General features: G+C 38.2%; 2 protein-coding genes across 2 annotated transcripts; one reads left to right on the plus strand and one right to left on the minus strand.

Annotated features, from left to right (window-relative positions):
• Positions 1 to 23,122: 23,122 nt before the first annotated feature.
• On the minus strand, positions 23,123 to 110,796 carry MDFIC (MyoD family inhibitor domain containing). Its single transcript, XM_040472185.1, has 5 exons — positions 110,620 to 110,796; positions 110,152 to 110,337; positions 91,666 to 91,788; positions 57,104 to 57,382; positions 23,123 to 25,846 (listed from the first exon to the last, which is right to left on the minus strand). Exons 2-5 carry the CDS (start codon positions 110,234 to 110,236, stop codon positions 25,599 to 25,601), a joined length of 735 nt encoding a protein of 244 aa, XP_040328119.1. The 5' UTR covers positions 110,237 to 110,337; positions 110,620 to 110,796; the 3' UTR covers positions 23,123 to 25,598.
• On the plus strand, positions 110,235 to 112,558 carry LOC121028004 (uncharacterized). The gene is made up of 3 exons (XM_040471578.1): positions 110,235 to 110,305; positions 110,649 to 111,094; positions 111,409 to 112,558. The coding sequence occupies exons 1-3, from the start codon at positions 110,235 to 110,237 to the stop codon at positions 111,615 to 111,617; spliced, it is 726 nt and encodes a 241-aa protein (XP_040327512.1). The 3' UTR covers positions 111,618 to 112,558.
• Positions 112,559 to 144,179: the final 31,621 nt, after the last annotated feature.

Raw genomic sequence — 144,179 nt, forward strand, 5'->3', positions numbered from 1 at the left:
CGGGCTCTGGGCTGATGGCTCAGAGCCTGGAGCCTGCTTCCGATTCTGTGTCTCCCTCTCTCTCTGCCCCTCCCCCGTTCATGCTCTGTCTCTCTCTGTCCCAAAAATAAATAAATGTTTGAAAAAAAAAAAAAAAGCAAGAGCGAAATGGAAGAACAATGGGAAATAAAAAGGAGAGACTGAGGTTAGATTTTCAGCATTAAGAGAAGATCTAATGGATAAGACTTTCTCCTGGCTTATATCTATAGAAAGCTACAATAAAAATTGGAATCTCTGCTGCCTAGTAATAATGGAAATACGGAAGCACGAATCAGTGGGTAAGTAACAAGAAAAAGCTATTGTAATTGTTAGAAATATACACCTAACAGTATTCTGTTGGCTATGGAGTGTAACCTAAAACTTCTGGAGACACATCTCACAAGGTGATCCTACAGCTGTAATCACTAGAAGTAGAAATGCTTTTCGGGTTTTGGAGAAGGCCAGAGAAATTCAGAATTGAGGGTATTGTTAGTAAACTTACCCTTTAATTTCTCAGAGTGCCAGCTTAGACCTGTCAGTGAACACTGCCAAAGCATTTACATTAAGTTCTCCAAATGCACAGGTTTTTAAACACTCGTTTCTCATGGAAAAGAGAAGGAGAAGTTGGTTAGGCTTGGTTGAATTCAGTTAGCTGTCCTTTTTCTAGGAGAAATAAAAGGAATGGAAACTGTACACAAACCAACATTTCTGAGCCACCACACAGAAATTCTGGCAGATTGCAGGGGCTGAGGAGCAAAGAGGTGACGATCTGACTCCATTGCAGGGAAGACCTAAAATAGGAGGTTTTGCTTTTTTTTTTGCCTTTTTAACTTTTAAATTTTAAACTGTTAAAAATTATGGAAACGTTGTGATGCTAACGTCAATAAGAAGTTAAAATTTAAAAATGAATTCAAAATGCCCTTTGTCATGTATCATCTTGTACCGAAATAAAAGTGGCTGGAATGAAAACACAATCAGCTGAACTCACATTCTTGTACAATTCAAAGTATTGGGCCAATCCTTCAGATCCTGTGCAGATAGTAGCTGTTCTGCGTCTGTGTTCATAAGGAGGGACTGGGCGAGCCAAGAAAACTTTAAATCAATATTTATTACCCAAAAATATTTAAACCAATGTCTCATTTTTTTTATCAAATATATTTTTCAAATTAGAACTGCTAATAATCAAAGACATTTGTAAATTCACTATCAACTAAATCTCTATTGTGGACAGTTATATATTTAATTCTTGAAAAAGTGCTTCATGCTTGAAGGAAACATCAAAACCTCTACACTGATTCTCATAAGGAGACCAGGTACTAACGCATTCATGCAATCTTAACTGTTTCATTCAAATTTTAAAGATTCAGGATGATTTTTGGTTTTTGCATAATAAAGAATGTCAATATAAATGAATTATTGGTTTAAAATGATTTTAAAATATCTGGCCTTAGGGGTTCCTGGGTGACTGTTAAACATCTGATTCTTGGTTTCAGCTCAGGTCATGATCTCAGGGTTCATGGTTCAAGCCCCACTGACAGCAAGGAGACTGCTTGGGATTCTCTCTCTCTCTCTCTCTCTCTCTCTCTCTCTCTTTTTCTCTCCTCTCTTTTTCTCTCTTTTTCTCTCTTTTTCTCTCTTTTTCTTTTTCTCTCTTTTTCTTTCTCTTTCTCTCTCTCCCTTTCTCATACTCTCTCTCTCTCTCTCTCAAATAAATATATAAACTCTAAAAGAAAAAAAAAGTAAAATATCGGGCCTTTAAACATCGTTAGCACTTTTTCCTCCCTGGTGTAAAAAGTGGAGATTTGGGAAATACCAATTATTAAAAAAGAGAGCTATTAAAAGGTTCCTAATATCACTAATTAGGGACAACCACTGTTAAGCATTAGTATATTTTCCTGAGGGAGGCAAGAAAGAAGTGAGAAACAGAATATTTTATATTATATTATATTTTATTAATTTAATAATATTATATAATACATAATATAATATTGCCTGCAAAAAAAAGAAAAAGGAAAAGCAAAATACTCTTATATAAAAGATAGCAATACTTGGCTTATAAGTATTGCTTGTAACAATTTTCCCAATTAGCCATTTTGCCTAATAGGTTTTTGTGTTTCTGAGTAGTAGTCATTCAATTTTTTGTGAATTCACATCAGTTGCCCTTTTACTGATTTCTTCCATTGCTTTTAAATTAAAAATCACTAAAGATTTATATAAAAGATATCTAATCTGAACTGTTTTTTTTGTTGGTGGTGGTGGTTTGTAATTTTCAAGATAATGCCTGCCAGGGACCCAAGTCTGAATAACTACTTTGTCTATTAGTAACTCCTTCATGTGGAAAAAAAGAAAGAAAGAAAAAATGTACCAGGAAACTAAGTGGCTTGTTCAGCTCACAACTCAATCATACACATGTTTTTCCTCAAAACTATCATTTGCTACATGCAGAAGTTTGTCCAATTTTGTCAAATAGTTTGTTTTAAAAGCTTGTGCCTAAGGGTTGAGATTCAATATTAATAATTATTGCTGCTTCATGAAAGATATCCTCAAGTGAAAGGGGCACCTTCTTTTAAATTTACGTGGGGATGCATTCCGGAAAAGTGGACTGCAAGCAGCATCTTTCATTAAGAGCATCAGCCTCCCAACTGTCGGCTTGAATCTACTCTATTCTCAAAATAGTAATCAAATGACCCTTTAAAAATGTCAAATTGTTCTTCCAAAGCACAGAATATAGGATGGAAAAAAGGGTAACTTTAAGTGGGGAAATGTGGCAAACTCTACCTTCACCAAATGATGGTTAATATCATGTGGATATCCTAAGCCCTCTGCTATGACATGACCTCTCGCCCAAAACCCAAAACTTCAATCTAACCTTGAGCTACACATCAGACACACCCAGAGTGAGGGACATGGTACAGGATAACTTGGCCACTACTCCTTAAAATTGCCAAGGTGTGTAAGACAAGGAAAGCTGGAGAAACAGTCATAGACCAGAGGAGACTGTGAAGCCATGACAATGTAAAGTAGCTCAAATCGTGGGCTAGGTCATGGAACAGATGAAGGGCATTGATGGAGAAACTGATGAAATCCAAATAAGTCTGGAAGGTGCTTAATAGTAATGCACCAATGCTGGTTATTTACTTTTGACAAAGATGTCATGGAAGGTGTTTACAATGGGGAAATTGAGCGACACACATATGGGAACTCTTATTGCTGTCTCTGCAATTTCTCAGTAAATCCAAGACTATTCCAAAATTAAAAAAAAAAAAAATTGAGACAGATCATTTTACTCCTTTTCTCAAAATTCTCCATTTGCTACTCATCTCACTCAAAGTTAAAGTGTTTTAACAGTCCTTGTGTAATCTGGCCACCCATAAACTTTTTAATATCTTTCCCTAAGTAGTCTTTCCACACCTCACTTTGTTCCAGTCATGCAGGACTCTGTGCTATTCCTCTAACACATTAAGCATGCATCTGCCTCAGGGCCTTTGCACCTGCTTTCTCTTCTGCCAGATAGCAGCATGATTTATTCCTAGACTGCCTTCAGATCGCTGAACACATTTCACCCTTGTAAAGAGGTCTTCTTTGAATGTTTTCTATAAAATAATCATCATCTGTCCCACTCTGGCACTCCTTATTCCATTTACTCTGCTTTATTTTTCTCCATCTGATATAACATCACCAGTTGACATATTTACTTGTCCATTTGTTTATTATTTCTTCTCCTGGAACACAATCTTTTTGAAAGTAGGGACTTAATTTTGTTAACCGCTTTCCTTTAGCATTTAGAACAGAACCTTGTGTATGGTCAGGTCTCAATCCTTCTTGAATAAGTCAACAATAAGGTTTTCATGGGTTCACTTCAAAACCAGAAATGTAAGTAAGAAATACTGTTTTGCTATAAAGCTGACAGCCATTATTTCTTGGGAAAGCCAGTAATTTATTCTGACATTATCCCCTTGATTAATTTTGTGTGTTAAAATATTTCAATGATATCAACTACCAGATTTTAAAAAGTGTCTTTGCTTAGCAAAACAAAATAATCAAAATCTTATGTTCTCAAAACCAGTTAGGGAAATTTTGCTGGTGTAAGAAATCTCAAAGTTTGATTTTCAAGTTCTATATACTACAAGGTTCTAGAGAAATTATGCTAGATATCAGTGTAGAAGTTCATTTCAAGAGACAGATTCATTCATGTAAATATTACTGATGTGAAATAGCAACACAGGTTCTATATTCTTAGAAATCCCTAGATATTCTTAGAAATCCCCAGATATTCTTAGAATATCACCAGAATCAGGTGAGGAAAAAAAAATTCTCAATAAATCTTCTCAAAGATCACTATTTATTATCTATCTGTAGAACAACAACAACAACAAAAACCAGGCTAGGAATAGATTCTAGGTCTGTTTGCAAAGATAAAGTTTCAGTCAAAGGAGGTATTTTTTAAGTTTATCTAATTTTTACCCATATGAATATGTAGGTCTGCTGTTTTTATATATATTCCTTAGTTTAATTCACACTGGCACTAGATAAGTGACAATCTAAGTAAAAAGTACACAATATTAGAGGAAAAGCCCTTCAAGGTCTGATTGCATTGTCCTTCACTAATTGTGTCTAACAATTTATTCAAAATTTGAAACGTTTTTCTTTTTTGAAAAAAGGCTTTCCACCGTTTATAAATAATAATAGAAAATTAAAGGCTGTGTTACCGTATTTGAGTTACCATATTTCTTAAAAGACAAATTATTTTCTGTATCCATTTTTCAGAATTCTGAGTGATGAAAAGCTCTCACTGGATTCTGAGCTTTATTGAAATACTTTCTTTATTGTTTATATTTGGGAACCACAGATGGTTATGATTGAACTGAAGAAAAAGACTGTGTTCAATTTTAATATTTATAGAACTCCTCTATTTCAAAAACTAAGCATACTGGTTTCCCATCCCACCTGCCTCTACTGTCCCGCCTCCCAAAAAGTTGGGTCTAGAGTCTGGGCTAATTGGAACTTGATAGACCTGATGGTAATATTTTACATATGGCAAGAAAATACGTTTATAAGGTCATCAAATTATTAGGGCATGGAAGAAAGTTCTGAGGTTGGAAATGATTTCCATAGTTGCTCTTCTAATAGAAGAATTCCACTGATTTAAACCCAGCTCAAAACTAATCTTAAACATTAGGTGTCAATTTATAACCTTGTGAAAGAATTACATCATAGGCATTGCCACAATTTTGTGTAAATTAGCCATTTTCTTTTCTAACTAGGAGTTCGTCCCTTTTGACCACCCTCACCTGTTTTGCCTACCCCCAGCCCTTTGCCTCAGGCCACCACAATCTGCTCTCTGTATCTTTGAGTTCTGGTTTGCTTTTTGGGTTTTGAGATTTTGTGTTTTTCAATTTCACATGTAAGTGAGATCATACGGTATTTGTCTTTCTCTGTGGCTTATTTCACTTAGCATAATGCCCTCAAGGTCCATCTGTGTTGTTACAAATGGCAGAATTTCCTTCTTTTTTATGGCTAATTAATATTGCTGTGTATGTGTGTGTCCCACATTTTTTTATCCATTCTTTTACCAGTGAATACTTCGGTTGTCTCCATGTCTTAGCTAATGTAAATAATGCTGAAATGAACATGGATGTGTAGATCTCTTTTTGAGTCGGTGTTCCCATTTCTTTCAGGTAGATAAATACTCAGAAGTGGAATTGCAGGATCATATGGGGGTCTTATTATTAATTTTCTGAGGAACCTCCATACTGGTTTTCATAGTGGCTGCACCAATTTACATTCCCACTAACAGTGCACAAGCGCTCCGTTTTCTCCACATTCTTGCTAATACTTGTTATTTTTTGTCTTTTCATGCTAGCCATTTTGACTGGTGTGGGCTGATATCTCATTGTGGTTCTGACTTTCATTTCTCTGATAAATAGTGACATTGTGCATCTTTTTATGGACCTGTGGCCATCTGTAGGTCTTCTTTGGAAAAATGTGTATTCAAATTCTCTGCCCATTTTTTAATCAGATTGCTTGTTTTTATGCTATTTGAGTTGTATAAATGAGCTTATGTCATATTTGCCGCCAGTGGAGGTCGCAATTTAAGTTCATCTTTTGAGGTCGTCCTTTGAAACACATAGCAGTGTGGAAAACAAAATATATATATATATTTTTTTTTAGAAAAAGAAGCAATATATATCTAAATTGTGTGTGTGTGTGTGTGTGTGTGTGTGTGTGTGTGTGTGTGTGTTTACATATATTAACCCAAAACAAGCTTAATGCCTCTATGGAGTATATTTCTGCAGCAGGTGCACAAAGTGGTAAGTGTGTGAAGCTACAAGTGTGAGCTCTCTGGGCTTTAGACCCCGATTAGGTCAAGGTAGCAAGAAGTTCATTTACTGTGATGTAATGAATATTACATCAGCTTCAGTTCTTAACACAAAGTTCTCAGATATTCTTTTCTGACTCCTTGCCCCATGTTTCCACTGCCCTCAAAGGAGGATAAAAATAGTTGTTTTGGATCCCTGAGGACAGTGGCCAAGGACCGCATATACCTTGAGGGACAGGATGGAGGAGACTCAGATTTGAAGCCTGGCCTGAACCCAACCCAGATACTGGCTCAATGAATCGATTTGAAATGTCCCTAGTCCAGAGCCACTAGTCATCAACCTAAGACCTGATTCTGACAAGATGGCTCTATGAGGCCAGATGGAACAACTCAAGAATTCCTAGACAGTAGAAAGGGAAACCTGGAATTGAGAGAGGAAAAACAAATAACAATGCATTCAAGAGGAAGATGCAGAATAAGCATTCAAAACATATAAGAAAAACTACCATTATGGGAAATAACCAACAAAATCCTACTTCAGAAAATGAATTCACATAAAATAAAATAAAAAATAAAATGAAATGAAATGAAATGAAATAAAATGAAATAAAATAAAAAATAAATGAACAGTTTTTCACTGACTTTAAAAGTTCGGTTCATTCAGGGGCACCTGGGTGGCTCAGTCGGTTGAGTGTCTGACTCTTTATATTGGTTCAGGTCATGATCCCAGGGTTGTAGGATTGAGCCCTGCATCAGACTTTGCCCTGAGCATGGAGCCTGTTTGAGTTTTTTCTCTCTCTTTCTCTACCCCCTCCCCCCCCCCCCTCCCCTCCTCATGCTCTCTCACAAAAAAAAAAAAAAAAAAAAAAAGGAAAAGAAATAAAAGTTCATTTCATTCAGTAATTGACCCTGGGAAAATAATTGAGAAAGCAGAACTTTGTTCTAAATTAACTGTTAATGACCATTAATAGGAGAATGGTTAAATAATGTTAATACTATGAAATCGTATACACTTGTTTGTTGGGAGACAATCCTCCATGGCACCTCTTACATTTCTGCATGTCTTACAAGAATGTTTGTATACTGAATAGCCTTGGAAGATAGAGATATTATCTCCCTCTGGAGTATAGGCTATGTTTGTTTACTCTCCAGTATAATCAATACAGTGTCTTCCTCTAGCATCAACATAAATAAAGCTGTTCTTCTGATTGCCAATTAATGAAGATTTGGCATTCTCTAAGTTTGGGTCACTCAACCACATATACAGACATTGCCTATCCTTCTTTGTGTTACCTATGGGAATTGGAGCTTAGGGGATTGGTATAAATGCTAATACTCCTGATATTGCTATTGCTGTTGGTAGAAAAGTTCTTTATCTCTGACCCAAGAGTCTCATGTCATCTGCCAGCATCCATGAAACTGTGGCAAGCTAGCTTTCAACCCGCAAACAGTAAAATCTGACCCTTCACAGCTGTTAAAATTGTTAAAAAATTGAAGTATAGGGAAAGATAGCCAAGACATACTGTTAGGGGGGGAAATCAATAATGTATTATATACACATATATGGCACACACATATTTGAATCCAACATACACCAATAAATATTTAAAGAAAGTTCTGGAAGGATATATACCAAATGATAAAAAAAAATGATAACTTCTCTATTGGAAGAGAAGACTGCTTGGGTACTTGAGTTAGAAGTGGGTGGCACAATGAATATGGTACTGAGGAGAAGTGTTCAGGCAGTTGCCTCGTGATCCATTCAGTCTCTCTGGGGGTGGGGAGCACCCCTGGGGAAAAAGTAAGGAAAAGTGAACTATTCTTATCTCCTCATCAATTGGACTCTCTCTCTCTTCTCTTTCTCTCTCTCTCTCTCTCTCTCTCTCTCTCTCTCTCTCTCTCTCAGAGAGAGACACTAATAATATTTGGTAGGAGAAAGAGAACTTTCCATAGAATTCTTACAGTAGGAAGCCGCTGACTAAAGGTTTACTGTAGTAAATAAACTCAGAATCTATGGTTTATAAGGCATGACTCCTTAGAGAATGTCTCATAAATTATAGAACTCCTTTGGGTATAAAATGCAGATGTTTCATAACTTTAATGTTCTTGACTTGTCAGGTAACCCTGCAAAACCTTATTTGGAGATTCCATATATTATTCTGAGCCAGGAAAAGCATGTCTAATGTGGGAGGAAGGACCTGGAAAGCTGTGTGGAATTTCCAGGCCTCTCTATTTGGTCTATGTTTCTTGATTGAGGATATCCTTAATGATTTGTAAAGCTCACTACTGGGTGAGATACCTGATTTGTACGAGTCTGCTCTGACAATCCAGTACTTTACTCCTCAAGGTACCTTCTCTACCCAACAATTGTATTTTGATTATTCTTGAAATTCATCAAAAACTCCATGAACTCTTTTCAACCTCCTTTTCTATACTTGCCTAATGAAAACTATTATTTACTTCTTTTTGTCTTTTTTTTCCCCTCAGGTTCTATTATACAGTTTCTTCCTGGCATTTTCCCACTTTTCTGACAACTCGTTTAATGAGAATTTACTTAATTCTAGATACTTGGCACATGTTTTCCATTTCATACTTAAAATACCCCTGAGATCTAAGTGTTACTATCGCTGTCTTACAGAGGAGCATCATGAGGCTCAAAGAATGCAGTAATCTGCTCAAATTCAAATACAGCCTTGATCAAACTCAGGGTTTTCTGATTCTAAAGCCTGGGCATGAACACTTCTCTTCCCATCTTCTCCTCTCTGACTCTCAAATGTTGTTTTTCTGGTTTCTTTTCTTGCACTTGCATTCTTGCTCCAACTTTGTGGTTCTTAAATTTTTGTGGATCAAGAATCACTTTGAGAATGTGGTAAATCTCTGGACTTCTCAGAAAAGTGCATACGGAAATAAATACAAACATATTTCCTGATTTCTGTGGGTTTACCCTATAGTCTGACCGTGTCAAGAGATGCCAGTCTACATGTTTACTCTAGTGATCTCCTCAGGTTAAGTAGCTTCAACTAGTACCTATTTGTGGTTACCATTATTTTTTTTTAATTGTATTTAAATCCAAGTTAGCCAATATATAGTTTAAGAATGGTTTAAGGAGTAGAATTTAGTGATTCATCACTTAATAATATAACACCCAGTGCTTATCCCAATGAATGCCCTCCTTAATGCCCATCATCCATTTAGCCCCTCCCCCCACCCAACACCCCTCCAGCAGTGCTGTTTGTTCTCTGTGTTTAAGAGTCTCTTATGGTTTGTCTCCTTCTCTGTTTTTATCTTATTTGTCCTTTCCTTCCCCTATGTTCATCTTTTTTGTTTCTTAAATCCCACATAGGAGTGAGAATGTATATTTATCTTTCCCTGACTGACTTATTTTGCTTAGCATAATACACTCTAGTTCCATCCACATTGTTACAAATGGTAAGATTTCATTCCTTTAAAAATTTTTTTTAAATGTTTATTTTTGAGAGAGACAGAGAGCATGTGAGCAAGGGAGGGACAGAGAGAGATAAGGAGACACAAAATCTGAAGCAGGCTCCAGGCTCTGAGCTGCCAGTATAGAGCCCAACGCGGGGCTTGAACTCATGAACTGTGAGATCATGACTTGAGCTGAAGTTGGACACTTAATCGACTGAGCCTCCCAGATACCCCAAGATTTCATTCTTTTTGATCACTGAGTAAAATTCCTGTGTGTGTGTGCGCACGCGTGTGTGCGCGTGCGTGTGAGTAACTCTGTTTTCAGATGTGAATTGGGCAGATGATTCCTTGTGGACTTCTAACCACATGCTAACCAAATCTGGCATCAGGTTGCCCCTTACTCATTTTCTGCACCAGGCTTTCTAGTTCACACCTCATGGAAGCTAGACTGGCCAGAGAAAGTACAACCTGGAAGTATGAGGTGTGGATACTCAGGGACAATGGAGACCAATGGAGTAGGAACTTATAGATTAATGTCACTGCCTCTTGTCCTTTAGGTACACATTTCTGAAAAGTATTCTGTGCCCTTCTCAGCTGGTACTGGCAGAAATGAGCCCCATTGCCCAAATGACAACCTCAGTAATACCTTTAAATTGACTTTTCCTCTTCACTTGCTTCCCTGTCTCTGATCCCTCAATCCTGCTCTTGGAATCACCTCCCAGATAAACTAAATATACCTTCTTGCTTCAGACTCTGCCCTCGAGGCAATCCTATACAAACTAAAAAACTCTGAAATTTACTTTTCTTCTCTGGACCTCTTCTTGGAGGTCCAAGAAAGACCTAAGCCGCAGCCTTGGTAGCCTTAGGTAGGGCCACTCGTGGACCTCACTATAACAACCACCTCATATCTGGTTTCACTTTCTCCCTTGAGTCTTCCTCCTTTCCAGTGTCTTCCATTTTTTTGCATGAATGATCTGTCTAAACACAAATCTGAAACTATCTTCCTGCTTTAAGTTGTAGCACATAGAAAAAAATTTTTGAATTACGTGGCATGGCATAAAAGCTCATCTTGACCACAACTTCTATTCTGTCCTATCTTTCTATTCTGTCCGTCCTGCTGAAGTGGTTTCTTAGCCACACTGAACATTCTCTGGTGTTAGGACATGCCATGCTCTTCACGCTCCATGTATTTGTGGATGCCGCACCTTGTGCTTGACTGTCCGTCCTCCTCTCCTTGTCTGCTTGGGAAACTCGAAATCATCCTTCAAGAACTGGCTCAAAATAATACTTCATCATAATTCTTGTTCCTGCCAAGCCTTAGTCTTGTGCAATCCCATCAAACTTTCACGTTTCTCTCTGACTTCTGACCATGCACTTTCATAATTTGTTCACGTCTTTATTTCCCTTAGTCTGCTATGTGCTCCAGAAATGCGGGAGCCAACTCTGATTTATCTTGTCTTCCTAGTGCTTAGAAAAAGTGGCCACTTCACATGGGCCAAACTTGACTGAATGGTACTGAGAACGTCAAGAGAGAATTCTATGTTGAAGAAAAGCACAGGGAAAAGGGGATGGTGGACTTAGGAAGGGGTGTTTATCAACAGGCAACTGGGGGAAAGAAGGTGAAGAGTGATGACTGAAAGTGGAGTTGGAATGTTACAGGAAAGCCAGTATCATGAGAAGAAAAAAATGTGTGCAGGTAGAATGCAAAGAGGACAAAGACACAAATGACACAGACCGATGTTCAGGTTCAGGGGTGTTAACTCTAGTTTAAAAAATAGTTACATCCCACAGGTTTTTAGTGCTCAGTTTCCTAAGTGCTGTTATTTCTATAAACTGCTATACTCTCAGGATTAATTTAACATTACGAATTATTCCTTAAAAATGAATATGTACATATACACGCACCACAATGTACAAGATAATGTTAAGTGATTTAAGTGATAATTTCTATTTTGAAACTATTCTACAAATTGGAATTTGCCTTTTGAGAATCTTGATGCTCCAGGCTTCTATCTCAGAAAGAATGTGGAGCATCAGTTTCTGAATATTTCCTATTTTTACCTGATCTAAAAGCCAGAGAGGGAGCCCCGGGAGCAGTGGTATCTGGCTGCCAAACACTTAGAAACTCTCAAAAATAAAAAGCTTGACATGCTTCACCATGCAAGTAACTTCAGAGGAAATAGATTTGATTTATAGTGTTAATTCTCCTTACTAGACCGTAGCAGGCAAGTAGAAAAGATGAGAAAGCTTATTTTTTTTTAATTTTAATATAGAGGATATATTGGAGAGATACCAGACCTGTAATCATGTCCAAAGTTTCTGAATTCATATGAAAAAAGGATTTCCCACAGTTTCAATAAAAGGAATGTTTCCTTATGAGTGCAATGTTGTTTTTCACTTTTCTGTAGTGATAGGATATTCTGTTGTGCCACAATTTGATAGTCTATGAATGCTTTTTTTTTTTTTATATACTGCCAATAGTGTCTTGATTTTTTTTTTTTTTAGTAGGGTACACTTGTATATATCTGTTCTCTAGTATGTTTTTGTTTTTCTGGGTTATTTCACCATGGGTTTCTCCTCTCTTCCAGTATCTATATCATAGTTCGATTTTCCTACAGAAATATCCGTAAACCTTCTTCAAATCAGTAGTTGTGGACATTCTTCCAGGATATATAAGTGGTTACATCAAACAAGGATACGCACACACTAAAAAGTTCATTGTTTTCTGGGATCTTTTTATGCTTAGATCTTATCTTTTTAAATTTGGCTTACCTGAATGCGATAGAAATTTGTATTTCTAGCTGAACTGAAAGCAATTAGAAGGTACAAAAAACTGGAAAATGATATAAATACAACTTCTAGACTAAGTAAATACCATAGATGTATTGCAACTATAAACTTAGAGATTGTAAGATTTTTATTCTCCCTTGATGAAGTTCAATATAAGTTATTAATACTACTTCTGTCCGATTTTACATATATACACACATGCACACACACACACTAGTTTCTTCCAATAGCTTATAGGAGTTCCTAGACCATAAACTATCCCTGCGAATTGATTCCACACTCCCTCAAATATGACTTTTCATAAGCCAAGTCCTTTAAAAATACAACATTTCATATATTTCTCAGACTACATGTCAAATCAGTATCATGCAAACATAATACTTTTACTACTTTCTTAGAGCATGGTGGTGAGAGGAAAAAATTTAATATATCTGTGCTACATCTACATTAATGCAATGGTGCAATATTGAAACTGCTTTTATCTGCCACATTTCTCAAATGAAAGCGGCAGCTAAATTTTATGGTAGTTAAACTGTGAACCTTGCACACAATCTTGCCTATACGGATGTGGCCCACGGTATTATTAAGGCAGTAGTCTTTATTGTGCATCTTAGACTTTCAAAGTTGCTATGGATATAAGAAGTCTATCATGTGGCCATGTCTACACCGTAAAATTTTCCCAAAGCGCGCAGCAAATTCTTGGTAGAGTTCATAAGCCTTTCAAGAAATTAGAGTAAAATTTCACCTGGCATTTGTGAAGCAGGCTGTAGAGGAGAGTGTGGTCTACCTTGGCTCCCAAAGACACTAGATGTGAACTTACCAATAGTTCTTGTATAGCTTTAGAATAATGACCAATTGTTGGCATCTCCTGCTGTCTTCCTATCCCGTACTTTACACACAAGGGAAGTGCAGACTCCACTATTCAAATGAACGATGGCTAATATTAGGTATTTGGAGGCAAATGTGGTTTCTATTAGAGTTTAGTCCAATCGTTCACAGAAGTTTGCCATTAAGAAGGAAAAGGGCTACAGATAAACAACTTGCCATGTGAGTGTGCTTAAATGGCTTAGAGAGGGATTCTGTTTTAAATATCCTTATATTTTTTTCTAAAATAAGTATGCTGGAATCCTTGCTGTGATGCTGATAAACTCCTTGTATCACTCACAGTCAACAATACCTTTTCTTGAGCTGTTCCGACTGAGTGAGTGGCATTTACTATTGGCAAATCCCCCATGGAGTAACCTGAGCTCACACGTGCCTAGCCACAGCACCAGTAATGACAGGATTCTGAGGGGATTTGAAACCCTACCTCGATAAATTTATTGCTGTTTTTCAACATATATTCAAAGCAATACTTTGGCATTGTAATGTGATTCTTGACAGGGCTAAGGTAAATTCATCTTGCTAAACTGAAATGTTCCTGGCAGATGTCTACCCTAGAACAATCAAATTGTGTGTACTGTAATCTATGACAACCACAGGGCTACTTTAGTTGTGAAACTTACAAGTGGAATACTTTATTAATGCAAACTTGGGGTGTCATTATGCAACGTATTATCCCTCCATATTTTTTTTCATGTAGAAAACCTTTTTGAAGACAGTCTGCCAACTTCCAAATAATGGAAATAATTGAGCGCATATAGAAAAAGTAGAACTTTCTCATCACAAAGATGTGCATCTATAGGTATTGTGATGCTTTGATAGGATCATACGTGTTGAAAGTCATACTTTGTGAAATTTAAGAAAGCATAAAAGTAAAGTGTTTTCCCTTATTACATATTAACTTTTCTCTCTATGGAAATAGTCATTTGTCCCGGGCACATGCTCTTCTTCAAAGAAGAAATGATTATGATGTCACTATTATGTATTGAGATACTTTAAAAATAGGTAAGTTTCGGGATAGACTCTGCCTAATTATATGTACCCCATATATACTTCATTATAATTTATCATATTTTAGATCAGAGAACCTTAAAGTTTTGTTTCAAGGAAAATGTAATTCAAAAGAAAGACTTTTTTGACTCTCATAATACACGAGAAGCCTCAGCACATGACATTTTTTATTCTATGACATGATCTCTGAAAACAGGAACACCCAAGGAATTGTGATATACAATATTTTAAGAATCTGGCAACTGTAAGTTTTTGTATTTTGGTGTGGATTCCCACTGCCTTGTCCTCCGTACTGTCAACAATTATTAAATATTTTAATGAACAGATAAAATCCCTCAGTTCGTATTTTATGGTCTAGTTGCCAGATGCAAATCAAACTACTTCCCGGGAAGCTGCATTGTGATTCCCTTCAAGTACCAGCCTCCATCACTGGGGACAAAAAGAGCCCAAGGGACTCCCTTTTGCCCTGGTGCCTCCCCTCCTCTCATATTATTCTTAGGAAGCACCTATATTTTAAAGACCCCTTGAAATTTAATTAGTATTTGCAATGTGAATTTAAATATTTACCTTTAAACGTAATTATTTTTTAAGAAAACAGTCTAATTCTATGATCCTTTTGCAAATTTTGTGTGTGCGAGTAAAGAATAAAATAGTAAAAGCAGGTTTGGGTCATTTTTTTTCTTTCTGAACTAAGGAAACATAATATGTGATGCACAGAACTTAAGACAAATTAGGCAATCTCTAGGGGCCAGTAAACACCCTCCCAGACTAACACAAAACTTGGAACGTGTCCAGTTGAAAATTTGAATCAGGTTGTGCAAAAAGACAAAGGCTGGCAACACTATAACTTTGGAAGATTTACTCCCTAATTTTCAAACTGCTGGAGGCGCACCAAAGAGATTTGGGTCATACATTACCTAAGACTTATGATGGGAAGTAGACTTACTCATTAAGCCAATTAAAGAATGACTCATTTAGCCAACAGTTAGTAATCAGTAACTGGTTAGCAATCTGTTTAGCTAAAAATGATCAAACAATAGTGTATATAGTCCAGTGGAAATTGTCCTCTCTTTCAGTTATTATGCTTATAATTGTCATTCAGCGTGTTGTAGCAACACACATCTGATTCTGTGCAGTTATTCATGCCACATATGTGTGTGTGTATACATATATATATGTATACCTACACATATACATACATACTCATTAATTCACATGTTAATTTAACAAATATACACAGGAACACGTCCTACGTGCCAGGAACTCTGGAGATCCTTTGTCCATGTCTCCTTACTCCTGTTTTCCTTGTACTTCCTCCCCCACAACCCCTGGCTACACACATTAACATCCATCTCCAGCATCTTAGGGAACTGGAAGATTTTACTCTGGTATTTTTCTCACTAGTTCACCACCAGAACACCACCATATATACCACCATTCCCACCATGTAAACCCTAAGTGGAATTCTGAAGAAGTTTCCGAATATTGGTGACACTGTTTATAAGCATTTTCAGATCCATTATCTGACTGAATGAAAACGTGGTATCGGTGGCCTGAAACATTAATGGGCTTTAAAACTTCTGTGAACTTGACTTTTATCTAATATTCATGCAGTTGGTTTTGTTTGTAGGCACCAGGCGCATTTAATACTTCAATTCACCTAGGATAGTCTTTCAGTTCTCTTCCAGAAATGCATTTAATTCAGTCCCTCCTCCCACCCCCTTGTGTTCCTACAGTCGGTGCCTTAGTTCACACCCTCACCATCTTTGGTGTAAATGAACGCACACTCTTTTAGCCTGCCTCAGTTCATCTTCAGCCCCTCTAGTCTGTCACTCATACAGCTGCCCCAATAAAATTACATCAAAATATAAATTTGATCTCATCATCTCCTTGATTAAAATCCTTAGCAAGCTTCCCATTGTCTACAGGTCAGAGCCTACATGTTGAACTTCGGAAACCTAAGGTTGATGTTGGACCTACTTTTGGTTAAAAGTATTTGACTCCCAAGGCATACAGATGCCCACTTAAGTTATTGTATTACCTTTGTTTACATTCATATGGAGTCTCTAAATAGGACATTTCTGGAAAGACTAATTTCCAGGCTAAGATTTCTATTGTGGGTCTGCTTACATTGATAATGATGTTGCATCATTCCAGGTTGTGTGGAACAAAGTTAAACCTTGTCATCTCTAGGAATCCTAAAGCTGTATAAACTCAGTTGTAAACTTTGGATAACTCCTGGTAATGATACTCTCTTTCCTTCCCTCTTCCACAGCCAGCTTGTTATAGTGTCAAATGTTAGCATCAAGGTGTGTAATCATTGAACCTGAAATTGCTAAGTTAATTTCTGGAGTGTCTAGTGTATTTCTTGCAATATTAGATTTGACTAACTGTCCATGCTAAAGAGAAAAACATCTAAGAAACCACCAGAGTTAACATTATTTTGATAAATCTTAGAAGCACATGATAACTTGATTGGATTCAGACAACATGTGCATTTGCACACACAAGCTCATTCTTCCTCACTATCTCATTGGAGTACTGACAGGAAACAGCTCACTCAAAGAGCTTAAATGAAGAGCATTTAATAAAACGGACCGTTTACAGAGAAAGAATCAGTTGTAAGGTAGCCAACAAGGGCGTTTGGAGTGCCAGAAACTAGCAACAGTGGGAGATGTTACATCTCTATGTCTGAAGGGGCAAAAGCAAGAGAGCTGTAGCTCTAGACAAGGGTGACGACACAGCAGCACTTTATGGTGGGGAATGGAGTTGTTAAAGGTCATTTCATTACCTGGCAGGAAGGGGGCCAGGAAGTAGGGTGGGAATTAACACCTTGACCTCTCTCCCCACACCTTCTGATTTCTCATGACTGCCATCAGCTAAAATCAACTGGAAACCAGAAAGCAAGGGAGCCTGAACAAAGCAGGCAGAGACCGAGAATAGACCTAGAGGGACAAATGGAGAATTGACCAGAAACAATTTATAATGAACACATAACTCTTGATTCCTTATCCATCTGGGGGCGGGGGGAGGGGGACAAAGAGGGATAGTGTTAAGTAGGCATACGATAGTGAAATATTGTGGATTGATTGATTTGGGGTCAGCGCATGTAATGGGATTTAAGTAGTATAGTGGCTACGATTTTCAGTCTTCCTGGGAGCTGGTGCCAGGATACCCACTCAAGGTGGGAGAGATGAGAGACAGGAAATAAGGCTGGCGAGAATTCAGATCCCCATGTCCTCATGCCAGCTTCAAGCAGAGCATTTGTGATTGAATCTATTGTATTACATTATATGTAAGATTTCTTTTTTTTTTTTTTAATTTTTTAAATGTTTATTCATTTTTGAGAGACCAAGAGAGACAGAGCATGAACTGGAAAGGGGCAAAGAGAGAGGGAGACACAGAATCCAAAGCAGACTCTGTCAGCACAGAGCCCAATGCAGGGCTTGAACCCACGAACCGGGGAATCATGACATGAGCTGAATGATTAGCTGAGTGGCTTAGTCGGCCACTCAACCGACTAAGCCACCCAGGCGCCCCTATATGTAAGATTTCTTAAGAAACATAGGGTTGTAACAGCAAGATCTGGGAAGAGAAATCAGGTTTCTGAGGTCTAAGGGAAGTGAGTTACTTTGGGAAGTGAACTTAAGCCATCTGTCCCCATTGTTTCATCTGTAAAATGGAGGGAAAAATGCACATCCTAGATGAATTGTAGGGTTGTAAAGATCAAATGGGAAAGTGGAAATGGTTTTCTTCTGAGAAGTTAAACAAGCTCTACAAATGTCAGCCTCTATCGCTTTTGGGTATGATCTCATAAAGCCGGTCCCTGAGTATGCGCTTGTAATCATCATCCTCTCTTTTTGACTATCTTTCCCCTACACATGGAGCACTTCACTCAACTCCAACTTAAACATCACATACAAAGAAAAGATAAGCAGTAAGAAAATCCAAATGTGTTGGCAATACCGCTGCATGTTAACAAGAGAGAACTAGATTCACGTTGAACTCCGTTTTCGTGGTGCATAACTCTCCTTTCCATAGGTCCTATTAACTTCAAAGGGAGCTCCGTGCATGTAAATGATTATATTTATTGGATGCGCCAACTCCTTCTTATCCTCCGGGCACAATTAGAAATATCATAGAAAAATGAATGTCAGAGACTTGGATCCATATTTGATATTCTATAGGAAACTTCCCATAGTTACAGATGTTAAAAATCCTGCCCAATGGTCCAGTTAGGAATGTGTAGTATTTCTTCTTCTTTCATCCTTGGAATTATTTTTTTTCTCTCATTTTAGAATATTCTTTTTTGCATTAAAGGAAATATAATTCTCTGTAGGTCTAGATAAGCCAGTGATAAAATCTTGGCTTGTACAACTTGGTACCGTGATAAAAATTTGGACCGCATAGCCCCTCTCTTTCAAGGAACTGTTAGTGCTTCCCTGAGATTGTATCATTAATACTTACAGCAATCCTGTTCCTACTTCAAGTTCGTTCTGGGAACTGCCGGGGGAGTCAGTGTCTAGGAACTGAATTCCTGGATGCCCAGTTTCATATTACATCCACTAAGCCACACTGTAATTTCAGTGTTCGTTGTGAACTCAGGCCATTATTAATATTCTTGTTAGGTAACTATAAACTCAGGTTTTCTCCAGTTGAAATCACCACAGTCAAGGAGAACAGATGGTGGGTGTATGAAGAGCTGCACTTCTCACACCAATTTGTTGTTCGTTCTCCTTAAATTCAGTTGTCTGATGGCTCTTGGTGGAAGTTTCTGTGAAACTAGATCTGACAAACAACTTAGGTCCTCACCCAGACTTATCAGTGAACATAAAGGCCTTCCTAGTGTTACACACCTGGCTCCTCAGCCATATAAGTGATTATACATTACATATTATATATCCAATATATGCATTATACATCCAAGAGGGCAGGTTAAGTTTTTAACTGCCCATTTCTTTAAAGTGACAAAAAAAAATGGAAGGATCCCCTCAAATCAAATATTCAGACATGCATGAGAGAGAAAATGTATATTATGAAAAGATAAAAAGCTTTTCTGGAAGTGTACCCACATGTGATGGGTGGTATGAAAGATACAAAGACTTTCGTGATGTTTTGATAAGCAATTTGATTTACCAAAGAGTCATTCTAAGTAGTCTTACAGACAAAGCCATATCCACAAAGTAATTTGGATCTACTTTGAATTATTCGTAAGAAATAAGTAAGCAAAGACCATCTATTTTTAGTAAATATTGATAGAGCAAAACAATCCAAAGTATATATAACAATCACATTTCTAGTGAAAATGTGTGTAAGTAGGTTTATTTTGAAAGGAAAAGTCCTACTCCCAGTGTCATAACCAATTAAATTCTCCAGGTAATGACCCCATTTGCATAGCGAGCGGAACCCACAAGTGGGAATTTTAATGGGCACACCACCTGAGTACAGTAATTGAGAGTGACACAACTTGAACTAGTTTTGTGCTTACCCCACTGAAAATTCTACTCAGATTATTTTTAATGTCAAGCTACAAGTCAAATTTCAAGATGATGGATTTGTTCTTTTTTAAGCACTGAGTTTGAGTAAAAGAAATGCTTTAATTCTGTTATGCATTGCATATCTTTGCTTTAACTAATCTGTAGTTCTGATTCTTACCATTGCTTCATTTTCTTCAGTGATTGGAATTTAATTTTATTCATTAATTTGTGAATAATTAGATAAAAAAAAAATAATGTCCTCAGCAGCAAATTGCCTTTGGATTGCAATTTAATGTATTTTTACCAGAATATGTATTCTCGTTAAGTTGGCATAATAGTTTACTAAAATGTAATTGTGTAAATATGCCCAATTATTCTTTCTGATGATCTAAGAAAATCTAATAGAATATGTATTCGTGAGTTATTTCCCTCCTCCTCCGCCTCAACACCAATAAAACGCCCTTCCTGCAGAGCTGATCACAGATGCCTTGTCATCTGAAGGTGTTACTTTTAAAAGATACTCTCCTTATCTCTCAGGCACTATTCATGTCCTTGAAAGAACTGTGCATTCTGATTGAGGGATCATATGACGTCCACATTAAATTATATAATAAAGGTGATCTCAAGACTCTAAGAGTCAGACACACATGATGAACTGTGCTTTCTAGGTTTTGAGATGACATTTTAACACTTCTTTTGTTTCACTCGAAGATTGCTCGAGATCCTAACTATTTGTAGGTGTTTGACACCGCTCCGCCACATCTGTAATTGGCAGAGCATCCAGCAGACAGGCTCTGTACATCTTTACACTGCAACCTACCAAGTTAAGAAATGTATTGGTTCAATATAAAACAGCAGGCTGTTTTTAGACATAGTTACTAGTGCACAAGCTTTAATATGGCTTGGCTTCATCCTATAATGAGATCTTTTGGTTCCCTGCTCAACAGGCTTTTATTCCTTTGCAAAAGGCTATGAACTATGTCAAGTGGATCAGCTGCTTTTGTACACCCTCTTTCTTGGCTTTGGAACGTAATTCTTTTGCTTCTACCCCTTTATGCATCAGACAGAACTTAAGAACCTTTTCAATTTTTCAAGCTAAACTTAGAATTGGTTTGAATTTGCTTTTTACTATTTTCCTAATAATTACATTCTCAACCCAACCTCGCACAAAGACCTGCCTGGAAGTGAGCACTTAATTGCAAAGCTCTACTTTGTCTTTAACATGTGTTATCTATACCCCATGTTGGTAATGTGTCAAAGGATGGTTATCTAACGTGATTTCTTCACGGTCACCTCACAAGTAAATGCAGGGCTCTGTTTTAGCAAGCACTGAGGCAACAGATGGAGGGCATAAATAACAGACAAACGGTGGAACTGGAACTAGTAGCCACAGTTCAGTGGGAAGGCAGGAAACTACTCATGAGGACATTTGGCAGCTTGGGAGCTATGGGTGTAGTCCCCGTGGAAACCGTCACGCTATTGTCCCAGTTTGATGAAGCACGGGGTGGTGCAGGCTTCTGCTTGCCTAGAGATCCTGTGTTCTACAGGGTGGGGCTCGGCTGTGGCTGTGCTCAGACTCCTTTGCGATCCAGACTGCCTATTGATTTCATTAAAATTTGATCATTTATATGGTGTTTTCATTCACAGTCCTTTAAGGTCAAGGGAGCAGGCATCGTTGGAAATTTTGAGATGTGAAAAAACATGGTGGATTTAGTCACCACCGACGGTTTTTGTAAAAACACCCTCCACTTTAGGGCTGCATCATAATGCTATCACCTTTCTATAAGCTCTTCTACAGAATCTCTAAATGAGCAAGGAAATACAGTTTTCTCCTGGGAGGTGCCAAACTTCTTACCTAGGTTGAAACTACGTGAGGGTTCTGACCCCATTGGGTATCTAGAGAAAGTAGGGGCGCCCGGTGGCTCAGTCGGTTAAGCGTCCGACTTTGGCTCAGATCATGATCTCACGGTTCATGAGTTCGAGTCCTGAATCGGGCTTTGTGCTGACAGCCCCGAGCCTGGAGCCTGCTTCGGATTCGGTGTCTCCCTCTTCCTCGGCCCCACACTTGCTCACGCCCTGTCTCTGTCTCTCAAAAATCATCAAACATTGAAAAAATTAAAAATAGGCACTTGTAAATGTATTGGTTATAGTGGGAAATGGAGATGAAGGGTTAAAGGGACACCCTTGTAAAAATTCTTGATTAAAAGATATAAATAGTAAGTGTGGAATAAACTCTACTAATATATTAACTACTGTTTAAAATAAAAATGGTGTGCTTCACTACATTAGTGTAAAGGGAAAATAAAAATGGATATTATAGTATTTGATAAAATTTCATCCTGCCTGTCAGATTAGATGTAATAAACCTACAGGCCAACAAATCACAAGTAATTGGAAAGGGCATAAAGGTCTTGAATAATTTGCAAAATAATCTCATTAATAAATAAACTTATTCTTTAGGTGGTTGGGTAAATCTAAGCATTTAAACTGAAAGGCAAGAAGGCAAGCCACAGACTCAGGACTCCAGTCTTATTTATGTTAGGCAGTGACTTTGACATTTATAACATTAGAATCTAGGGCACTGATAGAGTTTGTATGGATAAAGAATGGAAAGTTATTACATAAGGTTGCCTTGGTTACTCCTTGAACTGTTCAGAAAAATACTGACTACTTTAGGTGAGAAAAACGGATGTAGTTAATAGACGAAGAATATAAAAATTAAATATTCCTAAATACCTTCTGCTAAATAAATGATTTGGGGGGGGGTTTAAATACTATAAAGCCTTTCCTACTACTTAAAAATTATACCACTAAAAACCCTAGATGAAAATACTTCTGCTGATTTAACTTTTGGGTAAAATTCATTAAATCTAATATCCAATTTCATAGATTTTGTGTGTGTGTGTAATATCAGTATATACATTAAAAATAAAATGACCTTTTTTCCACTTATTTACTTTGGAATTATTTCCCAACGTATAAAAACCATTTACCTAAGACTATGTTTTAAAATACCGTATTCACTATGATTTGTGGTATAAACTGATCTCAATCTTTCATAGTTCATTTATGAGCGTGAGTCATGTGATTTACATAAGGAAATATGAAAGCTTCAGAAAGGGAAGTAACAAAGAAAAGTCTCAAGTTTTAAACTATAGTTGAATTAATTCAAATATCAGTATAACAATTAGATAGGAAATATGCTAAAGCCCAATAGAGAATTTTTTTTTTATTTCAAAATAATGTATTCAGGATAATACAGGTCCAGTTTAAAAATATTTCAGGTTAAGTTTCCACATTTGAAAAGAGACCAAATCTATAACTGTACACTGTAGCACTTAGTCATGATGGCCATGTAATTCAACAAAACATTTTACATACAGAAATTCTAACATATATTGAAAACTATTTTCACATTTTCCTACTTTTGTTTTTTTTCATTTTTAAAAATCATACAAGACACTTTATGGCATGACTGGAGTAGACAATAGAGGAAATGTCCTGTGAACATAAATAGGAAAATAAAATTCTGCTATCAATTAATGTTCTCTGTTAAGGAAAAATATTACTTTAAAAGTGCTAATATTTTCATTGCAAATAGGGGCAGAATATTCTTAAATATTAGATAAACCACTTGGTTGAAAAATTTTGCATGATAAAAAGTGACATTTTAACAATTCTAGGTCATTAGAAGGCTTTACATATCAATACACAGATGATATTCTTATATCCTAATATATATGCATAAGTTAACATTGGGTATATGTAAATATTCAGATTCTGGTTACTATGAAATAGTACAAAGATGTTCTTATATTTAATGTAACAAATGAAAGACACTCTTGAGACAAGAGAAAGACAGCTCTTTCCTAGAATTCTATTTAAACCCGACAATTTAAAGGTTGTGTGTGTGTGTATACACGCACATAGCACTGAAAAGGGGATTCAAGAGTTTGCCGACTTTTTAAGTCCTTTCAGTAATGATAGAAGTAGAACTAGGTTTTATCTCAAAGGAAAAACTGTAGGTGACATTCCTATGCTTGAGGTTTAAAACCTTTCTGAAAAGGGTAGGTTTGTTAAAGGCTTCCTAAAAAAATGCATTTGTTTTTATCATGAGTTTGAATTTCAACTAGAAGAACTGAAAATAACTATTAACCCAAAAGCGCGCTTTCAGAATTTCTATGAGGAATTACATTAACTCAAACCAAACTACAATTTTGGGGAGATCAGATTTAGTAGGAAAGCACATAGTATGGAAATGTACTCCCCCTTTCATCTGGGCTACATGAAATTTCTATGTCTTACTATGTACTTAGTCTCATAATTGACTTATTTCTTTATTCTTGCAGCATCTTCATAACCTGTCCTGTTGGTTTAACTTAACACAAAATTGCAATAGTGAAATTTGGTCACAGTAGTGGACGTCAAGTTTCCCACTGCTTTGGAAGGAATGGTTTACATTTAAGATGAGCTGTGTTTATAAAATATAACATTGGTTATGAAGCAAAACAAACAACCTTCCTTCCCTATAAAGAGACTTAAAGCTCTTAAAAAATTAAAAAAAGAAAACAAACATTTTGAATAAATCAAAATCAGAATACTGGGATTTTAGTATTAAAAAAATCACCTAATTTAAATGCAATTTGTCAAAAGCATTCCACGTTCTTCATAAAATAGAGCTATTTTAATAAATCATTATGTTGTTACCAAAAACTTTATCACACTTAAATTATGTGTAAAAAGTTATTGTGTAATTTTAGTTAAATTTGATAGTCTTAAAAAGCTGTATTCCTGCAACTAAAGAAAATACATACTTAAGGCATTTTTCTTTCAACTGCTTCAGGACAGACACAGTTCAGGCTCCCCACCTAAAACTTGGTCCTAAATCTAATTCATTCAAGCCATAGATGGATCACTCATCCTAAAAGGCCTCTTCAAATACCATCTTTTCCTTGAGGCCTTGTGCATATTCCAGTAGACAAGAGCTGTTCTCTGTGTATTCCTAGGGCCTTTTCAGTCTTTCTCTTGCATAATCCTCACTTCAGCATGCCTTGAGGAATGGTTCATACTGTACAGGTCTCTTTGCTCTGTTAAACTGTACACTCCTCTAGATGAGAGTTGAATGGCATCCGTCTCTGCATCTGAGCAGGCGATTATACACAGGAGGAGCTCAATGTCTGTTGAACAAGTGGAGAAAGTGAGAACAGAGCACAGAGATTAGCACGGGGCGCCCAACTACGGTGTGGGTTTGTTTCCCAAAGTTCACTTGAAAGGAAAGAAACGCTTACTTTGAACCATGGAGAGATAAACATCAAAAATAAACTGTCTGGTTTAAATGCCCACAGAGAAATAATACATTTGGAGCAAGAGGCTCCTAGGAATTGTTAAAAGAAATAGAAATGTGTATAAAAGGAGGAGACGTTTAGCTTTTTTTTTTTTTTTTTTTTTTTGGTCAAAATGTCCCTCAGTCATTGTAACCTATGAAGTTTACAAGTAGTTAAAATTTCACATATTAAACCATGTAGATTTGGTTAGAGAAGGCTTTCAGAGATTACTTAATGAGTTAACAGTGCAAATACTGGCTTGCTTCATGAGAATCTTACCATGGGCTTTTCTGCCCCCTTAAAAGAAAAATCTTAAAACTCTCCAGTTTTAACACAACAGAAGATAAATATCTATGAAGGAAAACAAATTCCACAGCATTCCATACAGATTTCCAAACAGTCTGATGATTCACAACAGGCATCCATGATGCCACAATCCATGTCACAAGGGCAGTTACAGTCATCTCCCATTTCATCTCCACAGCAACAGCAGCAGGCTTCTGAGGTGCAGATGCCACACGAAGCTTGGCCCAGGACAATATTGCAGAGGGTCAGGAATTCACAGAACAAGCAGGCCAGGATACAGTGGACACAGCAATCTTCATTTTCAGTTGGGAAGGGACCACATATGAGAGAGAGAATGAACACAATTACATAAGTCAGCAATGGACGAAATTAATAAGAATTGATCAAAATAAGGAATCCGGAACGCAGTGACAGGCACTCCTAGAAGTCTTTCCGGGGGCTGGAAGCTCACAAAGAAACTTAAGTTAAATTTTCGAGGAGGAATCTTGAGACGTAGGTATTGCATTCAGGGAAAAAAAAAACAAAACAAAAAAACCAACCCAGATCATTGTTGTGTATACTGCTGCGTGCTCCTAGGTTAGGTTTCATGTCACTTTCATACATTGTGCCATGGTCCTGGTCCTAGGTTCCGCTTCTCTGTGTCTCTTACCCATCGTCCCTATATGCTACTGCTCTCTATAACAGAGGCTCAAACAATTCTGTGACAGTAAAGTCCTTTAGAAATAGAAATTTGACTGCTCCACCCACCTGCTCCAAAATTGGAAGGAAAAAAAAAAATTCAATAGGATACATTCAGTATATTATTGAGTACATCATGATGTATAAGGTACTTGAAATGTTCTAAAGAGCTAACGAGCTAGATTATCGTGATATTAAGAAACCAGTATTGAACTGGCACTAAGCCAGTTCTATTCAGTATGCCTTCAAACAAATACTCCTATTTAACCACTCGTAACATTTCTGCCCTTAACTTTCTATTCTGCTGGGGAAAGCTTGTATTTCAAAGCTGAAAGCGGAACCTACAAAACTCGACATTGAAGAACCTTTAACTGAGTATTATGAAAACCCTAAGAATATTACTGATCATTAGATTATTTATGTATTAATCATAAACTACACCATACATCAAACTATCTGTAATGGATCTATCAATTTTAAAGGGGGGAAAGAATGGTCATCCCACCTAGACTCAGAAGTAGAGGGTTATATCTTTGAAGCCTCCTTTAGTAGTCCCTTTCTAATAACTGTATTTTCCTCTCCTGAGATATGATCAATGTCTTGAGTTTTGACTCAATCTTTCCTTTACTTACCATTGTACTTTTTGCAACAGTGAATGTGTAAACATCCCTACATAGCCGATCAGAAGGGAAATGATACCTTATGAATTCCTGGGAGTAGCATTTTTTGCTCAACACTTTCAGATTTCCCCTCACTGATTCATGTCACTATAGTTCACTTATTTTCCAGCTGTTGAGTATCCCAATTGATTTAATATGCCATAATTTATTTATCTGTACTATTTATGAATATCTTTGTCATTTCCAGTGTTTCTGCTACTCCAAACATCACTGTTGGGAATGGTTTTGTGCAAATGTCTGAGAACATACATGATATATAACTAGCAGAACTGCTGGCTCATGGGATATGCAAACGGGTTGTCCAAAGCGATTGCTCCAGAGTTTACTCGCACAAACCAAGTTTGAGAATGCTCACTGTCTGCATCCTCACCAATCTTGGGAACTGTCATACTTTCATATATACCCATTAGGTGAGTGCGAAATGGCATCTCATGGTGGTTTTACTTTGTATTTACTTACTTACTAGTAAGTTGGGACATCTTTTCATGTTTGGCCATTCATGCGGTCTCTTCTTTGAAACACGTGTTCAGGATGTTCATGTTTTCCCCTCATTTTTCTATTAAGTTGTGCTTTTACTGATTTGTAGAAGTTCTCCATAGGTTCAAGATACCAATCCTTTCTCAAAAATGACTGTGGCTTTTCTTATGGCTTTTCTTAGGTTATGTGGTTTTTCTTAAGTTAAAGTAAAATAAGAGACAGATGAGTGAATTTTCAGACCTTGAGAGTTAAATAAAGAGAAATCCAAATCAAATCTTGTTGTTAGCTAGAGATATGGGATTGATTATATGGCTAAGGAGGCATTAACAAGATCTGGTAACAGAATGAAATAAAAAGTTTTAATGGGTGATTCAAAAGAAGGGGAGGCCAGCCCTGCCGATAGGGAGGGAGAAAAAGAGAGGGAGAGGGAGAAGAAGCCAACAATCAGGAGGGAGAGACTGAATGTGATGAGTAAGAAATCAACAGCCTTCAGAATAATTCCAGACTAAACAGCTCATTGCTACTCACAGGATGTCTCTATTCGTTGGCAAATGAAAATCCCTTCCTGATTTTAGATGATGACAGTTGTCATACAGAAATAAGAAGCCCTAAGCCCAGAATAGGATCTGTCCAATTCCTATTTTAGCCAACAAGATTCACAGATCAATTTAAGTCTGTTAAACCCCCTTTGTATTTTTAGTAAACAAAATGAAAAAAACGAAAGTCCTTAGCTGTAAATAGATCAAATACTCCTTTCTAACCTATCTTCTACAACAAAATGTGATTTCTGTAACTAATAGGTATGAGTGGTTGTCTTTCATAGAATGGGAAGCCTAGCATAAATAAAGGAAAATTATTTATTTTCATATTAAGAAATATGGTATCTTAGAGAAAATTTTTTGATTATTTTTTAAAAAACTATTTTAGATACTTTGTACTGATCTCTATTGAAGGCTTTTTCCAAATATTACTTCACTTAATTTTAATAATACTCTCAAGAGGCAGCCCTGGTATTATCCATGTTTTACCAATATAGACGTAGAGAAAATTGAGAACATTTGCCCAGAGTCATACAGGCTGTAAGGAACAGAGTCGGGGTGAGAACCACATGGTTTGCAGGGAAAGGCCCTGCTCTAATCCAGCATGCTGTGTTGACCGCAGGGGTGGACCGCTTGGTTCATCTTCCTTGGGGGAAGATCAGTTATAAACCCCCACCTTCCTGATTTGTCTTGATCTGTTTTTAGCCTTGATTCATGTCCCTTTCCTTTCTAAAGATGATTCTGAATTTCACCTTGAATGAAGAGTTGATAGTAGAGGTTAACCTTCAACAACTAAGAGCAAAGTTTATGAGCTGGAGAACTGATACACTGCCAGTACCACTGTGGAGACAGACATCAGAAGGTGGGCAGCCAAGAGAACAGGTCTCAAAAGACACAAATCTGTACATGTAAAACGTAAACATTAAAGTCCACAGTTACAGGAACAAAAGCAGGGAACAGATTATGTAGGGATTCTGGTACAACATGGTAATGACACGGGTTTTAAAAGAATCAATTCTTTAGGTAAATACTAAAACTAAAAAAATAAAAATAAAACTAAAAAAAGACATCCTCTTAGAACATAGGTCCTACATAATTCACTGGAAAACCATTTTGAGCTACTCTGAAAAACCAATCTATTAAAGGGCACCTTGAAAAAAGCCACAAACCAAACTGCACCTTAGAGATTAAAGTGATGTTAAATACGGTGCATTTACAGGGGCGTGTACCACAAACACAGTCCTTACCTGTACTTGACAAGAACTTCTGAGGTATGAAAACAACAAGAGAAACAAAAGGATCCCTAGATCCGATCAAATCAATTTCATAATCTGATTTTTATTCCTTGCCCAAAACATTTCTTTTCGTTGGGTTCTAGAAAGAGCAGTTTGTGACTGGGGCAATGAAAAGGTTAAACTGAGACAAAATAGCTGATAGAGTTTCTTCCCTTGTCACCCCCACCACCCCCAGGGGACTCAAGAATCATAAGAGGCATTACAATGTTGGTTTTATCTGAAGCAAAGAGAAGATTCTAAGAATTAGCAAACTAAGAAGACTTCAATAGAGACACTTTGAAAAAGAAGAGTTGTCTGCATCGATGATAGTTCACAGTCAGAAATAATTTCTCCCCCCTGTTCTTGAGGCTTTTCATTTTTATGGTTTTATTCAGTCATACTTGCAGTTTTTGCCAAAAGCATTTAACCTCTGAGAAGCCAACTAGGTTCTGGGAAGGATGCCTGTCCCAAACTGGGCCAAGCGAGAATTGCACAATTCAATGCGCTAGTGAGAGGGGAACTCAGCACAAGACTGACAGCTACTGTAAATTGAGGAACACAAAGGCACATACCAGCAGCCAAGTATCTTGCAGGAAAGCATAAAAGGAAAAGTTTAGTGCAACATTTGATTTAAGAAAACCAAAACTGTTATGAATGACTGCAGACACAAACCCAAACAAAATATCTGAATCCTATAAAAGGTCATCAGTGTTAAACCCCTGCAGCTGGTCTAGCTGGAAAACATCTGGCTGCCCCAGGCCTTGAAGGCAACAACAGAAACCTACTTCAACAGCATCCTAGGTGACTATGGAAATGGCCGTGACTGGCCCAAGGGGCTTTGGTCTGTTTAAAACGACACCGAAGACTCATTTTGCTAAGAACATGTTAATTTAATAATGAAATGATCCCAGATTGATTTCCCTAATCATAGGTGGCCCCAAATGCTCAGAAAATCGGGGGGAGAGCCATCAGAAAACTCTCTGCACAGTACATTCAGCTCTGTTATAAATGAGTCTATTACATTTCTTGAGTTTTCTTTTTTTAAGATGTGGTATGACAGATGCTCTGAATTTCTTGGAACAAAGACCCCAAACAGCAGAGTACTGGGAAGCGCAGAGCAGTGAATTCTGAGAACAACCCACAAACCAGATTTGTATGTGGTTTATCTCGACTAATCTCGAATAACGTTTCCTATGTCTTCAATGCTTGAAACGACTTTCTTACTTAACCAAGTCCCCAACAAGTAAACTATATACTGAGAAACAGAAGTTTGTTAACATTGTTAACAGGCTAACAGTATGCCAAAAAGCAACTGCAGATTAGAACATGAGCAGTCAATTATGCATAATTAGTCATTTGATAACTGCACGGAGACCAAACCTGACTTCACACCCAAAGCTACAGAGAACCCCCAGGTGTTCCCATGTCTTGACCTGCTAAGGCTCACAACTAAGGGGGCATCCAAAGGGGCTCCCCGTACAGAGGATGCCTGATTGGTTGGTGGCATTCTTCTTCCCAGACACTGCTTGACTGCAACTGTTGTTTCTCAAGGCAAAACCAGAAACCAGGCTAGAAGTGGGGGTTAGTAATCCTGAATTGCAGCCAGGATGGCTAAGTTAGTATCTGGCCTATGTGAAAAGCTAGCTGTGAGGGAGGAGACACAGACATCTCCAGGGAGTTGTGCTCCTCAAGTGTTCATAGGGGCAGGAGATATTTACTAATACAGCACGGTAGCTCAGCTCCAAGTAGCTCTGAGTCTCCCAGCCAGAGGACGCACAGCGTTCTGGCCTACAGCCCTAGAATGACCCGCTGCCTGCATAAATTGGCCTGAAGCATACCTCCTACACAGAACTCTCTGGCGCACTGCTGTCCCCGTGAGGCCATGCATCTTAGCCAGAACACAGTCAACATTTTCCTAGTGGGGAAGAAAGGGAGTTAGGTCAGGAGGTAAAGGAAAGAGAAGAGCGATATTTTCCACTGCAGTACAAAGAAGACCACACTTAGGAAAACCGAACAATTCTCTTTACTATTATCTTTCCTTTCGGCAAACTCAAAAGAACTTTGGAAAAAAAAAAAAAAGAGCACCGTTCTCCCACACCCCAGAAAGGGACTCCTTGATAATTTTCCTAGCACATGTCCAAATTCTGGATTCCATCCTGTGCCTATGAGAGGTGCATTTGCATTTTACATTACAGTAGGTGGAAGGTACAGATTTTTTTGCTTCTCTTATCCGTTTATTCTGCTGCATGCTCCATGGTTGATTCATTGAACATTCCAAACTCTCTAAGAGATTTGATCCAGTAATCGTCAGTCATTACTTAACTGTCGGACTGAGTCAAGTAGTCCTTTCTAAAGAGTCGCATCTTACAAAGTCTAGGAACATAACATATACACCTGAACACCTTCCCCTCCACCTCAGGAGCTGTACACAGAAATCTGAAGAGGACTAAAAGCTCAGTTAGTAGACATGTTTATGTAAAGCATTTTACATGTTTAAAACATTTTCTGTTGTTGTCTACATGCCATTACATGTAGTTAAAATACGGGAAGAGAAGAGGGTAAAGAAAAGCTAAAAAATATAGGTGGTGCACATAACATTAACTTACCGAATCCCTACAACACTAAGATCACAAATTTGATAGCTGGTAATAACAATACTGTCCTCAGAGGGTTACAGTGAAGATGACTGATTAAGCATCTGAATCTTGGTTACCACTCAGGTCATGATCTCACAGTTTGTGAGGTTGAGCCCCACATCAGGCTCAGCCCTAGCAGTGCAAAGCCTGCTTGGGATTTTCTTTCTTCCCTTTGCTGCTCCTCCCTTCCTTCCTCCCTCCCTCCCTCCCTCCCCCCCCTCTCAAAATAAACTTAAAAAGTACTCAATAAGGGATTTATCATGTAATTCTTATTAAATGTTGTTACTGTGATAGCTATGAAGATAATAGAAAAATATTTATTTTAGGGAGGCCACACCTCTCTACCTACCAATAGACTTCATTCACTCTGATTACTACACCAAAATTGGGCCATTCCATTTTAAACTAAGGAGGTTGTATAAAAGGCTCAGTTCATAGTTGAAACACTTGAAAACAGAGACCCAAAATGGCAACTTTAAGAGACAGAATCTACAGGAGTGAAGCAGAAATCTGCCCAGAAAAAAATTAGTAAATCTTGTGTTTGACTACAGCAGAAGACTTAAAATAATCATCTTTTTCCATATTTAAATGATCCATTTATTTTCTCAGGAAGTTAGAAGGCATAAACACAGTAAGACTACGCTTTATCTGAACCTAGTCAATGCTGACTTTATTCAGCCAGCCAGTTGGAGTGTCTCTAATCCAAAAAGTTCGATAGAGAAGTTGAATATAGCTCTTAGAGAACCAAATCCACTTTAGACCTTAAAAGCATTTTCCTAGAAAGAATATGTCTGACAGTGTCTCCTAAAATTGGTCACAATGGCATCTATGCCTAGGAAAAAAATACACTTTTTCATTAAAACTAGAGGATTTACGTTCTTATGACTGTGTAAAAATGATCTAAGGAATGTCTCCACAAACCTTAATGTTTTTCCCATTTTTCACAACTGTGACTATTTCACAATTACCATTTCAGTTTCCCCTCTGATCTGTGCATGCCTAAATACTGCACAAGGTACTGTTATGAAAAGAAATCTGTTTAAGTCAAATAGTACCTAATAGGGTGATCCTGCAAAAGGTGCTGGTGGTGATGATAAGAACAGTAAAATAACACCTTACTGTATCACATGCTTTTTATGTATTTATATTTATTGAGGTATAATTGACAGACTAAATTCTCCTGAAACCAATATTGCACTGTATGTTAACTAGAATTTAAATAAACATTTGAAATGAAAAAAAACATATAACCTATTAGTTTCAGGTGTACAACATAATGACTCAATGTATCTGCACTGTGAAATGATCACCACGATGTCTAGTTAATATCTGCCACTCATTTTTTTCCTTAGAGCTTTTTCATATCTACTCTCTAAGCAACTGTTAGATATGCAATATATTAACTATAGTCAGCATGGTGTACATTACATCCCCATGGCTGATTTATTTTATAAGTGAAGTTTGTGACTTTTGGACTCCTTCATTCATTTTACCATGTCCACCCCCTGCCTCAGGCCACCACCAATCTGTTCTTTACAAACTCATGGTTTTGGTTTTAGATGCCACATATGACTGAGATCATATGGTATTTGTCTTTTTCTGACTTACACACTTAGCATAATGCCCTCAAGGTCCATCCATATTGTTGGAAAGGTAAGATTTCTTTCCTTCTTTTATGGCCGAATAACGTTCAGTTGTGTGTGTGTGGGTGTGTGTGTGTGTGTGTGTGTGCACGCGCGCACGCACACACAAATATATCCTATATATATCCATCACATCTTCTTTACCCACTCATCCATTGAGAAACATTGTTTCTATATCTTGACTATCATAAATAATGCTGCAGTGAACATGGGGGTGGATATATCTTTCTGAATTAGTCTTTTCATTTCTTTTGGATAAATACCCAGAACTAGAATTAGTAGCTCATATGGTGGTTCTGTTTCTAATCGCTGAGCAACCTCCATACTCTTTTCAATTGTGGCTAAACAAATTTACATTCCCACCAATAGTGCACTTTTTCCCATAACCTCAACAATACTTGGTATTTCTTGTTGCTGATAGCCAATCTGACAAGGTCAAGGTGGTATTTCATTATGGTTTTAATTTATATTTCCCTGACGATGAGTGATGTTGAGCACCTTTTCATGTACCTGTTGGCCACTTGTATATCATCTTTGGAAAAATATCTATTGAGATCTTCTGCCCATTGTTAATCAGATTGTTGGGGTTTTTTTGCTTTTGTATTGTAAGAATTCTGTCTATATTTTGGATATTAACTCCTCATTATATAGGCTTTGGAAATATTTTCTCCCATTCGATAGGTTATGATTTTGTTTTGTTGGATTCCTTTGCGGGGCAGAAGCCTTTTAGTTTGATGTAGTCCCACTTGTTTATTTTAGGCTTGTTTTTGGTGTCAAGTCTAAAATCTTAGCACAAAAATAGAAGTCAAGGAGTAGCTTCCTGAGTATGTGTTCTTCTAGGAATTTTATGGTTTCAGATCTTACAGTCTTTCATCTATTTGGAGTTAACGCTTGTGTATGGTACACAATAGTGATCCAGTTTCATTCTTTTGCATACGGCTGTCTAGTTTTTCCAGTACCATTTACTGAAGAGACTTCTACTCATTGCATATTCTTGGCTTGCTGTCAAAAATTAACTGACCATATATACATGGGTTTATTTCTGGGCTCTCTGTTCCACTGATCCATGTGTCTGTTTTTATGCCAATACCATCATGTTCTGATTACCATAGTTTTGTAGTATAGACTGAAATCAGAGAGTGTGATGCCTTCAGCTTTGTTGTTCTTTCTCAAGATTGCTTTGGCTATTCGGAGTCTTTTGTAGTTCCAAACAAACATTAGGATTATTTCTACTATTAATGTCCTTGCCATTTTGATAGGGATTTCATTGAAACTGTAGATTGTTTTGGGTAGTAAGGACATTTTAACAATATTCTTCCAATCCATGAGCACAGAATATTTTCATACAGATTTAAGTTGTCTTAGGTTTCTTTCACCATGTCTGGTAGGTTTTCAGTGTATAAGTCTTTTACCTCCTTGGTTAAATTTATTCCTGTGTATTTTATTCTCTGATGCATTTTTAAATAACATTTTCTTAATTTCTCTTTCTGATAGTTTGTTATTAATGTATAGAAATGCCACAGATTTTTCATACTGATTTTGGATCCTGCAACTTTACTCAATTTGCTGATTAGGCCTAAGTTTTTTGAAGGAGACTTTACTGTTTTCCACACATATCTGTGTCATCTGCAAATAGCAATAGTTTTACTTCTTACTTTCCAATTTGTATGTCTCCTGTTTCTTTTTCCTGCTTAATTGCTCTGGTTGGAATTTACCATGTTGAATAAAAGTTGTGAGTGGGCATCCTTGTTTTATTGTTGATCTTAGAGGAAAAACTTTCAAGTTTTTCACCATTGAGTATGATGTTAGCTGTGGACTGGTCATATATGGCTTTTACTGTGTTGAGATGCATACCCTCTGTACACAATTGTTGAGATTTTTTATCATAAATTTATTTTGAATTTTGTCAGAGGTTTTATGTACCTATAGATGACATTTTATTAAAATGGTATATACTTTATTATCCTTCATTTTATTAACATGGTATACACATTGATTTGCAGAAACTGAACTGTCCTTGCATCTCCGGAGTAAATCCTATCTGATCATAATCTCTGATCTTTCAACTGTACTGTTGAATTTTGTTTGTTAGTATTTTGTTAAAGATTTTCCCATGTATGTTTACCAGCGATACTGGCTTGTAATATTTTTTCTTTTTTTGTGGCATCCTTGTGTTGTTTTATATCAGGGTAATGCTAGTCATATAAAAAATGAGTTTGGAAGTATTCCCTCCTCTTCTATTATTTTGGGAGAGTTTGAGAAGGATTGGTGTTACTTCTTTAAATATTTGGTAGAAATCACCAGTGAACCCATCTGGTCCCGACTTTTGTTTGTTGGGAGATCTTTGATTACTGATTCAATCTCCTTAGTAGTAATCAGTCTATTCAGATTTTCTATTTTATTGTGATAAAATAAATAGGTTTATTAGTTACAGTAATAATAAAAACCTGGTAAATTTATGTTTCTGAGAATTTATCCATTTCTTCTAGATGTTCAAATTTGTTGGTGTGTAATTGTTCATAGTAGTCTCTTACAATCTTTTGTATTTCTATGATATCAGTTGTAGTGTCTCCTGTTTCATCTATTAAAGAGGATTTTTTGAGGGTTTTTTTGGTGAATTTAAAGGTTCATCAGTTTTGCATATCTTTTCAAAGAACTAGCTCTTGCTTTCATTGGTCATTTCTATTGTTTTTTGTAACCTCTATTTCATTTACTTCCACTTGATCTTTGTTATTTCTTTCTTCTATCAACTTTGTTCTTCATTTGTTTTTCTAATGCTTTGAGGTGTAAAGTTACACTGTTTGAATTTTTATTTCTTGAGGTAGACATTTATCATTATGAACTTCCCTTGTAAAACTATTTTTGCTGCATCCATTAGTATTGCTGTGTTGTACTTCTATTTTCATTGTCTTGGGGTATTTTTTAATTTCTCCTTTGACCCACTGGCTGTACGGCAGAATGTTATTTAATTTCCATATATTTGCGAATTTTCCATTTTTCTTGTAAATGATTTCTAATTTCATACCACTGTGGTTTGAAAAGCTGCTTAATATGATTTCAATCTTCTTGAACTCATTTAGAATTATTCTGGGGCCTAATAGGCTCTATCATGAAGAATATTCTATGGGTACTTGTAAAGAATGTATACTCTTGTTACTTTTGTGTGTAATGCTCTGTGTATATCTGCTGAGTCTGTCTGGTCTAATGAGCTGCTTAAGGACAATGTTTCCTTATTGATTTTGTGTCTGGATGATCTATCTATTGATGAAAGAGGTATTAAAAGCCTGTACTATTATTGTTATTTCTCCACTTGGGTCTATAAATATTTGTTTTATATATTAGGTGTTCCTGTGTGGGTGCTTAAATATTTACATATGCTATATTCTTTTGTTGGACTACCTTTTTTATCATCATATGATTATCTTATCTCTTTTTACAGTCCTTGTTTTAAAGTCTGTTTTATCTGATATATATAGTTACTCCATCTTTCTTTTGGATTCAATTTGCATGGAAGATCTTTATCCATCTCTTCACTTTTAAGTCTATGTAACTTTACATCTGAAGTGAGTCTTTTGTAGTCAGCATACCGATGAGTCTTGTGTTTTCATACCACCATTCTTTTAATTGAAGAATTTAGTCCATTTATATTTAAAATAATTATTGATAGGTATGTACTTACTGCCATGTTTTTACAATTTATTTATTTACTTAGCCACCTAGCTGCCCCTGCCATTTGTTAATTGTTTTTTTGTTTTTGTTTTTGTTTTGTTTTTGTTTTTTTTTTTAGTCTGTTTTGTAGTTCTGTTTCTTTCTCTGACTTGGTCTTTTCCTTTGTAACTTGATGATTTTCTGTGGTGGTTATGCTTAGATTATTCTTAGATATTCTTCATGTTTTTCATATTTTGTGTGTCTACTACAGGTTTTTGCTTTGTGGTTATTGAGAGGCTTACATATAATGACATATCCAACAGCCTATTTTAAGTTTATAACTTAAGCATTAATGCATTCTAAAGCTCTACATTTTTTACTTTCCCCCTCTTTTTTGATGTCACATTTTACATCTTTTTATCTTAACTACTTATTGTGGTTATAGTGAGTTTTACTACTTTTGTCTTTTAACCCTCATACTAGCTTTACAAGTGATCTGCCATGTTTACATTAGATTATTTTGAACTTTACATTTACGTTTACCACTGAGATTTATACTTTCATATTTTCCTGTTAGTAATTAGTGCCCTTTTTCTTCAGCTTAAAGAAGTTCCTTTAACATTTACTGTAAACCAGGCTTAGCTTTTATCTGTCTAGAAAATTCTTTCCTGAAATCCAGAATGACAACTTTGCTGGAGAGTGTTCTTGGTTACAAGTTTTTTTCTTTCAGCACTTGAAATAAATGATGCCACTCCTTTCTCTCTGGCAAAGTTTCTGCTGAAAAAATCTGAGGATAGTCTATAGGGGTTCCCTTATACATATACTTTTCTTTTGCTGCTTTTAAGATTACCTCCTTCTTCTTAACTTTCGACATATTAATTATGATGTGTCTTGGTGTGAGTCTCCTTGAGTTCATCTTATTTGGCAATCTCTCAGCTTCCGTATCGGGGTACCTGTTTTCTTCAAGATGTTAGGGAAATTCTCAGCCACTACTTCTTGAAATAATTTTTCTGCCCCTTTCTTCTCTGTGATCCCTTTAATGTCACTGTTGGCCCACTCAGTGTTGTCACATAACTCTCTTAAGCTATCTTAACTTTTCCATTCCTTTTTTCTATGCACTGATGAGGTGAGCTCTGCTGCCCTGTTTTGAAACTCCCTGATCTTTTCTTCTGCTTCATAGTTTGCTGTTGAATTCTTCCAGTATATTTTTCAGTTTGGTTTTGTATTCTTGAGCTGTGTGACTTCCATCTGGTAATGTCTTATATCTCTGTGTTCTGTGTTTACTCATTCATCTCCCAAGTTTGGTGAACATCTTTGAAACCATTATTTTGAACTCTTTGGCAGGTAAACCACTTATCTCCATTTAATTAAGAACTTTTTCTTAGGGTTTATCTTCTTTCTTTTTAAACATATTCTTCTCTTTATTCACTTTTATTGACTCTCTGTGTTGGCTTCTGTGCATTAGATAAAACAGCCACCTTCTGATTAGATAAATCAGCACCTAGATTAAGGCTATTTGGAAAATGACCCCCCTCCCCTGCAGCAGTGGCTTGTAAAGTATGCAAACATATATAATCTTGTGGCACTAAAACTATAAATCCCACTGGTTTCCAAGGCCGGGCGATCTAGAGGTGTCCACTGGTGGCAGTCACAAAAATCAGGGTACTAGCTGGGTATACAAGTTTCTTTTGGGGGGATACTGGTTATCTGGAGCAAGGCAAAGGGAGAGATTAAAGACGGCACTCACAGGCCGTTTGTCTGGAAGTGCATACAAGTAGGCCCCTACATATGTGCCCAACCTGAAGCCTGCCCAAAGCCAAAGGTCATGTTAAGCAAATAGGACTCTCTTGCAGAGACTGGGGGTATGTCTCAGTCTGCTATCTGTGCAGTGCCTCTGGAGTGGCAGCTGGCCAAGAGCAGTCTCTCCTGTGTTAGTCTGTGGGACCCAGGAACGCAGGCCCTGCTATCCACCACAGCTAGGCGATCGAACGGTGTCCCTGGGCACCAGATGTGTATAAGCTCATCTTCTCCCAGAGATACTGGCATTCTGCAGGACAAAGCTAGTGTTCACCTTCCAAGGTGAACCCAGATTACAGTGAGTTAGTCAGAACAACCTCCCTGAGATAGAGCCTGCCAGCTTCAGATCTGAGTATCCTGGCGATTTCCTAGATGTGTGTTAAGTTAGGTGCTTGCCCCTCACACTGACACTTTATTTTAAAGAGTATCTGCTTGACCTAAGGTCTGGGCACCCCTCAATCCGCTGCCTCTCTACTGGGCCCAGGGCATGTGGGTCCGCAAACACAAGCCCATTACTAGCCATTTCCCGGTTCGACACAGTCTTTTGGGTCTTCGGGATATAAGCTGCACTGGTTTACAAAGCTAGATGTTTGGGGGTTTTTCTATCAGATACAGTCTTAAAAGTCAGGGTGCTGAATGTGGGGTTCAAACTCTTTGCTCTTCAGGGAGAGGCTCTAGGTTTTGAGTTCCATCCTGTCATTGTGCCGGTGTGAGCTTTAATCTCAGCCTCTCCTGCTTGCTTTAGATGTGGTTGTTGTTTTTTTTTTTTTCTTTCTCCGCCATATGTGAAGGATTCACTTAGCTAGTTTTCAGATTCTTTTCAGAAGAAATTATTCCATATGTAGCTGTAGATTTGGGGTGTTTGTGGGAGGAGGTGAGTTCAGGATCCTACTGTGTCATCTTGAACAAGAACTCCCTATTATCAGATGCTACTAGACTCTTCCAGGGCCCCCAGAATTGGCTAGGTCACTTGTGTCATGAGGTCTTTAAGACAGTGTGGGAATAAACAAACACAAGGAGAGGAAGCTGACCGTATTCGAAGGGCTGGGATCTGGAACAATAATTCTCCAGGCACTTGCACCTGTACCATGGAAAAAGGCTGAGAGGCCCTGGTGGTGACTGTTCCTGTAAGCTCCTATAAAGGCAGGGACCGCATCTCCAGCAGGGGGGACAGGCCTCACACAGGCAAGAGCAGCCTTGCCTTGAGAAGGCCCAGGCTGTGCACCCCAGTCCTGGTACAAGAGCCAGGCCCCAACCAAAGAGGCACAGCAGTCTGACAGACACTCCAGGCAAGATGAAGAGGAACAAGCCGAGCGAAATGAGACACCAAAGCATATTTCAAAGGAGTGCACAGGAGGTAAATCCTGTTATTTATGGAATTAATTTGTGAATCAGTGATGGCATTGTTACTCTTTCCATATCCCTCCCTCTCCGCCCATGTTCTCTATTAATACCATTTTTTTGTTTGTTTGTTTTTTTAAGCCTCCGATGAACAGGACAGCATGACGCTGAAATTATAAGGTATAAATACCTCCACCTTAATTTAGTGTACAAACAATTCCACAGCCAAGAAAATCTATGAACATGTCGTTTGCAAGTACTCTAAAACTGACAAACCTGGTCTTCTCATATAAGAAAAATTTTGGAGCCTTGTTATATTACTTTAAACTGTAGAAAAGAAGGTAAAAAAAATAAAAACACTTTTACTTAGCTGTGCACTTCATCAGGGCCACCCCCCAGTGGCGGTTTCCCTGAGTCACAGCTCATTACCTACTGTGGCAATTCCAGCCAGCAAATGCCAGAATTAGTGAAACAGATGCCCCAAGTGTCCGTGGTGCTTGTCTCTCTGTTTGGTTTTGGTGAGGCTTCTAGCAACAGGGAAATGACATTTCGGGGGGCACAAAAACGTTACAATTTATGATCACTCTGCCATCTTCGTGAGTGGCACAGACAGCCAAGTATTATATCCCATTTATCAGGATCTGGAAAACCTATTTCCTAGTCTTGACTCTGTCACTAAGTGGCTAAGTGACCTTGAGCAAACGATTTCAGTGTCTAACTTCTTACAGTAAAGAACAAAATAATCTCGAAGTTCTTTCCAGGCACTACGTTTCTATGAAAGCATAGCTCAGGGTCTTTTCTTGGCTTTGAACAGAGCAATTACTTGGCTTAACACGATATTCGAAGTACAGTGGCAAGTTCACAGATGCTCCTGGGTCTCAACCAACTTAGCATCAACACGTATTCAACAGGTGGTCAGATGACATGTGTTAGGTGAAGAGAAAGCCAAGGTGGTTCCAGGTAGTGAGGAGGAAATGTAAAGGCACACAGGCAAGAATATGATAGTTTTAGAGATCCAAGTGGCTCAGTGTTGTTGGGGCAGGGAAAACCAAGGAGAAAGCCTTCAATTTTCCATTTCAGAAAAGAGGAGGCAAGAGCAGCATAAGTGATAATATATACGTACCTGACCCCCCCTGACGCTGTATTATTGAGGAATATAATGGAAGTGGTCAGATCAGCACGAGTTGCTAAGACACTGGATGAGGCAATGATGGGAACAGAATAGTCAAGTATGACTCCCTGGATTCTGGAGCCATTCACTAAGCAAGAAACATAGACAAATAGTTTAGTTAAAGATACTCTGAAAGCATCATAGGATAATTCTGAAGAAACTCAGATGGAGTTGTCCAAGAGGTGGTTGGAGACACTGGCCTAAGAGCTTAAGGGTCAGGTCTGGGCTAGGGAGCCAGAGTCGCTGAAATGCTTACGGCAAATACAGTTATTAAGCTGCCCAGGGAGAATGTCCTGAGCAAAAGGAGAAGAGACGGAAGGGGACAAACAGCATTTGAGAAAAGGACTGAGGAAGAGGGGGTGGGCAGGGCAAACTGGGGACTTAACAAGGGCAAAGAAACTCCAAGAAAGGGAGGTGCCGTGGAAGCAAGAGAGTAAAATATTTCAAGGAGATTGTGTCAAATAGTATGCTTAGCCAGAGAAATTTCAGTGATGTGATAGGGATGAAAGTGAATAGCAGTGGGAGGAGGGGTAATTGAAAAATGAGGAAGTAGAGACCGCAAATGCAGATACCTTTCAAGAAATCTGTACAGGGAAAGCATCTTCTCCCCATGGAGAGGGAGAGAAAGTTTCAGAGAGCTTCATGTAATGAGAGTGGCAACAAAATATAATAGCCATTGTGGAAAATGGAGAGGGCAGGTCTGCTTATCTGCGTAGTTCATTGCAATGTCCTCGTCCCCTAAAGGGTGCCTGCCCCAGAGCAAGCTTGATAATGATTTGTTGAATGAGTCAGGGACGCACAGAAGGTTTGCTGAGGGATTCTGAAAATCCAGTTGAAATCTGAGACCATACATCGGTCGTGATGGTGATTTTTATGGAGGTCAAGGTTTCCTCAGTAGTGCTCAGCGTCTTGGTACAGACAGAAGTTGAAAAAGAAAAGGGGTCTAGGTTTTGGTTCTGAACGGCAGGCGTGCCTGAAGGACAGGGTCTCGAGTCGGGAGATTCATCGAGGGATCCAAATATCAATAAGGAAGACAACATCCGGGAGGCCAGGTACATATAATAAGGGTCAAGTGGAGTTCAAGAGCCAGCATATCCACAGTTATTTCTGACTAAAAGTGTACTTTTTAAAAAAGAATAATACTCAAAGGCACTAGATTAGAAGAAAACATGGGACAGCTCTATAGAATCCAGTACACAGGCCTGGGCACCTGGCAGATCCTTAAATACCTGTTGACATCATGAAATTCATTTGTATGGCCTCAGGAGAAGATTACTTTTGGCTTTACTTCATCTTCTCCTGTCACTCTACAGAACACATTTTCCAGGAGATATCTACCACAGATGTTGAAAAGTTCTTTCTAAAATAACTACTCTTCTGTCGTTCCAAGATGCAATTTCTGCATCCCTCACTGAGCACAATTATTAGAAAAAAAAAAATAAACTTCAGCTTCTAGTGTCAACTTTAAATTATGTTATGTTATGGGGATATTATTCCCCAAGAGGTCCAGTTCTTCCAGTCTGATTTCCCAAGAGAATTCAGAGTGGAAATTTAGGCAGGTTTAATATGTCTGTGGAAAACTAGTATATTCATCCATTTTGCTCTTTTCTTTCAATTATCTTCACATTTCCCCCCAAATCCTGGATGTCTCAATCTTTGAGGAGACCACTATTATTTATGTGTATGAATATTTCCCTTTCAACATAAGGAATACAATTAATTTCCCTGAGTAAACTGTTTTATAATTATTCACTTTTCTTCTTCTAATTGCCTCCTCTACCTACCACCTTCCATTTTGCCTTCAGCCAGGCAGACGCAAAGTAAGTACCAACTACCAAGGTCCAGTGCCGGGAAGAGGGCCGTGACGCCACGCTATGTTACAGGTCAATTCAAATCCCTTTGCAAGATTTGCCCGAGAGCCTGGAAACAAAGTTTTCACCAGGTTGTTGACTTTTGATACATTTCCTCTGTTTTGTCTTGTATTTATTTATGGACAGTTAAATTAAGATTACCCAAACTGTGGCATGCAAAACCACAGAAATAATTTTCTCCATTCCTCTATATCCTGATATTGCTGAGTATGACGTGGGTAAAAAATAAGTTTTTTTACAAAAGTATGCATGAAGATGTAAACGTGAGAACAACAGTTTCTTGGGAATTTATTATTTAATACTGTTTTTTGACGTGGAAATTTGGGTATGTCTTTTATGCTTATTTCAATTTCATACGAGCAAGAAAAAGCTGTTAAAAAATCTGTGTTCTCTGTATTATGAAAATTGCACACAGATATGTAAGGTTGCAAAGGAAATTATACTACAAAGAATGCTTAGGATGCAGCAAAGCAGGATAGAGCAGGTATTCTTGTTTTTTTGTGTGTCTGCCACTGACATAAAATAATAGTTTCAAATGTGTCAAATAAAAACGATTTCAAAGGAAACCAATTATGTTGAAATAGTTACAATATTAAAAGTTGAGGTAGAATAAAAGTAAGTATGTGCTTTTTCTAACACATCAATGACAAGATCCACTGACCTTGTAACTGCTATAATTTTAAAGTAGTGATTAGCATAAACAATTATTTCACGATTTCTGCAGCAATGGTAATAGGATATGAAAATAACAGTGATTGGGGTGCCTGGTGGCTCAGTCAGTTGAGTGTCTGACTCTTGATTTCAACTCAGGTCACAATCTCACAGTCGATCATGAGATTGAGCCCCGAATCAGGCCAAGCCAAGAGGGGAGCCTGCTTAAGATTCTCTCTCTCTGCCCCTCCCCTGCTCACATGCATGCTCTCTCTAAAATAAAATTAATAATAAAGGAAAATATCAGTGACAAAAGTTACAAGTACTACTAATGCTACTAAAGTTTATTGTTTCCATTTGTAACTGAGAGAAATGCTAAATTTCAAGTACAGAAACTAATGAAATTGATTTTTTTTTTCCCTCTCAAAGTCATGGACCCCTCCCGAAGCTAAGACCCCTGAACTGGTGGATCGTAAGTGAATCTTTCAAAGAGCTTCACTTAAGTATATTTATTCATTTAAGTATATTCAACCTAAGCCTTCTTTTAAGAAAATATTTTACCTTGTGAGAAATTTTCAGAAATAAGGCAAATTTGTACCTTGAGTTCCCCTCTATCTGAGAGTTATACAAATTAATTTGAAAAAGTCCTCAAAAACTACACTAATTTAACACTATGTATTAGTATTAAAATTAGTGAAGAGTTCTAAGATGAACTGTACACATTTCTATGTTACTTCATTTTTTTAAATTACATTCTCAAATGACCCTAACTCCAAACAGTGAGCAACTATGTATTCTGAAAGAAATCAACTCAAATACCATGAGAATCTAATTCAATCTAGAAGAAGATAACCATTGTTCAAAATTCTCATACCCATACTCACAAACACAAAAGCTAAAAATAAAACCATTGGACACTAATATTAAAACATTGAAAATGTCATGAATCACTGTCATTTGGGTTCCTGTAAATTGCAATAAGTTCAATTAAATCATGCAAAATGTCTGAGTCAGGAGGGAGAGAAAGTAAGAAAAAGAGAAAAACGAAGGGATGGAGTGATGGAGGGGCAGTGGGCGAGAAAGACAGATGGACTACACAAAGTATACTTTGGAGTTACAAACCAAAGGAGCCCAAACTCAGCTTGAAGGCCTAATCCAAACAGTTCCAAATGGGTTTCCCCCCAGTATTGCAATTCTCTATTCTTAAATATTTTAGTGTCTATTTAACCAGTAAAACAATAGATCTTTCGAGCATACAGAGATGACAGTGGGGCACACAAAGGAAGGAATGGAAAGAACATAGAAAAACATAGGGCAAAAAACAAAAACAAAAGCAAAAACAAAAACAAATGAACAAAAAAAAAAAAAAAACACACCAGGAAATTTATTAAGGTGCCAAGACAAAAAATACAGAATATAGCATTATCAAAAATGGTTTTAGTTGAAGTCAAAGTAGCATGAACATAACCCAGTTAGGCTTAAAACTTTGAATTTCTTCTTTCTTCCAGATTGTCAGTGGGCAGACCATCTGGCATTTGGACACAAGTTAAGGTATGGATTACACATCAGTATTTTCCTCAAGTCATTAGCTCATTTAAAGATTTTTATCCTTCAAACCTCAGAAATTGAACTAATTTTTTTTTAACAAGGTAAATACTGTAGCTATGGCGGTAAATTTTAGGTTAAAGTGAGACACAAAACAAAGAATTTTGATTTACTGTGACCAGCAGAGAGCAAGTTTTACTGTGAGTGGTCATCTCAAATATTTGAAGATAAAAATTATATTCAATGAATAATACTTTGATACTATTTTCCCTGTGTATACTTCATAAACTACAAGAGACTCATGAGTCATCAGCCAGTTTTTGTCAGAAGATTCAAAACATCCTGCACATTCTGTATCTTTTCCCAAAAACTTCCTCCTTTGAGAATTGTAGTTATTACGCAGTGTCTAGTGCTATTATTGTAACTATGAAATAATTTTTTGAAATCCTTCTAAAACGAATGGAAACTTTTATCATAATTAACAGCATGCCAAATGATAAAGTATTTTCTTAAATGGATGGTTTCCAAAACCGTAAACCTATGCCAAATCCTACTGGTTATTTGAAAGATATCCAGCTAAAGAAATAGAAAGTGTCTCCTACTATAAGCACTACTATAGTGGACCCTATAAAGATCATCTGAAACCATGGCTGCTTTTAATGGTCTAAAACCTGAGAAGGATAAGATATAGATAGAGCACTTTGTAATGGATCTCCTCCCCTCTCTCCTACATCATCACCAATAACAATCAACCAATATATCTCATTTTTTTAAATTTTTAAAATATTTTTTTGTTTATTTACTTTTAAGAGAGAAAGAATGTGAGTGGTGGTTCAGGCGGGGGGACAGATTGAGGGAGACACAGAATCCAAAGCGGGCTTCAGGCTCTGAGCTATCAGCACAGAGCCCAATGCGGGGCTCAAACTCATGAACCATGAGATCATGACCTGAGCCAAAGTCAGACACTTAACCAACTGAGCCACCTAATTGCCCCCCATATATCCTATTTCTAAAAACATCCCCCTTCAGCAAAATTCCTTGAATACAGTATCCTAGACTTCCAATCTTCAATTCCTCTCTTTTCATTCTCTCCAGATCCCACTTTAATCATTCTCTTATCCCCCTAACGACACCAAAAGTATGAGGTCACCAATGACCTTCACAGGACAATGTCAACGGTCACCTCCCATGCACCTGTTTGGACTTCTCAGTTTCATTTGACCCATGATCATTCATTGGTTCATACTGAAACACTTTCTTCATTTGGTTTCCAAGCTGTCTCTCTTTAGTGGTTCCTTCTCCCCCATCACTGGCTACTCATCCTCCTCCTCCTCTTTCTTTTAAAGTTCCTCTTCATTTTCTGACCTCTGTATATTGGACTAGTCCAGTGACTCAGTTTTGGAATACCTAAATTTATCTTCATCCCGAGCAATAGTTCCTAACTCTACATGCATATTAAAATCTGCATGTACTGTAAAATCAGTATCAGAGGATACTGATACCTTAGCCACCAGCCTCCCTCCAATTCCAAATGAATTAGAATCTCTGGGGGTAAAGTCCAGGGAGTGGTAATTTACTTCCTACTTGGTTTGCCCAGAAGCTCTTCCTCCAGGTCCCCAGGTTGAGAACCCCAGTCCTCGGAGATCCCATTCGTCGAACATTCTGTATCTTGATGGTCATAAAATGTATCTTAGGCTGCAGACCATTCCACTGAATTCCAGACACCTCTATTCAAACAACTATTTCATATCACCAGTTAAATAAAGAGTATCTCAAATCCATGACCAAAATCCTTACCTTCCTTTACCAACAAAACCTTGTTCTTCCCATAGCCTTCTCATTTCTATTAATGGCAACTTGTTACTTTAGATTGCTTAGGCAAAAAACAAACTAACAAAAAACACCTCAGGAGTCATCCTTAAGTTCTATCTTCTCTGAAATCTCACTGTTCAGTAAATCTTACTCCGTCTTCCAAATACCTCTTTATGCAAAAACATCTCACCACTTCTACTGCCGCCCGGATCCAACACAGCTATCTCCCACCTGAATTACTGCAAAAGGCACACAGTAGGCCTCTTTGGTCCTTCTGTACCTGCAGTGGATTATCAGCACAGAGGCAGGTGATGCTTAAAAATGCTAAGTTAGACCATGCCATTCATTTGTTCAAAATCTTTGAAGGTTCTTCAGGCTCCCCATCATCTGCACCACCTTCACTGTTAAGTGTCTTAATTTACTTGCAGGAACAACACAAGAACTGACAGGATTTTCTTACCATCTTTCTTAAAAGCTTGAGGAAAAGGATCACAATTTTTGTCACATTCTCAAAGAAGCCCGTGAGCCAAAAATGATCAGAATTACTTTGTAAGAGACTATCATAATATTTCAATTTATTACAGGTTAGGTTTTAACCTTTGCAAGCTTTTACTTACAATAGTAATTCAGTCAAAGGTAGGCCACGTGAGGAGTGCCTGGGTGGCTCAGTCAGTTGAATGTCTGACTCTTGATTTCAGGTCAAGATCTCAGAGTTTGTGAATTTCAGCCCTGTGTCCGGCTCTATGCTGATAGCACTTTTGAGCCTGCCTGGGATTCTGTCTCTCTCAAAATAAATAAATACACTTAAAAAAAAGAAAAAGAGTAAGCCACATTACAAGATAAATTTACTTTATGTATATTTTAAAATTCACCTGTCTTCTATTTTCCTGGATGATGCAGTGGTTTCTTTACTCATCTTTCCTACACTTTTCTTCTTCTTCTAATGTTTATTTACCTTTGAGACAGAGATAGAGTGCAAGTGGAGGAGGAGTAGAGAGAGAGGGAGACACAGAATCCAAAGTAGGATCCAGGCTCTGAGCTGTCAGCACAGAGCCTGACACAGGGCTCGAACTCACCAGTAATGAGTTCATGAGCTGAAGTTGGCTGCCGAACTGAGCCACCCAGGCGCCCCTCTTCTAATTCTTTACCTGTTTTTGTGTTCATGTATTTCCTTTCTTATACTATACATATATAGAGGCTAGGATTTAAATTCAATTAAGGGTCTTGCCAAACTAAAGTATAAGAAGCTGTCAACTTACATCCACTTGTGAACTTGTGATCCAAAAGACAACAGTCAGAAGTTTGGAACTCAGAATCACAAATGCCCGCCCTGTGAAAGCCTCCCATTCAAATGGCAGTTAGTGCTGCTGGAATGAGGTCGGAGTGAGGGCTTGAGATAGGCTTTTTAATCACTTTAAGTTACATTTCCTCATACCCAGTCATTCCACAGAGGTTATTCAGAAGTCTTCTAAGATTAATCAACCACACCACAAACAGAGTGGAGTCATCTAGGTTAACAATTCAGTAAATGCTTTTCTGGTTGCTCAATTCTCTTGCCTTGTTAATGGATATCCAACCACATAAAGAGCTAAACTCTAAAGAACCCATGTATGCTGGCTTGTCAAGAAGTTAATGTTACTACCTTTTTATGTATTCAAACTTTTCCTCTCTCCTTGATCCTTTCCATCGAAAAGTAAACACATTCAAAGCTTTCCCATCTTAAAATGAAAAACAAACAAACTCGCTGGACCCACACTTCCACCCTGGACTTGAGCCTTTCTAGAACTACTGTTGCCCATGTGTTTCCTCAGTGTTCCATAGCCTACATCATTCTGGTTTCTCCATGCAAATGGTTCTAAATTACGTCACCAAATGATGTCCACAATGAAACCCATAAAATATTTCAGTGTTCATCCTGCTGAACCTGTCACTGATCTGGCACAGTCCCCTTCCTACATTCTTTCCCTGGCCTCCATGACACTATCCTTTCCAATTGTTTTTCTCAGCAAGATAATCCTCTTCTTTGCCTCTGAGGTCTCCCGAGGGCTATCTTATCAGTATCATGGCCTCACTCTGACTCTAGTTAACATCACCTGTGGAGAAAAATCTGAACTTTTCCATGCGATTGTCTCCCAAGTGCGCAAGCTGAACCCACATTCCCCTCCCACCAAGCTGGCTGGCCTCCAGTGATCTCTGAGTCAGTCAGTTTTCCGCCATCTGACTGTTTCTCATAAATCTCTTCTTAAGAAAACTCAACCAGATTTAGTTTCAAATATTCCCTCCATGAGAATATCAATTAGCATACTTGGGTTTAACTCCTCCCAAGTTCCAACTATATATTCCCAAATGCTCTTGAATTGTGTATCATCATTTGGCATCGAACAGTTCTAAAACTCAACTCATGGTCATCCTCAAACTACACTGAGCTATTCATGATTTCCTCATTTCTTTTCCCTTTTCCAACTAATTGAACTAGAAAATTAAGGACAGTCCTGATTCAGATGCAGGTCTGACGGCTGTTCAGTTCTACTCAGTTTTAACCCAGCCCTTAATCCTGAAACCCTAAAGAAAACCTCTGCTTCTCAGTTATCACATTCAGTCCAACTCACAGGGTAGAAAACAAAGTTTGCTCTAGAGAAGCCTGGCTACTGTATCCCCTAGTGCTGTTTCACATACAAAAAAAAACACCACCTAAAATTCTCATCATCAAAGAAAAAATTAAAACCATGGTGTATGAATAGGGTCACAAGATCTGTCCAATCCTTTCCATTTAGCCTATTATTCTGAAGCTGGGTTTCTAAATGGTCTGTTCACCCTGCCACCCCACACCCCAGAGCTTCCTGGCCAATCTATCTCTATCTTCATTGTTTTATTTCCTCCCCACCCATCTCCTGAGTGAATGCTAAACTAATTTAGATCATTAGAACAGTGGCCTAAGCAACTTGTCTACAAAACCAAAAAGCCAAAGGTGAAGGAAGTAAAATCCATACATAGCTGATGGCTTCTCTTCTTTAACCTGGCCTGCAAAACTGTAAGCTATTTCAAATGAAGCTATCTGAGGCATCTCTGTTCCAAATGTTAAATTATACGTATTTCAGAACCTTATAAAATCTTTTCTTTGATCATTAAAGGGATGGGTAAGAGAATAATTTACTATAGAACATCAATTATATAGTTCACCTCTTTGCCTAAAATCTACAGTGTATTCAAGTATCTAGAAACATCATTTATTAAAAAAAAAAAAAGAAAAACTCACATTTTATAAGCACTTTGGATAGATAATTGTTTCAATTTTTTTAAAAAAAGCTGATTAAATATCTCAAATAAATAAAATATCTCAACTTTGATCATGTCTTCTTTCCTCACGTACCCATCTACTGTATGACTCTTGTTCCATTTAGTTTGTTGGTTGAGCAGTGAAATTTACTAAAAGCCTGTTTTCCAATGGACTGGCAAATACTGCCTCAGAAAGCAGAGTTTTAAACCTTTCTCCCACACAACCATTTTGACATGGAATGGAAGGCACTGTGCCTGAGAAAACAGAACACAACAAAACATCATCCAAGCAAACTAAGTATTTTGAGGAAAGCAGAAACCTATCTTGCCAAAGTCAGAGGAGGTGTGTTTCTGGAAGCTCAAATTATAACACTATAGTCCTCTCATAAAATCCTATTATCCTTCCACTAAAATACTTGTTATTTCTACAATTACAGGCAAACCTGACGTTTTATGGGGGAAAATGAATGTAAGATTTTATAGTATTATGTAACTAAGAATGAACAATTCAATTTGAATTTTACTTTTATTCCCCCTTGTTTTTAGGATTTGGCAACATGTTGTTGACTGAAAATCACAAGGAATAATGAAGAAACAATGGGGGCAAGAGGCAGAAGTTCTGAGTTCCAGTCCTACCCCAGTAGAATTTTTGTCTCTGACCTCTGATATTTGCACTCTTATCTTTCCACACTCTCTCCCTTGAGGATTTCAGCCTTTCTGAGGTTTCAACCACAATGTCTATGGAATGTTAAAGAACAAGTACCTGTGTTCTCAGGTTTATACTCCTTACTTGCTTCAACACTTATTACAAGCCAGACTCCAGACTGTGCTGGAAATAAAAAGAATGAGACAGGGTCTTGGCCTTCAGTGAAATTACATTTTAGTGCAGGCAGGAAGACAAACTTCAGTATCACTGGGTATGTGGAAGGTGCTATGGGGACACAAAAGAGGGGCAACTAGCTCAAAACTGGGCATCAGGAGATGATGCCTAAGTTGAGTTCTGAAAAAAAATGTACACAGGTGAAAAAGGCAAGGAAAATCACAAGAGCATTCCACGTTGAGGGGAGACCAGAAGGAAGGGCATTTACTTGTACCCCTTAACCACATGTACAGGGACCTCTAACCAATGGCGTAAAGGCATGCTTTGAAACACGTGGACTTGTGCCAAGGTTTGCAGATGGTGAGGAGGGTAGGGGAAGTGATGAGGTCAAGGAAAGCTATTTTTACCATTTCACCAGCAATTCTCAAGAAAGGCGGGGCAGGACATATCTGATCACCTCCTGAGCTTTTCACACTTTCATGCTCAATAGTGCCACATCCACTTTGAAGGCTGTGTGCCCCACCTGCTGCTACTCACGCTAAGGTGCCCTGTCCCTCTGGTATACCGTGAAAAACTGCTACACTACAAATACAAGGGGAAATACACGGAAAAGGGGGAGGAAGAAGAATCTAAAATGATAGGTCAGAGAGGAAGGAAACCAAGAAAATAGTTTGAAGAAAAGGAAGCAGAGAGAACCAGTAAAATTGGAAGACTGGGCTCAAGTCCATCCATAGTTCTAAAAGCTTCCTAGAGGTTGGTAGCATCCCAGCTCAACAAGTCCAGAGTAACTCATCATGTCAGGTATGACAATAGTTTATTTCTAACATACTAAAAGTTGTGAAGGCACTATGCGTGCAGGTGCTTAATAGACAGCAATATTGAACAGGTAAGAAGGCATCTGGTTTGAATAACTGCAACCATGGAATTTCCGCATTATGGAGAGAAAATTTTTTTCAAAGAAATGTATACTGGATATAAAATGGTGTCCTTCAAAGAGACTGCTTTAAAGCTTCAGAGGAACAGGACATCCCAGGGGTCCTGTGGACTTTCCCTTTGTCACATTTCCACTCTCATGGCTAATTTAGCTTCTATCACAGTAAACTGTTTATGATTATCTGAACAAACCACATTAATTCCTAACAGCCTTGAATGTCTCTCTCATCTATCTATTGAGCGTCCACCCAGGCATTGCCTTCTTCAGGAAGTTAACATTCTCAACACTTGTGAGCTCCTTAATGATGACAATGACAACAGTGATACTTATCAGGTGCTTCATCTGGGCCAGACTGCCGTTCTAACTCAAATGAATTTGGCATCAACTCAACTCCTCTTTATGACAATTCTATGAGGTAGGTACTAATAACAGCCCCATTTTACACTTAAGACACTGAGGTACAAAGCCTACCCCAGGACACATCACAGGTCAGTGGTAAAGCCAATAGTTGAACCTAAGCCGACTAGTTTCAGAGTCTGTGGTCTAATCCCTAGGCCACACAGCCTGTGTGTGTGATTAAAAATGGGACACATCCTAGGTACTGCTGTATACACAAGGCTCTTGGCTGTCTTGTTCAATTTAAGTTCAATGAGCTTTGGGGTTGGAGAAGTATATAAGATGGCATATTAACCCGAAAGGTATAAAGTCTATTCTAAAAACACCTTTGCTGAAACTTAATTTTCACACAAATATATAGCTGTAACTGGCATACCTCAAACGTGTTAGATTTACCATTCTTAGGATAAGAAAAGTGTCTTAGAGTCTAATGAAAACCCTTGGCAATTTGAATATTATATGATGCCGAATTATCCTATAATTATTTGAGAGGTCAAGAATCTTAAACATTTAGTCTTAAAACTCTCCACATGGGTGATGCAATCAGAAAATTTAAGGATGTATGGAAATATTTTTACACAAAACAAGTAGAAATCTACTTCTTTAATAAACTTTAAATAAAAGGTACAATATTTTCCAACACGGGTATTTTTTTTCCTCTATTGCAAAAAAGGAAATTTTTAAAATAACATTTTTTAATGAATATGAGCACCTATTTTATTTTCCAGTGCTGGTTTCAAGGAAGAGTAGGATAAAAGTGTGTGGAATGAAACACTGTATCACTTATTAACTGGTGGGAAACTCTAATTTATAATGGTGCCCAGCACTAAAGCTTCATAAAGAAAAAAATTTGAGTCACCTCCGTCCAACCTCTTTGGCACTTTAGTCTGGCAGGAAAGGGAAACAAGCCTAGGGCAAAAGTGTGAGAATTGTTTTTATAGTTTTAGTAGGAAAAGCTTCAAGAAGGCAAATGTGTACTAAGATCCTTGCCTCATCCACAGATAACACCATCAACATCAGATGCGATGCGGGAATGACCAGTAACGACCTTTCTCATAAAGACTTTCAGTAAGGCAAAGCATCAGTGGTTAGGGGCATAGATTGTGGAGCCAGAAGGTCTGGGGTTTCATCTTATTTCTACCACCTGTCAATTGACTTCAGTGGGTTCACCTGACCCATCTGTGCCTCAGTTGGCTCATTTATAGTAAGACAATTACATAGAGCTGATTAACTTAAAGTGCTGTTGGGAGGGTACAATGAAATCATGCCAGCCTAGTTTAAAAGAGAATGAACAATACACATTACTACTTAAGCTCAGTCCATAGATAACCTACAGTTGCATCTTACAAGATGTTGCCAACACACTGACTCAATTACGGGGCTGGGTAAGTCCTAAGCTCTGCGTGAGCAAGGGGGCCAACATCTTTAATGTTTAATTTTGAGGCAGAGATGGCAGAGAGAGAGGGAGACACAGAATCTGAAACAGGCTCCAGGCTCTGAGCTGTTAGCACAGAGCCCGACGCGGGGCTCAAACTCACAAACCGTGAGATCACGACCTTAGCTGAAGCTAGACCGTCAACCAACTGAACCACCCCGGCACCCCAAGGGGGCCCACACCTTACGGGTTTTTCAAAATTTGGTCTGCAAAGAGGCCCTTACTTTTTTTAATGAAGCGAAATAAAATAGTTTCACATTTAATTCCATCTTCTGAACCAGAAAAAAACGCCCCTGTCAATATTATTTATGTGTAACACAAAAATAACCACAGGCACCGTTTGTCTAGAAATCACACTGTCAAACTGTGGTTAGCTGTCTTTGAGCTGAATTGAGTGAATATTATTTTGCTATTCATTTGCTCCTGTTACTGTAGGAGAAACAGGCATAGACAATAAGGGCTTAAGAAAATGTAACAAAAAGAGAGAAAACAATTAAATCTCTCACTTTTAAAAACATAATTTGTATCCGCTTTTATCAGTGTCCTAAATCAAGCCTGTTCAAGACCTACTGTTGTGACATACCTCCTGAAATCCAGATGCTCTCCCTGTTCATCAGAACCATTCCTGCCATTGCCCGGGCCTACTCAGCAAGTATTAAATTTCTGCTCAACCAGGAATCACATTCTGCAGAGCAAGAAACCTGCGCTGAAGTGAAGCAGTTTTGCTGTGGGGATGGCATCACAGAATCCTGAACTCAACCTAACTTGGAAGATTCCTACTCCAAACCACTTCATAGAAAAAGCAGCCCCCTGAGAAATGCAAGTCGCCCAGCTAGCTGGTGGCCGGCACTTTGTCATTTCATTTGCCATCTACCGGGTCTGTACTTTTTGTTTCCCTACAACTAAATTGCCAGAGAATAAACTGAACTTCAAAACTGAAAATCAGGAGTCAACTTTAAACAGCATCAAAAAGCATGAGGATGCCCAAGCTGGAGAACACAAGAAACGGGGACATGTTCATCTAGATTTGAGCAATCACAACAACATACGATCAGCTAAATCCTATACCCTCACAGCAACGTTCTGGATAGAATGACGTACAATATATTTAGACATCTTCATTTGTGTTTCACATTCCTCATTCCCCAATCCAACCTGGAAAAGATGTGGTGATAAAGAGGAGGATGACAAGGGACTTCCCTTATCCTTATCTCCCTCATACACTCACAGGCCTGGGAGAGAAAGGGGGAGAACACAACTCTATTTCATTTCAACACTATCGATTTTCCTCTTCCTTCCTATGTTACTTAGGAAGCTGCATTCTTCCATTAGAAATAACTTCAGACACAGAATTAAAAATAAACAAGGACAATCTAAAAGTTCCATAAGCTATTTCAGGTTGGATTGATTGATACAATTCAGGTAGGACTGATAGACCAGTCTTTACAATAAGTAAATATCAAATGGAAAAGAAGAGGTTAAGGCTGTAATAAGTAAATTCAAATGTATAAAACAAGTAGATTTCAATTATTTCACCCAATCACGGGGAAGCAAAGATACTCTAAAGAAAATTGCATTGCCTTCCCAACTCCTTGGAGAGCCAGTTTAGTTAACAGCCTACCTCTGCTTCCGAGATGACCATACAGCTTGCATGTCAAACTCATTTTAAAGTGTCAATCATGTCCCTTTCAATCTAATTAGTTTGGAAAGTAGTGTCACTGACCTGGAACTATGCAGACCACTTATTATCATATCATTTGATCAACCTAACACTTTACCTCAGTTGAGTCTGGGACACCTGTAGCCAAAATGTAATATCCTTTCTCCCGCTCCTTACTGGTAACTCTCAATACAATTTCCTATTTACAACTCAATTTATCTCTATGAATAAGCATGGCCAACTTCACAGAGGCATCCACAGAATTTGCCTTATTTAAAATTTCATGGTAATTAAAATTGAAAGGTAAGGGGAATTAGAAAAAGAGAATCACATATAGATCTGAACCAGAGGAGGAAATATATACCTGTATCTGTATGTAAAATGCAGATGTGAGGTTTTTGATCCCCAAGAACTGCTAAAAGGAGAGGAAAGAGGAAGAATAGAACAACATGGATAGGCTGGGTGAAATCTGGGACCTTACACATGGTAGGGAGGCTATTCTTCTCTAACAAAATATAACACAGCAAGCCATTTTTATGAAAGGAGTCTGTGGGCTGTAAACCCAACATCGGATGGGTTTGTGTTCTAATAAAAGCTTTCTCACGTTCATAGTATTTAACCTGACTTGAACCTGGCCAAGGACAGGATGAAGCACATTGAAGACCTAATCAGTAATTCCCCAGAGGTCAAAGAACACCCATGTACCGCGGGAGGAGAGGCCACAACCAGACCAAAGTGAATGGGCAATGAGGTGGGCCTGGAGGGGTGACAACACCGGGGGCTGGAAGATGCTCCTCAGTGAAGCAACAGATCACCGGGCCCATCCCTGGTGAGAGGATGGAAATTACCTAGTCCTTTCCTCATTTTACTTGGGCGTATTTAAGAACTGATTTGCAAGACAAAAATACAAGCAAGTCATTTCTGAACCACAGGACATCATAATGAATCAGGGACAGAGAGAACACATGCACACACCACCAGAATGCTGCATTCATATGTCCAGATGTGGTATTAAAAAAAATAGGTATAGGAGTTCTATTTAAAGTCCTGACTGTTCACTCTAGAAGACAATAATCTAAAGCAGGATGTCAGTTGCTAACACTTCCTTTCCAAGCCTATGTTTCCCTAGGCAGATGTTGCGTTTTACCAAAACTCCCGTTTGAAAGATAAGCAAGATTCTTCATTCATGTTTGCTTGATCAAGTAGTTATTGGTGAATATGATTTTACATCTGGTCAAATAAAATAAGCATGTATCTCAAATGTACCTTCAGGTGAAGAGCCTGTCTTTTGGGAAAAGACAGCATTAACTTTACTCTTCTTACTGATATCACTGTTGACGGACAAGCTGGACTGAATTTTTCTATGCATTTTGTTAGAAACAGGTGCTGAAAGTCTTCGATTATCCGCAGATACGTTTTTGGCCCCGTGGTGGTGAATTCCATTTCCGTTGCTGAGACTAGTGGGGCCGTTCTTTATCTTGCCGCCTTCCTCCTCACTTGGCTCCTGTAGGGACGCTTGAAGCTGAGGCAGGCGCTGAGGTTGGCCTAAAGAACAGGTAAAGTTTTTCCAGTTAAAAAAAATATTTGAAAACCATCAAAATATATTCAGTAACAGACTTTTTCTTTTCCCCCTGGGTTTCGCCCGTGGTACTAAAAAGTGGAAGGTGGAGAAAAAGGAAATATTAATTAACATGGACACAGAGAAAACAATTAGTACAAAAGGCAAAGTGGGAACAGGGTCATCAGAAGTGACGTGACACAAGGAATAGGAAAATAGCAGGAAAGACTTTTGTTTTTTTAAGAAAATTTAAGTCGGAAATCTGAAAAAGTTATTCCACACCCAATCAACAGCAAATGTTTTTCTTCTATATACTAGGCCCCACTTTAGGGTGCTAGAAACAGCAATATTATCTCAATATCTCTGATTATGGGTTAAAGTAATTGTCTTTTGAGAGAAAAGGGAAAGAACAATGAATTCAAGTGTCAAAGCTGGACAATAGAGAAGGAAATATAGTTGTTTTTCTTTTCAATTTCACTTCATTTTTTTAAAGGTTATTTATTTAAGTAATCTCTACACCCAATGTGGCACTTGAACTCAGGACCCGAGATCAAGAATCACATGCTTTTCCGACTGAGCCAGCCAGGCACCCCTTCAATTTTATTTTAAATCCTGGAGAAGAAAACCTTTTCTATATGTATTCTTCAATTTGATATAAAAATAAACCATTTATGAAAAGTTAGGAATAGAAGACAGTTTCCTTAATCTGATAAAACACATCTGCCAGAGTTAAATGTCAGCACTATAGAAACACTCCCATTTAGGTCAAGACCAAGAAAAGGCAGCCCAGCTTCACCCCTCTTATTCGACATTACACTAGAGGTCCTGGCGAAAACAATAAATATGAAAAAGTAGTAACAGGTCTGAAAAAAAATGTTTTTGAGACCTATACCTAATTTGAATGTTCTAGGGGAAATTTAGGAGACTATAAATCTTGAAACACAAAGAATTTAACAAGGTATATACAAGATCAACCCTATTAAAATAAAAAAAGGTTCCTCTAGGCCAACAGAAACCAAATAGCAAATATACAAGAAAAAATGAACTCTTCACAATATCATAAACAAAACGCAAACAAACAAACAAAAAACAAAGCCAAGAAAAACACTGTTAAGAATTAAGCTAGGACAAAATGGGCAAGATTTTCTGGCAAAAATTATAAAACAATACTGAAGGACATTAAAAAATATACTACTAACTGTAGAGCATATAAATGTTAATTCTCCCCAATTTATTTATTTAGTGTAATTCCCATAAAACAACAGGCTTGTTGAGGGAACTTGACAAGCTGATTCAAGAATTTATGAGGAAGAGTAATCAACCATCACTAAAGAAATTTTCAGAAAGAAAATGAGGGTTGCAGCATTTGACTTACTACATATATAGTCTTATCACAAAACCAACAGGAGCTAAAGCAGTGAGCTGATGGTTCAGACACAGACACATAAACCAGGGGATAAGCAGAGAGAGTTCCCAATATAAATGTGTGCACACATTTAAGGGCATGTATTCCTTAACCAAATAAATTACGGGTGTATTAAATGCTTATCTATGAAAAGCAAAACCTTTCAGATTGAAAAAATATGACTATTTTAACATCATGACACTAAGGAGGGACAAACTAATTGGTTGTTTGGACAATGAATCATAAAAAAAAGCAGGATGACTATTCATCATTGGTGCTGCCTGGCATTTCTGAACACCCTCATGGATTTTTGGTAAATTCCTCTAGTCCATTCCTAGACTCCTCTGCAGCTAAAGGGCAGGCATGTGACCTAAGTTCTAAGCACAAGTATGACTTACATGCAGAATGGCCAATGCAAGAAGGCAGCCACCTCCACCAGAGAGGTGGAAACCCTCAGCACAGACCATGTAGAAAGCATTTATTGGTCTCGGCAGTGGGGTGCAGTGTCTGATGTCCACTTCCTATCAGACCAATGAACCGATAGTCTAGCAGTGGGGTTTTCAACAAAGAAGCCCCATTGAATAGATGGGAATGATGTGTGGCTGTGTAACTCTTGGGAGGGCCTGTATGTTAATACATTTATTTTCTATTTAAATTAGCCAAAATGGAATCTAGTGTTTGTAGCTAAAGAGCCCTAACCCCCCCCACCCCCAGTGTTATTTTACATTGGTTACATAATGAAATTATTAAAATCAACATTCACCTTGATTGAGTAGCCCCTAAGCAAAGCTATCCATCATCGCACTTCAGCAAAAACCACCAACAAAAACAATTTGTTCCCAAAATTTTACTATTTTATAATTTCCTGCAATTTCAAATCTAAAAGTGCTGGTTTAATTAATCTTCTTTTCCATTTATGAATATGAGCAGTTATGAAATGTATATTACATCTGAATACTAAGAACTCTTCAATTGAGAAAAGTATTGCATGCAAAGCAGTCACAATTATATGTGGCATTGACCATGTCTGATTATCTGTGTTCTGGGGATTAGCTAAGACTTGGTATATATTTTTGACAAAGACAGTTTGCATTTGAGTAAATCTCTAGCACACATTGTTTACCTCCGTTCCTGTTCACATATCCTCTGTCTCTTGAAGAAAAACATCTTAACATATCAAAACGTGCTAACTCATGAATGTGCATATTTTAAGAAAAAAGACATTCTTTTTCTTTTTACTTAACAAAAGCATGCTTTCGTACAAAATCTGTTAACATTAATACCTGATTTATTAAACTAACCTATGAGCTCCCTTAAAGTTTTTCAGTTCTTCAGTGATAAAGGAAAATGTCTAAAAAGTAAAGTAATGGTGGTAAAATGTATCAAAATATTTTGTTTTTCTCCTTACTCTTGACGAAATAAAAACTTACTTCTCTGTTTAGCAGCCATATATGCCCTTCTGTTAAGAAATATCGACAAGGCATCTGCAAAGGTAGATCTATTTCTTATGAGTGTGCAATCATTTGATCTAGAGATTAATCTGCGGCTCCTGTAACTTGTATCAACTAGAAGGACACCCTAATGACTGCTATTGAACACACATAGTTATGCATATGTATTTAAAGGGATGCCAGAAAAGATAGTCAAACGTACTGTGGTGTTCTTTTCAGAGCACTTACCAGTAATTTCACCAAATAAATGGAATGTTTGGGCCACGTTTTCTCTGAAAAGAATATTTCAAAAGCAATCCGAGAGCTTGGTTAAATTGAATATATCCAATTGACCAATATTAAAGAGACTTACCAACCAAAAATATCCTGTAACAGTCCATAATCCAAGATAAATTTAAAACTACTATGTAGTAGTTAAAACATTCCAATAAGTAAATTTTTTTTAAAAAGGTGGTAAAAGACAACTATGTCTTGCCACCAAATTCTCAAACTGACAGATCTGACCTTTTTCTACTATCAAAATTGACTATTTGCAAATTACCAGATATGGCTCAAGTGGTATTCAAACACATCCTTAATGATTTATCTACATTTCAATCTTCAAAATGATATCTATTTCTGTTGGCAGATAAATCAAAATACATTCATTTTTGTTTCACTGTCCTCTAATTATTTTAACTATAGTTTGTATTATGGTCAGGTAACCAAATATTATCTCTTTATGCCAGTTTGGTTTTTTTAATAGTAATAGTTTTTTTCTTATTAAAATAATTTCTTAGTTTTAGGATTTGGGCAGATACATACAGTATGTAAGTCAAATTAAAAATGGATAAACCCTAGGTATATTAGCTATATTAACATTTATTTTAAGTTCACTGCTAATTTTTCATGGGTGTGACTTGAATCTTAGAGTCAAATTCTAAGCAAAACCAAGTCAGAAACAGGATTTTATTCTCAAAGAACAAAAACATCTGATTGATTAAACCCTAACTACTTGGCTTTAAATAGATTTCTTTTCCTTATTGTGTAAAAGTTGTGTATGGCTTTAAAAAAAAAAAAAACACAGTAATATGGGAACGACACAATGCTTCTTAAAACACAAGTGATGCCTAGGGACCCTCACTCTCCCTTTAATGATCCACTGCTCTCATTCAGCTGTCTTTCTTTTTTCAAATCTTTACATATGTGACAGCTCTCAAAAGTAGACCATAGACCATCTGGCATTTTCCGAGGTGTAACTTGTGCAAATTCAGCTCTATTGGGAGCGCACTGCTATCTTCTGCCTGCGTTATAAAGGGACAATAGAATGTAGAACTTATGAGTTGTTTTGAATTATTCATTTTTTTGCCTGTATATTCAAGAAATTTTACAAACTCTGCATTTTGTACTACATAATCACATGCGTTAAAGGTACAAAGAAACTTTTTGACACCTCTTTTCTACAGAAAGCTGGCATTTTGTTTGATATGTGAACATTCAGCATCTGTTATATCATTCTAAACAGGATGGGTGCTTCTACAAAAGACCCCATTTTAAACTTACTCTATATGAGCAAAAAAATGTATTCTTGACATTCAGTAACTAATGCAATACACATCAAAATTTCAAATACCAGTTATATGAACATTCAGCATCTTCAAACCTGGATAGCATTGGTCACCCGCTTACCATATGTGTAAAGAATTTTTTTTTTTTTTTTTTACCAGTGCTCACACAATGCCGCATGATTGTAATTTTAATATCCGTGATGAATAGTTACAAATGTCTTAAGAAATACTGTGCTTTCTAGGTTCGAATGTTTTCAATCAGGGAGGAAACCAATAGAATTAAATCTAGTGATTTTCAATAAGAATAATAAATATGGGAGTAATGAGTCAATAGCATGAACTTCTTTTGATAATTTTTTTGAAACTGGGTGATATTGCAGCAAGTAATAACTACACTTGCAACTGTAGCTGCCTGAGTGGCAATATAAAGCAACATTTTGTTATAGCATATAATCTATTAGCATGTGCAAGACCTCTTCAGTCACTGGTCTCTTGCACAAATCAGATTTAATAAAATTACAAAAGAATTCTCATACCACTTGCCCACTTTAAATGGTGGTTGTATGCATATGAAAAAAAGTTAAATGCTTAGGATTTAAAATTGTAACAAAATTATCAAAATAGAATATTGTTAGGGGGTGACTTGGTATAAACTGAATTTACTCTTCCCAGAGATAGGTGACAAAGCTTTTCTGGATGCCCAATATTATGTAACTCCATGGTCACTATGAGACAGAGACAAACATGCACATGTGCACACATACTAAAATAGTAGAGATTATATATAAATAAAGTGGTGTTTTATTGTATATACATGTAATACGCGTCAATACCCAATAGCTTAAAAAATCTCTTCGAGATGCACTAATGTGATAGAATTATCTTTGTTATAATGTAAGATTTAGGCTAAAATCAACTAAAACAAAAGTTAAAATAATGGCTAACTCTGTTCCTCAGCTTCATACAAGCCTTTCTCAGTGTACCCTAGATAGACCCAGCATCTTAGCCCTTACACAGTCTGAAAGCTTCTGGCATTTTCTACCTGTTTCCTTAGTTCTCTGCCCCCCCTCCCCACCCAAGGTCTTTCTGAAAATTCTGACTTATCTCTTTAGCCTCTGAACTTTTTCATCACGTGTTATATTTTCCATCTTCATTTTAGTTAATGTATATATTAACATAGTGAAATATATTTTGCAATTGTGTCCTTTTTGGAACACTGATCGGTTTGAGAAGCCCAATCAAATTCTCTCTCCGCAATTTGAAATGGACAAGATGGAAGAGACTCTTATGATGAAAGCATTTTTAACAGTAATTCATCACTTATCAGTGGTAGGGGTTGCAAATACTTCCCAAACAAAAGGATAAAACTTGACAAGTTGTTTGGAGAATCAATCATTAAGAAAGTCCTTAACCATAATGAAGAATTGCTCAAAGGAGGGAGGACTGCTAGCTTTTCCCCAATTCCATGCTCCCCATTGTCCCGGGTTCTTGGCTAACCCATTTCCCAGTCTTCCTTGCAGTTCAGTTCAGCCATATATCCATGTTCACTCTGAAAGAATGAGAGCAGAAATTATTTCCGCCACTTCCAGGCCTGGGCCTAAGCCCTGGGTGTGTCCTCTATACTCTTCTTTCTTGCACTAGCCAGCAACCCAGCTTTGACCACAGCAGTGGGAAATATCTTAGGCATTTTGGAGAAAACAAACAGAAGGAATCTGCATGGCAGCAGGGAGAAGAGCCTCTCACTGACCTAGTATGCTCATCTTATACTGTTCCATAAGAAATAAACTTTTATTCAGTCATGGGATTAATGCTGGGACTCGCTGTTATAAACAATGTTACCAAACATTACAGCTTCTATCAAATCCTATTAACAACAACGCAAATTCTAAATACATATATATGAACTGCCCCTAGCCCAAATGACTTAAAAGATACCACATTTCACTAGAAAGAAACAGTACATTAGTAGCAGTAGAAAGACCACTGTCAAACCCACAGCCTGGGGTTTGTCTTAGAAGACAGCAGACGAGCTAGCTTTACCATGCAGAAGCCAGTTATTACTGAGGGATAGTCGTGCATCATGCAGTTCTGCAGGGAAAGTCTCCCAGCATTACTCTGCTGCTCAAAGACCATTTTTAGCCTCACCATGGCTGGTAGGAAATCCAGTAGAGTGACCACCATCCCATTTGGTCAGGACTAAGGGAGGTGCTGGGATGCAGAACTCTTAGTTTTTAAAACAAGACAGGTGAACCGGGACAAATTGGTCACCTTTACATCAGGAGCAATTTGTACACAATTGCTACTGTTTTCCTCAAATGAGACACTGGCTCTAGCAGATGGTGGGAAGATAGGTTTTCAGTGAGACTCATGAGGGGTTGAATTCTAGAGTCAGTATTTCCCAGTTCTGTAAGCTTGAGAAAGGTACTTCATCTCCCTGGGCATGAGGCCCCTCACTAGCAAAATGAGATAAAGTGACAGGTCCTCATGGGTATGGACACTTTATTAGCACTTTCCAGTTTCGTACCACAGTTACTCTCTTTCCTTACTCTTCCCTACATAATTTTCCTATCATTTCTTTCTGATTTACTATTAGGCTTTTTTTTTTTTTAAATTCTGTTACTAGGGGTTTTTCCCCCTATAAATCAATGCAAGACCTTTTTATGAAATAACAGTTTCAAAAAAAATACACAGTATCTTTCATTGTTCAGAAAGAATAATGACTTGATTGAAAAATATATTAAAAAATAAGGAAAATCATTGGCATTTTAAGATTTACATGTTTTACTGAAAAGTCCCCAGCAGTAAGCCAATGAATAAACAATTTTTATTGTATTCCCTCCAAGTGTAGCTTTTCTTGAATGCTTGTTTCCATCCCCAAATGAATGACATATTTGGCCTTACTTTATGCCAGCTCTTACACATCATGGATTCTAGCTAACTTACGTGGATAACATGAGCCCACCACTCGTACATTTGAGAACAGAATATTTTTCAGTTTAAGTTAGCAAGTTTCATTATGGATTGTTACCTACAAGCTTTATTTATGTACTAACAGATCACACGGTCTTCTGATATAATCCCATAGTGAAGATGGGGTCGTTCTGCTACGGTAGGTATCCCTATGTTTTCAGGTATTTCTACCATTTGATTCAACTGATCGAATATCCTCTGCTTATAATTATTGCAACTATATGATACATATCTAAAAAAAAAAGTGCCTATCTACTTACATTTAAAAAATATATAGGGGCGCCTGGGTGGCTCAGTCGGTTAAGCGGCCGACTTCGGCTCAGATCATGATCTCGTGGTCCGTGAGTTCGAGCCCCGCGTCGGGCTCTGTGCTGACAGCTCAGAGCCTGGAGCCTGTTTCAGATTCTGTGTCTCCCTCTCTCTGACCCTCCCCCGTTCATGCTCTGTCTCTGTCTCAAAAATAAATAAACGTTAAAAATTTTTTTAAAAAAAAATATATATATATCGCCTAAGCAGCCTTTTCTTGTAGGAGAGAAAACATACAAATAAAAAGGCAACACAAAGTCATATTCTTCCAGAAATCTATTTTACATCCTAAAATTTTATTGTTTTTTGTTTTTTAAGTTATAAAAGGCACTTCTTTGGTTTAAGAAAAAAAAACAATTATTGGGCAAGCAGAAGTTTGAAAAATCCTATAATTGTGTTATGTTTCAGAATTGGAATTCTGAAAACAGTAGGAAGACAAGTATCAGAGAACAACTACTCATACTTCAACCTTCAGACCATAAGTTAAATATTTCTTTGACCTTGTTGGTGTTTCACCATAGGTTTAAGGAAAAAGATTTTTAAAAAAAAATTATTAATACCATGTTTATAAGTAATCATTTTAAAAGCACCTGATTATTGAGGCACCTGGGTGGCTCAGTCGGTTGAGCATCCAGCTTCACCTCAGGTCATGATTCATGGTTTGTGAGTTCAAGCCCTATGTGGGGCTCTGTGCTGACATCTCAGAGCCTGGAGCCTGCTTGGGATTCTGTGTCTCCCTTTCTCTGCCCTTCTCCAGCTTACACTCAGACTCTGTCTCTGTCTGTCTCTCTCAAAAATAAACATTAAAAAAATAAAAATTAATAACAGCACCTGATTATCTATCACAATGGAATAGGACACATTCACATATCTTTAACATACCAGAAATACCTTATTTAACCACATGCAGCATCTACAAACTTCAAACAACGTACACTGCAGTAAAATTAGTGTTGGTAACAACTAAGGGAAGTACACACTGAAAACCCCACATATCTGACACTCCAGAATCCATCCTGAGGTTTTATATACTAATTACAGATTTCAAGGACCACAAAGCATGCAAGAACACCTCCCATTAAGAAGCATGCAGCACTCTTAGGCTTCAACTGAAGATACACATTGACACACTTGGGTAGATGCAGAATTGCTTTCTGACATAGGTCCTGGATCATCCCTGCCTTCAAGTGACTTTAGCCCTCCTCCATGGGATGAGGGCTCTCCAGTAAGGCAAGGACACAAGTCAAAAGAACCTTGAAAAAAAAAAAAAAGAACCTTGAAACCAAGAACTCTGATCCAGTATAAAAAACTGCATCAAGAGTAGGCTATTAAAGTGTGAAACTAGTTAAGTAAAGCCAAGAATGGGGAAGATGAGAATCAGTACATCCTACCCTAGAAAATCAGTAGTCACTGTGAACCAGTAGCAAAGTAGTGCATTGAAGTGAGTAGCCATCAGTTCTTAGAACAGAAATCATGTGCATACTGAGGCTGGAGCTTTGGAGTACTCTGCAGAAAACTCACAAATTGGTATATCGGACTTCTTATGGCCTTCAGTAGCTGCTGCAATAAAACAATAAACTCCATTCTAACTGGCCATGGTAACAGCCACCTGGAGAAAGCAGGCAGCTTCATTCAAGGGAGCTCCTTTTACCTTCAAGCAACACAAACAAAGCCAGCAACACACATATAAATTTGCTATTGTGGGAAATCCAAACAGGTGCTCCCCTCTGCACAAATTTCAAAAGCCTTCCTTGCCTGATTGCATACCTGAATGAGTAGACGAAGAATAGGTTTTGGCCTCTACTTGCCTTGGTGCAATTCACAGACATACAACCCTAAGCAAGAGCCTTAGTAGCCAGTGAGGAGGGACCACTAGAGTTCAGAGAGTCATACATGGTAACTGGATTTCAGCAACCAAATTATGTATTCAGTCAAAATTGAGTGTGCTGATCTCAAGAAAGGCTTGAGACTCCCAGCTCCAGTGCCTCCCGCACTCACTGCCTCTCAGTAGTTCACATAACTCATTCACGAGGGATACAGCCTGAGGAAGGAGCGACCACGGGGTCAAGCCTCACCAACCACAGAAAGAGCTAGTGACGGCAAGCCAGTACACAGAGACAGGAGGAGATCAGAGCTCAAAAACACAGATGGCAGGTCAAGGGACCAGAGTCAAAGATTATTCAACCAACTTTTGATGCCAGTTACCAGAAAATGAAGTCTTACCCCATCACCTCCCCCAAAAGGATATTGATAAATAACAAAGATGTTAAAGAAATTACATTGCTAGAAAAATCTCTAGCTTAGAAAATAAAGGCTTGTGACAGTTCCACCAAAAGGCAATCCCTGAATCTAAGTCCTTGTTAACAAGAAGAGAACTGCTAAAATCCCTAACAAAGGAATCCTCCTCGAAGCCCTTCCTTGAGGAAAGGGCCATGAGGGACACCCAACAAGGGAAATCTTCTTAGCAGATGATCCTGGAGTAAGAACATCTACTGCCTACAGAACCCAGGCCAAGGTCAAGGGAAACATTCAATAAAGAGATGCTTCTGTACTATCCCTCACCAGACTGACACGGACATTCCCCAGATCAGTACTGTACTTGAGAGTTTACACTACAGCTGCCCTGTACTTCCTTTACCATCATACAGTTAGATTTGTTTTCAAACATAAGTCGCAAGACCATGAGGAGCTAAATCCAAATTTGATTTGAGATCACATTTCTGAACCATGTCAAAGAAGGAATAAATATCACCCAGAGGTGTGCAGAACAATGACCATATGACACTAGCTCTAGATGCATCATCTGAATGTGACTTTGATTCATCTCTCATTAGGGACAGGTGGAGTCCACATGTGTTTGTTGAAAGGATAATTGGATCTCATTAAGAATATCCTGAATCCATATGCACGGAAACAAAAAGTATCTGTATGTAGACACACACATAAATATGTGCTGGTCAAGCAGAGACTGCACCATAACTGACACCTAATCTTGATCCATCCAACATCACCCACTTTCTTCTGGTGCCAGTATGGCTATTAATGAGAGCAGGACCTCAATTTACTGACAAGAACCGTTCAAAAAATAAAGTACTTTTAGTTACACACATTTTGTATACAGAGCTTAACACTGGGCATTTGCTGACTTGCCTTTGATTATACAGCAAGTGCCTTAAAGACAAGATTCCGTCTTCTTAGAGGTCCATCAACCTTATCAGGCACATACCTGCTGACAAAGAGCCATGTACAGTGTTCAGCACCCAGTGGACACCCAGTGAAAATTAACTGATGATGATGAATTATACTAGCTTTTAAGCTGTCACTTGATCCCAGTATGTAACAACCTTCCTGAATAAATCAAGCAACAGTTTGGTATTCAATACCATTATAAACTTCATCCTTCACCTTCACGAGTCTAGGGAATTGCTGTAAAAGCATAATATAAGGATGGTGGAGCTATAGCAAGGATTCAAGAAATTCTCCGTTATAACAAGGGAATTAAAGATTCAGTTACAGATATCATACAATGTGTAGGGAAATGCATCAAAAATACTAGTTAAGTGACCTTCCTGAAAACAGCTTAAAAAGTCAGTACCAAATTATATATCTGAAAGTTTTCTCCCTGCCCTTTAATAACAGTAAATCCAACTTAATGTACAAGTAAAACTCGTATCTCTTTGAGGTTGGAGCAGCAGAATTGCAAGTGAAGTTCCAGTTAGAAGACAGGGAATCAGGTAGAGGAAACGATGCACTGCTAACTGAACATTTAAAAAGAAATTTATTTCTGGTTAGCTTATACAAGGTAAATCAGAAAAAAAGTAAATTCCACTGTTATTCCCCAGAGCTTTAATATAGGTCATAACCCTCAAAGTTCACGGGTGAGTATTTGTTATTGGGATAGCTTTCCACTCTTCAATAAATTCCTTGAAGATAGGGTCCGAGACAAGGAAACCTCTGTGCTTTCATTCTAAGAACAGTTCTCATTACAGGTGATGCTCTCTCTGATCTAATTTAAAGATTTAGGAATCCAAAGTTCTCAGAATTGACTCTAAGACTGGAATGGCCCTAACGATCATGTCCAACTCCTAGGGGAGATCCTGGAGAGCTTCCTCCATAAGGAAGTAATAAACTAGTTGCTTATCCCCCGCAACTGAAAACAATTTTCAGAAAAACAGTGCAGTGAAGTTTTCCAAACCTGTGGAGGCAGATTCACACATACGAATTTTAAATTCTTTTTTACACGTGAGCAACAGATCACAGGTTAAACATAATAGAAAGGTTTCAATATGGAAAGGACTAGGTAAAAAATAACACTATTTCCTCATTCTCAACTTGTCTTCTCCTAAGATGAAATTTCGCCCCCGCTCCCCACCCTGTTACAGGGCTACTTCACATTTTTGGAGCCAGATTTGAGGAATGTGAATTTTAGATTCTTGTCTTCACCAGTGTATCAAGACTATTTTAACCTCTATGGGAATGAAATGTTACCCCAACATGAGCACAGAGGAACAAACTCATTAACCACATTTAAAGATTAACAAGATCGAGAGCATTTCTTCCTTGGATTTTACCATTAAAATCCACTAAATCCTTCAGGGTACCTTTGGCGACAAACTAACTTAAATATATTATAAAATACTTGGCAAGTACATACTACAGTGCCAGCCACTGTTCCAGGCAGAAGAGATTTTACAAAATTTACAAATGCCTTGCCCTTACAAAGCTAAGAGATATTTATTATCTTGCATAACAAGAAATCTGAAGGCAGCGTGGCTCTAATTAATACTAATTTCACAGGTTCTGTATTTTCACTGCCATCCTCGGCATGCCAACTTTCCCATCCGACTCTTCTCCTCAGAGTTACAAGACTCTCTGAAACAGCTCCAAACATCACATCTCGAGATGATGACAGCCCTTGAAAGAAAAAGTGCTCTTTCTTACCATCTCTTTAAGAATATATTAAAAAAAAACAAAAAACAAAAAAACCCTTCCTTCCAGGAGATGTCCCTCAGGTTTCATTGGTGGACAGTGGGCCCCAAACTAAAAGTAAAGCTCCCTTCTTCTCTCCTGCAGACCAACATCCGTTTAAAGGTCTGCCCTTTCCCCCAGACTGTAGATACGCTCCTCCGTAGCAAGAGACATATCATTCATTCTGTCAGTCACTCAATGAGCATTTACTAAATGCTACATTCAAGTGCCCAGCGCTTCTGAAGATGTGTTACAGTACCTCAAAAAGTAGTCACTTAGAAAAATCAATGAAGCAATGACAGACAATAATATTCATTCCACAGCTCCCAATTTCAATCCAGTAAAATAAAACCTTAAGTACGCATTTCTTACCTAGAAAAGTAAACAAGGAAAACAAGCATGTTTGCCTTTCCCCATACCTCTCTGATATAATTTGAGTTCTACTTAACCCAGATAACAACCCTAACACCCTGTAACAGCCCACACACACTGTGTTATTTACAAGGCCAGTTATGAGCTATCATTCAAATGAAATGGGAAAATGAGAATGTCAAATTTATTCATCACCATAGACCTCATATTAATTTCATTAACATTCCGAAGAATGTTGCTCCGTCTTCCAGCAGTAGATAAAAACCCACAAACAGTAAAAAACAACGACAGATCTTAGCACCTGAAGATTAAGAGTGGGTGAAGTGCCCGTGATATACAGAATTCTGTTTTCTTTATGTGTCCAAATACTTATGGAACATCTATGTATCAGGCACAGTGCTAAGACTAGTCAAGTAGAGCTGAATAAAAAGACATGAGACATGTACATAATAAACAAAATATACAACTTGAAATCATGGTACTTGCTATGAAGGAAAAATACTACTATTAGAATAACAAGTGAAACTGTTTTGCTTAGGATAGCTAGGAACAGCATTTCACCAAAGGCCTGAAGGGGAAGAAGGCCTCGCGGAGAGTTCCAGGGTTCTGGGCCAACCTAACGACACGTGCAAAGCTCCGCAACAGAACAGGGCTCAGCACATCTGCTGACCTGCTGGGAAGCCAGTGTGGCTAGAGGACACTCACACAGTCCTTTGGACAAAGTATGTATTGCCTCATTCAAAGGATAAACATTAATAAATACATCAGAAAAATCATAGAATGCTTCCATCAACAATTCCTGGCAATATTCTTCCAGATATTCTGCTTCTTTACCTATAAGCCATTACAATAGTAAATTATTTACTTATAAGACCACTCTCAATAAAACTGACCAGAAGTTGACTTAGATACTTTACTGTGAATCAAGATACCCCCAGGAAAAGACTTCTGAGGATGTTACAAAAAGGGGCCATCAACTGTATATATACAACTACAATTTGGAATATTAGGAAACATTTATAGAAATCTTATCCTCTAATTACTTTCTAAGAAAGAAACACATACATCAATTTCTCTGAAATGTACAAATCTATTTATATTTAAAGTGGATGAAAATTGTTCTGGGGCTGGAGAGACTAGCAGGAATTATTCCATGTTCTCGGATAGTGAAATGAATGGTTGTGGGAGAATCTTGCTACTGTTCTTAGGAATCTGCTCAGATTTTAGAAAGGAGACTGTCATTCCGATTTTGTAGTCCTCTTCCTATTTATTCCAATTTTCAAAATCTGATTCCTTTACTCAAAATATAATTCTCTAGCAGTATTTCTCAATCTTTTTCCAACTCCACAGAAGTTTATTTGAGCAACATATACCCTTCAGGAATATCTTGTGTGGTTTCAAAAACAAACTCCTCCAGCGAGTCTCATAGCTGTTGCCTTGTGCGCCACACTGGAGAATCCTAACTCTAATACAGGAGTCACAGATCAGTAGAGAGCTTACCAAGAGCAATTTTTATCATGATTTCAAACTCTTAAGGGAGAACAAAATGGGCAAATGGACAGTCAGTTGAATAAGTTTATCTACCTGGGGTCTTTAAAATCCCCATTAATTTCTAGCAATTATTTTCAATTAATATAGCATTTAAAAGACAAATGCCATAGGATTTCACTCATATGTGGAATTTAAGGAAAGAAATAAGCAAAGGGGGGAAAAAGAGAGGGAGGCAAACCAAGAAACAGACTTATAACTTTAGAGAACCAACTGATGGTTACCAGAAGGGAGGAGGGAGGGGAGTGGGTTCAAGAGGTGATGGGGATTAAGGAGGGCACTTGTAATGAGCACTGGGCATTGTACGGAAGCAATGAATCACTATATTGTACACCAGAAACTAATATTGCACTGTATGTTAACTAAGTAGAATTTAAATGAAAACTTGAGGAAAAATTTAGCCTTGCAAATCCCACACTGTAGTTTACAAACTGCAAGAGCTAACTATATATTCTCATTGATAATCAAATACCATTCTCAAAAATTTTAGCCCATTTCTGCCACCAACTACCTGAGTCTCGCTAGATAAACTGTTTACCTCTTTATGCTTCAATTTGCCAGCTGAAACAAACAAAACACAGAACCCACAGAGGTTGAACACACTGATCTCTAAGGGACATTCTTTAACTTTAATATTACAAGAATATAGGCCCAGGATTCATTTTCCACATGTAGAGAAACAATGTAAACATGGCATATGATATATGCATAAAACAAACTGGAAAATACCAACGTAAGCACCCATGTTGTTAGGGCCTTATAATTCGGAATCTATATCATCTAGATAATATCTATAAAGGTAAGTATTCAAATGTCATCTTTTTCTAGAGAAAGGAGTCTGAGAGGGTGGAAGGTAGGACACTTAAATAGGACCATTGGTTGGGAGCCAGGTTAACCAGGGGGAGTGACAGTAGTGATTGAGCTGTCCACCTCCAGCCAACGATTACTAATTTCACAAGGTTCACAAACCCTCTGCTCTTGGCCAGATGTCAGGAGCTCAGGGCTGTAGCAACGGTAACCAGTAGGGGTAAAATTAAGACTTGTTTTTTTCAAAAGTGGAAAACCAGTGAACAAAACAATATGAAAATAAGTATTTTCTCTATACAGTATGTGCTATCTGGTTCATGACCATCAATGCTTAGGAGGAAAGGAGGCCGGGACAGTAACTGTGACTCATCCTTCCGGCAGCTGATTTTCACTGAGCACCCTGTGATCACTATGCCACTCACTCCCGTGCTGTGCTGTGCCAGGTGCCTGTAATCTGGAGCCTCCCTTGTTTATACTGCCCAGAGCATCCCTCTCTTGTGTCTTATGAGAGTCAGAGTGGGAATAATATGGTACTCGGACTCCAGCAGGGGAAGAGATCTGATGGTCTAAGCCTTCTGTATGCGAACTTCCAACCAGCACACTTCTGGGCGTCAAAGTTCACCCCGGAGCCCAAGAGCCTCGGTGACTCAAGATCTGGAGCCTTTTGGGGGCAGTGCCAGATTGTGTCATACTGACACTTAGGTTTTGGTTACTCAGTGCTACAAAGTCAGTTATTTCCTCATCTACTTTCCATCTTACAGAAAACTCTTAACGTCTCTGATCTGTCATTTCCTGGTCTGTTCTTGCTTTCCTTAAATTTCTGTCTCTGTAAAATTATCTTTAATTTATAATCATTTAAGTGGGATTTCTAAAGGGAATGGAATATGTATGTCCAATCTGCCGTGTTAAACATGATTTTTAAAAAACAATCACACACACACACACACACACACACACACACACTTTAAGAAAATGTGGCAAAATGTTAACACTCGTTAAAGCTGAGCCCGGTTCATTCATGGGTGTTTTCAATATTCATTTTTCCCCATTTCTAAAGGGGCTACTTTAATGTTAAGAAAAATCAGAGTTCTATTTATTAAGCATATAAGTTGATTGGTAACCACTAACCAAAACACTAACAGAGTGGGATATTACCAGGATCAAGGGCAAATTAGTATCCTTTTCCTAGAAAAGTAATCTTTTGTTTATGACTGAGATATTTCATTATATTTAAAACTGAAAATTCATTTTAAAATAAAGAGAGGCCTTTTCAGTGCAGAGTCTCATTTTCTCATGGTTTTATAGGCAACTCTGATGATGTGTTTTAGGTTGTTTTTGTTTTTGTTTTTGTTTTAGGATCATACCAACAGGCCATGCTGTGTGTACTTGACTCTCCCCTGCTAACTCCTGGCTAACCAATGGGAGAATCCAGACAACTCCACTTCTTTCCTGGGTCTTTGCTCAGTATCTCGGGATCAGCCTGAAAATGGGATTAAGAAGAGGTTCCATTCTTTCCAATGCCTAACTCAAAATGGCCCTGCACTTCTTAGTCTAATCCGGGTACCAGTTACTGTCACTGTTACGTATTACAAATGTGCATCTAGAAACTTAGAGTTAACAATGTATTTCCACTTAGGTTTTCATGTTTGCCTCTGCACTAACCTCAAGAGGTAGTGAGAGAAGAGAGTACCTCCCTTCCGTCCATATTCTGAAGGTGGAGAGCATGAAGTGACTTTGCCCAGTGATCCCAAGCTAAGGAGTTTTGGTCAGGATTAGAATCCAAATCACAGGACTTCACATCTGACCTTCTCTGCATATACAAAGCCCCTTTTATAATGTCTGACCAGGAGCATCACTCCAGTCAAACCTGGAGCTAGCTGACAAGTCAAGTTTTTGCCCATAATTTCATTTTCACTTTTCCTACATTTGCCTTTGTCTATTAAGAATATGGGAGTCAATCTAATTGGCTTGCCACATGTGTACCTTCCTCTGCTTTAAAAAAGCACCATGTGGGGAGCCTGGCTGGCTCAGTCGGTTGAGCGTCTGACTTCGGCTCAGGTCATGATCTGACAGTTCATGAGTTCCAGCCTGCATCGGGCTCTGTGCTGACAGCTCAGAGCCTGGAGCCTGCTTCTCATTCTGTGTCTCCCCCTCTCTCTGCCCCTCCCTGCTCATATTCTGTCTCTCTCTGTTTCTCAATAATAAATAAACGTTAAAAAAATTAAAAAAAAAAAAAGCACCATGCTATGTTTGTACCTGTCGTCGGTGACACCTCCAGTTCTTCCCAAGTCTTCATACATCATCAGTAACAGGAGGAGAGATTTCAGCACTTAGTTCGCAAGGCATACTAGAGTGGATTGCATCAGGCCCTACTGCCTGGAAACTAAGCTGAAACAGCACTCATGCAGACTTATAAAAATTAAGTTATCTGAATAATGAAACTTCTACATGACATTTTTCAAGGGACTGAGTTCTAATATTTGTGCCAAAAACAAAACAAAAAATAGGGATACGTTAAAGGGTGAGAGACACATAATAATGAGCCTCTCTCCAAAAAAGGCTATCCACAAATACTCCCACATTTGTATTAATATGCAAAGACGTGAAAATAACACTGTACCTACAATTAAGAGAAAAGACTAAAACCATCCTCAAACGATTTAACGTCATCCTTATCCCCCAAGATATGCTATTCTAGGTTTATAAACTACCCATCTTTTCAATTCATTGTAATTTAGTGTTTCACACACTAAAATGGACACTAAAATCTGTCATTATTACTGACCAAGCTATAATCGCCCCTCTTCAGCCTGCCAGAGCTGTAGATTCTGACTCTGTGAGCTTAGTTACCCTGTTTTGTTTTGTAGGTCGAAGAAGTAGTGGTTGGGCTTTTGTTTGTTTTTAGTGAAAAAGAAAAAAATTACATGCAGAAAATGACCACTCCCACACATTCATTCTTTTTACACATTAAGTATGTACTCGGTGAACTGTTCCATTTAAATATTTTTACTTTAACACTGTAGATGTCACCAGAAAAACAAACTAAATTAAAGACTTCTTCCCAGTGAGTGTTCTAACAAACCCCTCATTTTCTTTAGGCTTAGTGGAGACAAGGAATTGCTCATCAACGTCATGTTTATCAAAATAAGCGACCCTGAGAAAAGTGATGAGCAAGGCGATGAATCCTTGGCGAGGTAAAGGGCCCCACTTCTCAGGAAAAAACTGGTGACACCATTTAAGATAATGATAGTGTAAATGCGCCAACATCGGAGCACAAACTTCAAAGAGTTGTGCAAAAGATACAGTATTTCGTTTATGAGTCTCACACACTCAGGAGCCGATGGTAAATTGTGCTCGCAGAGAACGTTCAACTACATCTAGTGTGTAGGTTGGAGCCTAATTAGTTTTTTCCTGGTAAAACTGAAACCTTTGAAGAACTCCCTCAGGGTAAGAATGAGGAGACAGGCTACTGCCCAAGAACAGTTGAGTTTGGAATATTCATTCCTCATGGCAAAACAGTTCCTTCCATAGAGTCAGTTTCACTTTTTAACTAATTAACAAATCAATAAAATCAATTTATTCCAAACTCTGTTCCTCCCTTCTTCTCTCAGAATATATTTATTCCACAATTCCAGGTCTTCTTACTCCACGAGTACTGAATCTTCTGGGGTAGGTCCATTCTACGGAGTTCTGTAAAAACAGTCACTCTTAATAACTAAATGACCAAGCTCTTTTAAATGCTTAAGTATTGCGATAGTGATGATTCTTATGGAAGCAAATGCTTATTCCTGGTTTACTGGCAACAAAAAAATGGTGCCAGAAGTTGTACAGAACTAACATTTTCCCAGCAGCCCTGTAAATATTTGCCATTATTCTTCTTTTAGTAGCTAGTTCCAAATGAGCAAACTATGAACTTTTATACAGTAAGAATGGTGTACAACTGCCCCTAATAAATCTTCTCCGTCTTATGCTATATTTCCATACCATTGAAAGAAATAGCTGATACTGCACAAAGTTTTGAAATACACTGTTCTCCAAAGTATGTGCTTCATCAGCAATTTATTTTAACATCCACATCTCCCTCTCTAAAGGCACTGAAACTAATTATGTATTGTCCCAAATGCCTAGATACCACTGATATCATATGAATTCATATATTATTCAAAAAGCTGATCTTTTTTTACTTATTAATCTGACTCTTAGGTAAACTGTATCTCTATTATAAGGGACTTTGCTTTACTTCGAGAACAGACTCTTGCTGTAATAGGTAAGGAGATATTCTTTCCACTATATCTACACACACTTGATTGGAAGGCTGCTTATTGCAGACATTTTTAACTGAAAGAGATAGCTCATTCCCATTCGGGACAGAGTGTCAAGAGAAGATGAAAGCAGGCATTTGTAATTCCTCAGAAAAACAGGCAAAAGAGTTTTCAACCTTAAGAAATCTGTCTCTTCTGGAACATAAACCTTGATCTTGGGTTAATAAATCAAGATTCCTAAGATAATCAAATAATCCCTTATGGCGGCATCAAGTTTTCGATTTTAAAGTCCCTTCATTGCGCTATCCAACCCCATCATGCCATTTAACGAGGCCACAAGTACCAACTGTAATAGTTCTTTTCCAGTATTAGAAAACGCAAAGTGCTGCACAGTGAAACTAAAAGTAAGAAACACTTTGTGAACGATGTAAACATCTCTCTAGAAAACTTCAAAACAAGCTTAGTTTCAGACAAGGAGCCAGTACCTGGGTTCTCCCAAAAAGGCAGCCATGGCTATCAGTCCCTAGGGGTCATTAAACACGACTGTTAAGAAACCACTTTCTAAAAAACAAACAAACAAAAAGTCTCTAAATGTTCAAAGAAAAAACTCTGTTTGGGCAATATATTCAATTGAAAACCGTATTAGTTCTAAGTCTGAGCTATACCTCAGAATTAACTAAGAAGCTCTGAAAAATTAAGCTTGTCCAGACCATGCCCACATATGATCTACGTTCACTGGTGTGGACTGGTCTGGACATCAATATGTTTTGAAGCTAATGCAAAGAGTGGAGAACCCTTGCTTTCAACAACGGCGTAGGACTACAGCAGCATACTCTGGCCCCTGTATCTTCAGCTTCAGTTTCTGATTTCTTCTTGGTGCCAAAAGAAAATGCCTATCTTCAGACCACAAAAAAAGAACAGCAGATGTCAAGATTCTCTGCCTATCTCTCCGAATGAGACCAAGTAAGTTCTCATAGAGGCAATGAGACAATAGTTCTGAAAACAAAGAAGCCCTTTTTCGAAAACGTCAAGTATATTGTAAGCCCAGGAATAGACTTGAATTTATCACAACAAAGATAAAATTCCAAAAGAATATAGTATATTAAAATTTTCCTAACTTTTTTTATGACCCAACACAAAGGCAAGATACGGTCACATCATTAATAGTGAACAAGGGCAATAATTTCCAACCAGGGAAATGGATTAGAATTTTCAGCTTGGAATAAACTATTAATTTAAGAAAACTATCATCTCCCCTATGATTTTAATGTAATCTTTAGGGGACCATGAACACCACAGAGTCCTGACTCTTTCCCTACTCTTTCCCCATCTGAGAGTCAGGGCTACATCACTGGGAGATTAGCTGTGTGGCCCTAGGTAAACTGCTTGACTTTTCTGAGCTCAGTCCCATCTACAGATAATAATACTTATTCCACCTGCCTGATAAAGTTGCTGATAGGCCAAGTGAGATCATCAATATGAAAGATTTCATTAACTGTAAAAAGCTCTAAGTAATAACATTGTTAATATTACTAATAAAAAGCATCCTTTGATATGCATGAACTGCAGACTGAGAAAATTAGCTCCTTAAGAGAGGCAAAGATAGTCAATCCACATTTTAAGACAAATTACTACAGCTTAACCAATTCAAAGCTGTCAGTCTCCTACAGAGAAGCTAAATGTAGTCAAAAGGTACAGATTTTCATTTATTCAACAATTAACATGACAGTATTGGGAACAAACTCTGTGCATGGCCCTGGGCTATATGCTGTGAGGGCTACAAAGCTGAATGAGCCGCCAATTCTGCCTTTAAGGAGCCTTCAGTTCAGTGATGAGGAAGAGGGCCATCCACACAGGACGATTTCAAAATTAACGAGCCCTTTAGGAGAGATGAAGATAAAGCCACTGTGCTTGTAGAAATCACAGCATGGCTCGCCTGTACAGCTGGAGATGTGGGGAGACAGGTAGCATGAGTGAAGCATGGAAGAAGGAAAATACTGGACCCGGAGAGGGAAGAAAAAGGAATGCATTTGGGCTACGGCAAAACTTCATGAAAGGAAGTAGTGGAGGAAAAAAACACAAAATTTCTTTTATTCCCACAGTCATCCAAAATAGCTTAGGGAAGGTCCAATGTACTCCTGGATCAATGCTAATTGCTGGGGGTGCAACCTAAAGCCAGGAGACCTGTAGACATGTAACAGCAGAAACAAGTTACAAATTGGACAACGACAGAAAGCAAGGATGCCTGGAGAAATAGGGAAGCCCAGTTTAGACTGAGAAGTCTGGGAAGTCTCTCTTGGGAACCGACAATTAAGTCTGGTGGGCAGACCCAGAGTGCAAAAGCTCAGAGACAGAAAGGAACTCAGAGCATCTGGAGGAACCCCATATAGCTACACAGGCAGGGGCAGGAATTTCCAGCAGGAAACACGTCATGTCAAACACTACACACAGAAGTCTGAGAAGAGACCACTGCGATAACTGACCTATCAGTATTAAAAGACTATTTCAGGGGCGCCGGGGTGGCTCAGTCGGTTGAGCGTCCGACTTTGGCTCAGGTCATGATCTCACAGCCCATGGGTTCGAGCCCCACGTCAGGCTCTGTGCTGACAGCTTGGAGCCTGGAGCCTGCTTCGGATTCTGTGTCTCCTTCTCTCTCTCTTCCCCTCTACCAGTCACACTCTGTCTCTCTCTCCCTCTCTCAAAAATAAATAAATGGTAAAAAAAAAAAAAAAAGACTATTTTAGTTGTATTTAACCTTCCAGGAGAGACTAAGTATCAGCCATGTGGACCAAACTGGGTTTGAATACCAGGAGCTAGTATTAAAATAGAGCCTAGAATATCTCAGTGATGGAGACAGATGTATCAGAATACAATCTGAGTCTTCAGCAAACAGAAGTGTCATAAAATCAAAAGGCAAAAATAGACCATAAGTGAAAACCAACTAGAAATTAAAGTATAGTTGAGTATCAGAGAGGTCTCAATTGAGATTAGAGAATATGTATTTATACCACAGCTAATCTTACTGCGATATAACATCTTTTATCTATGATCCCCAGCCCCTGGAATCTGAACTGAGAATACTGATGGTGTTGTCTTTTACTTTATTATCACGGCAAATAGGATACAAGGTCATAGAATTGAGGGGGATAATGACAGATCATTTGCAGGTGCTAGCAGGCCATGAAAACAAAGGCACATGAAGTGAAGATGCAGATGAGTTACCACGAGGCAAAAGAACATAGTTCACAGATTAGGCCTAATTAAAGTCAAAAACAGGCAGAAGTGAGAAAGTCAATTTCTGATTTCGAAATCTTAGAGATTTTGCAGTAACAAGGTCCAAGGTGGGTCTATATTTGTAAGGTGGCTGAAGTGAAATAGACATTAGGGCCTTTGAGCTAAAGTCAAGAATCAGTGTGATTTCAAAGAAATTAAAAGAAGCTTTATAAAGAAACTAAAAGAAGCTTTGACTTCGAGAACAAATTGGACACTAGTTAGGGATCAAATAGTTTAGGCTAGAAGGTGGAACAGAATGTGAGAATAATCAGAGCAACAACACACTCAATACTCCTCCACGCAATGAGTAATTTAAGACTCTGCCATTTGACTTCCAGTGTCAGCTACTACCAACACCCCCTTCACATCAACTTTCCACGTATCAGACTAGCAGCTAGCCTCCAATTTAATCTTTATTTTAGTATTATTATTTTTTAATGTTTATTTATTTTTGAGACAGAGACAGATAGAGCATGAACGGGGGAGGGTCAGAAAGAGAGGGAGACACAGAATCCAAAGCAGGCTCGAGGCTCCAAGCTGTCAGCACAGAGCCCAACGCAGGGCTCGCACTCACGAACTGTGAGATCATGACCCGAACCTAAGTCGGAGGCTCAACTGATTGAGCCACCCAGGCGCCCCTCAAATTTAATGTTTAAATTATCAGAAGATCTTGTAGCCTGAAATATTTTACCCTGATTTGGATCAGTCCAAACAAATTTGGACTTTATAGAAAAAGCCAGTTTTATTCAACCTCCTATAAGAAAGATCTTATGATATACATTTAAAATGATACATTAAAAAGGGGGTGCCTGGGTGGCTCAGTTGATTGACCACCCAACTCTTGATTTCAGCTCACATCATGAACCCTGGGTTGTGACATCAAGCCCCATGTCGGGCTCCATGCTGAGCGTGGAGACTGCTTAAGATTCTCTCTCTCTCTCTCTCTCTCTCTCTCTCTCTCTCTCTCTCTCTCTCCCCACTCCCTCTCTCAAATTAATACACACACACACACACACACACACACATTTTATATTACACACATATATTCCACTGGGGTATAATCTATAGAAATCAAAAGGGATTCCTCTTATTTAAAAAAAAAAAAAGGCAAATTATACCTATCTACCTAAGAAGTACTAAAAGGCATTTGTTCTGTTTGTTTCAACAGGTAAAGCCAGACCAAAAATCAACCACCTGAAACTTGCTAAAATGAAAAATATTAGAAACCTAAATATGTAAGAATATGGGTTTCATTTGACATTTCCAGTAGTAATTATTCATATTCAGAGCTATTTGATAGGACTTTCAAAAATTTACTGGATACGGGAGAAGTGCGAAAAGAAGAAACTAACTCATAAGGAAGAGGAGAAAAATGCTAATTGCGCATGATCACATCATCCTCTGGACGCGATGTTCTCACTGCTGCTGCCTACATTTCACTCACCTTTGTGATGACTACAGCACCTTTGCAGTGCTGAACAAATATGCAGAAGACCACCTGCAGAGATGGGCCTCTTTGTGGATGATACATTAGTACCTTTTCCATTACGAGGAGCAATGATGGGCAGCATCCAAAGAGGACATGAGTGGTCTTATTAGATCACAGGCATTAATCAATTATTTATGACAATTTGAGATGGTGGAAATCTTTTGCTTTTTCTAAAATTTCCCAATCCAAGTTCTCAAGAACCATGGGAAATGTATTTAATTAGATTATATTCCAATGCAGAACAAATTTCTCCACCCACTCCTTCTCTAGCTCACATAATGCAATTTCACCCTCTAAGACCAGCATCAGAGGGTTTTAAAAGAAATTTCCCTTTTATGTGTTTTACTGCAGAACCCAAGGACTTGGGAAGAATCCAGCTTCCAGTGGAAAACTGTGGAGCATGGATTTACCACTGAGTCCTGAAAGACTCACTGAAAGAAACACAGGACAAGTCACTGTATTGACTCTCAGCTGTGCTAAGGCAGAGGGGAAATGGAGTTCCTGGAAGGAATGGAGAGGAATTTCTACCAAGCCTCCTCATTCTAACACACCTCATTCTCTACTACTGAACCATGGATAAAGCTGGAAGCAGGTCTCACTCCTGTGGCTGGATAAAAGCTCGGAACCACTGTCTTCCAGAGTCTGCTGCATGGCAGCTCCCAAGTACCCGTACAAGTCATTTGTGCTTGTGACAAACGCAGGATCTGCCAAGCAAAGAAAAACTTCCTCATTCTAGAACTTTAGTGCCTTCCTGAAAAACCAAATTATAAAACGGGTATACAGTATTCTCTTTTGCTTACCAGAACTGAATGGCCACTCTCTTGAAGCCTCCAGCCAGGCCCAGCTTCATGGACCTGTGACCTGTGCAAAGCTCAGCTGCTGCCATCTTAAAATTCACAATTTTTGAATAAGGGGACCTGAATTCTCGTTTCGCACTATTCTCCACACACACACCCACCAATTTACTTAGCTGGTCCTGTCTTCCACAGAACCTGAAGGAATCTGAATCTCCTGGCTTATCTGTCACTTGAGAAGCATTTCTTACAAGTGACTGGGGCTCTAATGTAGCTTTGGGAAGCTGGCCCCTTGCCCTGGTATTTTTTGCCATCTGGGAGATTTTTCTTTTTAAAATATTATTGCTTTTAATATAATAAGAGAATTTACCCTGTGGGGAAAAATCAGTGATTCAGACGAAGGTATACACAATATTAGGTGGAAGTCTTCTTCACAAATGCACCCCCCCCACACACTTAATTTGACATAACTCCCTAAAAGTAACTATTGCAAAGAGATATCTTTCATTACGAAAAAAAGAAAAATACACATCTAATTTGATAAAAATCATATACATACACACACAATTATATATATAACCCCCCACATACATATAGATATATACATATAGATGGATAGAGATATATATATATATATATATATATATATCTTTTTTTAAAAATCCCAATTTTGTATGTTACTGAACTAGATGGAGAAGACCCCTTTGAATCTTTCAATGAAGCAAACCAGCAGCTCCACACAGTGTGCATTATTTTTCATTCATTTCAGGGTCTTCAGCTTAAAGAATATCAAACTATTCTTCCATTCTTCCCCAACAGGTGACTAATCTTAGGGCAAAGCAGAAAGAACCAGAGATAACCAACTGGCTGCCTTCTTCTCAACTATTATGTTTTGATGAAGAATTCAGATGATTGAGACTCAAAACAAACAAAAAACATAGATAAGCCCCAGCTCTGCCTCTTACTGGCCATGCTGATTGAAATGAACCTCTGGATTTGTTTCCCCATCTACTAAACAGGGCAATTTTTATGAAGCCTCCAAAATTTCTTCCAAATCTAGCACTCTGGATTTGGAAGACACTCTTTCAGATATCCAGCCTCACAACTACCCCTTGGGTGTTGTCCTACCTCAGAAATCTTAAATTCTTATTTCCCAATCTCATAATTCACCTACTCTTTCTACTTCTCCTGTTCATTTACTGCATTGATACTTGTTTTGTTTCTTCAGGAATAGAAACCTTTAGGGACAGTCAGCCACTCTGGCTAGTTTTCTTATTTGTTAGATCTTTCCTGTTTTTACTTCCTTCTCAACCCATCTGATATCCTCAGCCCAGCGCTATAAACTATCTTTGGACAACGTCCTTAAGTCCTTTGCCCCACTGTATTTTCATCATAACTATCATTTGTCCAAACTAAAAACCCTGGCCTCATCCCCAGCACCTGCCATTCCCCTACCCCATATGTCTTACTGATTGTACACCCCAAAAAGCTGAATCCTACCTGCCATTACCCCATCCAAGACCGATCTTTCTCAGTTGGATTAATACAACAGTCTCCCAGTCGGTATCCTAATATTTTCCGTTTCTCATTCTTACTTATATTTTCCAGCTACCCCAACAGTTATTGCCCTAAAATATAGGCAAAGAAAATAATAAACCTGCTTAAGTCACTACTCCCTTCAATACCTTCCATCTTCCCTTAACCCTTTGTTCACAGATTCTTTGCCTCCCACCTCCCTCCAGCTCTCATCCAATATTTTCCATCTCATCTTAGGCAAAACTTCTCCAACTCTCTTCAAGCTGACCTCTTACCTCTAGACCTGTAAACCATCCTATTGGCTTGGAACACTGGCTCCACCCACTCCCATGCTCTGCCAGAGTTGGCTAGCTCCTTTTGGCTTTACCAAATACATCGCTCCCTCTGGAAAGCCCATTTTGACCTCTCCCTAACATGAGAATTTGTGTTTCTCAAATGTGAAAATGTAACAGCCTGCTCCTTCCCATCAAAGCTTTCATAACACACATTACTTCAAGACTATAAACTCTGAACACAGAGGCCACACCTGTAGTGTTCATCACTGCATCACAAACATAACACAGGGTCAGCACACTGTAACACTCCATCTTTTTTTTTTTTCAACGTTTATTTATTTATTTTTTGGGGGGGACAGAGAGAGACAGAGCATGAACGGGGGAGGGGCAGAGAGAGAGGGAGACACAGAATCGGAAACAGGCTCCAGGCTCTGAGCCATCAGCCCAGAGCCCGACGCGGGGCTCGAACTCACGGACTGCGAGATCATGACCTGGCTGAAGTCGGACACTTAACCGACTGCGCCACCCAGGCGCCCCGTGTAACACTCCATCTTAAAAGAACTGGTTTTTTATTCAGCTTTAAAAGTTATATTTTGACTCCTAATCCTGAAAGGTACCCATGAATAACATATTCTACAAAAAATAATTTATGTGTTAATTCACACAGTATTCAACTCCAGGAAGTTGGAGGTTTGAGAACTAAAATTATCTAGACCACAGCATTTATGGTCTTGATCATTACATGTTATTTCTTCAGTGGTTAGCATTTTCAAGGTAATCTCTGTGGTAATTTCCAGGCCTCAACTCCTCCCTGAGACTTGAAGAAACTCCCAAATGGGAAAGGAATATATCTGGTTCCCTCACTGAGCCCCACCCGCCACCTGTATTTCAATATCATCTCATCTCTCCCAATAAAGACCAAAAGATTTTAGGGGTATCAGAAAGAGCCTGAAAATCTTTGACAAAAGGGCAGCAAGAGATAGACTGGAAATGAAATGAGTCATGGTATAAGATAAGGGTGAAGGGTAAGTAATAAATTAGAATATTATAGGAATAGTAAGGACAACAACATCAGCTATATACATTGTATACTTTATAGAACGCAAAGCATTTTGAAACTAATTTAAAAAGGTTGAGAAAGATAGGAGAAGGAAGAAGACAGGAAGGAAGCTGGGGAGATAGGCAGTAAGCAAGGGAAAGAGCAATGAAGGAACAAAGGAACAAAGGAACTAAAGGAGTCTCAGACTCTTCTAGCAAAGCAAGAAAAGTAAGAACTAGGGAACGAAAATAGGTCTTACATCAAGTGCCATTCCTACCCACCTCCACAGACAATGAACATTATTCGGAGCACTGCCACCATTCACTGAGAACTCTTCAGACTAGCTTCAAAGTGAAGAGCAGTCAAACCTATGACTTGACTGTTTTAGTATCTTTAGGAGTCATCTATGAATATTTGGAACTCGACGTGAATGAATCAGTTATGGCTTGAGAGTAAGAAGGGGGTTAGAAGGCAAAAAAGAAAGAATGTATTGATTTAGAATGCTCATATTAGGAACATAAAGTATGAAATAATACAAACAAGATGTATTTTTAAGAATCTCATTAATTCCATGTACTTCTTAAGGATTTATTAACACAAACCATGTAATATCCAATGCTCTATTATGACATAATTATCAATGATCTCAGGAAGACATGGTCTAATACCCAGCATATCAGGTGTCTGGACATGTAACCCATTCGAACCATGGATCCAGAAAGAATGAAAGAAACAATGAAAGAATGAAAGAAAGAAACCGAGCAAGAACCAAAGCAAAAAACAAAGCTTAGAAACTGATACTTGTGTCCAAAGATAATGAAAATCAATAAATTGATTCAATGTTTAGACACATATTTCTGTGATAATTAAGCATAAAAAATATTTTTCTCCTATAATCCTTAAAATAACACAATAAGGTATACAGAATTAGTACCCCCATTTTATTTTGTTTTTACAGTTTATTTATTTAAAAAAAATTTTTTTTCAACGTTTATTTATTTTTGGGACAGAGAGAGACAGAGCATGAACAGGGGAGGGGCAGAGAGAGAGAGGGAGACACAGAATCGGAAACAGGCTCCAGGCTCCGAGCCATCAGCCCAGAGCCTGACGTGGGGCTCGAACTCACGGACCGTGAGATCGTGACCTGTCTGAAGTCGGACGCTTAACCAACTGCGCCACCCAGGCGCCCCTACAGTTTATTTATTTTGAGAGAGAGAGAGCAGGGGAGGGGCAGAGAGAGAGAGGAAGAGAGAATCCGAAGCAGGCTCCATGTTTACAATGTGAAGTCTAACACAAGGTTCAATGCCACACACCAGGAGATCATGACCTGAGACAAAACCAAGAGTTGGATGCTTAACTGACTGAGCCACCCAGGCATCCCAGGACCTCCATTTAAAAAATGAGAATTTTGATCATAGAGTTTAAATAACTTGCCCAACACCAGCAAGAATCATGTACCCAGGATCTGAACCTGACCATCAACTCCCACTGGCTTCCAGGAACTGAACTTAAGATGCCCAAAGCAAAAGATGGCAATGGTTCTCCCTAACTTCTTGGTCAAAACCTAGATGAGCTTGGAATAATGCACCCTAAGGGAGAAGTGTGTCAGTAAACTTGAGTTCCATTCTAGAATGCAGCCTAGTGATGGTCATTGAACAATGAGATCATTATAAGTAACCATCAAAAACAGCTTATGTTCGGGCACCTGGGTGGCTTAATCAGTTAAATGTCCAACTTCGGCTCAGGCCATGATCTCATGGTTCGTGGGTTTGAGCCCCATGTCGGGCTCTGTGCTGACAGCTCAGAGCCTGGAGCCTTCTTCAGATTCTGTGTCTCCCTCTCTCTCTGCCCCTCCCCCGTTCATGCTCTGTCTCTCTCTGTCTCAAAAATAAATAATGGTTAAAAAAAATTTTTTTTAAAGATTCTTCTCTTCAGACCAAAGCATTTTTTGTAAATTTTTTAACGTTTATTTATTTTTGAGGCAGAGAGGGACAGCATGAACGAGGGAGGGTCAGAAAGAGGGAGACACAGAATCTGAAACAGGATCCAGGCTCTGAGCTGTCAGCACAGAGCCCGACGCGGGGCTCGAACTCACAGTCTGTGAGATCGTGACCTGAGCCGAAGTCAGCCGCTTAACCGACTGAGCCACCCAGGCGCCCCCAGACCAAAGCATTTTAACTGCAACCACATAACCATTTGGTCAGTGTATTTTTTTTTTTAAAAAGAGAATTTTTCTGAGAGACAAATGGAGGCAAAGATATTGACCAAGATGAAGTCACAATGACTTGCTCCCGATATGGGATCCCACAATGCATGAGCATGCAATATTGGGAAAGAATTCCAGGTCCACTGAGAACCGTAACATGCAAGCTGCCTCTCCCAGTCTTATTGGGTGGTATTTATTTCAGGGGTTTGTTTACATCCTCTTTTATATGAAGTGAATTCTCAGAGAATATTACTACTAATATAATGTGCATTCAAACATGAGACCTGCAAAAGCCATTTAAATCCCAATCTCTCCTGATCTTTCCTTACCACCAAGTAACAAATGTTCTCTGTATATAAACAGTACACCTGAGTATCTGCCATTTTCAGTATTAGACATAGAGGCGGCCCCTAAAGTGATAAAATAATATTCACTAAGGGGCGATCAGAGCTACGTTGGCCAAGTCTTGGGAAAGAAAGAATAGAGATCCTCATAACCGAGCCCGCTGATGTTGAGAGGAAGCTCAGAGGACACCGAGAGGAAGATGTCAAGCAGCAAGCCGAGTGAAAAAGCCTGATGCATTAGCTCCATGAAGAGGAGGCAAGAGTGACTTGGGCAACAGGCTTGCAACCTACTGCCAATTGAGTGCTTACTATTACGAGAGCGAGAAACTCTTCAGAATGAATAAATGGGTTAAATAGAATGAGGATTGCCATTTAAGTAGAGCATTCGAACTTTGCTTCAGATCATGGGAATTCTACAAAATCACAAAGGAGAGAATTAGCTGAACAAAATAGTTTAATTTAATGGGACATTTATTTCAGAAGAGGAGCTAAGGAAAATTTCTGGAGTTAAGTAATGGCATTTAGAATTAGGAGACATGTATGTAAAAGCAATGGCCAAGGATAAAGTTAAGTGATAAGAATTTTTCAGAAAGACCTAGAAAATCAGAGATAGAGACCTAAGGCACTTTAGAAAGAAGAACAAAGAAAAATGTGAGCTCTCTATAAGAAATAATTAAAATAGAATTTGACCTAAATTAAAGGAAAATACTACATGTATCTGAATGTAAGCACAGGAACACAGGAACACACACACACACACACACACACACACACACACACACACTCCTTCCTACCTTAGAAATCCCCCCAAAGACTAAGATCAAAATGTTACTTCTGTTCCTTTTCTAGTCTAATTAAAACATGAAATGTTGCCTATTGCCTGTTACCGGTTTATGTGCATTATGGGTTAAATAGAAAAATTAATATTAATTGAGGGTGTCACTTCCCTGCCACATTTATTTTACCAATTCAGAGGAATAGTGATTATAAAAACAAGGCCTAGCTCCAAATTATATACTGAATCATATACGCTAAACTGAGGGGGAAAGCCAAAGTCTTTATTGGTGTTGTCATAAAAATATACTCTTATAAACTCTAAACTTTAGACTTAAGCCCCTTTCCAGCAATTATAGACCAAAAATATTTTCTCATAACATGAACCCATTGTAAACTGTAAAAAGGAAACTCGTAAGATGAAAAAATAAAACTTCCCAAACATAAAATTTCCTCAAATTACCTTCCTTACATTTTTAATTCTTTACTGATTTGATTTAGGTTAAAAAAAAAAAAAAAAAAACAAAACAAAAAAAACCTTGAGTCGTTAGAATTGTCTTTTTAATTTAAATTTCATAAGAAAGAGAATCACAATGCACATTCCCTGACCAGATTGTGTGTGGCCTATTTATTCGAAATGTTTGATTCCATATGGATTTCTTCTCTTTTATTTATAACTTCCAGAAAGGATTCTCAGTAATAAGTTAGCAACTCAAGGGCAACCAATGTGAAATCCAGGCCCTGAGAGCACTGTACCTGAGGTCTGTCACCTGCAATGTTTTCTAGAAGGACCAGGGAAGACACACAAAGCTCATGAACTTCTGTGTGGAGTATGAACCAAGTGTGAGCCACAAGTGGGTGGTCCACTGAGGTCAGGGTTAAAGTTCAGAGAATAATTTGGAAATTATTCTCAGCTTGGATCTCGTTTATGAGGCCTGAGAATACACCCTTTAATTAGAATACAATTTCCAAAGCAACCACTCCCTTGACTTTCCAGAGCTCAGTTATTCTCAGAAAAGTAAAAACAGCCTCATCACACTGACAGCTAACAGTCCCCTATAAATTACGCCTTAAATGTCCAAAAAGAAAGCAGCAGGCATCTGGACAACGTGGATGTTAGCTGCCAGCCCTTCTAAACACTCTCAAGAACAGGTAGAGAAAAAGAAGTCGTATTAAACAGACTCACTCTCCTCTACTTCTTGCTTATGCAGCTGAGCCATCCCATGGAAGCTTGGAAAAAGAGTGGGTTGTGCATTTGAAAACGTTCCCACACCCCAGCCGGCCTCATTTTTCTGATGATCCCTGCATCCAGCCAAGCTCACACTACAGTGGGAACACTAAAATCAGTTCCATGAGAGCCAGCTGTCCTCCTCTTCCACAGTGCTCAGGGAGCCACACAGGACTCCTGGAACCGGAGCCAGCCCGGTCCTGACTCACCACAGATGTTCCCCTCCTCCCCCATGCAACTCTGAGCCAGGGCCTTCTTTCCAGGGCTTACGGTTATTACAAAAGATTTCACTGGGCCCCCCAAAATGTGCTGGATGCTGAGAGGAAAACACACATCTCCCTAGCTGTGGGGTTAAGAGAGACAGACATTAAATTATTCAGAGATGGCCAACGACCCTATGGGGCCAAAGAAGGAAATCCAGGCAGCTTTGTAGAGTTCAGTGTCAGGGAGTTGGAACAGCAGAAGCTATCACAATAGCAAACTTTGAAGTGCTATCCAGGCTTGAGTTGAGTTTAAATATGACGTAAAACATTCCGTTTTGGCAAATCCAGACATCAGATTTTTCTCTGGACCCAACAAAGTCGCCTTTGCCTTAGTTAGAAAAGCGTGACCAGGACAAGAACGAAAATACAGTTTCTGAAATTTGTAAATCGGAATTCAGAGTCCAAGGTCACCTGCAAATATTTGGAAATTCTCACCGGCTATTTTTCAGGCAGGAGTGGCGTTGCTGTCTTCGGACTTTATCTTTTGTGTATGCATTCATCTGTCCATTTTCCCAGGGTTGGGGCGGGGGCACAAAGCGCCCTGTCTCTGCATTTCTTCAGGGCATATTAGTAAAACAACTAGACAGTTGCTCCCAGAGTGCCAGTGTCCCATCATACAGGCTGAATCATCATCATCTCAACAAAGAAACTATTTCATGCAATTGACAGTATTTTTTTCTATCACCAAATAGCATAACAATATTCTTTATACTTACCTGTTTGCTACAAAGAATATTTCATTATATAGCAAATTCATTTTGAACCTACCGGGGTGGGGGTGGGGGAAAGCCTCAGGTCTTAGGAGAACCTGACACATCATGAGTATTCTACATAGTACCCAAAAGATACTGGTGTTTCCGGGGATTCCCACCATCAAATGGAAATAAACCACAGCTTTTGTATACAGTCTACAGAGCAAGTTCAGGGAGAGGAAGAGAAGAAAAAGAAAAGCCAAGTAAGGCCAATGATGGGAATTGTAAAAAAAAAAACATTTGGAGTCATTTGGCTACAAGAACAGAGACCAGAATGGCATTACCAAAATACTGTGCATTGCCCTTTTGTTCTTTCATTATCTTTTTAGTTTCACAGTCCATTTAGAATTGTCTGACTACTTCTCAGTCACTGCTCAAGAAGGAATTAAGTTTTATCTCTAGCTCTATGAGAATAAAATCCAACGTTTACAGGTCAATTCTTCCTTTTCTAAGAAAAAAAAAAAACAAAGGATGAAAATGGACAAACAGGATTACCTATATTCTAGTTTTAGCTCTGTTTTTTAAAATACTCATGAACATACTTTCAGATAAACTCTGTTGGTTTATAGATTTCCAGGAAAATTATATGGGACAATTAACTAAAAGCCTATTATCATAGGCATATACCCAAATCACTCTGATTTTCTCTAAAAATACTTACTTCGGATGAGTTCGTCATCTGAACAATTTCCCCAAATGGACTGGTCTTGCATCATTCCATGTGCGAAGCAGCTATCGGCAGCTTGAGTTATATTTCTCTCAGTATTTTCTTTATCACATTTTTCTAAATAAAACAAAAGATCTATTACCATTAAATGTTACATATTGTTCTCTATTTTTTTTCAGTTTATGGTGTTTTTTTCCAAACGCTTCCAAGTCTGCCATAATTTAAGGAAATGGGAGCAGTACTTCTATTGACTGTCGCATAGGTATTGAAGCAGTAACAGATTTATTGAGCACCTACTATGTGACAAGCATCGAAGAAACAAACGTGTTTACAGTAAAACTAACCTGTTACCGTAAATAAGTCATCATAACACAAGTGGTGTGCCATGACAGAGAAATGTGGAAAGGTCACATAAAAGATGAAAGTGAGTCCATACATGCAGAGGGCAGGTGCAGCAGAGAAAGCAACAAAGGAGAAGAGATCCCAATGAACGGTGGGGATTAAAAATCAGGCTGAAGCTCAGTGGGAGCAACTGAGAAGTGAGAAGGTACAGAAACAAGCAGAGTTCTCTCTGCAGAAACTTGGGAAAGAGGCAAGGGCTGTGTTACGTATTCTCACAAAGGGAGATGTTTAGGATGGGAGATTTATACAGGGGTTTATGGGCTCTTAGGGGGAAAGCCAGTAAGGAAAAGTAACATCTGATCAGGAACATAACAACTCAAACAAAAAGCTAACTACAACACAGGGTAAAATCCATGTTAGAAGAGGTCCAGAGCAATAAAGAGGTTCAAAGGAAGAAAAACAAAGTCATCAAGATTCAGACCTCAAGAAAAGCACCCCAGAGAAAGGTGCGTGTTGGATAGTCTTCAAAACACTAGCAGGAATTCTGCAAACAGAGATGGGAGCAAGGTCATTCCAGGTGGAAGCATGGCCTGGCCAAACTCCACAAGCATAAACTCCAGCAAAGGTTCCAACTCTCTGGAGTGTGAAATACTTTAAGGGGGACATTAGGAGATAAGACTACAAAGGTTTGATTAGGGACACAGCATGGGTATCTGAATGTGAAGGTGAGAAATCTAGACAGAATTTCAAGGCAAGATAAGTAAGTCAAAGTAGCCATTGAAGCTTTATGAATTGCTTTATCAGAGCTGTGCATTAGGAAGATTAATTCATTTGTGCACAGCAGTGTCTCAATCCCGTCTGCATTTTAACTCACTTGGGGGGCTTTTTAAAAAGCAGATTCCTGGACCCACCACTAAAGATTCTATTTCAATTTAGGGATGGGGCACTTAGGTAATTTTACTGCACTTACATCCTTGACAATCACTGGAGTATGGATGTATCTAAGAGGGAGAACAGAGTATAAGAGAGGCTTAGAATAGTCCAGTTTAATCAGAGCTTAATCTACTGAACAACAAGATGGGAAAGGGGGTAGATGTGAGAACATAACTAGAGATTTGCACAGATGATCAGGGAAGATGGGATTGGAGATGATGGAGCTCTCTTGGTCAAGGATTTGAAGGGGAAAACCTGGAGAGGAGGAGAACAATTTATTAGTTAAAAATATCTATTTGTACGTAGATGTTTTAGGCATCGTGTCAGGCAATGAAGGCTCAATGAATTCTGAGACACAGCTCAGGCCTTCATGAACTTTACAGTTTAGTAGAGGAGGACTTTAGGTTGCACATTTGAAAGTGCAAATCATAAATAAAGTTATAGCTGGGAAAAGTGATCTTCCTAAACTTGACTGCTAAAGCCATTTAAATGAATGGGCCCATCAAAAGAGTGAGCACATTAAAATAAGAGTACCAAGAGGGGTCTGTACAATTAGACAGGAGTCAGAGAAGGACGAGAAACTGGATGATGTCAAGCCATGGAAGCAAGGAAAGGAAAGAGATTCAAACAGAAGTTGTTAGTCAACTCTGTTAACATTTCCAGTGGAAGGAAAAATTTTCTGCACATGCAAAAGTTTCTCATGTACCATGGGGATTTCACAACAATTGAAAAGTTCTGCCATGCAACACATTTCAACACATGAAAATAGATGGACACCGCTTAGGACTAAGTCCAGAGGCTAAAAATCTCTGAAAAAAAGCAAGGTCTTCAATGCTAAGTATTTTCAGAAAGCAAAACCATATTCAGATAGCAGTAAAATATAAATCAGAAGCATGCTAAACCAATATGTTCTAGAAGATTTATGTAACATTTACTCAGCATTATCCTAGAGAAAATGTAATCTTCCTGAGAGGTGTTCGTTTCAATTAAAATCTTTACTTTTTTAAACAACTCCAGAAATCTTTCCACTGTTACAGTCAACTCAAGGCCTTTCTGAGATTATCAACAGAAGAGCTTTTTATAAAAAGTCACTAGTATACACAAACTAGCTCATCAGCAGAGTCCCACACACTTGCTGCTACTGTTATGAAGCTAACTGCCGCCAGGTGTCATGCTAGTAGGCTTCATTCAATTAGCAACTTTAATTGAAGCTGAATGAAATTAATTATATAATTTTGAGCTGTTCAAGTTTAATTCCATTAAAATTAATTCATGAAACCAGGGCATTATGAAGCATTGCTGACTAAAAGAAAATAGGTATGAATAAAGCCTCTAGACACACTTGACTCACATTTGAATCATGTCCAATATTCAAGTGCTCAACACAGGCCCTCTAAACTCTCCACTGAATAAATGAAAATGTCATGTGGTCCATATACACGCTGATTTACTAGTGACCCACCACTAAGAGAAAAATAAAGTTCTTCTGCTTTAAGTATTTATTAAGGAACAGTTTATCACTTATTTTTTTTTTAAGTTTCCTTATCTGTGAAATTCTAGAGTTAGAGTCCTTCTCAAGTTAAAAAAGAAAAATTATCATTCTTTGTCCCTTTATATTCAAGAAATAAGAAACAAAATGTAATTACTATCAAATCATAATCATCAGTCTATCCAACTTTGCCTCAGTTGAAAAGTAAATGTCTTAGCCCAAAAGTTGGCCTCAGCTTTTTGCTATGACCCACACAGCACCCAGCCCAAAACAAGGCTCAGAAAAGGTTTAAGCATAAAAATTCAGTTGACTTTTGCCAATTCTCCACTTTTAAAAATTAAATTTCTGTGACCATTTGAATGTTCTATAACTTTTTAACATGTGTATATTATTTTATTGGCATGTTTGTCATATTTAATGGAATACCTATATAACAGTCTCATAAATGGGGCGCCGTTACATCTAACACTGGAGAAACGCCTGGAGGCAGACTAAGACTTAATTGATAGACAACGGTAAGGCGGGAATCATGATGCCCAGCAGCAGAACCAACCTTACTACAACTTTCAGTACTTTGGGTCAGCCACTACTCAGTAAGATGACAAACAGGCAATTTCTAATAGATTTCTGTTATCAGTGGAGGTTTACTGTGTGTGTGTCACTTCTGAACTGCAGAAGCAGGGCGACAGTCCTGGTTTAATCAATTCCTTCCTGGGTTTATGAAGGTTTGTAGATGCTGTTAAACTAGTATATGGTCCCAAAAGGCACATCCCCTAGGCAATCAAGTAACTTCGTGATGCATGAGCTCAGCCCATACCTTTCTGTGAGAATTCTGCGTATACAACCAAGCAGCACTGCTCTCTAACTTAACAGTTTTCTCTTAAAAGGGGACCGTGGTCATCTCAATAATGCTGTTCTTCTACACTAGTGGGTCTTCACTGTTGAGCCCCTTAAACATAAAGAGGCACAGGTTCCAATTCAGGTGGTATGGGGTAGGATGGGGGGAGGGATGTCATCATCATATATGGCCAGGTTTGAGGGATACTGTTCTAAGCAAGCTCTTCTGTACTACACGATTTCGAGAACACTTAGAAAAGCCTATTCAATACTGCAATACAGACCTCACTTCACATCACCTCGTCACCGTATTCCAAGTAATCAGAAAATACCATTTTACCTAATCACTAATACAGAGGTATTCAGTTTGGTCTCCAGGTCAGGACAACTATGAAAATACAACTCATGAGTTATATAGGACATTAACAAGCTCTACTAATAGACGAGTACATAAGCATTGTTTTAGAAATTAAAATACACTTGAAGACACTTTAAAAACAGCACTAGACCAGAGGACAGCTGCATACTACTGGCATCTGCTTCCATAAGGCTAGCCTCCCAGGAATCACAGAAGTATGGAAGAAATCTTTGGCTGAGGGAGGAAAATAAAGTCACCTTGGTCTCTGACAAAAACAAATCCTCTAGCTTGAGAGACCAAACATACACACAAAGCAATCAAGCAATTACCAAAGAGAAGATAATGGAAACTGCACTGGGTTGGAATTCTGACTCAAAAACTGACCAGCTATGTGGCTGGGTCTGGGTCTCATTTTCTTCAAACAGAAGTGAGGGCATTGAGCTGGATGATGGCAGAGCCCTTTTTTGTCTCCCCAATTCTGTAAATCTGACTTTGCAAACAGTCTAAACAACGGAGCCAAAACTTCATATACACGTTGAAGGGTTCAGAATAGAGTGGAGGAAATCAAAGAAAAACCTTTGTAAGGCATTGGATTTGAGTTAATTCTCAAAGAAAATAACAAGCACGAATTAAGCAAAAGAATCAAAAGAAAATAGTAAGAATTCTAAATGATCGATTTAAATACAATATGTCCTACTCAGAAATGACTCTCTCACAGGATCAATACTCTTTATTTTTTGTTATTTTTCTAAACAAGGGTATGAATGGTGAAAAGTAATCTCTCTCCAATCTCAATCGTTCCTGCTGAAGAAGAATGAGATCCAGGTAAACAGAATTTCCATTTCATTTAAAATTCTATAATATTTTACCTAGTTGACATTGTCCAAATTTGAAACCTTGAGAATGAGAATTTTACTGACCTCTGAGAGTTAGGGAATAATCCAGTTGAATGGTGATTAACAAGAGAAAAATCTAAAAGCATTACATATAAGTAAATTGGATAATAATATACGTACAACATTATATTATGTTCTATGCCACAGAACACCCACTTAGCTGGTATATGGTTGTTAAACAAATTTTTAAAAATAAAACACTTCCTTTCGTTGAAAGAGTAAATTAACTTTTGCAATTACAGTATTAGCAATTTTCAAAGGGCTTTAATATTTATTTGATCTTCGGAACCATCAACGATATCGTAAGAGCATGTTGGCTTCATTTTACTGATGAGAATGCAGAATGAGAGTCAGAGATGGACATTTAGGCGAAAATAGGAGAAAAGCCAGAAGTGGAAAGCATCTTGCAGCTCATTTGATACGGTACCAAGTGTAGAAAGACCCACCACACCACTCAGCCCTTCAAACCTCCAAGGAATGATCCCTCACACAAGGAAACAACCCTATTCCTGGTCAGTTAGGTCTAGTAGTAAGTTGTTCTTTATTTTGAACACAAATTTGCTATCAGGTAATTTATAACTAGTCTCAGTTCTGCCCATTGAAGGTAGACATAGTAAACTTAAGGCTTTCTAAAAGATAACAGTGTCAACCACTGAAAAGGGATAGTCTTTCCATCAGTTCATAATCAAGCAAATATTCCATCTCAAGAGTTAAATGCTTTTAGCACACAATAGTAAAAGAATCTAGCCATGCTGCATGAGGATGATTAGTTTGTGAAAATTACTAATGAGCTTTTAAACACAGAGTTCTGTATGTGCCAGGGTTTTCCAAGAAATGGAGATAATCCTGTCATGTACAAGTGCAGATATCTGAATCCTTCCTGATGAACAAAGACTCTCTTTGGTTCTCTGGGACAGAAAGACCATCTCTAAATTGTACTTTGCGCTGGAAGTGGTTAACGGCACAGGATCTCAAATCAGGGTGCCTGGGTCAACCACGAATGCTATGGATCCTGGGCAAATTAACTGTCACATGTTTAATCTTTAAAATAGGAATAGCAATAGTATCTATCTCATAAACTGGCTGTGGAAATAAACGGAATCATGCCTGGAAAGCAGAGTTTCTGTTATATAGTAAGGGCTCATCCACATTTGCTATTATTATTTCATTAACTGTTATTACAATAAGCATCTTTTAAAACCCTGATATAAAGCTATCATATGGAAGATGTTGAAGGAACTATCTAGTCAGTAATCCCTATGTGAAAAAGCAGGCAAGAAATCTATTTCCAGACTTAGTATGAGGAAAACTATTGCTTTCTCCGAGAAGCTATACATTTTTCCTGATGCACAAGGAACATCGTATTAAAGAAAAAGTTTTCTTTTTGACCCAAATTTACAAACAAAATTGAGTGAGTCTGACCCTACGGTCTCTATATACATTTTGATTTTTCCTCATGTTTGGATCTCCTAGGTACCTGTATTTTCCATTATTAGGTTTTAATATTCTTTTAAAATGTACTTTATAAGCCACCTCAAAATATTCTACTGAACTAGGCAGAGGTATATGTAAATGTACAAACCAACCATCAAATATATTTTCTACTCGTTAACCATACTTTATTTGCTTACTTCATGGAAGACTAATATAAATGATGGTGCTTGGCAGAAATCTTTACAAAACCTCAAAAACTTAGTGTAAAACACACATATATTCATATATAAAAGGAATACAAGTACCATTCTTTGTACTTAAATTTGGGGACTTTTGCATGTTAGATCTCATCCAATTCAATTTAATATCTGATAATAATCTATGTCAGATTATTTATAATCTATATATTATGGATATTCTTACTGCTGTGCAATCTATATATTTTTTTTTCAACGTTATTTTTTTTATTTATTTTTGGGACAGAGAGAGACAGAGCATGAACGGGGGAGGGGCAGAGAGAGAGGGAGACACAGAATCAGAAACAGGCTCCAGGCTCTGAGCCATCAGCCCAGAGCCCGACGCGGGGCTCGAACTCACGGACCGCGAGATCGCGACCTGGCTGAAGTCGGACGCCTAACCGACTGCGCCACCCAGGCGCCCCGTGTGCAATCTATATTCATACCTCCTTTTTCTGAAAACAAAGCAATTGTTTTAAACAATTCTTACTCTTCCTTTAAAATATCAGCATCGTTTCAGATGGTCTATGTGTGTTCCGGTTTATGAAATCTCAAGTAATTCAAGACTAAAATCTCTGGGCAAAGTAAAAAATCTGGGTCTGTTTTTCCCAGAGGCTCAGAACAATGTGGAAATCTACAAATGCTTCCCATATGTAACCTTTAAAAATCAAAGATAAAGCAGTTTCCAGGAAGACCTAAGGTTCTGGAATTTTACTTCTTCACTCATCAAAATAACACAAACAAACAAAACCCTCAAGCCTAATGACCTTCAAGAAACATTGCAAAACCAACCTGCTTTGCCTAATGCTCTAAAATGGGTTAAAATCGGGGCACCTGGGTGGCTCAGTCAGTTGAATGTCAGTCAGTTGAACTCCTGATCTCAGCTCAGGTCATCATCTCACAGTCATGAGATTGAGCCCCACAGTGGGCTCTGCACTGACAGCACAGAGCATGTTTAGGATTCTCTCTCTCCCTCTGTCCCTCCCTTGCTTGCACACACACACACACACACACACACACACACACACACACACACACGTGCTCTCTCAAAAATGTTAAAGAACAAAAAATAAATTGGATTAAAATCTCATTGTCCAAAAAACGTTAACCAAAGTATTTTAACAGATGAATGAGCATATGCATAAAATTTCATAATTTTGTAAATACAAGAATTATTATATAAGCACAAATCATTATAAGTGTTTATAGAACTAACTAAATGCCTGAATCAATTTAATTTAATCAATTCACTGTTATCAATATTTTGAAAAATAAGACTGAGCAAAATCTAGTGTGCATTCATTCAAAGGGCTCCGTATGCATTTAAAAGCTTAGGGTGCACTTATATTCAAGAGTGATAAAAATGACATTGACTCCACTGGTTTAAAATTTGGGGGTAGGTAGAGTGGGTTATACACACAGCAAAGCGGAAAACAATTCCAAAGTTAGATAAATATACAATTGAATAGAACCATGCAAATGAATAGGTACAAAATATAATAATATCTCAATAAATCTGGGTTCTAAATAAATGGCAGAAGGAGTAGGGAGAGGTTAGATGACAGAAAGCTGATACTGGCAACCAGGGCACATTACCTCGGTCATCTTTATCTCCTGCCCTTTGACATCCAAACCTACAGTTCTTTCTCCTAAAAATATATTTTCAGGATGACCTACCCTGAGGCATAGTAAACGCCTTCCACTTCAAATATATGCTCATTTGTGTTCTTTCAACCAAGTATACTCATGCTAAAACCAAACACTCACAGGCTAATGGAATTTGGAGTTAGATGAGCTTTTAGAGATCTCAGCCCAACCTGCTAACTTGAATTCAGATGAATACCTTCACCATCCAATATCCCCAGGAACAAGCCAAGGAGTATAGGCATGACTACTTCTGGGGCAGGGAAATAGCCTCAGCACACCATTGACTCCAGTTTGGGACTGTTTTAATCATTCACAGGCTTTCCTCACAATTGGCTAAAATCTACTTCTTTACATTTTTCGCTGATTCATCATATTTTGCTCTTTGCAATCAAAGTCTAATGTTCCCTCTGTGACCGTCTCATATTAGAAAATATCTCATGCCCTTGTGTCTATTTTCTCCGTGCTAAACACCCTCAATTCCTTCAATCATTTTTCGGGACCTTTTTTAACATTCTGTTCACCCTTATAGACAGGATAGTCTTCTTCATCTTGTCTAGAAAGCCATCATCAAACAGTTTGTCTTACTGTGGAAATCCAGAGAGGCCATATCTGCAGCAGTTTTCTTACTTAGCAATTGACTAAGCCCATTACAAAAAGGAATTGAGGACTCTGACATCTTCCTCTTTTTTAAAAATGATGTCACACACCCATCTTCAGTCTTTTGTCATGATCACTGCTGTAAGTGCCACAATTTGAAAACTTTTCTGTTACTTCTCAGTTATATCGGGTGGGGATGAACCTTAATTTGGCACTGTTACAAGAATGAAGGCCAATGGAAATCAAAAGTGAACCAAAGGGGGTTGTTTCATCTGTAAAGCCTTTTTCAAAGCTATGATTTGAGGCCACTCCTGATATAAGTGAGAGAGGATGGAGAAGAGCATTTCACATAGTAGTGAAAACACAAATAAGATAATGATAAGAGAAGCAGAACCATATTGCCATTTATTTTTTTGGACTTCAGTCCAAAAGTGACGTGGCTTCTTGCCTTCTGGATCATTTCTTTGAGACATTGCTTTCTTTGGATTCTCCTCTAAGACAACAAACCCATTCTGGCCCCACAATCTTTGTAATCTCACAAATGGCTGATGACCTCCAGGAGGAGAACTTGTAAATCCATTCCTCTAGACTTGCTCCCTGTCCTGACCTACAGATTTGAAGTCTCACCTCTACATGAATATATCTTTGGCAACTCAAACTCAACATTTCCTAAAATTTTAGGAATTCATCACCACTTCTCTTCTGGCCCTGTTTCTCCAACTATAGTCTATATCTTGGTCAGCGGTGTTCACAGAATCATCTTTCAATTCTCTATTTTCTCCGCCCTAACAGAGTCAACTATGAGATCCAGCTAATTATAACTTCCCAATCTCTCTCAAATGTATATTTTCCTATGCCCACTACCAATGCCACCTTTTTCTTGAAATTATTTCAACACAAAGACTGAATATGTTACTCCTTAGCTCAAGTAAAAATCCATTTTGCATAGTGATGACAAATCGGTATATTGTCATGTTGTACATATTTTAATGGAAGCTCCTACACCTTTCCCATGCTCCAAAATTTCATCTTGTATTTCAGTGAGAAATAAAGAGTAATACCCCTCAGAAAATGCAAGCTGCATGAGCGATGGAAAAACAAACAACAGAGTAGGTCCACGTTCATAGAGCCCAGGAGATCAAGGGCTGATCCAGGGAAAAGAGTAGGAGGACCTGATCCTAGAGAAGAGGCTGGTTCCTTTGTGTGTTCCAGCTGCCTTCAGAGAGTCTGTCACCTACTCAACCACAAATTGCTTTATTTTTGGTGCTCAATTCTGCATAATTCAAACCAAAAGACCTGCAAACTATGTCTTCTTCAGATGGGATCACTAGCAGCCCAACCCAGAAGGAACAGACTTCTTGCCACTCTGGGTTTCTCATTCAACCTCTGAATTTGTATGCTCCAGAACTGCACCAGTCAGCTGGCAACTGGCCATAAACTAATCTGTCACCTGCTTCTTGTTGTAATCTTGAATTGATATTTAGACAAGGAATTAACTTTATAAATTCCTTGTGGGCAAACTACGCATTACAGATTCTTAATCTGCACAAGACTTCGCACGCAGTAGGCACACAAAAACGATTTGTTGACATGGTTTCTCTTCAAACGTATCAATAATGAAATCTATGTGCTGGCAGGAAAATTAACTTCAGCCTCTACTCCTGAAACTAGTAAAAAAAAAAAAAATCAGGCATAAAAGCACATGCATATGAATCATCTTACTTCAGATCATGTGGGTGTGAATCTGAAAACAGAAGTGGACTGCAAGTAGAAACCACAAACGAAATTAATGTTAAAATAACTCTGTTCATAGCTCCTACTTAGTGAACCCTAACTGATTAAATTAGAATCTTTTTAAAACATAACTGGCTTTCAAACTCAAGGTTAAAAGCTTTCCTTCTGGAGAAGATGTATGCGAATGTGAAAGCAGATACGAAAAGTTTAAGTAACTTCAGGAAAGTGTCAATGGCAAAAGGAGAGGAGGAAAGGGAAAAAGAGACACAGACACAGAGATAAGGAAAAGAGAGAGAAGCATCCAAAACACTGGTGCACAAATACATGTATGATTAAGACCACGGCGTCCTTCATCTGCTCCAATCACCAACATCCAACTACCCAAACATCTAGCATCTAGACAGTGCAGGATCAATCTTTCCTTAGTAAAAACTGAAGAAAGACTCTTAGAAAAAGAAACATAAAAATCACATCCCCTAACTTTATATAGGGTAGAATAATCATGTTACCTCAGAAAGACCATTTATTTGGTTGAATCATTTCTCTCCTTTGTTGGTTGTTGTATCGTTCTAATTTTCCATTTGCAAATGGCTTAACTTCAGATTATGTCAATTTAGGTTTCCTTATTTCCCCCAAATCTTTTATTATTATAAGAATATAATGATACTAAAATAATTGCACACAGCTATTAGAATTTTCCATGATATCACCTCAACAAGATCCAGGAAATAAGGTTCAAAGAAACAGGAAAGGCTCTTACACACCCAAAAATTCCAGTTTCCCACCCAACTAGCCCTATAAAGGTCACTCAAATACATATATATATATGTATAAATGTATAAACGTATAAATCCTTACATGTTAACTGACCAAACAAGGCCAACAGGCATGGTTCTTGCTGGCCAGAAACCTTACCTGCCAACTACACTGCTGGGCTCTCTGGCTCCCCATACACCCTAGAACACAAGATTCATTAGAACAAACACACTCTTCTCATACATGGGTAATCCTCCTCCTTTGTCCCCCACTGCTTCTACCCTGCCAACCTCTAACCCTATGCTAATTCCAAAAACTCATTCTATCAGCTCTATTCCCAAGCTCCCACATGCTCCTTGCTGAGAAAGGCAATCAACCATGCTGACCGTGTCCACTAAAAATTCATGCCATTCATTCTCAGTTAAGCCCTCAGTGCTACAGAGCAGCCCTTTTGTTTGCCCCAGATTGAATCCCTCTTGAATACTTCATTCTTTGAAATCTTTTCCACACATCTCGAATTTCTTGACTCATCCTAACCGCCCCCCACTCTTGCTCTCAGCAAATGTTACCATCTACTTTGCTAAGAAGATCTAGGCCTTCCAAGATCTCTCTTTCTCATCAAACTGTGTCTAGATTATCATTTATTATTTTCTCCCATGCCCATCTGTAAAGGGAACGTGGTCTACTTTCCTATGACTGGTCTCTGTCCAATTCTGTCCTGGAATTTTACTTTCAATTACACACACCCACCACACCACCACTGTACCCCATACCCTTTCAACTTCCATCTCCCTCTCTCACCTGGATTTCTTTCCAGTAGCACGTGGTGAGCAAGCTCAAAATCCACCCAACTGAAATCCTCTCTACACCTGGTTTCTCCCTTAACAAATCACAACTTTTTTCATCTTCCATGACCACTAAACCTCTAAGGCTTCTGTGACTAATCCTTATGGACTCTCTTTCTGTATTCTTTTCCTTCTCCTTCCTCAAGTGTGGCCATGCCCCCAAAGCTTCTCCTCAGTCCTTTCCCTCACTCTTGTGTCCAGCCATCAACTATCTGGTGGTGAACTCTGACCCTGTGAGCTTGACCCTCACCACTCTCCTACTTACAAGTTCTAGTTCTTGGTGGCTTACTGGCTTATCATGGCAAGGGATAAGCTCCAGGAACCAAGATGGTCCAAAGAAGACTCAACAGCTACTCCCATGTTTCCACTCAGGCTAAAAAGTCAAACCCCTGGATTACCTTGAATTTCTACCTTCACACTACCTCCCGTATAAAATACGTCGCTGAACCATATCAATTGGATACAACAAAATTTGGACACTATGCTTTAGGAGATTCACAGCTGAGTAAGTAAAACTTAAGGCCCTCAAGGGGTCTCACAGCTAGGAAGAACTCTATCCTACTTTTCCTATTGTTCTTAAACCCATTTCCTCGATCAAATTCCAAGTGGGGCTGCCCTATGTCCTTTTTGTCAAGTGCCTGTCATAGCTTCCCGGATAATCACTGCCTTCACTCTTGCCCCTCGTACCAACATCATCCTTTGCACTGCTACCAGATTTATTCTCCTAAAAAACACCAATTTGGTCCTGTCCTTCCCCTTCTCAAGAACTTTCAATGGCTCACCACTGCCTACAAAAAGGATATACAAACGCCTTAGTGGAGAATTAGAGCCATCCTCAAAATTACTTCAGTTTATCTTTACAACTTTACCTCACTCTTTGTTCTTTGATACAGCCCATAACAAAGGGCTTAGTGAAGCATTCAACATTTTGTAATAATCACCTCCAAGTTTTGCTCTCCGTTATCCATCTTCACAGAGCTGAGTTCTATGATCGTGCTTCTTTGTCCAGCTCAAATCAAAAGTTTTCCTTGCGGTTCTTCCAAATGCCCCAGCTAGAGATACTTTCTATCTCCCATGTTCTGCCATCACACATTCTTTTTACGTCTATCATAGCACCTATCAGTCTACCTTGTATTACAGTTATGGGTGAATGTAGGTGTTTTCCCATCATTCAGCAAGACCCGAATTTCATTGTGTATTCCTCTCTGTACTTGTCACACAGCAAGGTTCAAGATAGATATATATATATATACATATATATATATATATATATATATATATGTATATATATATATTCGTGTGTGTGTGTGTGTAGGATTGAATATTTATGAAGCATTTGAGTAAGGCAGAAATAATGCAAAGAGGAAAAAAAAGGCTATGGTAGAAATGAAAATTAGTAATAAATATTTAATATAAGTTGATTCTAATTTTTTGAGATTAGGGAACTAAATATAATTTATCACTGTTTCTATGAGAAAGGGTAACTTAGGTTCCAAAACTCCAACTTACAAATGAACACAACCCATGTGCAAATTATGCACTCTTTTCCTTATTATTCCATAATGCTGGGATCTCCAAAGAGAAGTGTAGGGTGGCAGGACACGAATATCTACTGAGCTGGTAGAAGAAAGTACTAAAAAACCTATTTCACTTATTTTTATCTCATCCACTTACAATTTTTATCTCTGTATTTCCTTTTTAAAGTTCACAATACATTTGTGTTACAGTCCACAAAATGTTAGAAAGTTCTTTGAGGAAGAATACACTCAGGATTATTTTTATTAATTGGGGTAGGTGATAAACATGCTGACGAGTAGTAATGTAGAAGATACACAGAGTGATAGGATTTAAAATTTGGAACTTGAAAGAGAGACTGTTTTTAAAGCTTTCTGAGGCCTTTCTAACTAAAAATGAGAGACTTACTAGAAACCTATCAATATATCTTTCTGCAGACAAAAGCCTATATAACAATTATTTTCAACTAGAGATAAAGAGCACCTGGAGACTGTTAACAATACAGCTTCTTGACCTTTCCATATCCAGAGATTCTGATTCTAAAAGTCCAGAGTGGGACCAAAAATTCCAGTAGCCTTGAAATATTAGGGTAGTATCTCAATGCAACTTACGTTCTCGGCCAGATAATTCTGTGTTGTGAGGGGCTGTTTGGTCCCATGCATTGTAAGATATTTAGCATTACCCCTGGCTTCTACCCACTAGATCCTAGAAGGACCCACTCTACTCCCTGTATGTCTACCAAACATGTCTCCAGATGTTGCCAAATGTCTCCTGGAGGGCACAATCTCCCCGGACTGGAACCAGAGAGAGAAGCTATCCAAAGAGGATCCACTTTGAGGAATTCCATCCTTAATCAGAAGGATAAAACAATATGATACGTGTCTAAGAATATGGGTGTTACAAGCATACATTGTATAAATTGAAATAAACAGGCTTCCCATAAAGGAAATCTGATTAGCCACTATAAACTCCTGACAACTTAGCTAAGCTTCTAAGTCAAAGCTCTTCTTATGTAATTTCAACTCGAAGATTTTCTCCCTAGCTTCTATTTTAAATTATTTTTAATTAACTTCACTGGCATTTTGCATCCTGCTATGAAAAGTCTGCCTAATAGTCTCAGAGGACTCTCCCAAGAGAGAAGAGTGCATTAAATCACACATTATCACATTAAAGTATATTCCAGCACTCACAGTCCAACAATCGAAGTCTTGGCAAATGCAGGGAGTGGCGGGGGGAGGGGGAAGATGCAGGGACTGGAACAGGCTCAAGTGATTCACAGTATCCAAAGCCTATTATCTTCGATTCATCCATCCGTAGGAAAGATTTATATTCATTCTTTACTTCAACCACATTTATCACAATGACGTATATTCCCCAGTTTGTGGTTCTACCCTGATTTCTATGGACTGCATGAGACCTTGGCCAAGTCACCTGAATACTTTGGACAACCTTTCTAAAAAGTGAGCCAGTTGGGGGCACCTGGGTGGCTCCATCGGTTAAGCGTCTGACTTTGGCTCAGGTCACGATCTCATTGTTCCTGGGTTCGAGCTCCACACCAGGCTCTGTGCTGACAGCTCAGAGCCCGGAGCCTGCTTCAGATTCTGTCTCCCTCTCCCTCGGTCCTTCCCCCACTTGCACTGTCTCTGTCTCTCAAAAAATGAATAAATGTTAAAAAAAATTTTTTAAAGTGATCCATTTGGACTAAGTTATTTTTATAAATCCTCATAGTCCCAGGTTGCAAATGTATGAATGAAGTACTTAATTAAAAAGCTCTTCCGAGTACATGGATTCTAGTAACTTTTGTGCAAAAAAGTAAGTACCTACATTTTCAGTGATAACACAATGAATTTTAAGATGTTTAATCCAAGAATGAAAAAAAAAAGTGACAATTAGATGAATCACGTATACAAGATCCATTCTCTCTTAAAACAAAATTAAGTTTGGCCCAAATTATCCTTCATCTATCAAGACCTTCATACAGGGACTTTGCATGGGACAGCAAATCAAACCAATCTTTCAGAAGTTAGTCATAAATAGGGAAACAGTTATAAACACATGTTTACATTCTAATTTCTAGAACAGAGATAACAGATCAGCTGCCTAGAGGCCATATCCAGCCTGAAAGCGTAGTTGTTTTGTTGGCCGGGGCAAAATTGTATTTAATCAATTGCCAACTTTTAAAAAGGGAGAGATGATACATAAAAATCTGTATTTCCAGTGTCTCTTGAAATACTGGAAGATATTAGCCCAAATGGCAACAATGAGCTGGTGCTGAGCATCACCACCTCCTGGCCCATGGGCTGTCCCAGGGCCCACGATCCCTGCTGCTTACAAGCTCCTCACACCCATCCTGGTTCCCTCTTACAGCCTGGAGCATAGGAGCTTATGTCCTTGCTCTGCAACAATTTTCAAAATACACAGAAAATGTTTTTAATGCTTTCAAACCAATAGAGTTTCCCTTGCAGAATCACAGGAAAAGAGCAGAAATTTTAAAGAGGTAGAACAATGCTCTTAATAAGGAAACCTTCCTAACCCTGAATGCCGTTACATAGAATCAGCTACACTGTAGGTTTCTAACTAACCATCTGGAAGAACGGAGAAAGGGATTTTAGATTTGATGGCGAGTTCACTAGAGACCCCCCTATAATTTCTTTTAACTTTAACATTGCATGCCCTTAGTTAGCAGTGTGGATATCTCATCATGATATAGTAATATATGCATAGGTTTTATCTTGACATCTATCTATCTTTGCCTACAAGGTAAGACTTGACCTTATATTTCCTCTTCGTGAAAAGATATTTTCTGCTAATTGCCATACAACACTCCATTTTTCTCACAGATTTTAATATATAAAAATTTTAAATTAAGTTTCAATTAACTAAGCAGCCACATCTGACCAGAGAATTATTAAAGTATTCTTCTGAAAAGATGATAAAGAATCCAAGGACAGAGGAAAGAACTCAAGAGCTGGAGAGTAGGGCACTCTGTGAGCAAAGCTTCTCTCTTCACTAACGCCTTTACCAAGAGGACCAAACTACCTATGGAAGGCTGCATCTGCAAACTTTTACCCTACCCACTCACTCCAAAATTTGTTTTCTTTCAATATACCTTATGAAATCTGCTTGTATGAGACATAATATTTTAGCAAGAATCTGAAGATTTTCTTCCTAAAAAATCATTACAATCATTACCTTATATTACACATACAATTAAATTGAAGCTTAAAGGATGTGAGTCAAAGATAAACTAATAAAAAGGCGGTATATAACTATGTTGCTGAGGGTAAGCCGATTTTCAGGTACAATATAACCCCAAGAGTTTCCACACTGGTAATCCTGTATGCAGTCAACTGCACTTCAGACCATTCTAGATGCTCACTTCCTAAAATCAGAATCATGTGATATTTTACAGCATTGCATTGCATTACATTACACACCACTGCAAGTTCTAGCTGACTCTAACGATGCGTATTATTAAAGTAAGTTGGACACTGTAGATATCACTATGTCCAAATCAATTGTTTTTGTAGTGTGTTTGATGTGGATTTTGACATAAGCATTGTTTAACAATAGTGATTAACAGCTCAAGTGTGAAACATCAATGAGTCGATAAGATTATGAAGGGCATGCCTAACAACAGGAAAATGACTGTTGGCAATACAATGTGCAGAGCATGGGCTGCTTCTGGGAAAACATGTTTATCATTCTACTTCTCTGATTTGCTCTATTTTCTGTTTAGAAAAAAATGACTCACTGTTTAGAAGCAAAAAGCAATGATAAACATAATTCAATTTAACAGCCCTGAATGCCAGAACATTTTAATTTAGCCATGGATGTTTTCTGCTTTCACGTCTTTTGAGTTCAACATTAACTTCTTCCTTTCCATTTTTGCAGCTTGGGGAAAAAGAAAAAAAAAAAAAAAAAAAAACAAAGAAACCAAAAACAAACAAAAAAAAAAACACCAATCCCAAGAAGCTCACTACATTATTGTCAAAGAAATACAAAAGCTATCAGATATGCTTAAAATCAAGACTATAAAGTAGGTTTTGAAGACCTGGAAAATTATTTAGCCTATATCAATATCAGAACTTTCTAAATCAGAGCCACCGTTAGAGGAAACCGCATCAGAAGAGTAAGGCCCTTGCTCCCTGAAAACCTCAAGGATGTTACCTTCAAGAGAGCAAAGATATTGCCTGACTTGTTTATAAGCTTGTTAGGGAAGTCTCCCAGAAACAAGATCATATTCTTTATAGGCTGCCTGTGTTTACACTTTGGAAAAACACAAAAGAGCTAATTCATTCTTGCCAAGTGTTCCTTTTTAAAGCATGCTGATTTCAAAACAAAACAGTTATTGAAACGTATGTGTGAGCCATTCCAAAGGAACTGGTCACAGAACCCCACATCATCAACTGAGCTGCAGAGTGGCTCACAAGAAACAAAGATGAGCCCAGAGTGCTTAGCTTGTTCAGAGAGCAGCAACAGACCTGGATCTGAGGAAGACACAAGAACTGAAGTGAAGCAGGCGAGAGTGCTTCAGATCCCACATATTGGAGTCTTAGGCCCCAAAATGCATATGCTTAAGAAAGAAGCAATCATGTCATCCAGTTTCCCTGCAGTCAAAGGAAGGGGGAGTGGAAGGACCAGCGGATCCCGCCCTCTTATCCGGTTGTTGATCTAGGGCTGGAGTCCTGGAGAACTTTCTTGAGTAGCACTAACTGTGCAAAAGTTCACAACTACGGGGTGAGACTCCGACCTCATTGCACACCAACCTCCACCCCCCTCCCTCAATCAGTAAATGTGTGGACAAATTTTAAAATGCAACAACGACAAAGCGACTCGCAACTTGCGAGCAGGCACTCACCCTGGGCTGGGGCGCCCAGCCGGCCGCCGCCCGCCTCGGCCCCGCGCTGGGGCCCGGGAGCCAGGGCTTCGCCCGCGCCGGACATGGGCCGCTCCACCGAGCCCGCGCCGCGCTGCCGCCTAGCTCGCCGCCCCCGGGGCGGACGCGAAGGGCTGTTAGGTGGTGGGTGCAGAGAACTGACTGCTTCTGGTGGGGGGGAAAAAGTGTTTTCAGAGACCAGCACGCCACCCCTGCAGGACATTCCCTGCCCCTCCACCTCCCTCCCCCAAACCCCACCCCAGAGAAGTTTTGATTTGAAACCCGGGAGGCAAACTGCTACCCCGCACGTTGACAGTGGTGGAGTTGGGGGGCGGGGGAGGGCAGTGGGAGGGAGGCACTGAAAGGGGGCGGGGAAGGGAGACTGGATTTGGAAGCGCGGGGAAGGGGACCAAACCCCTCCTCCTTCTGGCCGGGGAGACCACCACCTACCTCGGCATCCCCCCCCAACTCTCTCAAAGCCCCTTCCTCCTTCTCCTCTTCCGCCCGGCAAAGTTAGCGAGGATCCAGCAGCTTCGGCATCTCACCCCAGTGGCCTGGCAGCAGTGGCGGCCGCCCCTGCGCGTCCCTCCCCGCCTCCCTCAGGCTCAGCCCAGACACTGCAGTGGCTGCAACTGCGCCAGTGGCCGCTCTTCTGACTCCGTGCTCTCCGCCCTCTCTTTCCAGCCAGCTCAGTCCGGCCAGCTCCCCAGGAAGGGGGCCTGTTCCCCTTCTGGCTCTCTGTCCCCCTGCCACCACTCCTCCACTCCTGAAACACTTCTCCGTCTGTTGCTCTTTTTCATCACATCCGGATCAGGAGGCCTCGAACTCTTGGCGGGCCGCCCAAGGCTGGGGGCGGTGCAACGTGGGCTCCCTCGCCCTGCACTGTCTGGGTCAGGAGGCCAAAGCCGGAACCGGCTGGCTCCGGGTAAGGGGTTTCTCTAGGGACTGAGAGAAAGGAGGGAGTTGGCTGGTCCTTGGCTGCCTAGGCGTTTTCCTGCCCAGACTTACCCCATTCCCTCTTCTCCCAGCCTTTCTTCCCAATTCTGTCCCAGACCCACTGAAGATCTGGGAACTCCCTGAGTGAAGGAGAAACTTTTAGGGGGGACAATGCAAAACAAAAAATATAAATATTTATCGAACTTTCCTGATAGGATAGTAAAAGTGTGGTTTTGAAACCCTGAACCTTAGCTCAGTGTTTAAACTCTATGCCTCTGAAGTTACCTTTATTCTCTTTTTCAGGTCTTTATTCTGGTCCAACAGGAACGTGGATCAGTAAAACCAGTTGCACTTGCTTGAATCAGCTGGAAGCATCCAGGCAGACAAGGTTGACATCCCAGAGGACGACCTGGCCCAGGGCCCCAAGCCAGGCCTTGCACAGTGAATGGCTTCTGTGGCAAGATAAACCTGTGGTCGGAAGTAAAAAGCCAACTAAGTATCAGGCGTTCTGATTGTAGCATAACCTGATGAGCCTAGAATAACTTGTACGAAGCAATTTGCAGGTACAAAGTACTTTAATAATATAATCAGGTAACTTTTGTTCTTTCATTGCAAGCAAAATGCAGAATTCATTTCTAGAAAGGTAGAACCAACTCATGCTTTAAATCTCTAGGCCAAGAGAGGAAATCAGTTATGTTGTCAACCTTGAAGAAAATGTACACTGGATGCAGCTTTCTAGGTGTATCAATAATATCCCAGGAATTTCCTTTCTTTAAAAAACCCACTGGAATTGATTTCAACTGATTGAAAAAAAATCCATTTCTTAACTTGAAAGTGCCAGTGCAACCCAACCTACTTTCAGTTAAACCTGAAGAACACAGACTTTGAAGTTGCTGATGACAGTGAGGTCAAACTCTACATCCCAAAAAAACAAATGACATTTTCCCTAATGACCTATGCCTAATTTTTTTTCTTCTGTCTTTAGTTTAGACATTTCAGAAACAGTGTGCATAAAAGTGCCTTCACTTTGCTGAAAACTTGTACAGGGGCCTGGACTCTAGAATCTGCTTGATAGAAGCAGATCAATTCTGAGGATGACTGCAGTTCCTTTAGAGAATAAACGTTTAGAAAACATCACTGTCTACTACAACATTATCTGCAATCAAAGGAACAGGGTAGGAAGTAGCCACTCGGAAAGATTGTGTTATCCCTTTTTTGCACATTTCCTTGACTTCTTTTTTTTTTCTAATCCCCTCACAAAGAGGTTACAGTCCATGAATATCAAGACGTTCTACAACTCTTCTACAAAGTCATAGGCACAATAAATATTTATTAATTTCACACGGAGTGCTTAATGTTGCACACATGGTAAGGGATTCAATAAATACTTCTTGAATTTAAACATTTTACTTTTTAATGAGGAAGGAATAAAATTCAAATAAAAATATTAGGAATAAATGAGAGCCTGTGTTATAGAATCACCAGGATGGTCAAATGCTGTATCTTGCTCAGCTGTGTGACTTTGGGCAACTTAGTCAAACTCTCTATCCCTTTGTTGCCTCATAAAAATGGTAAGAGAAACACTTCACAGGGTCCCATGAGGGATAATAAGCTTACTATAAAAAAATAATTATAAAATAAAAATATAAGTGAAAAACATAAGTCTCCTATAGCATTTGGAATAATGTCAGGTATGAGGACAGGGGGTCAATACCTGAGCATTATACAGCAGAAGCATTTGGATGGATTACACTGAGCATGGCATGATGACTAGATCACAAGGGCCACATCAAAATACCAGGTGTCAGGGCTCGTGGGTGGCTCAGTTGGTTAAGCACTCTTCGGCTCAGATCAAGATCTCACGGTTCTTGAGTTCCAGCCCTGCATCGGGCTCTGTGCTGATAGCTCGGAGTCGGGGGCCTGCTTCGGATTCTGTCTCCCTCTTTCTGCCTCTCTACCTCTAAAATAAACATTTTAAAAATATATAGATCAGTTATCATACATACACTTTATAAATTTTCTGTGTTCTTAGATCAGCCCTACCAATAACTTGCCAGGATTGCACTGCTAGGATTTAGAACTCAGATCTATCCATCTTCAAGGCTATCTTGCTTCTTTAGGTAAACTCGGGTCTTCCCTCTGGAAGGTGTAAGGGTGGCATCTGATAGGCCAGAAATTAAGTGTGGACTCCTAAGTGTTCCCCAAGCTGCCCACTTACCCTATCCCTTGCTGTATTTGTTCAGTCTGATTAATTGCTTAGCTTGGTTCCTGACGAGTGGCACTCCATGCCCTCTTCTTTCACGTAACAAATACGTTTGGAGGTGGAAGGCACTGTTGGGGGTGCTGGGGACGCGGCAGTGAAGATGATCAATGTGGCCACTGCCCTTATGGAGTCGCAGCCGAGGAGTAAATAGGGATACACAACCACTTACAACAACAGTTGCTGAGTGGCAAGGCAAGACAAGTTCTGGGATGCTAGGATAATAAATAAGCTAACAGGGAGATGTAGTCTGGTCTAGGAATCAAGGGAAAGGTCCTGGAAAAAATTATGTCTCTGCTGAGACCAGAAGAAGAAAGTGAAAAGGAAAGGAACAGACTGCTCTAGGTAGAAGGAGCCATGTGGGAAGAGGCCTGGAGGATGGAAGGGAGCCAAGCATCCTTGAAGAACTGAAGAAGTTCAGTGTAAGGAGATAACTAATACAAGGTTGGCAGTAAGAAAGATGGAGCTGAAGAGAAAATCAGGGGCCTTACCAGGGTTGAACAAGGAGGCTATATTATCCAAATTTCCATTTATAAAAATCACTCTGGAATAATGTATGAAACAACTTGGAGGCACTGAGATTGGAGCTAGGGAGTCCACTAAGATGGCAGGGGAATGAAGCCAAATAGAGGCAAGAGGCGGGGAGGAGAGGGATCCAAGGTGACTTCCAGGTTTCTGCATCTGGGTGGAGGCTGGTAATACCACCCACAAAGATGGATGGAAACATTTAGGAGAAGCAGGTTTGGGGAAAGCTGCTGAATTGATCACGTAGATGATATAGCCTCTGAGGTACCTGCAACACACCTAACTGGAATCATCCAGAAGGTTGCTGGATAGGGATTTGGAACGTAAGCACATAGATGGTTCTCCACTGACTAGGAGCTCTGAGTGCCCAAGAGGAATATGTAGCGTAAAAACAAAAGGCTTAAGACACAGCTATGCCCTGAAACTCAATACAAAGGTGTCCTTGCTGGCCCCACTCCCTTTCTCCACACCCTTCCCAATGTCATCATAATACCGTTATCTCCCTGGCTTGAGACCACCACTATTTAGTCACTACTACCACCACTGACCCACAACCCCAGATGCCCATGGGTATCACATGATGGCCTTTGTTAAGCCAGATTTTGCCATGTCTCCTACTATAGTAATCTGGATGGGTCGAAACTTTCCCTGGGCAATTAAATGCTCTGGCTCAAAGCCCTCTACCATTAAATCTCAATGTGTGGGATGCTTGCGTGGCTCAGTTTATTAAGAGTCTGACTCTTGATTTCAGATCAGGTCACGATCTTGTGGTTCAGGAGTTCAATCCCTGCATCTGGCTCTGTGCTGACAGTGTACAGCCTGCTTGGGATTCTCTTTCTCTCCCTATCTGCCCCTGCCCTGTTCTTGCTCTCTCACTCTCTCTTAAAATAAATAATTAAAACTTTTAAAAAAGATATTAAAAAAATCCCAATGTGTTTTATACCCATTTCTGCCTAGTGATATGCACTAGTGATGATCTAATGTGAACGCATTGTGAAAAAAGTCTGACATGAGCTAAACCGATAAAATGAACTAATTAAATGAGTTTATAAAGCATCATTATGAACTACTCAATGTCCATCATTCGTTCAACATTCATCAAACATTTATTGTGCTATGTACTGTGTCACAAGTTCAGGAGCTAAATATTTTTATTTGAGGTCTTGAAAAGCACCTAAATTAGTTTTCACTTGGGCAGAGGAATAGTGGCATAGCTCAAGTCCAAGTCAATATCCTTATGCAGTTATCTAAAACACAGTCACACAAATGGGGTATGTAATTGTGCATGCATCCCAGGGGGTGCACAAGACGATTCTCTGGAGTGTGAGAATATGAGAAAATATTCTAATATGAACATTTATATTTTTGTTTTATTATTTGTAAATTTGATTTTCGAGTATGTTTTACAATGTATAAAACACATTAGTACAAAAGCACTTGTGTATCATTTATAAACATACATTAGGGGTTCATACTAAAAAATATTCTATCATTTGCTTTGTAAAAAAAAAATGGTTTAAATGCTTTACATCATTCAAGGTACGTTCATTCAGTCATTCCCAGATTATTCCAAGGTTAGTTTTTCTAAAAAACATATATACCTACCTAATTTATGTCAATGTGGGACTCTAGCAATCCCCAAACCCAGGGATACAAAAATACCCCTAAGCCTCTAAATAGCAAAAATAACCTTCATGTTCACATAGGGCCAACACAATGGCCATCGACTTTCTCAAACCCGACTCTTTGTGTGTGTGAACATATACTTCCTAAACAAACTTTATTTTCTATTGTGTTAGCTCACAAAAAAATTTAGGGCACAGGGGCTTTGAGAAAAAGACATTAGCTAAGGGAGCTATTAGGTCAGAGAAAGTGACAGCAGAAGAAATGGCAGATGACAGATAGGGAAGATACAGGAAAATAAACACGTCATAACAGTGCCTTTGTGAATTCAGCCCAGTAAAACAGTGAATGTTCCTAATGAGGTACCTAGGTCATTAAGAAAAGATTCAGTTACATTAGTATTGCATTCTGTCTTAGGGAAGCAGTTCAGTATTTTTACATTTCAGGAAAAATTTCACCAAAAAATGTTCACATAAGAAAGAGAAAATGTTGCTACTTGAAAGAGTATCTTTCACAGAATTACATTTTTATAGCTGCAAGGGAAATGAGCAACCCCGATTCCAGGCCGATTTGTTTTAACTGTGTTTCTCCACCTCCTAGTGCTTTCTTGAAGAGGAGAGGTCAAGTGGACAGGTTTCTGGAATCCCATTCTTACTTCAAATAGAGCACTTTCCTCTTTTTCTCCATGACATTCTCATTGGTCCTCCCCTTAAAATTTTTTAAATGAGAAAACCGGTCCTTCTAGTTTTTAAACATTTGAAAACCACCCTCTTGTCCAACTCCTTCATTAAGCATGCAAAGAAATATAAAGACAAAGTTCATCAAGCTCAACAAGCACATACTGAGTATTCACTATATGTCAAACCATAGGCTGGGCACTTCCTCTATTCAAAAACAGAGGATGGGCACATGGATGGCTCAGTCAGAAGTGTCCAACTTCAGCTCAGGTTGTGATCTCATAGTTCCTGAGTTCAAGCCTCACATCCAGCTCTGTACTGTTAGTGTGGAGACTGCTTGGGATTCTCTCTGCCCCTTCCTGACTTGTACTCTCTCTCTCTCAAAATAAAGACTTAAACTTAAAAAAAAAAAAAACAAAAAACAAAAAACAACAGAGGCAATAGTAGTAGCTCATAGTGGAACTCTAGGGGTAGGGAGCAGAGTAGGAAAGGGACAGTCACATAAATAAGAAGTGTAGTACAGGGTCGAGAAGAAAGTGGCACCTAACTGCTGAGGCGTAGGTGGGGAGACTCAGGGGATGTTTCAGAGTAAAGCTGACACCAAGCTAAGTACTGCTGATGAGTAAGAGTTTCCCTGTCCCAATGCTAAGGTAATTCCAGATAAAAGGGGTAATGTATGCAAAGGCACACTAGTGGGAAAGCCCCACAGAAGTTAACTGACTTGGCAAAGGTCATTTAGTGGGTTCATGACAGAGCTAGGACTAAAAACCTACATTTCTTGACATCCAGGCTTGTTCCCGTTATCTAGATAAGTCATGTAAATGAATTCATCATTTCTAAGGGATGGTGAAGAAAGGGCATGCCTGATCTTATATTTAGGAATTCCAAAAATTTTATGTTGTCAATATGTGACCAAAGAGCTGGGCACAGGATCTCCTGTTGCTGAATTAGTTTGACTTGTCCTTCCCTCCAAGCCCTCAGTGTCCCTTTCAGTTGGTTGACTGCTCTGGCCTGGGGCACTGGCCTTCAGGGTATTTCCTTGCTGTCACTGTACTTCTCTGCTTGTGTTTTGAAGGAAGGGAGGGAGATATTAAGCCACACAGTGGCACATGTCAGATGAGAACAGTGTGAGTGAAGACAGAAATGAAAATGGGCATATTGTACGCAGGACACAATAAGGAGACTTTTTCTTGGTAGACAGAAAGTAAACCTGGCTATACCAGGTATTATGGAAAAGTAATGAACACAAGAGGCCCTTGCAAATGATAACTGATCTGCTGAAACTATAATTGCTAGATGATTATGACAAAGACAATGAAAAGATAGTCAATCCTGGGACCTCCAATCAACTGTGGGTAAAAGGCAAGGTTTTCCTGAATATCCTCCCACTCTCCCTTATTCTCCTCTCTCCTACTGCCCCTGGCACCCAAGCACTTGGAGCCCCAAACTATTTTCTTGCTACCCCAGTTTCCCAGCTTTAGACTCTGTACAAAGAACATGCCAAAATTTAAAGGAATGAATTCAAGTTGATGTATTAAACACAAAAATATAAATAACTCATAGAATGAGGACCAACAGTCCTGTTCCTATGTTAATAGTACCCCAAAAATGTATCCAGGCCCATAAGGGGACAGAGACAGGTTACTTATCGCCACATTATTCTGGTGGCGGGGAGTTGGAGTCTGCCTGTTACCGCCATCCCTGGGAAAGCAGGAAGTTAATGGGGTAGATGTGGAGCCTGGGAGATTGTGTAACCCTTGGAAGAAACAGATTATATGCACAAGTTAGCGAAAAAATCAATCTTTCAAACACTGCGTAGTGAAAATAGTAAGAAACAGAATGTAATTTTAGCACAGCACCAACTAATAATTAAAAATATGCACACACAAAACAGCATACACGTAAGCAAGGGGACTTAGGAAAACACCTTACAATGGTAATCTATGGAGGGTGGGGAGGAAAATAGTGAACAGGGATCAAAGAGAACATATATTCCCGAACAAGCGTTATGTACAAGAAAAGGAACTTGCAGACCAGTGATGATAAAGTGCCACGTATCAAGGTACTGATTAACTCACTTCGTTCAGAGGTTCAAAACAATGACAACTACTACCACTAATAGTATTAATAATAATAGACTTACCGGAATTTATATTTGGTGGATTATCAGTGCAATAAAATGACCAGAAGAAACAAAGGTGCTGTGGCATATATATTGGGGGAGGGGTATCTTAAAATTATCCTTAAAATCACTACAATTACAATTACCTAATTTATCTGTGTTAAAGGTCAGCAACACCGCAATACTTTGGCTACTTCAGCCAACCTATACAACGGGCATGTTTTCTTTTCTCACTCTCCTAAGGAGTGTTGTCGCCGGCTGATTGGTGGACTCTAAAAAGATAGTTCTACATCTGAATCCTCAAACGTGTGAATGTTTCATTGTTTGGTTTAAATGGTCTTTGCAGACATAAGTATTTGAAATGAGGAGATTATCCAGGTAGGCCTTCATTTCAATGCCAAGTATGATGGTTATTTTTAAGCGTCAACTTGACTGAGCCATGGTGTGCCCAGACAGCTGATTAAACATGATTTCTGGGTTTTCTGTGAGCGAGTTTTTGGGAAATGTAAGTATTTGAATTGGTAGACTGAGTCAAGCAGGTGAACCTCTTCAATTTAGGTGGGAATAACCCAATCCACTGAGAGCCTAACTCGAAGAGAAAGGCAGAGAAACGTTGAATTAGCTGACTGCTGTTTGAGCTAGAACACTGATCTTTTCCTGTATTCAGCACTCCTGGTCCTCAAGCATTCAGACTCCAACCGGAATCTGTGTCATTGGCTTTCTGGCTCTCAGGCTTTCAAACTACACCACAGGCTTTCCAGGGTCTCCAGCTTACAGATAGCAAACCCTGGGACTTCTCAGCCTGCATCCAATACTTTGTAACAAACCTCCTTATAAATACATTATAAACATATAAATATTTTTATATAGAGACATATATGTATATAGATGTATGTGTGTGTATGTGTGTGTATGTATGCAGAGAAGGCACTATAAAGGTGGATGCAGAGATTAGAGTTAAGTGGCCACAAGCCAAGGAAGCTGGCAGTTATCAGAAACCAAAAGAGGCATGGCACAGATTCCATCCCTGAGCCTCCAGAGGAAGTTCAGCCCTGTTAACAATTCCCCCTCTATAAGAAAACAAAGCTTTAGAGAGGTTAAATAAAAAACATGTGAGTACCGGTTATATCCTGGTAGTACAGAATTATTTTCTCAACTGCAAGATGTCAGGTACACTGCTACCTGCTGGGATGCAAAGCATAGTAAAGCCTTCACAGAGCTGTAGAGCCCTGGGGCAGGTAGACATTCATCACACAAGCACACCTATAAATATGGAAGGACAGATAGTGGTTAGTGACGAAAACAATGGGTGCTGTGAGAGTGGGTAAAGGGTCCTGGAATTAGAAATGATGTCTTTGCTCTAAAGGAACCTAACAACAGGGAAAGAATCAATAAAGATGAAACATGGGATTCATACTAGGAAGTAGCAACTGGGTCCTGTGACAGAGCCTAAGAGGCAGCACCAAAGCCCGTCTGGAGGGATAAGAATTTTAAGAATGATATTGGTTTGGAGAAGAGCCTGAATGAGAAGAATTCAACCATAAGAAGAGGGGAAGGAAGGTAAAGCGGGCACATTTAGAGAATTCCAAACCCTGCACCTGTTTTTGTGTGTGTGTGTGTTTTGTTTTTTTTTTTTTTTTTATTTCTTATGACACATATGTCTAATCCAAAACAAGACCTCATTTATGCATTCCGGAATCTTTTAATTCATCTCAGAATTCTGTAAGAGGGATTTCTAGATTCAGTTTTTTCAATTTTTATTAAGTTTTTAAATTTTCATTCCAGTTAACATACAGTGCAATGTGTTAGACTAAGTTTTTTATTTTAACTCTCTAATATTGAGAATGTTTAATTTTCCCCAGATGATGAGACATCAATGCATCTGAAGTATGCCCAAAATGCTATTGGCTATATGGTGCTAGCAAAATCTACCTGGTAGCAGGAAAAAAAAAAAGTATAGTTAGAAGGCTCATTTGTATTTACACCATAAACTGCACCACCGATGCCACCAAGGGAATTATGTTGCCCCATGATGTTGCTGGAGTGGGACATTGGTTACAGCCCCTTGGTGTCATTTATCTCTTTATCCTACAGTCTCTACTATATTATTATTATTATCATCATCATCATCATCATCATCATCACCACCACCATCAGTCAGTTAAGCGTCCAACGTCAGTTCAGGTCATGATCTCATGGGTTTTGAGTTCAGGTCCCACATAGGGCTCTGATTTGACAGCTCAGAGCCCGGAGCCTGCTTCGGATTCTGTGTCTCCCCCTCCTGCTTATGTTTCTCTCTCTCTCTCTCTCTCTCTCTCTCTCTCTCTCTCTCTCAATAGTAAGTAAATAAACATTTTTTTAAAAAGTGTTTTAAATGTTTGAGAGAAAGAAAGAAAGAAAGAAAGAAAGAAAGAAAGAAGAAAGAAAGAAAGAAAGAAAGAAAGAGGAGAGGGGAGAGGAGGGAGAGAGAATCCTGAGCCCAATGTGGGACTTGATCTCATGAGCTGAGATCATGACGTGAACCAAAATCAAGAGGTGAACACTCACTGAGCCACCCAGGGGTCACCCCTACAGTCTTTTACTTTTTAAACCCTAAAGAACAGATCAGCTCTACTGGGTCTGTCTGCAATGAAGGAGGAAGCGGGTATTTGGAAAGCCCACTACAAGTAAAGGTAATTTTCTAAACAAGAGAGAAATATTGGTGCTTATAAAGGTATGATTACAAAGTTATTTCAAAATAAAAGGAAGTTTCTCAATCACATAAAACAATGATTAATGCCAAAGACACTAAGAAAGAGAAGGTTGAAACAAACCATTACAAAATGAGACCATGAGATTTAAAGTTGCTAGAATACCTTTGGAATATTCTATTTGGTCTGTACTGAGACCCAGGGCACTCTCCTTTCAGATGCTAGCTGACAGACATGGTCTATGATCCTTCAGCATTACAGACACTACACCTCTTTCATATAGGATGTGAATACCTTCAGAACCAGAAGGAAGTAACTTCTTAGGACCACCTGGATTTTTTTTCTGTGATAAATCATTTTTTGGAAATGGTCTGGGATTTTCTTAGCATAGCTTTTTAAATGCCATTTCAAAAATTGAATATAATTCACAAAGTAAACATAACTATTTTAAAAGCAAGGCTATGGAAGACTCAACTCAAATTATGGTTCTCATTTTTAGTTTAGCATAACAAACATAAATCACTTCTTTTCCTTGGGTCTGTTCATGCTTTCCAACACTCAGTGGTTCTTAAGGAGCCACATCTGCCCCCAGCTCCTCAAGCTCATCAGAGTAGACAATGGGCCAAGGGACAAGGAAAACTTTTGATTAGAGAATTTGAAACATTAGTCTAAGAGAAAGATGAAAACTGTGGTGTAACAGTCAGAAGTTTGAAATATTTCCCTAGTGGCCTTTAACCCATGGCACCAGATACATAAAAAACAAAAATGAACAACAACAACAAAAACCCTGCACATTTTAAGTGAGATGAAATGGAAGAAAACCATTTTTTTTAAGTCTCTGCTGAGCTTAACATCATTCTTTTTGTTTGTTAAAATTCCTCCAAAAAGTAATAACCTCTAGTTGTTAGAATCTTGCTTCCAGGATTATGGATGATACTCATAACTATAGTACAATTTTTATCTATGCGTATGTAGTTTAGCAAGTTCAGTAGAAGCCCAATGGTCATTTCAAAACATTGAATGAAAAAGATAGTTTCTTTTCACATTGCAAGTACTTTTAAATATTTTAATGTTTATTTTGAGAGAGAGAGAGAGAGCGAGAGCACCAAGGAGTGGCAGAGAGAGAGAGAGAGAGAGAGAGAGAGAGAGAGAAAGGGAAAGAATCTCAAGTAGGTTCTGTGCAGACAGCATGGGGCTCCATATGAGGAACCCTGAGATCATGACCTGAACTGAAATCAACAGTCCGACACTTAACTGACTGAGTGACCCAAGTGCTCCCACATTAGAAGTATTTTTAAACCATTTTGTCTCCTTAGCTATTTTAAGTGTATAATAATAGTATTGTAGTTGATAAATTTTAAAATATCAGTATTTTAGAAAGCCAACTTATAAGTAAATTATTATTTCCATTGGTCTGGGAGGAGTTCTGTTAATGAAATATCAAGCCAGTAAGTAATCAATTGCCCACACAATCAAGTTATAGCTACTATCGTATAAAAACTATTACAATATACCAGGCACAAATTTATATTTTTGAAAATGATCCAGTTGACTAAGAAAATTGAATTAAAGTAGTTACTTAAATGTTTCCTTTAGTATTTAACTTCACAAATTGTAATGCCAACTTAATCATCTATAACTTTGTAACATTACTTCATTCCTCTGTCAATGTTTATATCATGCACTTGTAACTACATTCTGAAGATATATTTAAAGACTTGTCTCTTTACTATCATGTAAATCTCTCAGTATTATTAAATAAAAGAATGCATGTGTACCAAAGGCCAGAATACATACTTAGTATTTCCTATGCTAGCCACATTAGTAAGTATCTGGGCAGGCAGCATTCTAAGATGACCTTCAATGATCCTCACCTCCTGTGCAGTCCTTTGGCTTACCGAAGGGCTTATGTGGTGACTTGCTTGCAATGAGCTGACTAAGGCAAAAGTGATGGTATATAGATCCTCCATGGTCAGGTGACAAAAGCCTGAGAATTCCATCTTGCTAGCACTTTCTCTCTCTCTCTTGCTGGCACTCACACTCTCTCAAGGCTCTATGAATAAGGAACTGTTGGGGGCCCTCAGTCAACAGCCCTCAAAGAAGTGAACCTTGCCAAAAACCATATGAGTGAGCTTTGAAGCACTTCCTCCCCAGCAGAGCCTTTAGATGAAATCACAGCCCTCGTGGACACCTTGACTTCAGCTTGTGAGAACCATGAAGCAGTGGACACTTGCCTAGATGCATTACCCACAGAAACTACGAGTTAATAAATGGTTGTTGTTTTAGCCATGAAATTTCGGGGTCATTTGCAGTGTTGATAGAATAATTCAGCAAGTTTTTTTTTCCTTTCTCAATCCACAAAGTACAACAAAACAGCATTCAGAAATATAGAGAACTTAATTAAGCCTTGGCAATTGCCTTAATGCCCAGCACTTAGGCTGATGTTCCAGGAACAAAGCATCACTGCTCCTTTGGTTCTCAATCAAAATAAACATGGGAGTTGTCCTTCAGCCAAAGGTTAAATGTGGGTTTACTCTTAATGTCTGCATTTTTTTCATCATGCTGATAGGTAAGTAAGTGCATTCCTTTATCTCCCTACAGCATCAGATATTCTGATTTTTTAAAATTAAGATACATAATCACATAGAATTATATATGTTTAGAGAAGTTTTGACAATTATATACATCTATGTAACCATCACCCTAAACATGGAAGAAAACTGTGTCCACTGATGAAGAAAAAGTGATACAGGTATATACACATGTACATATATGACACATACAAAGGAATATTATTCAGTCATGAAAAAGAAAATCCTGCCATTTGTGACAACTTGGATGGGCCTTGGGGGCATTATGTTAAGTGAAATAAGTCCTAGAAAGACTAATACCATGTGGCATCACTGATACATGGAATATTTTTTTTTAATTTTTTTTTCAACGTTTATTTATTTTTGGGACAGAGAGAGACAGAGCATGAACGGGGGAGGGGCAGAGAGAGAGGGAGACACAGAATCGGAAACAGGCTCCAGGCTCTGAGCCATCAGCCCAGAGCCTGACGCGGGACTCCAACTCACGGACCGCGAGATCGTGACCTGGCTGAAGTCGGACGCTTAACCGACTGCGCCACCCAGGCGCCCCTGGAATATTTTTGTATATTAATTTATTTAGAGAACAAGTGGGGGAAGGGCAGAGAGAGAGGGAGAGAGAGATTCCCAACTAGACTCCACACTGCTGGTGCAGAGCCTGGTGTGGGACTGAAACTCACAAACCATGAGATCCTCACTTGAGCCAAAATCAAGAGTCGGACACTCAACCGACTGAGCTACCCAGGTACCCCTATGTGGAACACTATTTCAAAAAAGCTGAACTCATGAAAACAGTAGAAAGGTGGTTGTCATGTGCTGGGAGTGGGAGAAATAGGGAGAGGTTGGTAAAAGGATACAAATTTCTGGGTATAAAAATAAGGTGTGAGGACCCAATGTAAAATATGACAACTACAGGTAACACTCTACTGTATACTTGAAATTTGCTAAAAGTAAAACTTAAACATATATAATACATATATAAATCTATATATGTCAAATATATACACTTGGAGTGATGATGTGTTAATTAACCAGACAGGGTGTGTCTTTTCACAATGTATATACGTATCAAATCACCACGATGTACACTTTAAATATCTTATAATTTTGTAAGTCAATTATACTTTAATAATGCTGAAATAAGAAAAAAAAAAGCCCATACCTTGCCCCCCTACTGAAAAAAAACAAAAATTAAAGGAGACCAGACATATAATTCCACACATGTAATTCCTCTGTTTGTAAATCTAGAATAAATGATGATTTTGTAGAAAAATATTAACTACCAAAATTAACACAGTGGAAAAACAGATCAAACCAGTTGCCAGTAAAGAAACTGGAAAAGGGATTAAGAATCTACTAATGAAAAAGGCACCAGAATTACACAGGCTCATCACTGGCTTTCATTTAACCTTCAAAGAATAGACAAACTAAATGCCAAATACACTATTATAAACTGAAGAAGGTGTAAAAGTTTTCTATACCTTGTGTAAAGACTGAAATAACATGAACTCCCAAAGCTAATAAATATAAATAATAGTACAGATAAAGCTTACTTATAGTACATGAAAATTTTAGATGAAGTTATACCAAATACAATCTACCATGTTGCAAAAGAATAGTAGGGTATGAAAAAAAATATTTATTTTAATGTTGCAAGGATGATTCTGTACTGAGAAAGCTGTCAACTTAATAAAATATGTCAAATAATTTAAAAATAATAATGCCAAAAAAGCGTTTGATAAAGTTCAATAGTCATTACCTATAAAGGCATTAAGTAGAAGGAATTGAGAAAATTACTTAAATAGCCTCTAATAAAATCAAGAGCAAATATTACTCTCAATAGCTAACACTACACCTAGTTTAATAAAACGTATTAAATACTGTTATTATTTAATATTTTCCTCAGAGTCCAGCAAATTTAACACAAATGAAAATTAAACAGTCAGTATAAACGCGATGGGGGGTGGTTGTAAAATTCTCTTTTTGCTGAAGTTGAATTGTATACCTAGAATGATAATTGCGAAAACAGTACATGCTGTAACAGTAATGTGGATAGATATCAAATATGTATGTGTTTTGAAATCCAGTAACTTTTCTTTTGGCAATGAGAAAATAGAAATGGAAATGCGGTTGTTATTCCTTGCCTAATAATGATAAAAAATATGAAATCACTAGAAATAAATTTAAGAGAGACATACGACCTATATGAAGAAAAGTGTAAAACTGTACTAACAGCATAAGAAAATCTGAACAAATGGGAAGACAGAGTAGGTTCCTAGAGAAGTTTTAATGCTATAAAACGACATTCCTCTTAAATGTAATTTATATGTTTAATGTTTTTCTAACTGGAAATCCAGTTGCATTTTTTTTTGTTTTCTCTATAATTTGGGGTAAAATAATCTTAAAATTAATATGTAAAAATAAATACCTGAGATTAGCTATATGCCCACCCCCAATACGATAAAGAAGAACATGGAGGGGGGACTTGCCTTACCACTTAGCAGAAATTTCTATACAATCACAGTAATCAAATAATATGGTATTGACAGGAATAAAGAGAGATTAGTGGAACAGATCCAGAAATAACTTGTAAATATGAAAAACACTGTCTTTCAATTTAATGGGGAAAAGTTTATTTAATAAATGATGCTGATATAATAAATTATCTTTCTAGAAAATTAAGTTATAATTATTTTAAGCCAAAAGGCAAACAATTTCAAATGGATTTAAATGTAAAAAATAAAGTGATATAAATCTCAGCAGGAAACTAAGCAGTTACATATATAATATATAGGTGAAACTACAACGATAAAGGAAACTAAAGTATTTATATAGGACGTGGTGATGGGAAACAACAATATCCATTCTTTCAGGGAACACTACAAATTACAATGCTGGTGATAATAGGAGAAAAAATGCTTTTAAAAAGTAATCTGCGGGGCGCCTGGGTGGCGCAGTCGGTTAAGCGTCCGACTTCAGCCAGGCCACGATCTCGCGGTCCGTGAGTTCGAGCCCCGCGTCAGGCTCTGGGCTGATGGCTCGGAGCCTGAAGCCTGTTTCCGATTCTGTGTCTCCCTCTCTCTCTGCCCCTCCCCCGTTCATGCTCTGTCTCTCTCTGTCCCAAAAATAAAATAAACGTTGAAAAAAAAATTAAAAAAAAAAAAGTAATCTGCAACTTTAATTAAAATGAAAAATTACCTCCACCACTCTACCCATGACAACCCCTAGGAATCTATCCTATAGAAATATAATTTCCAGTAGGTAAGGATACATGTACAATGTTATTTATGGCAACACTGTGCTTAGGGAAAATTACTGAAAATAATGTAATATCATTATTAAAAGAGTCATTGAATATATTGTGCCATGACCCATATCATAGACTAGTATAAAATCATTACAGAGAAAGAATTAAAGCTCACTTAAAACACTTCCCAGACTATTGAGCTACAAAAGCAAAATACAGACAAATATGTTTAATATACTATTAAATACAGCACATACCAAAAAAGAGAAAAGTCTCTTAGGTAGAGACATAATTATACACGTATGTGTAAATGTATTATATAACCTAACTTCTATTGTTAAACTCCAGGAGCACCATTCATGCATGTGAAGCTGTGTATATGATGACTGTGTATTTTTGTGTGTTTGGTTAGAAACACCAATATGGATATTATATGCATATGGATATGGAAACAGATACAAACATAGATGTAGAGAGGTTCCTGGGTGGCTCAGTCAGTTGAGCAACTGACTCCTGATTTTGGCTCAGGTTATGATCCCAGGGTCGTGGGTTCAAACCCCACATCAAGCTCTGTGCTGAGCATGGAGACTGCTTGAGATTCTCTCTCTCCCTCCATCCCTTCTTCCCTTCCCCACTCTGCTTATACTCTAAAATAACCCCACAAATGTAGATGTAGATAGGAGATAAATTTAAATACAATGGTATATACATAAAAAATATAGAAGCATAAACTTTGGTAGCATTATTATGCTATTATGTTATTAACATTATTCTGAGTGTGGGGAGGATGCAGAAAGTCTTTTGAAGGACACAAAAGAAAAAGACTACACCTGCACACATATACACACTACCAAGATGCCTAATTTTATGCCACCTATAAATTTCTATCTGCATGTTATATAGATGTTAATAAAAAGGAAAAGACAGAAACTAGTTATTTCTGAAATAATGAGATCTAACATTTATGGAACTTCTACTCAGGTCTTGTGCTTAGCACTTCATCAGCATCAGCTCATAGAAGGAATCCTCATTGACTGGCTATGTAAATTCAACTCATGAGAGGATTTCTCAATTCTTCACCCCACTTTGTTAAAATCTGAGTGATTATTACTTTGTTTCTTGTTCATTCATTCACCTGACCTGTGATGGAGGACATCGATCACTGCTTAATAAAGCAGATAAACCATATCTGCTTGCATATTATCTTCACTCAATGTTCATCTTCATTCTTTCCCTCATAAGCACTCAACATTGCTAGGGTCAGTTAGGAGTCTTTGCTAGCGAGAAATGCATAATAAATGCACACATATAAAGAAGAGCCACTAGAAATAAGTAGGCAATAATTTGGTAGTGAATTCCAAATTAAAACATGCTGTTAGATCTTTGGGCAAGTTACATGATGTTACTATGCATGAGGATTTTTATTTTTATTTTTTTCAACGTTTATTTATTTTTGGGACAGAGAGAGACAGAGCATGAACGGGGGAGGGGCAGAGAGAGAGGGAGACACAGAATCGGAAACAGGCTCCAGGCTCCGAGCCATCAGCCCAGAGCCTGATGCGGGGCTCGAACTCCCGGACCGCGAGATCGTGACCTGGCTGAAGTCGGACGCTTAACCGACTGCGCCACCCAGGCGCCCCTATGCATGAGAATTTTTAAAAAGTGGGTTCTGTAAGTGATTTTGAAGACCATGATCTCTAAGATTTCCTAATTCTACCCCTTCTGCTCATGAATATTCAGATTTGAAAAATCTATGCTCCTTTCTATTTTTATCCTCTAACTCCTGGCAAACGGTAGGTATATATTTATGTATATTACTTCTCCATTGTTGCAAATTACTCCAAAACTTAGTGGTTTAAAAACAGTAATATTTACTATTTAATAGTTTCTGTAAGCTAGAAAATTGGGCATGGTTTAATTGGTTGCCCTAGCTCTGGCTCTCTCAAAAGGACGCAGGCATCTCAAGGCTCCACAGTGAAAGATCTAATTCCCACCTCACTCATGAGATTACTTATAGAATTCAAAACCCAGAACTAATATTCTTCCTCCTTTTAATTTGATTAATTCTTGATGAAATAAAAAGCCATAATGGATAATCCCACATCTCAAGAAAGTGCAGTTGCCTCTAGGAACACTCAGGGGCCTCTAGTATCTAAGGGTGACCTCCTATTGAACATAAGCAAAAAGTTGGGATCCTCAGCCATATAAAGAAATGAATTCTGCCCAACAGCCTGAATGAGCTTGCAAGCCGATTCTTCCCCAGTAGAACTTCTAGATGAGAGCTCACCCAACAGAAACCTTATAACTCTAAGCACAGGATTCAACTACCCAGTGCTTGGACTCCTGACCAATGGGAACTGTGAAATAATATATACATTTTTTATGCTGCTAAACTTGTGATAATTTGTTGTGTACACTGAAAATGATTACAGCCTGGATTCTTGAAAAAAAAAATTTTGAGACAGGGAGTGGAAGTGGGGGAGAGGCAGAGAGAGCGGGGAGAGCCCAACACAGGGCTTGGTCTCATGCAACTGTGAAATCATGACCTGAGCCAAAATCCATAGTTGAACCAACTGAGCCACCCAGGCACCCCTAATGATTTTTCTTGAAAACATAGCACATTTTCCTGGTTTTTTGTATGTCAAGTAATCACAGATTGTATCCTGGATATTGAGTGTTATATTGCAAAGACTCTGCATTCCTTTATATTCCTTTGAATATAGGGAATTTGATTTGATTCCCTATATTCCTTTGAGTATAGGGAAATTGATTTGATTTTTCAAACTGAAAACTCTGCCTCAACTATATTATCTCAAATCTCAGTTCCACTTTCCGGTTTTTAAGTATAATTCAGATACTTAGAATTTATACACAGAATCTAGGCTTCCTCTTCTCTAGTTCTTTAATTATCATGGTTACTTGTCATTTTGTTTTACAGGGCCATCTTGAGGTGTTCTTTGATTCCTTACACTAGAAAGATCATGGTTTTCTACCGGAACTTCAACTTCCTGCCTTTGGTCCACAGCTTACAGAAACTAAAAGTCAAATCATGCCATTTCCTTCCTTCATTCAAGTTTTTACTTCCCTCCAAAATATCTCAACTTTTGTCCATTGTCTTTATCCATAGTCTTCAGTTTTTTATTGTTTGTTTTGCTTTTTGCTTTTGTTTTGGTAATATTTTCTCCAAAATTGATCATGGTAATATGTGAAAGGACTAGTCCTTTAGAAGCTTATCCCCCCTTATAGGAAGCAGACGCACCAAACCTATACTTTGATCAATAGATCACAGGTGCAAAATACTAAGCATTTCATTGTGTTCAACTGTAAGCTGTATCATCCAATCTTCATCATTCTCCATGTTTATAGACCAGCTAATGTTCTGTAACAAAACACTACTCATCACTTTGCTGTGAAGTATCAATGGACTCAAAGGCTTGTTAAATTTGTCGTATATATTTAATGTGTATTCAGACTTGTACCATAATATGTCTCTTTGTGTTTCTTCAGTATTTTCAGTGAAGGAGTATTTAAAAAACCATGTATTCTGCCTTTTGGACCTTTACTGTATCTTGAATCCATAACATGTGTCTATTATTCTTCATATATATTCAAAGCATATCTTAGAATAGTTCCTTTGGAACCATTATCCAATGTATGCTGTGAACGCATATGAACAGCGGAATACATTTGCATAATATGAGTTCATATTGAATGCATAGCAAAATCTTTACAAAAATATAGCTATAATATTCAAAAGCTATTTACTTAAACACATTACTTACTATTCTACCATTTATTAAATGTTATTTTTAAATTGTATAGTAGAAATCAATAGAAAACCCAGGTTTTCTGGGGGTTATATGTTCAAAGAAAAAAGTTTTTTTTTTTAAACTAGATCCTTTCTGCTGGTATCCTCAAGAGAATACATCAATAAAGGGGAAAGAATTGGCAGCTTTATTTGTAATGAACTTATTTTCATTGTGCTCATCACATAGCTGTTATTCTTAAAGGTTCTCTAACAGACGTCAAAGTTTGGATAAACTTCTAAAGTCCCCCAATTCTGCAAGTTGTAAATTAAATTACATTTATAGCCATTTAACAAAATATATAGTATCACAGGTAGCTAGTTTTTCATCAACTACAAGAGCCCAAAAATTACCTAATCTCATATTGTGAATCCAACATGTCCTTTACTTTCTTGATGAATCTTTGAAGGTCAGTTGGCCACCAAGTAAAAAGAGGCAGAAGATCTGTCAATTGTGTGATTTTAAATACCTTAAGATAGTGTTACAGGGCCATAAAATGAATGACTTCATGTAGTCGAGAAATGCCAAGGGCTCTTTAGAGAAGTATTTTATGTCCCATTAGTACAATGAAATCAAATTTCACAATAGCACAAAACAAAAGAGACAGACCTCTGCATTCAGGCAGTGTGTTAGCATGAGCATGAAATCTACGACATCTAGTTGGGAGACTCCAATTATGTACAGTGTACCAAAGTTACTTCATAATCTACATAATGTTGTTTTGGCCAGTAGTCACTATTGTTATTAATAGGTACTTATGTGATTAATACAAAAATTAAACATTTGCTACTAGGCATTTAATACTGTCTTAACTAAAAAATAAACTGTCACAACATTCAAAAGAAAGCACTCTTAAACCCCAAATTTTCCATTCATAAAGTAGCCTTTTCTTAAACATGACCATATTACTATTAACATTATTAAAAGTATAAAAAATATCTGTAGAAATGAGTATTGAAAAGCGGGACAGAAACAAACAATGGTGCCTACTCTCTCTACTTTTATCCACCATAATATTAGAAGTCCTAACCACAGCAATTAGATGAGAAAAAGAAATAAAGGTCATCCAAATTGGAAAGAAGTAAAACTGTCACTATTTGCAGATGACATCATTTTATATGTAGCAAAGTCTAAAGACTCAAAAACCTGTTAGAGTTCATCAATGGATTCAGTAAAGTTGCAGGATACAAAATTCCTAAGTAAGAAATCAGTTGTTTCTATACACTAATAACTAAGTAGAAGAAAACTTAAGGTAACAATCCCATTTACAATTACATCAAGAAAAAAACCTAAGAAGGGATTTCACTAAGGAGATGAAAGACCTATGAACTGCCAACTGGAAGACACTGATGAAACAAACTGAAGAGGATCCAAATAAATAGAAAGATATTTCATGCTCATTAATTGGAAGCATGAATATTGTTAAAATGTCCACATTATCTGGGACACCTGGGTGGCTCAGTCGGTTGAGCCTCTGACTTCAGCTCAGGTCATGGTGTTGCAGTTGGTGAGTTGGAGCTCCATATCAGGCTCGCTGTTGTGAGGCTCTCAGTACACAGCCGGCTTCCTATCCTTTGTCCCCCTCCCTCTGCCCTTCATCTGCCTGGGCTCTCTCAAAAATATTTTTTTTTAATTTTTTAACGTTTATTTATTTTTGAGACAGAGAGAGACAGAGCATGAACGGGGGAGGGTCAGAGAGAGGGAGACACAGAATCTGAAACAGGCTCCAGGCTCTGAGCTGTCAGCACACAGCCCAATGCGGGTCTCGAACCCATGAACTGTGAGATCATGACCTGAGCCGAAGTCGGACGCTTAACCGACCGAGCCACCCAGGCACCCAAAAAATAATTACTAAAAAAAGTCCATATGACCTAATGTGGTCTACACATTCAGTAAAATCCCTAACAAAATGCCAATGGCATATTTCATTAAACAACGACATTCAAACCTAAAATTTGTATGGAACCACAGAAGACCCCAAATAGCCAAAGCAAACTTGAGAAAGAGTAACAAAGCTGGAGGGGTCTTCCTTTCTGATTTCAAAGTATACTACACATTCATAGTAATCAGAACAGGATAGTATTAGCATAAAAACAGATACATCAATCAATGAAAAAGTATAAAGAACCCAGAAATAAATCCAGCCATGTATGGTCAATTAATTTATGACAAAGGAGCCAAGAATATAGGACAAGAAAAAGATAGACTCTTTAATAAGTGGTGCTGGAAAAACCAGACAGCCACATGCAAAATAATTGTTATTTTATATTAATATTATTTATATCAGACACAGAATTAACACTAGTGGATTAAAGACTTCAAGGTAAAGCCTGAAACCAAAAAAAGCTCATAGGAAAAAGAAAAAACATACAGGGTAAGTTCCTTGACATAGGTGTTGGTGATGATTTTTTGGGTTTGACACAGGAAGCAAAGGCAACAAGAGCAAAGATAAACAAGTGAGATCACATCAATCTAAAATGCTTTGTAAAGCAAAGGAAGCCACCAACAAGAACAAACAAACAAAAAGATCAACAAACAAAAGATCAAAACAAACAGAAAAGATCAACATACCAAATGGGAGAAAATATTTGCAAACCATTTATGTGATAAGGGGTTAATATCCAAAATACATAAAGAACTCCTACAACTCAATAGCCAAAAAAAAAAAAACAAAAAAAAAAACAAACAAAAAAAAACTGATTAAAAAAATGGGCAGAGGTTCTGAATTGGTATTTTTCTGAAGAAGACATGTACAGATAGCCAACAGATTCATGAAAACATATTCAACATCACTACTCACCAGAGAAATGCAAATCAAAATCACAGTATAACTTCACACCTATTAGAATAGCTATTACCAAAAAGATAAGAAATAACAAGTATTGGTAAGGTTGTGTAGAAAAGGAAATCCCTATGCACTATTGATAGGAATGTAAACTGGCTCAGCCACTATAAAAAAAAAAGTTTGGCAATTCTTCAAAAAATTAAAAATAGAACCACCATATGATCAGCAGTTCCACCTTTGGGTATTTTTCCAAAGAAAATAAAAACATTAACTTGAAAATAAATTTGCACCCTCCTATCCATTGCAGCATTATTTACAAAAGCCAAGATGTAGTAACAATGTAAATGTCCATTAATGGATAAATGGATAAAGAAAATATGGTATAGATATACAAAGAAATATTTTTCAGCCATAAAAAAATGACAGAAATCCTGCCATTTGTATCAATATGAATGGACAGTTAGGGAATTATGCTAAGTGAAATAAATCAGACAGAAAAAGACAAATACTATATAATCTGAAATGTAGAGTCTATAAATCAAAACAAAAACCCAACTCAAACATACAGAAAGCAGATTGGTGGTAGCCAGAGGTGGTGGGTGGGGGGAGTGGGTAAAATGGGTAAAGGGGGTCAAAAGGTAAAAACTTCCAATTATAAAAATAAATGGGATGTAATACACAACATGTTGATTGTAGTTAATGCTGTATTGCTTATTTTAAAGTTGCTAAGAGAGGAGATGGTAAAAGTTCTCATCATAAGAAAAACTATATGGTGACAGATGTTAACCAGACTTACTGTGGTGATTTCACAGTACATAAAAAATATTGAGTCATCATGTTATACATCTGAAACTAATATAATGTTATAGGTCAATTATATTTCAATAAAAATATGAACACATAGAGAAATGTGTTCATAATACATATTTTAAAGAAAATAGTATTTATTATTTTTACATGTATTTTATTTATTTAAATTCATTAGTTAACATACTGTGGAGTATCGTTTTTAGAAGTAGAACCCAGTGATTCATCACTAACATATAAAAACCCAGTACTCGTCCAAACAAGTGCCTCCTTAATGCCCATCATCCATTTAGTCCATTCCCCCCCCACCCACCCACCCAACACCCCTCCAGCAACCCTCAGTTTGTTCTCTGTATTTAAAAGTCTCCTGTGGAAAACAGTATGGATTATTATGGACCCACTGGGTTATTCTTCTTTTATCCTAAAGAGTTTATTCTGTTTTCTTTAAGCTAGTTGATTCCACTGGACTAGATTTAAAATTCTCTGTTCAAGTAAAATCTTCCCCAACATCAGGTGTAAAAGTAGCTTGGTTTACATTTGATTGGTTCCTGTCAACTTCCTCAGTTTTTGGCATAATCCTTGACATGTAGTTCCAAGGAGTCGGAGGGTTTAAACAATCAGTCTGGAAAACAGTACAAGAGACATTCAGCTCTTTCCTACAGCTGAGGGTATTTCCTTTATCTTGCAAGGTGCCTGGTTTGTGTATAGACTCTGAATATTCACTAATGAATGAAATTAATACCTTGAAGTGCCATTCTCCTCTAGCGTCATGTAGACTAAGCCTTATATATCCAATTTTGAAAGAATTGTTGGGTCAATAGAAACCTATGTGGTATATGAAATTGAATAGGAAAATATATTTTTCAGAAACAGTATAAAACAAAGATCCCCATATTAGGTAAAAGTCATGGACAGCATGATGGGAAATGTTGTTGGAAGTTCCATCTTTACCTAGCAAGTTTTTCATCAGAACCTGTGTCAGTGGTACCTCATCTGTAAAACTACCTGCCCAGAATCAGTCAGCTTGTAAGTTGTTTTCAGCAGCAAAATTCATAGACTAGTAAAATCTAAAATGTTATGGAGTATTTAGTTGATGAAAAAGTAGATACCCTCAGTCATTCTTTTGAGCCATTATATACTTTTGAGGAATAAATATTCTCTGACATTCTCACCTTAGTTAGGTACTATGGACTGTCACATACTCCACTGCTTCTTCTAAATTTCCATGATTTTGCTTGTCATCCTAATATTTAAGATATAGTTCAATTTCCTATTTTAAATAGAAAGGAAAAGATGAAATAAATGATAAAAGTAGAAATGAAAAATGGGGAAAATTTTTTAATTCTTACAAAAATAGGTTTCTCTTCTATATAGAAAATGGTAAAATTCTGAAAAACTAGATATAGACAAATTATCTTTTAAAGTAGAAACTCACCAGGCAAAAATTGAGATAGAGGTGACATTATACAACATGAGAGTTCCCGGAGAGTAGGAACCATGTGTTCTTATATATCTTTCATTTAAAAAATTTTCCTAGAATTTATCTCAGTATTGGGCAAATGTGCTCAGTTAGTACATGTTGATCAAAAACAATGAAAAGAAAAAAAAAAGATGAAATTTGGACAGGATATAATTTCAATGTCTGTTCATCATATAACGTTTAGTTCACAAAGCATCAAGGCATGGGAAGTGGCCCAAGTCAAAGTAGACTCCATGCTCTCCCACGTTAGAGAGCCATCTGGAACACAGAGTATATCCCCTACTAGCTAAACTATTGAAAAATAAATGATATCATGTAGTTTACGTAACTCCCTCTCTTTCCCGTCCCCACTTCCTCTCCCCCACTGAATAGCCAGAGGGGAGTGGGAAAGGTAGAAGAATTCAGAATAAAGTAGTTCCATGGTCGTCTAATATTAAGTCAACTGGCAAAAAGTATACTGGACAACAAGGACGGGGACATTTTAAGAAACGACAAAGTCAACAATTCTTATTACTAGAGTAAACCCACATGAATAAAAAGCAAAGAGAAACACAATAATACACAGCCCATCAGTTGTTAATTCCCCACTAAAAAAAAAAAAAAAAAAAAAAAAAAATAATTAAAAACAAAATAGTTTTTAATTCCCCACAAAAAAAAAAAAAAAAAAAAAAAAGTAGTAATTCAAAGCTAACTGGTTGTGATTTAGTCTATTTCTTAACCATCTGGAATTTCAACCCTGATTCCTCAAGCTCCTTAGTGTGTGTGTGTGTTCTTCCAGCTGCTTTGTGAATCAACAGTCTTCCTTTTTATCCTCCCCACTTCCACCATCTTACAAACACTCCTACTCCATACTTAGCCTGCTGCAACAGCTTCTCTTCTAGTCTTCCTGGACTTGCTTTTCTCTGTTCTAATCCACTATAAACACCAAATGTGGATTAAATCTTCCTGAAACCTTGAATTACTATGAGTGTCTTTTCTGAAATTTTCCGTGTAACTACTTCATTTAAGTTCAAAACCCTCAATCTATCATTCAAGTCTCTGACCTCACTCTCCTTGTCTACCATTATCTTGCTCTTCTCTACCCCAGAAGGGTGCTCACCATCCCTCTGGCATTCCATGCTCTTTCCTCAGTGGTACCCAGGGTTGTGCTGTACCTCCAGATAGATTCTTTTTCTACTCTCCACGTTACCAAACTCTGACTACACTACTATTATCACTGATCACAGAACTTCCAATTTTCTTAATCAGAGTACTGAGAAAGAAGCTGTGTGTGAACATTGAGAAGACCATCAATGGCCATTGAGTTCAGAAAATGCTTTCCAAAAAAATTGAGACTGGAAATAAGTAGCAGAAGATGGGCAGAATTTGAACAAGGAGGAATAGTTGCAACTCCTTCTCTTATACAGAGAGGCAGCTTGGGGAGATGGTAAAACCAGAGGGATCTTAATTCAGAATGTCTTGGTTCAAATTCTGTTCTCTGTAATTTACTCTCTGAATCATGGGCCACTCACTTGATAGGAATCTGGCTCAATTTTCTTCTCACAGGGTGATGACAAGGATTCGTCACACTTAGTAAATGTAAGCTATGCCCAAACTATTAATAACACAGCAAAACCGTATTGGTGATAGGATACTTCAGGATTATGTTGAATAGATGAATTCAGGATATGAAGTGAACAAAAAAATGGATCATAAAGAATAAACATCCTGGGAGGTGAAAAGAGGATCCAAGTAATGCACTCATCCGGAGACTCTAATATCGTGGTCCTTTCCACTAGACTCTTTCTTGACAACTTCATTAACTCCCATCAGCATGCCACAGAGCCAAGCACGTTGTAATGACAATTAATATAATGGTAACAATGGCCTACTAATTAATCAAACCTGGGCATGGGAAGCTGGGTGGCTCAGTTTGTTGAACATCCAACTCTTGATTTCAGCTCAGGTCATGATCCCAGGGTCGTGGGATTGAGCCTGGTATCAGGCTTTGTGCTGAGTTTGGAAACTGCATGGGAGTCTCCCTCTCCCTGCCCCTCTTTTTAAAAAATTTTTTTTTAGATGGGTAAAAATTTTTCTAAACTTTTTCTGTATAAATTCATAATCCCCACAAAAATCTTAATATTTATTTTCCCTATTTTCAAGGTAGGGAAACAGAATGCTCAGAAATTTGTTATTTGCTTATGCATACAGGCTAAACATTTGTAGAATTTGGTTAATTGGATGGCTCCTATATTTCAACCTCTAGCAGAAATCTCTGCTGTAAACTGCAGTTTCTAATTTTCAACTTCTGGATGGATATTTTTCAAACTTAAAATTGAAAATGTCCATACCTAATGTAGCTTTCACCCTCATTTTTTTAAGGGGTTAACAGAAAATGGTCTCTCCTTCTCTACTACCATAATTTTCTTCCTTTCTTTGGCACTTGCGACATTATGCCTTCAGCTGCCCTGTATTGGGTGACACAGACCAATGTGGAGTCAGCCACCTTGAGGCAAGTGAATGCAGTCTTTTTCCCCCCATGGTGGGCCACTGTGGAGCAGACACTGGGGTAAAGAATACTTGTAGCAGAACATAGGCTGGCTTCTCAGAGTTCTGTTTTGCTGGGTTATATTAAAAGGGATTTTCTGTCTGCTTCTATTGTATGAAGGAACTGAAGTAGTGACCAATGTAGATAGTGCAAAGGACTCAAGTCCTTGGATTCAGCAGAATCCTGAAATGAAACTGTATGAAGAGTATCATAATGTAGATATATTGAAAAGCTTTCTATTTCAAAAGATCTGAAGGTTTTCCCAGATGTTTCTGGGTTAGGTATATGTATTTGAGGTTTCAGATATGTAAAAAACTAGTTCTTCCTCTAATTACACTTCTTAGCTAACTTCATTACTAACAATGCCAGGTCCATATTTAAGTCTCAGGGGTGCTGGGAAACAGTGAAATGGGATTCATAAAAATTTTTTTCTGGATGAGAGAAAGAGAATGAATCAACAGAGGAGAGGCGCAGAGAGGCAGAGAGGGTGGGGGGGTTGGTGGGGGGAGGGGGGGGGGGAGGAGGGGAGGGGAGGGGGGGGGGGGAGGGGGGAGAGAGAGAATGAATCTCAAGCATGTTCTACTCTCAGCCCAGAGCCTGCCACCAGGCTTGATCCCATGACCTGAGCCAAATTCAAGAGTCAGACGCTCAACCAACTGAGCAACCCAGGGGCCCCCATAACAATTTTCTATTAAGATAGAATACCTCAGTAAAAGTTAGCCATATCATGGATGTTGCATGTGTCTATTTCTTCTATAGCATCTAAGCTTTTTATTAGGGGTAAGTAACTCACACCTATGCTCTTATGTGACTAATACAAAGTGATGGCACTGATGTGTAAAGCTACAAACTAAAAATGTTTCTGCATAGATACACTAGTTGAAAAATGTGCATTAAGAGAAATTATTTAGGGACAGAATATAGAGTTTAAAATAACAGAATGTTTGAGAAAGCCTAAATGAGAGACAGGGGGTAAGAAGAAGATGAGAAACCAAAGCAGTAGTTGGGCGGGGGGGGGGGGAATCAGTCATGTCCAAGGACAATTAGGAGCAATGAAATGTTTCCTTACACCCTCCCCTTCTTCTCTCCGCTGAATCCTTTGGGGATTGACAGATCCCTCCCCAACTCTGTATGGTTCTATTGGGACTTCCAATCACTATACACTGCCTGTGGCCACAGGGATGGATGGGACTCAAGCTGTGAATATCTATATTCTTTGCCAAACAGAGAGCATCCCCTTCTACTAAGAGAAAAAGCCCAATACACAGAAAGAAGCCGATGGCAGAGATGGGGAGATGACAAAATTTGTTAGTTTATGGATTCTTTTCAAAATAAGAATACACATATGCCTGTTCTTCCTAGTTCTATGAGCCAATGAATTCTCTTTTTGCTAAAGCAAGTATGAGTTGGGGTTTTGTCACCTGTAACAAACATCATGCTTAATATAATAAACAATGACCACAGGTGTTACATATGTTACTATGAAGTCAAGGCAATTACAAAAAGATGAAGTCAAGAGATTGAAAAGAGAAAAACAATCTTTCGACTTTTAATCTTTATCAGTGATCTCTGAAAGTGTAATTTCATTTTACTACTGAGGATAAAATCTGGTTTTCAAGTGATTTATTAAACCTCTAGAACTGGAGTAATTTTTGCAAACTTTTCCTTCATCTTTACCATTCCCCTCTCCACCACACATACACTCCACCATTTCTAGATCAGTTTTGTTCACAAAAATAAGTTCCCAGTACTATAACCCATCTAAATTAATGTTAATAAATAAAGCTATGAGCTATATAAGAAATTTAACTTTTGTTCAGTCTAATTATTCAGTTCAAGGACTAGGAAAGTAGTTCTGCCTTACAAACCTATTTTTCTTTTAGAAGGTACTTAACATAAAGCTTATATATGGCAAATACACATTCTTTGAACCCAAAGCATCACTGGAAATTATCCTGATAGAACAAATATTAGTGAATTAATGTAGAGTATCAAATAGCTTCAGTTGATATTTGTTAGAATAGTACCCTAAATATAATAGACAATTCATCTCCATGTAAGCTTCAACAACATGGAGACTGGAAATCTTATAGGAGAAACAAAAATACATTCAAGAACATTTAGAGAAACTATTTTTCTCAGCAGGGACTGTCATGGTGAAGGAAGAGCTGACCCAAAAGTAGGCTAATGTGCAAATTTAATAAATCCTTCACATACAATACTTTCTAGCTTGGATCTAAATCTAGATTCGTAGGCATGTTATGTTTGTGTTTTCCAAGTGAGAATTAATCCCACCCTTCCCTTTTATTTCAATGACTGATGACCTTCTTGAGCCATCCCCTTGGAATATTACAGTTTGGTGTATGTTTATTTTCTGGCCCTTAGCACCCGGGTTATGTACTTTTAGCAGAGAAAACCCCATCTGAGAGCCAGGGAGTATGCTTCTTTCTCTTTGTTACAATTGTTACATTAAGAGATTACAAAGTTTGATTGATTTTTTTTTTAACACATTGCAGCAAGTACTTGTTAAAGGAGGAGGTTCCTGGGTACTAAGAGCATCTATTTAAAGACATACAATGTCTGAATTTCAAATGCCTAATTTTCTATTAGAACAACACCTAGTTCGATTGGACATGACTCACCCAAATAAATTGAGAGGAAAGAATAGAAGACAACAACCAGAAACATTCTCCAACATTTATTCTTGGCAATCCTTCTTGTTTTTATTAGATCTGTGATCATCTAAGGACCACTTTTTTTAACCTTGCCCAGAAATATTTCATTTTTAAATAGCTTAAGATACAAAGTGGTAGCATTGTACCCCTAGAAGACCTGAACCAGGTCATGAAAGGCTGACTCGGCTATGGAATTAGAGAAGCAGGATCTGTTATGCACTTTGAAATTTAAAAAAAAAATTGACGATTTAAAAATATCATGTGCTATTTTATTAAAATATATACACTACAGATAAAGTAAACTTTTTGTCAATCAGTATATCAAGAGCTAAGTATTCTCAAAGTGAGGTCCTCTCAGTACCTTCCTAATAGAGTGAAATATGGTAAAATAATGAAAAATGTATTAGCTTAGAAAATAAAACATTGTACATATAGGCCTATCCACAAAATGTAAAACTAGGCTAAATCAAACAAATGATTAGTGCCAAAGAATTTTACCTAATCAGAATTGGATAAAGCTATTTTGTGCTAACTTTGAAAGGTCTCCAAGGCAAATTGTTGAAGGAAAGATGTAGAAAAACATACATATATGGAAATTTAAGTGCAAAGAAAACAATGGATAAAATACTCCCAGATTCTTACCCATGTGTCTGTGGTTCTATCAAATGAAGTGATTAGACACAGGAATTGGTGATAGAAAGTTGACCCTGTACAGGTTTTTTTTTTTTTTTTTGCATTATATTCAATCATTCACATTGAAATTTTAAACAATTTTTAAAAGTACTTGAGAGCGTGCGTGCAAGCACATGCACACAAGTGAGGGAGGGGCAGAGAGAGAAGGAGACAGAATCTGAAGCAGGCTCCAGGCTGTGAACTGTCAGCACAGAGCCTGATGGGGGCTTGAACCCATGAAGTGTGAGATCATGACCTGACATGAAGTTGGACACTTAATCAACTGAACCATCCAGGCGCCCCCTGAAATTTTATTTTCTTATGATTTGGGTAATTATGATAATTTTTAACCAATATCAGACTTTAGCCACATAATTATCTTATTTACCTATAAATACATACCTCATGGCAACTTTTATAAAAGATTTTAATACTTTATAAAGTTTAGTTCCTACAAGGAATATGCAGATGAGTAAATAGTCTTTAAAAATCTTATTACAGGCTACATCTCCTTCATATTTTGTACTTCCCCAAGGGCCTGGTATAGTGTTCTATTTAACAGTCAAGATTGTTGATTGACTAGCAAATATTAGGGGGAAAAAAGCCTACTGTGTTCTTTAAAAAAAAAATGTGAGGAGGCTTTTAAAATGAAAACAAAAAAAATTACAGATTTTAAAACTTAATTTTTAAGACAAAAAACTCCTGATGGGGATTAAGGAGGGTACTTGTGATGAGCACAAGGTGATATCAAGTGATGAATCACTAAATTCTACACCTGACACTAACATTACACTCTAGGTTAACTAACTGGAATATAAATAAAAACTTTACAAAAGTAGAACAAAAACACAGTAACAAAAAGATCATCAACTGCCAAAGAAGAGTGGAAACAGAAGCCGCAGTGGCAGCTCCTACATTTATTCATCCACTTAACAAGTAATGATTGAGCGCTTACTCTGGACTGAGCATGGTTGAAGGCACTACAGATTCAATGATGAACAAGTCTAAGTTTCTGCTGTCATGGACCATGCACATGGAGATCAAACACCAAAATAGTACTGAAGATCCAAGAAGCCAAGAAAAAGGGCAACAGGATGGCATGATGGGTTACTAGCTTGGCGGAGGCTGGATCAGACCCGTGCTGGGCCTGGCTGTGAAATGAGCTAGAGTTCCAAAGTACTCAACTGTGGCATAATGAGAACTTCAGGGGAACTGTGAAAGCCAATGGCCTCCTCATTGAGGCCAGCATATAAAAGGCAGACATTGCTGGCCCTGTGGTCCTCTGACTCAACTCATCCCTCACTCTGTTCAAGTGACCACTGAAATGCAGGTCTTTGTGAGAGCAAGGTAGGCAACAAGGATACACATAGTCACTACCATGGTTCCCTGCTCTTCTAGAAGATCTGCCCTGCTGGTTTGCTGGGTCAGTGATAGAAATTAAGGAGAAAGAAACCTTAAGTCAAATCCCTGTTGTTATTCTTAGCAGTCTCTGAATTTAGATCATCTGTGATCTCACAATTCATCAAGATAGACACATTTTTCATTATCTGATTTTCATTTGAAATTCTTTTCATGAGACTTTGAATAGAAGGTATTAGGCAAGGTCAAAATCAAGAGATGTCCAGGATACAACAGTTTTTGTTTTTTTTGCTTTTTTTGTTTTTTTTTAGTCCTGATATATTTTTTAAATGGAGTGGAAAAGCAGGATTACAAAAATTTTGATTTATTTAAAAGAATTATATGTAACAAATGAATCCTTTTAGCACATAAATAGATCTTATGTGTATTTTGAAATACAAATATCAGAAGTCTCAGTTTGATCACTTCATTCACGTTGACCTTCACCTTTCAAAATAGGCACCCCAAAGTGTCTGGTTCACATTAACTCTCATTCCACTTATAAAGCCTATGCATATCCATTGATACTCTTCTTAGTGATACTCTAAGTTATGCCAAATATTCAGAAATGCTCCAAATGTTGCCTTCTGAAGCCATTCTCAATAAAAGAAAATGTTAAGTTTTGGCTCTACTAAGGAAATTCTAGAAATCAGAGTAGTCTAAAGAAATGAATTGATCCAGTACTCTTTGAATTACTAGGCCCCACACACAAAACCATGGACTAGAAGACTCTTGAAAACTTTCTAAAAATACAGATTACCAGACACTGCCGACAAGAATTTTTAAGTTTATTTATTTAGAGGGGGCGAGAGGCACAGAGAGGGGGCCAGAGAATCCCAAGCAGGCTCCATGCTGTGTGGAGCCTATTGCAAGGCTCCACCTCATAAACGTGAGCTCATGAGTGGAGAGACATGAAGAGTCAGTCACCAGTCACCCGACTGAGCCATCCAGGCACCCCAGGAATTTTAATTCAACACATAGCAGTTGAACACCAGGCAACTCTGTCTTTTAAAACTCTTCACTAATTTTAATGAAAGAACAGGTTTGGTAACCATTATGTTTGACTAAAAGCTCTTCTATATACGTTGTTTTAGCTGGCCTTTTGTTCTAGTTACATTTTAGTATATCCTTCTGGTCTTGTTTTCCTAAGCATACATCTTTTGTAACATAGTCACAATAATACTAGGACTCT

This window comes from Herpailurus yagouaroundi, unplaced genomic scaffold (genome assembly GCF_014898765.1).
Source record: "Herpailurus yagouaroundi ecotype Mexico unplaced genomic scaffold, PumYag 100, whole genome shotgun sequence".
Classification (NCBI taxonomy): Eukaryota; Metazoa; Chordata; class Mammalia; order Carnivora; family Felidae; genus Herpailurus; species Herpailurus yagouaroundi.

What these genes read in the sequence shown, in the direction of transcription:
- LOC121028004 (XM_040471578.1), top strand. Translation starts at nt 110,235, where the DNA reads ATGGGCCGCTCCACCGAGCCCGCGCCGCGCTGCCGCCTAGCTCGCCGC. An exon ending in CGGGGCGGACGCGAAGGGCT is followed by an intron (nt 110,306 to 110,648) that starts GTTAGGTGGTGG and finishes ACTCTCTCAAAG; the next exon opens with CCCCTTCCTCCTTCTCCTCT. An exon ending in CCGGAACCGGCTGGCTCCGG is followed by an intron (nt 111,095 to 111,408) that starts GTAAGGGGTTTC and finishes TCTCTTTTTCAG; the next exon opens with GTCTTTATTCTGGTCCAACA.
- MDFIC (XM_040472185.1), bottom strand. Translation starts at nt 110,236, where the DNA reads ATGTCCGGCGCGGGCGAAGCCCTGGCTCCCGGGCCCCAGCGCGGGGCC. An exon ending in AGATGACGAACTCATCCGAA is followed by an intron (nt 57,383 to 91,665) that starts GTAAGTATTTTT and finishes CCTGTTCTTTAG; the next exon opens with GCCAACCTCAGCGCCTGCCT. An exon ending in GACAGGCTCTTCACCTGAAG is followed by an intron (nt 25,847 to 57,103) that starts GTACATTTGAGA and finishes CTGAAAATGAAG; the next exon opens with ATTGCTGTGTCCACTGTATC.